Source organism: Betta splendens, chromosome 16, assembly GCF_900634795.4.
Source record: "Betta splendens chromosome 16, fBetSpl5.4, whole genome shotgun sequence".
In the NCBI taxonomy this organism is placed as follows: domain Eukaryota; kingdom Metazoa; phylum Chordata; class Actinopteri; order Anabantiformes; family Osphronemidae; genus Betta; species Betta splendens.
Genome location: NC_040896.2, coordinates 8,578,963 through 8,699,465, shown reverse-complemented (window position 1 = coordinate 8,699,465; position 120,503 = coordinate 8,578,963). Strand labels below are relative to the sequence as shown.

The window sequence follows — 120,503 nt, the reverse complement described above, 5'->3', positions numbered from 1 at the left end:
GGTAGGAGATTTAAGTATCAGATTTATTTTCTGATACTGTAGTAAGAAAATAAATAGAGTAGTGCATAATTAAAACCAAGTGTGCTTTTATGCTACTTTTACTTTAAAATGCATAACCATAAATTGCCTGTAAGTGAAACAAACAATTTAATTTAAATATGAAGGTCTATAATTAAATTATAGATAAGTGGCAGTGCTGTGTTTTAAAACTTCCAGATGATGGCAGTATGCTGCCACATGTGAACACATGAGTCAGCAGCACTAGGGGCAAATCCTCTTGTCAACAACATGGTCATTGACGCTTGTGAGCCAACATGAAATTAGAGCGATAGTAGATTTATTTTAATGAGTTTAATCTCTGTATGATGTTTAAACAGCCCGTCTGAATAATGCATGACCTGGGAAGCCTGTGGAAAAGAACACGTGGAAAGTAGCTAATACAAATACTAACCTTCACTGAAATGTGACCTGTGTCAAGTGTTAGTGTTTCTTTAGAGTCTCATTTAGGACAAGACTGCTTTTTGCTGACCTCAGTGATTGTACGTACAGTCTGCTGCAGCAGCCACCTGCTAGTCACTTTAAAAATGTGCTCGCACAGTGACCTACTTGGTATTGTCAACATGTGACAACTCCAGTTTTAAATGACAAAAGTCAACAGTGGCTCTGAATATCCCCCTGAACACAGGTATGAAAGTGTGTTGTAACAATTTACTTTCACACTATTTTCTAAATGTTTTATGATTTACTTGTGAATTCCCTTACAATAATTAACTGTGCGATGAGAAACAGCATTAACTTGATGTGGAACCTGATGGACCAGATTATAGGTCGCGCAAAATAAGTTTGGGCTCACGATAATTCCTTCTCCATTATTAACTGAGCTGGAAAATACCACCAGCTACGACAGATTTGTCAACTCACTAAGCATTCTGGCAGAAAAAACAGCCATTGTTCAAAGTTGTACCTGCATCCACAGTTAAGGAGGCCATTGATGCACTGCCCCAGATGAAAACGTTTTTGGGGGGTGGGTTTGTTAAACTTTCCTTTCAACGAGTTACATTTATTTTCAGTTTGCATGATGTTTTAGTTAAGAGTTATAGTTTGCATCACTACTCTGGTGTTATCTCTAATTAAGAGCTTTTGGAAAAATGAAACAAAACATCATCATACTCTGTACTTAGCTGTCATTTTTATCTGCCCTCAGGGGTCAATATTTCTCCCCTTAGACAAACATGAAGCCCTGTGTGTTGTGATTGTTTCTTGCACTCTGTTTGCATCACATTCTTCTTACAAACCAGACAGCGGTTTGCTGAAGAGAGGACTGTCTCTGTGTTTTCAGGCATTATGTTGAGGAGATTTGATATCGCCACCTGCCAAACAATCTAACCTGTCAACATGCTAGTTAAAACGTAATGCTTGCCGGTGGCCAGGCAGGTTAGCTACCTGTCTTCTTATTCATGCAGTAGTGTGTCTTCTCTAATCTCAGAACTCTCTCTTGTCCCTGCAGCACAGCACCAATAGTTATGTAGTGCACAGAGGCGACTAATTCATTTAAAACCACTGTGAGGCATATGAAAACACCTCAGCACTAGAGAGGAGGTAGGTTAAAAGTGGCAGCGCTGTCCAGTCGGCAGCGTGAGGAAGCTGCCTGTGTGTCCCCGATAAGAGGGAGCGAGTGGTGAGGACACCTCATCCTACTTCAGGTGTCAGCACTTCAAATCACATGCACGGTTTCAGAGGGAATGTGTAAAACTCCTCATCTCAGAGGTGAAGTAGAGGATATTCTGAGTTTGTACTGTTTGATGATTTGATGCCTGGTGTCAAATTGTTCTTAACCTGTAAAAGGAAAATCAATATTTGCAGCGGTGATTTACTGGATTTCTACTCCTCAAAGATCTGATCAAAAGCCTCTACTTCATATTTAACGACAAGCCCATCATGGTATGTTACAGCAGTTCATCATAGTTTGATAACCTAAAACCCTTTCTTTTAATTAGAAATGACTGAGCAGCACTGAGAGGTGTAAACCTTCGACCCCAGCTCAGGCTGTTGGGAGGCTGATAAACTGAGCAGTCACAGTGAAAAAAAACAGCAATAGCTGAGCCCTAACACACAACCATAAATGTAGAGCCAAGCACTTGGTCGTAATTAATTATATTAACTGCCGTAAAAGAGGGAAGAACCTCATAATTTTATGAGCTCATGAAATAGTAATAGTCATAATAATACTGAGCTAATAATAATAATGAAGGATCACCGTGTTGAGCTGGTGGAAGCATACAGTATAGCATACATCACAGGCACTTGTCGGGCTCAAATGTATAGCCATGCTGTGATTACCATAAAGTTGGATTACTATACGCTAAATCTTAGCATTGTGAATTGGATTATCAGTATGGATGCTACACAACCAACAGCGATTACGCGCAGCATGGGAAAATAGCATGAGAAGCAAAACTGGGATTCCCCAGGGTCTCATGGAGCAGACGGGTTTACTTAGCACCGGACTCATCTAACAGTGGAGAAGACGCAACATTGTGCCATGAGCCACGAAAATGAAATATACATATAAAATAAATAATTGGAATTATTAGAAATCAGAAATTAGTGTTGACTCTGTATAATTTAGTGACACATGATGAAGCATAGCAGAGGCTTCAGAATGATCGCTGGCAGTGCTGTGACACAGAGACAGGCTGGACCCCAGCAGGGACTGACGACCGCGAGCGTTCCTACCCCACCCCAGCCGTCAACAACGTCCTTTAGCTGCTGTGCCTGTCTCGTGCAGCTGACCTGCGATTCAACTCTGACCCACTCAGCTAGCCAAGTAAACGTCTGATGCATCCACTCAAGAAGAAGACCGTGGCTGGCTGGTTTGGAACAGGAGTTGGCACTTTAAGCAGTGTAACACAACCACAGGCCACTGAAACCGACTGGCAACGTGCTGTATGGAACCTTTACAATCAGAAGTTGTATCACATAATGGCTGGGTTCCTGCCAGTGTGGTGGGTTTCTGTCAAAGCTCTCCAGCATTTCCTCTGGAGACTGATGGTTATTTTCCGCCACTCTTATAAAAGCATGTCATCTTTGAACACCATGCAGACATTCTGATTCACTCCTGCTGGAATTCAATCTGATGCTCTACTTAAAAAAAGAGCAGGCGATAGAGAGATCACTATGGTTGGAATGCAGCACAAAATATCAGAGGGATTTACAATGAGGTTAGATAACAGATAAGAAAGACTGAAGCGGGATCCAAGTAATTCAGCTTGCATATAGTCATGTATGCTAGATAATGTCCTGGTTAGGAAACGCACTCCTCCTTTGAGCTGTTTCTTTAGACGTGAAAATGGTTTAGATTACTCACCGGTCTTCCTAAATTGTCCATCAAGTGAAGACCGGTGGTCTAATTGGATTCCTAGGTTAAGGTCAGTTACCAAGGCAATCATCTGGAGTACATTGCATTAATCTTGCGTCGGAACACTGGAGGCTGCACCGCCACTGGAAGATATGGGAACAACTTTAATTATGCTCAGCTGAACACTGTGCAGGGATTTAATGAGCACCTGAAATGTGAACCTTGCTCCGAAAGGAGCTGAATATGTGGCTCACAGGAAAAGTTCATCGGTGTCCGAATAACTTTTCATTATGTCCCGTTAGTTAGCGGCGTGAAAATCAAGATTTAGAGAAATTAATATGCCACGTAGACACACTGGCCACTGGCAACGTTTTGAGACAGATGCCTCCGTGAAGCCTCCCCTTGAATTAAACCAAATGTAGTCAATAATCATCATTATGGGCATCTGTTGACATGCCTAAATATTAGAGTTACGTCTAGAAAACATTCAGCTGCACTGAAATGCTTTCTTTTCCTGGTTTAAACAATCTCTTCATATGAGTCATCATTTCAGTCTCAACGATTGATACAGATTGTCATTTTAAAGTGAAATACTGTAGCATATGCTCATATGCTCCTCATTGAGCGTTAACTATGGCTATGCTGCATGGTTTACCACAACTTTGACGGAAAGCAATACTATTAAATGAAAGGAAAGATGGATATTTTGGTGCAGCGTTTAGTAAAGAAAAGAGGTTCTCGTCTTAAGATGCTGTTGTTGACGTTTCCTGTGGCAACTGGCAGCATCCAATGAAAGACTCTTTATTCTGTCTGAAAGGCTATTTTGATGTAAGCATGGCGAATGGAATGTGACAGTCTGCAGTTACTCTAATCTCCTTCAACACCGTTTAATTTACCAAATTGCAGTTTGATCGTAGTACTGTACAGGAGAGGACAGGACTTGGGACGCAAAGGGCACGGCTTTAATGCAGGAAGGAGAGTGATTGAGGCACGTTTGCTCCACGTTGACCTAAAAAGGTCCTGGTTCTTGGGGCATGAGATGCGTATACGAACTGTGAGACAGTGACTGAACCAGAGGAAGCACTAGTGGTCTCTCTCTCTCTCTCTCTCTCTCTCTCTCTCTCTCTCTCTCCACCAGCATTTATGTCACCCGATTATTGCTGTGGCTTTGCTGTAACCTGATTTAAAAAAAAAACAAAAGCAAACGTGATGTAAATAAGAAACCCAGCTTCTATTAATACAGCTATCGCTTTGCTGGAGAAAGCTGATTTCTTGGTCATTTACTCGCTTAACAAGATTTCAAAAATGCTGCTCAGAGGATTCAGACAGAAGGCGTATGGTTATGGTTTGTGTATCAGTATGTTTTAATATGTTTGTCTTCTTATATTCTATTAATCTAAATGTATTATTGTTTTGCAGCAGCCCCTTGTTGTTTTTGCTAGGGAAATGTACAGTATAGGGTTTACCTCAATAGTGAACAGGGTTTTTCATTTTGGCTCTCATCGTCATAGTTGCAAGCAAAAACCCTTTCCTTTCACAGTTTATTTGATTTGACCTAGACTCAGACAAAAAGTTTACACTGTGCTCCCTACAACTGAATAGTCCACCAAAATAGCTACAATATCAGATTTTTAATTTGTCGTAGTGAAGCCATTGATGTCAAACGTAACCTGATGCCATGTGTAATGTTTGTAAATGTATTGATGCGTGTCCTGCAGCTGCTTCTGCAATTTGCCTTAAAAAATTACATTATTAAAGCAAATTATTGATCGGCTTTTCTGTCAATCCCCACGGATGTATCAGAGTCATTTTGCTCTTCGGTTGTGAAACACATTCCTCTAAATAACATAAAAACATGGAAATAGCCTGAATTACGGTGATGAGGTTTTTCCACAAAAGCAGAGATAATTTCATGTGCCGCACATCCTCAAACCTTATGACACTGTGGGCGAGCGTGGAGGACTAACGGATGAAACACTCTCCTTTCTGTATAATTCTCTGCTAAGAAGCATGACAACGGCACATTGAGGACTTAATGAGCTTTACATACAAACACAGACACGCGGGCTGAAATGAACCCACTACTGAGACCATGTGCACACGAGAAAGTATATACTCCCAGTAAGACACACACACACACACACACACACACACACACACACACACACACACACACACACACACACACACACACACACACACACACACACACACACACACACACACACACACACACATTCTTGGCTGTCAAATCATATTAACATCAGGTCAGGTTGCTTTTTGTGAACCAGTTGCTATGGCAGCAGTGAGAGGAAACATGGCCGTCTACGGGCGTCTCCAGCAACAGGGCTGCAGCAGTGAGATCGGTGTAAGTGCTAGATATCGCTCCCAGGCACCGTGCTTAATATAATGTGAGAGTGTGATTCAAGAGTGAAGTCCTCATTTGTCATTGTAGGAATGTGGCGAAACCTTTTAAGACTTGTTAGAATGTTAGAATAAAGGTTTTTCTGACAATAGTTGGCTTCTCATTAAGGTTAAGTAGGTGATGTTATAAAACAACAGTGGTTGAGGAGGAAGAGCAGTCGGCCACCAATCATACTGGTCAAATGTCTAAGTGTCCTTGAGCAGGGCCACACGTTGTCCCCAGGATGTCGGGTTCTGCCATCGGTGTTTGTGCCAATAAATGAATGATAAGCAGCTTTGACTGCCAATAAGGTAGGAAAGCACCAAGTGTAGACTGTTTGCCATTCACATATGAAGTCTATGATCAGGATTTAACCAGTAATGTGTCTATAAGGTCATGTGTATTACCTTTTTACAGTCATGCATGTTTTCCCAAATCTTAAATACGCCCTCAGGAATCCTCCGATCTAATTATATTAGTGTTGTTGGGCAGTTGCCAAGCTTTTGACTATGTAGGACAGATTGTACCTGTAGGTGAATTCAGTAGTTCATCTTTGTTATTATATATCATATATATTTTATTATTATACTAGAGCATGATAGCATAGGCTTCTTCTGCGTGTTTGTGTGTCTGCTGCAGGTGAAGAACCGTCATGTTAACCGTTCAGAATGACTTTTCTATAACCTTTATGATTAGGCAGAATCCTTGTCAAAGGAATTTCTGGGACAGACTCCAGGAAACAGACATTTGCTTTTGAGTAAATACTTATTATGTCCACTGATATCAGGTCAAAAGTTACAATGGCTGAGGGTTCCTGCTGTCCAGGGTTCTAATGATAATCTAATAATGTTGCTCAGGTTGTTTCCTGTTACAGATTTTATTCTGTTTTAGTTGTAATTTACAGTAGTTGTGATTCTGACATGGCAAAGTGTGGATGCAGAAATGTGGCATATGGGTCAATGTTGAAAACAAGTTGTTGAAGTCGGCTGCGGTTGCTTATACTGTATGTTGAAAACAAACCTCACACATGTCACATGTCACACATGATCTAGTGATCTATTGAGTTGAGTTTTGGGAACAGTTCTAAGTGTTTATCTGATGCTAGTTCACTTTCCACCCACACGAAGCAGTTTTGATTTTGCTCAAATATACCACAGGATATTGACACATTAAAATGGGATTTTCCAAAAGTCATCAAATTAACTGCACAGATTATTGCTCATTATTGCTCACTCACCAGCTTTGTTTTGAGTGCAGCGAGACAGCACAGATCTGTTGACTTTTTAGGTTAAACAGCATCTAGGCCCCTGGAATAGGGGGGAGCTCAAAACATAGCTTCTCACAAACACACACCTAGAAATCCAGTCAATAACACACTGGTCTACTCTTCAACGATTGCTTTCATGATGTCAACACATATTTTCTCCCTTTTTGATTCTCCATCTTTTTACTGTTTTACTTTATAGAATTCCATCACCGTCTTTCATGTCCAACCTGTAAGGTTCCATTAGGAAGCCCAGCCATTAGGTTGTCTGTTCTAAAAGAAAAGCATTAGATCCAGATCTCAACTGCCCTGTTCTGTGTAACTACAGTGCTTTAGTAAATGTCTCCAGACTAATCATCGCATTATTTATTTCAACATGAATACCAACTTTTTATATATTAATCAAGGAGTTAGAATGCTGAATCTCATATTGCGGAGTCTGAGTGGAACACAACATTTAATCAATGGTGAGCAAAATAAAGTGGCTGCTTTTTCCTAGAGAAATCCCTGTGATGCTAATGGATTGTGTTACTGTGTGTCATCAGACTAATTGGCTTTGACTGGAGACCACTTGATGAGGTCGACTGGGAGAAGCTAGGTGGTTAAAGCAAACTCTCTGACTCCAAAGTTCTGGTTCCATGGCCCATTATAGTAGACTGTACTTCATATACATGATTTATATGTATTATTTTAGTACTTTTTTCGCATGTGCAGCTATAAGCAGCCTCCTCATTTGCGAAAAGTTGGGCTTTGTACTGTATATCAACAGTTCACTTAAAAGGGATTTCATGCATGCATCCACCACTGAGCACTGCATACTGTACCTAAACCAGGACTATAAATATTACACATCGCTCTCCTCTTTATCCCTATATGAAACTCAAGATGCAGGAAACATTATGATGTTTAATACATGGCGATATAGCAGCAGTCATTATTTATTTAAACCAGTAGATCTGTTGCTAAGCATTCGACCGCTGCCTGTCACTACACACTTTGTGAAACTGCACTTAAACATCTCAATGTGAAAGGAAAGCATCATGGGTTTAACACATAGAGGTCAGTCCACTAGTTTGTCAAGAGGATACAACCAGTGCTGATTACCTCGCTCAAGGCCTAGAGCCTGTATGTAAACCACTTCCTAGCATGTTAACAGTTGGGAGACTGGAGACACAGGTCCTCCAACATGGCCTTGTGTTTACATGCACATATTATTTTGTTTCTGTGTCTATATATGACAACAGCTAATGGGTGGATTTGCATTATTAGGATTTCGAGCTTTCCTCTATCACCACCAGGAGCTTGATATTTGTGGTTTTGAAATACCTCGACAGCTGTCAGTCGCTTTTGTCTGTCGTATAGACTTTTCTATACAACAGACAGATTTTCTTTGATCAGTCGATGTACGCCTTCATTTTAACGTTGTATTAATCTGCTGTAAGTCTCTCACCTTTACTGAAGTAGCTTTTTTAATTCATAAAAGCTTATAAATAATTAAATAAATAAGGCAGATTGAAGTGGGATGACATCACTAACCTTTATAATAAAGGTTTGCTTTAATATAAAAATATTAATGCTGCAGTCTTCACCAACTAATTGTGTGAGGGCTGTGCACTTTAGCCCAGTGCAGGCGAATGGAAATAAAGCGTTGCGGTGTGTCTGAAAGCCCCTTACTTTAGAATTACAAGTGTTTCCCTCAGCTGCCTTCACTAAGTAGGATCAGAATGTGTGACAGAGACAGATGGAAGGATGGACTGTCTGGCGTAGAGCGAGATCATCAGGCTCAAAGCTCACATGCTACAGCGTCTGAGTCTGGTGATTTCTGTGTGTGTATCTGTTTGAACTTCATCTTATTATTTATCCACCATGTGGCTTTTGGTCAAATGTTTAGAAATCTTTGTAGCCATTCTTACCAATGGCAAGATCTTAGAACCAACGCCTTAGGACCTCAGGGTTAATCTCATTACCCGTTACCCACCTTTCCTTCCTCTCTGACTCTGAATAGATCACAGTTTTCATACTCAGTGATCGGATTACTTTGAGGTGTGGCATCTTCATGTTTGTTAATCATAACTCAGCATTGGTGAACTAAGTACTAGTACTAGTAAGCTGGTGCACTGTGTTCGACCAGGTGGAACAGGTGAACACCTGCCGGGACTGTGAGACACATTAAAGGTAAAACACTATCATCTTTTTTTACGTTACAGGCATTTCACACATTTTCTCACATTGTGGCCAGTTCTCCATCTTCAGGCCTCAGACTGTAGCACACACAATTATGCTTTGCTTGCAAATATTACTCAGCCTTGCTGAATCATCTCGGGCTCCCTGGGTAACACTGCAGCATGTGCTGCTCTTAATGTGTGATCCTGTACTTCACTGGGAATCTGTCCCTACTGACTTCGCTGCGTATTGTTACCCCAGGCAATCACCACAGCAGCTTTGTATGAGGGAAGATGGTCGGGGACCATTTCACAGAATGCAGCATTTAATCAGTCCCATAACATTGTGGTCAACGAATCAAACTTAGTTTTCCTCCCTCCTCCTCCTCTAGCAGAATGAAGCATTGCAGTGTGAGATTCATCGGATGTGTGCAACTTCAATCCTTTTAGCTCAAAATCTTTTTTCTGTTACTGGACACGACTGCAAGATAAACTGTGACTGTAGATACGCTGTAAATGTAAACCAACCCTTTAATATTTGTTTGGCAGTCTGGGATGTCTGATAACTGATGTTGGGAGCCTTCTCTTCCACGTCCAGATTCATTTATGATGGGAGCAGTGATTTTCAGGTTTTTCTGACTCATCCTTTATGCCTTTCATGTTTGGCTTTAAGTTGGTGAATTTGCCATGAATCCTAAATAAGAGCTAGATTAATGAAATGCAGTACTAGACCACCTTGTGTTTGCATTGCTGTTCTCTATCAGGATCTGGGTCTTATCAACAGTTGAGCTCCAGACACCTGAATAACTTCTCTGACTTCAAACAATGCATAAACCAAAACTTGAGGGTGTTTGAAATGAGTTGTTACTGAACTCCACATAATTATTGTTAGATTCTGAGATACAAACACAATAATCCTCTTCTATTCTCCTTGATTGTCAATAATTATGGACTTTTCTACCTGGTAAATAAGTGTGAATCATTCTCTGTCTATTAATATTTGGGGCAGGAGTTTTTCTGATCACAATCAGAGGCTGTGCAACTCGATATGCTTTCTGTGTTGTTTAGAGCTTAAGCAAAATTCACCTGTAACTACTGCAATCATTTTCCATTACTGCTGCTGTTCGTGTGTATGTTGTTGCTGTTAGAGCAGCATTTTGAAGCCCTCCCTGTAGAATTCCTTCTTGTCCAAGTCCCCCCTGTAGGGACATTTTCTGCAGTCACGTTATTGTCACTCCCCGATAATAGTGAGTCTTTGTGGGCAACAAGAAAATTAGTGTCCACATGCCAAATAATATAATATTCATTCACATAATAATGTTTTCTGCCACAAGAGAATCACTTTTACCAGCCATATTTTCACAAACGCGCTTCGCATCCAGCTACGGACAAGACAGAAATGGTGATTTTTGACCCATACCACCGAGTTTTCTTCTACATTTTAACATAATTGCAAACAATTATTATACAGACATACAATGAGGAAGAAATAGATCATCTGATGAACTGCATGCCTTTTGCGTTTTAGCCTTGAATGTTCAGTTTTGTAACAGCAAATGTTCGCAGCGCTTAGTTAAGGTCAGGTCAGTTTCTGTGATTTCATATATTCACATCATCACTGAAATAATAACAAACTTGCATTCATACGACATATCAGAGCAAACATTGTTTTGGTTTTCTTTAAACTTCTTTTGAAATTCATTGTCATCAAGTGAGACAAGCTGTTAATCGTATTACAGAAAGTTCTATGAAGAGAGGAATGGAGTGTTGGTGTGAACACACCGCCAGAGGTGGTTTTGCATCAAAACTTTCATAGATTTTTAGTTGCTGTAGTTCAATATTGCATTTGTATTGTTTCACCTCCGCATCTCATCGCTGTGCAAAGCAAATCAGCTCAAGCTAATTTGGTTTCCAACAGTCATGGGGATGTGCTTGTGCATTGTACTGGGAGCAAAGCACAATGATCTCATTATGTCACAAGAGGTGTATTCATGCCCATACCGTATAGTGGAGCATGGTCACCATTCCATACGGCGCCAGTGTATGGCTATGTTTTGACTTGAGAACTCAAAGTGCTGTTGAATCATCGCGTCCCTTCTCCACTGCATGACTCACCCCCTCGAGACCTAGTTTCAAGGGAATCCTGGACTCGTTGCGCTGCTTCACTTGAGCATTGATGTCACTGTCATTGTCCTTTGCTTTGTGAGTCATGCTGTCACCCACAGGAAAATCAAGCCTGAACTGATTACACAATAATAAGGATGATGAGCAGTGGGACATCCAGCAGTACAGTCTACTTTTAGTAGATGATGCTACAGTGATGTAACTGGTAAATTACAAACAGTTCATCAGTCACTGGGTGTTTAGTCATTTGTTCACATTTTAACTCTACTTTGGCTTTTAACAACAACTTAGTAATTTCACAAACAGATTTCTGTCTGAGGGACGCAGTATTTGTTATTTTGTCACGGGACATTTCAGCCTGCACAGCAGCTCTGTTTGTTTTGTGAAGCACAACGACACATGGTCAATTTCTCTTCAAACAGTGTTTGGCCTCTATGAGATTACTGTAATGACTTCACTCTCCAATCGCTCTCTACAGCTCCAATCAATACAGTAGACTATGGCAGTTCGACCTGGCAGTCTGGCGCTTTCACTTTGTTGGACTAATACTGTAAAGCGGTCACCTCCAGCGTGTGGCACTTATTCAATAAGTTATTTAACACAAAGCGTTAGCAATTAGGTTCGATATTGTTTGCACCACATCATGTAGCAGAAACAAGCCCGTTTGTTAGAAACCCAGGACGAATAGAGCTGCTCTGGTTTTTCATTCTCTGCACCTGTGACAACACGTAACAGGTCACTTTAGGTGATGCTGGCTCCAAATCGTGTGGAAAAGAGACTCTAATGGAAGTAAAGCCTAACGTGTTGTCACAGCTTCATATGAGAGGAGCGCCCAGTTGACTTTCATCAGCCAGTAAAACTGACTCTGATGTAAATACAGTAAGAATAATAAATACATTTTTGATCTGTCTTTGCATTTTTATCAGCAAACCCAAATACACAATAATAAGACTCACCCAAATCATCCATCTTATTTTAATAAGAATGTGTAACATCAACTCACCGACAGTCAGCTTGGCAGGAGCATGTCGTCCTCTGTCATGGAAAAACAATTACAACCTGTTGTAATGCTTTCCTACCAGTCGACTTTAAAGCACTGTCAGGTTTTTATCTCTGAGCTTTTAATTATAGAAATAAAGTAATCATGAAATGAGGTTTTAATTTATTACAAATGCAGCCTTTCATTTTGTAATTGCCAGCTTTTTGCCATCAAATAATTGTTTTGTGTTTTACTCTCAGGCTTTAGTTCATCAGGTTAGGTAATTTGCTTTCTCCTTTTTAAATCTGATAATAAACATATTTATAAATGATTATATTTGGATTTCAGACTCATGGTTAAAATTAATAATGACTCTAAACAAGCTGTCTTGTGATATATTTAATATCAGAACCAGGTTGAAACAAAGTAATTCTAAGTTTGTTAATTTAGCACAAATATGGGCTTTGATTTGTTTACTTTTTAATATTTAGTTATTTGATCAGGTTGTACTAGATTATCGTTTATCTTCTGTGGAACTACAGACAACTCCTCAGCTTGAAAATTAGCAGTATACTGTACATGCACATGGACGTCAGCATAGCATCAGCTCTTTACTCCACATCTGTCTAGTCTGTTTCTGCTGGCCATGGTCCAACAGCTATGAAGGAAGGTGTAGCTTTAAAAACATGCAATGCCGTCTCGTGAGAATAAAAATTGCACTCAAGGTTTCACACAGTGACGTGTACAGTATCATCCACCTACACACACAGACCTTAGTGCCTCAGTTTGCTGGTATGTTGTCCTGGTCTTCCTTTAATCATTATCCAAGAAACCCCAAATCCCTGATAAGAAACCTCTCAGAGGAGCAAGGCAACAGAGGGCAACGCTGCAGAATAATTAGCAGTAACCCCAACAAACTAAGTGTTAATGATGAATTGAATAACCGTAACTCACCACGCTTGAGATAACATATAATAAAGCTTGGATGACACCCAGAGGAAAAGTAATTTGTCAAGCAAAAAGACTGAGAATTAACATTAATACTGCGTAAGCTCGACTGTGGCGGTGTAACTATGGCAATGAGTTTGAATTACGCACATGTAGGAATTCAAAACGAGATGTTCATCTCCAGCTGAAGATATACTCTATAGGCCCCTCAGGAAAACTAGTCTTAGATTCAACATCGCTGCCTCACGTTATCATCAAACATGCTCAGGAGCGTATTTGTAATTGCTCATGGCTAAACACACACGCACACATACACATGCACACACATGCACGCACGCACACACACACACTCACGCACGCACGCACGCACACACACACACACACACACACACACACACACTACAATAAGAAATCGGGAAATGCAATGAAGTACAGTATACAGTATACTGTAAAGGACAAGGCTGTAACGAAGCAACTCACATGATATGGAGTAAAGTGTGTGCTGCTAAAACACACAGTTCAAGCTTTCAGTTGGCCACAAATATGCTCAGAGCATGCATAATAAATGCACACCTTGTCAACATGTTCTCTTCTTCGCGTCTCACTGCAGTTAATTATCTGCTGTAGAACCTAATTTGGTTACTTGTGTAAAATATGTACCATGCAAAAAAAAAAGGTTTGTTTTATTGTTTTCAATTAATAGCATCTGATCATCGGTCGTAGTTTCCAGTCATGTAACTCGTGCTGAACAGGTAATGAAAATACATTCGATTCAGAAAATCACTTTGTAGCGTAGCTTTGAGTCGCAGCCTCATCCAGCTGAGCAGTGAATAAACTGTGATCAAATTAATGAAATGTCAATTCCGATTCACGAGTGAATTGTTGTGACTACAAAGGGGAATAGAAGTGTTGCTGCTGTAGCAGTATAATATTCATCACGGTCAGTGTGTCTGTTATTCAGAGGGGATAAAGTCAGAATTCTGACTTTATTCTGAAACTCTTTCTAATGTAAATAATAATAATAAACTTTCATTATAGACATTAAGTTTGTTTTATACAGATCAGAAAGAGTTATTGTTGCTGTTTGACTTCTTCAGGCTTTTCTCCTCTTGAGTCAACAACTCAAATGAATCCATCGACTCAAATAAAATGTTTTAATTGAAGGACAATAATTGTTGATGAGATAAGCGGCAGCGCTGATTCGGAGCCTGGACCTATTTGTCAGATTAGCCCCTCGCATTTTGGAGGTGGCAGTTGTTGACTTTTCAACCTGCCAGTTCCTCCCACATCTGCCCTGACTTATCTGTTTTCCTCCATCTGTCTGAGTGAATCCAGTCGCTGCTCACAGTTGACATTTAATAGCACAGACAGTGACATCCAGACACCATCATTAGCTGACACTTTAATACTATTGTTACACTGTCAAGTCAAACAGACTGATGAAACGATTTTCAGAGGAAGCACAATGAAAGTAGATTTCAGAAAGTGTTATTTTAAATTTAAAGGGAGGGCTGCAGGATATGCAACCCCCCCCCCCCCTTTCATGAGTGTGGCAGCTCAGAACTTTCAACATGGGCACACAGCATGCTTTTTCATTAAGCCTCTGCCCCATGCTAATGCTGCCTTAATTCAAGACAAGTTGTCCTCTGTGAACACACCTATGTCAAGAAAATACCTGTGACCTACATTTTGCTCTCTGCACGACTTTTCCTGAATGTGGGGTTTAAAAGTCGGTCAGTGTCTCTTTGCATAAGCTTTGCTGGAAAAGCTTATGCCAGTAAACATGCAAACAACCAATACATTTATGAGGGGCCTGCATAGTCATCATCATCATCATCATCACCGCCTGCCTCAGTAGTAGATATTCTAAAGGGCAACGTGTTTGCGTTACCTGCTGTTTGCTGAGTCCTACTGTAGAGCCTCATCCAAAATGATGCACACAACCACCAAATAAAGCTTTTAAAGTCTTAAAATGAGCAAATCCTTTTCTAGATTACCACTGAAATCTAGAAAGGGCATGTATGAAGGAGAAGACTCTGTTTGCCTCTGTTTGTTTATGTGAGTTGCTTCTGCTCTGCCAGTGATTACTGTGGTTAATCTGAACGCCATCCTGACGAGCAGCTCTTCCACTTAAACGCTTCTCCTCAGAAAAGCAAATCAGAAAAACAAGGCATCTTCACTCCATCGTTTGCGTCCCTGGCTTCGTAGCTCTTCTGCTGCCGTCCTCCACTGAAGCCGAGGCAGAACTCGCTCCGACGGCTGCCTGCGCGGCCTCAAAGCCTGCCAGTCGTGTGTTCTGACGCAACCTCGGGCCGCCGCTGTGTCAGGACCACGGTTGAACGCTGGAGACAGCACGGCGGCATTAAACTCAGGGAAATGAATTCCACCTGCGCTGCCCCGCTCTAATCTAGCTGTCTCTTTGATTGAGGGTTGTGTGCATGTCGTGCTTAAAGATTTAAAGACAATCTCATCCGCTCACAATTTGACTCCAACGTTCAGAGTCACTCTCAGCTTATTGTTTCTATGCCGACGCAGACCCCCTGTTTAATGTATTACACCCAACCTCGCCGTTAAGATTAAGCGAGGCAGTTTTGTCTGTTTGTAACGATTCTGACTCAGAGTCGGTTTGTGGAGCCGGTCCATACAGCTCATACACCGTTGATGTCCAACAACTATTAGCAGCACATCAATTATCCAAACAGTTGCTGTGGGTGACATGTTCCTTCATTACAATCATACAGCCAGTCTCACATACACCTTTCTGCTGCCATAAATACTCACTATTGCAATCAAGCGGCTGCTGAAAATAATCTGTGTTCACTGGTCTTTCATTTGTTAAAAACTACAGCGCGCAGCTATTTTAGGAGAAAGGAAAACTTAAGTGTCAGAGACAGGAGACGGCTGTTTGAAGGTGATGTCAGCTTCATCCTTTGAATGCTCAGTCCACACTTCCGCCGGCTTTCTGTGAGGCTGACCTGTGAGAACCAGGGTGTGTCTGTAGTGCTTCCACTCGCTAACATAGCTTTAACTACATTTTCTGCTGCTGTGCTTCTTTTTCATTTAATGTCCTCCTCTCACAATAAATGCCTGCTGAAATTTGCAATAGATTCATTCCTATAGTTTGATCATTTGTGCTGGAATGAGGTAAATGTCAGCTGCTCACAGTAAAGTTTACCTGAGGACACACTAAATTCAAATAAGGAAACAGCCAAGACATTTGTGTCTTTCTGTTCTGCTGCACTTTGGTTCATATTCTGAATCAGTTCATCGTTTATACATTTGTTTTCATATATTGAATGTAGCATAAACACGGGTCCTCACCCACACTTCCTTTGTTCAGTAATTTTGCTTTCACACCCCCACTTCATCCCTTTCTCACACACCCTCTCCCCCACTGCTTTACTGTTTTGCTCCTCCTTGCTTCCCCCATCAACCCCTCCTCCACTCAGCATTAAGCCCTGCTTGTCTCTCTGCTGCTCTGATCCCGGGAGCGCTTCTTATGGGAGCTCCTCTGACCAGCGTGCGCACTGTCCGTCTTCAGAGTCCTTCCCAGCGCTGCAAGTGGAAGAGGAGAGTGAGGGAGGAAGAGGGGAGAAGCCACCCTCGCGCCCTACACAGGAGAGAGGAGACAGGAAGGGAATGAGAAAGAAAACTGAAGAACAAAGGGTGAAAGAGAGAAAAGAGAAGATGAATGCAGGAGAGGAAAACTGAAAAAAAGAAGATGGAGTAGAAAAAGAGAAAGCTGGGCAGCACGGGGACAAGAGCAAATGAGTGAGCGAATAGGAAACAGAGAGAGAGAGTGAGCGAGAGCACGGGAGAGGGAGGGAGGGAGCGAGCGAGCGAACAACGCTGCAGACACTCGCCCACTGTCACTGCTCCACAGCCAGAGGACAGAGGCAGCAACGGCAGCGGTGGAAGTGGATGGGATGGAGGAGGAGGACCGTATCATCCATCTGCAGCTCAGCCGCCGTCACTGACAGCCTCCCTGTGGGACCATCCTGCCACGAGGAGAGCCAAAGCGCTGAGAAAGAAAGAGCACTGCTCCGTCCGTCCTTCACAAGTAGCGGACCTCAACTCCTGCAGGACTGAAAACACACCACACGCCTCACGTTCCTCTGCTCTTTTGCACTCGCACTCGCACGCGGACTCACGCCCTCACTCTCAACCTGAAGCACACTTCACTTCCCGCTGCCCCTTGGACTAGTGTGTCTTTTTGTTCTTCTTCTTTGGATCTCCCGAGCTGAGTGGATTTACTTGTATCCTGTGGCGGACCATGGGTCTGGGGTGGAGGGGTGCAGCAGGGACCCTCCAGAAAAGGACAGAGGGGAGCTGGAACCTTTTGGTGACATTGCTGCTGTTGTGTGGTTTCTGGGAGGCTCACACACAGACAGATGATGGGAAGTCTGTCTACTTCTGGGAAACAGGTACTGCTAAACCACTAATTACAGATTATATTTGATCCCTTGCTTTACATATGGAGCGTTTATGATGCTAGCGACACAATAATCAATCTCATCTAATCCTACAGCTTGTGTGCTTTCACAAGTAGCTGAATGTCGTAATAAAACAACTTTGGGCTTTTCAGAACATTTTAAATCCATGCATCTGTGGTGCTTTGCCCCCCTGCCGTAACAATCATGTAAAGCCTTTGATTGTCATGCTTAATGGTCCACGCTTCCCCCAGACGACACTCTTTGCTTGTCTCATAAATTTGTTATTTGAGGTATATGACTTCACGCTGCCAAACTTCAAAGATACATACACATGAAAGATGACCCAGAAATCTACAGTAGAACTGTCTCCTCATACTGAGTCTGTGGCACACAGGACAAACAGGATCCCTTTTTGAATGGATTACTTTCATCCCTCTGTGTCTCAGGTAATGCACCATTATTGAAATGTTGCTGCTGTGTACGTTGCAGCGTTGGGATGATTGATAGGCATCGCTGAACAACAATGCACACTGGGAGAGCGGAATGGTCTGTGATGGTGCAGATACAATGAGCATTTGTTGTGTGTGCATTTCTTGTATTGGGTGGATTTCTGGGTGGATGGGTGCTTACAGAGTCCTGTCTTTGCACATGCTTTCTGAATGCAGCTGTGGAAATCTAAAGGAGAGGAATCGTTGGGAATCACTTGAGTTTATTATCAGTTACCGTGGATGCTGAGCAGCAGTTTGAAGTTTGAGTCTAATTTTGCAGTGAGCTGGGATTATTGAACAATCATCCTTAACAGGCTCTGAGACATTCAATACAATTAGATTTCAAATAGATCTCCGTGTAGCTTGACTTGACTCCGGCCATGGATGTCAAAGTGCGCTCATCGCCTGCACAAACGTGTAGCGTTTGAACCCAAGCTATCCATGTCCTCGGCCCCAGCTGATCACCCCCACTCCACGTCCCGCCCCGCCCCGCCTCACCCAGCACCAGTCCCCAGTTGACGTATCCCACGTCTCTCCTGTGATTCTGCATCTTTAAAGAGGATGTAGCTGAGTAAGGAGATTAAAGGAGCAGGGATTTAACAACCCAGGAAAGACAGCCTAGGGAACAGACTTGAGGAAGAGAAAAGCAGAGTGAGCACAGCAAGTTAACCTACATCTCCCCTACTGTAGGTCATAGTGATTACGCCTCTCTCCCACGCTACGGCACCTTTCTCCCACACTATACATGCTCCTCAACTGGCAAGCTCCAGGCTCAATGCTTTGAAAAGTAATCCAGTGTTGGGAGTTTGATCGCTTCTTCCCAAATAAAAGGTAGAGCATCGATTTCAGCCCCGGAGTCTCCCTTTTCCCTCTGCCTCTTTGCTTTGACAATTGCCTGCAGAGTATTAAAATCATTGGGCAATTTAAGGCTTTGAGTCCCCGTGTTTTTTTTATCAAAATGTGATTATGTTTGCACAAGATTTGCATACGTGCTTTTTTTTGCCAATCGATGGCTGTTAGAAAACAGGCAAAATGTGATGATGTTTGTGCACATTTGCAGAGTGTGCAGTGGAGGGAATATTCTTGTGGCAAGCAATGCTCTGATGTTTTGCATATTGATTAGCGCAGATGAAATACAGCTCCTGTCTTCAAAACTGCGGGGAATTGGGCTGCGTTGCTTTTATTGCCTTCCGTGAAAATACGATGTATCTGGTTTTGAAGGTGAGACAGTTCCGTGCCTTTTTTTGTATAATATTCAAATGAAACAGAGAGACAACCGACTCTACCAGACACTGGCACGGATATTTCTGAGGGCGGTGAAGAGCACAACTTGAAAAAAAAAAAGCGAGCGAATGATTACAGCCACCATGAGGATGATGGTGGTGATGATGATGGTGATAATGACATGCCACAGTTTTTCTGGGGCCTTTGAGAGATTGCCGGGAGTTTGTCTCCCCTCAGATGCTATTTTCACACCATTTCTCTTCTTGTCGCTTCCTCTCAACTGTGCACACCCCATGCACTTGTTCCTCTGCATCTCTGCTGCTCTGTTTCTCTGTCTGGCGCTCAATGCTATATTTTGCCTGTATATTTAGCTCCTTTAGAAGCAGGCGTTTTTTTTGTTTTTTTGTTTTTTTTGTTTCCTGTCTTTACAGATAAATCCAGATAAGCCATATCTGTTGCCAGTAGTCAAGTGGCATCATCAGGATCACACAGTACCTAACAAATACTGCTGCATTCAGTGGATTACTTTGTAATAGCGAACTATTAAGTGCCACACTCATATACACAAACGCAGCGGGAGCATCGTTCTCATTCTGGTGCTACAGTATGTGTGTGCTTCATTAGAGTCTGTTGTTGATGCGACAAGGCTGCCAGGTTTGAGCTGTCAACACCTCACACGTCTGCCTGAGGACAAAGCAATTACAGGTTGTGGAGTAGGTGATGTCGTATTTTAGAAAACACACATCTGCAGCATCCCGTAGTCGCCTCGCCACCCTCACCGCGCCTGACTGTATGTGTTGGCGAAGGGTAACGTGGGTCTTATCCTACGCAGGATTTCACTATGTCAAATAATACAACGAGCGTTGACGTCAAATCATTTCTGATTCGACATTCTGATCTGATCTGCTCGCTCCCTGCCTGAACGTGGCCTTGTAATCTTTCCTGGGATCCAGATTAGCTATCGTTCAGATTACGCAGGAGTTGCTTCTGGCCGCTCACGGAGCCAATCTCATTTCACCTGCCACGTCGCCTCAGCAGGTGAAGTCACGTGTCCCTCCGTAGTCCTCTTAAGTCACCTGAGTCATGCACAGCCTGTCCAGCTAAGTGCTCCAACTTACTTACCATGCATGTGAGCGTTCCTCCATGAATCCACTCAGCAACGTGCTGGAAAAGGTTGCTTGATGCATAAATCGATGCATTTCATTGAGACCTCATTTTGAGCTGACAAAGTTCAGACAACAGCATCAAACAGGCTTCTGAGTGGCCACCTGTTAAAGCAGCCCTGTTGCTCCCTCAGCAGCCAGCGAATGGTGATGAATCAATCCTTGCACCTTGTTTTCATCAGGCGACCTAACGAGACCGTGCAGAAGACTCTTGAGTACAGTATGTGTCCATACGTAAGCGTGTCTCTGTGTAGACGTCAACATTTGTCACCCCTGCTCCTGTGATGACCTGTCACTTTGCAGACACAATGGAGTTTTAGTCCTACACAGTACCCTACAATGAGGAGCTCTGCAGCTTTCAGCAGTCTGAGCGCCGCCGCGTGTCACCGCGTCCCGCTGATGTCACCTTTCAGAACACGGGCACAGGACCACTAGCGCTGACAGGCCATTGTTAGCCGGATTCATTCCTGCCTTCACGGACGCACCAGCGCTGAAGGATGTCACTGTTGCCGAGGGTTGTTAGTCCCTCTCCCACAATCACCTGCGATTATGGCAAACCCACTAAAGAGGCCATCCAGGAAATTGAAGAAGACCGGGTTTGACAGGTTCACAAGTTCAATAGAGGAAGCCAAGGTCATTAATACAGCAAAACGCCTTCAGCCTAAGTGCTTGTAGTAAGCAAACACCGGGCGATCAAAGCATCCACGTTAGAGCCTTGAGACAGAGCTTCTCAAGTGCAGCAAGCAGGAAATACATATAAGATTGTTATAGATTTAGGTGGTGAAGCGTCATTTAGAGTGTTTTTGTTTGCACGCGATCTGTAGTCAGTTCACCTGAGGACTGGCCACACTCACTGTCCCAGCTTCAAATTAAAGCCTGCTGTTTCTGTACACCCGGAATATCCTTTGCCTTAAATAGCTGTGTACTAATACTGTACCTGCGTGCATTATTATGTCAGACGGTGGAGCTGAATCTGTCTCACTGAGCAGCTGAAGCTTTGATTCTGTAGCTGCTGGAATATGACTGGCATCATCCCAAACGAGAACATCCCTGGGAGATTCCTGCCTGGTTTTAGCTAGCGCATTGCAACGTGACCCCCGTGACCCTCATTAGCATAGCACCTGGGGGCACGCACGAGTCTGCTCTGTAATTGGCCGGTCGCTCTTTAAATTCCTTAGCAACTGGCAAAAAATTTAGGCCACGCATATAAATTAAGAGCGTTTCCTTGGGATTTTCATTTTTCATTACGGAGTGTGCCAATGGGTTTATTTTAATGCAGAATGCCCGTGTTGTTGTTTTCATTTTTAGTTCAGCTGAAGTGGAAACTGAGGCTAATTGCGTGTGTTCTACGCGTCTGGGCCTCGGAAAGTGAGGACTCAGCAGCCGCCTCGCTCAGGAAAGGCAGCAGTGGCCATGTGGCCTCAGTGTTTTCTGTCTGAAGGAGGAAGTAAGCTATTTTTCACAGTTGCTTTTTGTCTCAGTGGAGCGACTCCGGCCCCAGTGGTCCACAGTTCAGTGCCAGTGCAGCAGAACCGATACCGAGCCGGCCGGCAACAGACTGTACCATGACCACGCACTTGATTTTAAAAGCATTTGCGACACAATACGTCATGTTTGACCCAGATTGATCTGTTGTGTGGCTTTAGAGATATTACCCCAACACTCTCTACTCTTTTTAAAATGGCCAATCCATCCAGTGCAGAAAGATGCCAAAGAGATGCCAGAGTTTGTTTAATCTAAATGGCAGAGCTTAAACTAAGACCTGGCTATTACTGATATAGGAAGGATGGCAGGATTAGAGATTACACTTCATCCAAAATTCTTTATTTAGTGTGACATAAGAGGATTCTCTGCCTTATTCTGCTACATTGAGATAGATCATAACATTTTTTAGACGGGGCACTGTGTCATTCAGCTGCAGCACCGTCTACTTTGAGGATCGTCGTGGCATGAGTAAGCAGATCAGCCATAGATTTATGTTGTGTGGGGATGTTGGTGCTATGATTATCGGCCTTGACCTGACATGAGCATCCATAAAAGTATGACTATAATCATTCAAATAGGAATATAAATATTCAGCCGTTAGCAACTTTATGTTTAGAGCAATCTGTCTTGAGTGCACACTCATCACAATCATATCTGGTCAAGTTTATACATGAACGTGTTTGTGTAAATCCTGCAATGTCTGCTAATCTTCTTTAATCGGCAGTTTAAAGGTAAAGATTAGGTGCTTTGCTCAAAGGCTCTTAATTTGTTCATCTCCCCTCTTGGATTTTCTCAGTTTAGCCTCACAACTCAATTTGTGAAATACCTTCTCTTGCTCAGTCTTACTTTTGCAGATTTTTTTATTCTTTGCTTGTGTTTTTCTGTTCTGGAGAAGTCATGTCATTGTGGTGTCTCCTCATAAACAAGGACTTAAATCAGTGCTCAGCCACAAAGTGAAACACAAATAAATCGTGTGGGGAAGCCGAGCTCTTCCATGGTCAGGGAGTGGCATTGAAAACAAGCCCTTGACTCCCACAAGAGGCAACGAGGCAGCTTCAGTGGACTGAGAGGAACAGGCGGCGTGATGGAAGAAGCAGTGACATTTACCTGAACAGAGCCTGAGCCTCCTCCTGCGATGCAGCCTCATAAAGAGATAGAGGAGGCTCAGGAGTAAATATCCTCCTGTCCTGTCGCCATGCCGTTAATCCTCCATGTCTCCCACCCGTCTCACTCGTGGGCTCGTTGTGGATATATTTTCGATCTGCTCTCTCTAGCATGAAGTCTTATTGTTTCACAGTAGTTTGCTTTGAGTCCAGTGGGTGAACCATCTATTGTTTTATGCCACAAAGAATATTCCATCATTAGATCGCGTGATGATCTGTAAACACAAACTGCTATAATCTAGTGTGTATTTATGGAGTCTCTTTTCACAGAGAATAAATCTTTCTAAATTCTAAATAAAAAAACCTTGAGATGCCTCCCCTTGCTTTTCTTGAATCTTACATAAGCACATGGCTTTTGGTATTAAACGTTATATTGCACTGCTGCAGTTTTGACCCAATTGCTTAATGATGTTTTGCTTGTTTCTGGTCCATGCATTCCTTTGAATGCGTCTGACAATGTTTGAAGCTTGACGTGACGGAGGTGGTCTGGTCAACGTTGAGGCCTGTGTCATCAGACTGGTGCACAGTGTGCTCTGTTTTTCACTTGTTTGGCTGTGCAATGATAAAATGCTGAGGTAATGCAATGAAAGAATAGTAATTACCCAGAGCGCGAGTCTAGAAGCTCTGTAATGATGTAATTAGACATGCTACTGCTTTGAGCTAAATGCTACCATGCTAATAGCCTCACGACGGCAGAGAATGTGCTTACATGCTATACGGCAGATCTAGGAATTATGTTCTGCATTGTATACATTTATACAGGACATAATTAAATTTAGATTGTATTTTCTATGACCGTAATGACAACGGGCTCGCAGCAGGTTAATATACCTTTTTTTTCAGAATCAGATGAGCTTTATAGTAGTATGTTTTCTGTCCTCGGGTCCACTTGAGCGTGACTAGACAACAGTAGGAGGAGAGTTGTCTACTGGTACAGTAGAAGCCTGACTGGGTGCAAAAAACTGGCTCCTTCTCCTGAAAACATCTCAAGGTCTTTTTGAAGTCAAATGCCAATGCGACCTGGATAAACTGAATGACATTGGTGGATTTGATGGAACAAGATGGAAAAGTCGGTCCTTGTCAGTGCAGTACCAATGCAGCTCTTGTATCTAATATCTTATCTTCTTACGTATGAAACCTTATTAGCCACAAAATGCTTTCTAAAGACCAACGCTTATAACTCAAAGGAGAAGAGACAGAAAGATTTCAAGCACATTAAAAGCCAAGTTGGTTGTAAAGCTGACAATTATAAATGTGATTAATAGCATTGACCTCATTTACATTCAGGCTGTTCTACAGTGCAAGTGTGTGCTTCACACTATTCTTGAAGCTGTTGCTGAAATTTATCTGCATTTCAAATCTTTTCGTGCCAAGAAATACTTATTAATACTATAAAAGATGCATATGCCAACAGAAAATCGGAGAAGGTGGTTAATTTGCCATCTTAAAAATGCATAGGAAAGAAAATAGTTTTCACAGAGCACACTTCATTTAAGCCCTAAGATCAGCATAATAGGCTTGAAATAATAATGAGGGAAGGAGAGAAACCGAGATGGAGAAGGGAAACATAGGGGATTTACAGGCATCGAAAATCCATACAAAGGAGTTTAGTGAGCGAGCGCACCACGTCGTGCTTTAACGTTAGTATCAACATAATAAGCTCGAAAACATATTATGTTGAAGAGAGAGAGAGAATGATAGAGTGCCTGGCTAATCACCAGTGACAAGCCCCTGGATTAGAGCGAGGGCAGCAGATGGCCCCGGGCTGGGCCGGGCCGGGCAGGACTGGCCGGGTATGAATATCCCAGTGGCTGATCAGGCTCGCGCCTCATGCCTGCAGCAGACAAACCCGGTGTGTGCAGAGTATTCATCACTGTGCTGGTGGCCACTGCCCACCCGTACATCCATTCACCCACTTACCAGCAAGAGGACCAGCAATGCAAACGATGATGCATTCGCTCTGCTGTTGGAGCATTAGAGCTGCTACTATCGATTAGTTTTAGTTTTTATTCAGATAATGGTTCTGTTTTGATGAATAGTTTCATTGTCCAGTCTTCAGAGGCATGTGGAATACGTAGAGCCTAAAGTTTGTGGCTGCCTGGTACATGTGAGTCCAGTATTCACTCGCTCTGAATGCTTCACCACAATAGAAAGTGAAATTTGAATTCAAGTCAAGCTCTCGTGCTTCATAGAGCTTTGTGAAGCTGAGGGCATAAAGGTGATAATTGTGTCTGTCTACTGTCTGCTCATCGATCAAAGAGACGTCTGTTCATTTACACGTATTTACCATGTATCTGAATTGTTGCTGTAAAGCTCTATTGATTGGAGCCACTTTAGGAATGATGAAGAACTTGGCTCTTTCTGTGAGCAGGACTGGTACAAACACAGCTCGTGATGTGAGGAAGTGCATCACGCTCACTTTGTGCAGGTCTCACGTGATTCTCCCCAAAGGTAAAGCGACACAGACGTGATTTTGTCTAATACACAGTGTCCTTTGACCTTTAAGGTTTTTTGCTGCTGCTTTTAAACGGTTACATAACTAAAACTACAATCTTGAACGCCGTCCAACTTTTCATCCACCTATTGATTCAAACATCTATTCATCTGCTCGTCCATTAGCTTTATCCTCGTACCACCCATTGTTCTGTGGGCGTCTGGCGTGGGCCTGCACTTACGGGTGTCATTTCACACAGTGGGGCTCTGGCAAATACTAGCGAGCCCGCGCACACACACACACACACACACACACACACACACACACGCACACACCAATCCCAGTAAGACCACACTTGTAATCCACGGGGGGAAGGTTGGCATTTTACGCTGTGTCGATAACCAGGCAGCTTTTTCCTCCTCTTAGCCAGTTACAGCCAGGAAACTCAATTGGACAGTGGTCGCACCTCCTGTTAAATGTAGCTGAGCGCTGGCATGTGACAGATTGTGAGAAATGCTGTTTCCCAGTCTCATCTCATGCCATCTCTTTGTGTGGACGTTAGCCGGTTTTGATTTTCTGAGATTGAACAATCTAAAAATATTGTCTGGATGAAACTATGATCATGTGTCAGCTGCAATATGCTGTATTATTATAGTTCTGTGTGCATTTATCAAATCATGAACAGCGACACCAATTTCAGGTGCTGTCTCCTTAATTAAAGCCGTGCAGTGTTCACTTTGTTCCCTCCTCGTCCGATTGTGGCACTTTTCCCTGGAATCATGTAAATACTGGTTACTTTGACTGTCAGGCTGAATTTTAGCTGCAGTGCTCTCACCAGGGTTCTAGCCCCGTTTCATCTACACTACGTGTTTCTCTTGACGGAAGTCTAACTACAACACAGCTGGATAACCTGGAAAAGTGGGGTAGTCTTTCTGTCAGATTCAAGTCTTCTGTACGAGACGGAGCCACGTGTGCCTTTTGTCAGGATATGCAGAAATCCTTCAGGATCAATCCCTGAATCTGTTCTATTTAAACTTTACACTTCTCCATTATGCAGACAGTACCCACACGTACCTGTCAAGCTTGTGCCTCCTCCAAACGCATTCACCAGTGATTTGATATGCCCAAACTTTATTCAGGTAAATACAGACAAAACCGAGATAATTGCCTTTCATGCCGAGCAATAAAAGCTGAGCCTCTGCGTCTCGACTGCCTGCGTTCCAGTCGGAACTGAGTAATCACAGACTGGCATCTACGCTTTTATTGTTGTACACTCGTAAATGCCGCTCGCCGCTTGACAATCGCATCGCATACATTTTCCGGTCACATAAATCCTCAGGCCTCTGCTCTTTCATTGAGTTATCAAACAGAGTTGCTGCTTGTCACTGTCTGGGCCAAAATACATCCCACATTGTTTCCCACTGTATGAACCCACTCTGCTTTCCAGGTCACCAGCAGCGCAAGGCACTTTTTGTTGCAGTGCATTATGGAGACAGAAGACAATCACAAAACTCGGGATTTGCTTTGGAAAAAGAAGTTTAAAATGTCTTTTTTCACGCCTCCAGCTTTGACACAACCTTTATTTCACCTAATTTTCCCCTGGCATGATAAGAACGTGGTCACAGCTTATGTTGTGATTTTCATTTTCCAGTTACATTAAGAAGCATGAGGCCAATACCAAGACAGGCTTATGAAGATGCACAGTAAATCCTCCCAATCTCACATTGTTCTAGCACTGACTTAGGTTCAGATGTTGTCGTCACACATTTTTGTATTGTCACATTAGAGGTGCACAGTGAGTGGGATTTGTATAAACCCCGTACAGCAAAGGACACAGTCACATCCCTCCAAGATCAAGTTTGGCAACTGACTGGTTCCTGGTCAGAACGTCTGACGGTAGGACGTCGTGGGGACGTGGCTGAAGACAGTAACTGAATGCTGAGATTCCCCCTGGATCTCTTCACCTCAGCCTCATAGGGAGGCCGGCCTCTGGCTGCCTGTTTAGGGCGGTACTGGTGCAGTAGCTCCGTATCACTCATGCATGTGCAGCTATGTCTGTTTACACAGTGACATGATTAGTAAAGCGATCCAAGCCTTAATGAGTTTATAGTACGAGTCAGATAAGGGCTCCTTAATCTCCTCTTCATACTCACACGAGGCCATATCAAGCAGCACTGGCGGCGCTGGACTTTTTGTTTGTTTGTTTAATTGCAGCTCACACTGAGCGCAACCAGGCAGTTGTTTGTTAGACCAGGAGTCAGCTCCATCTGTCATAGTCAAGTTGGTGGAATTATTTTGCATTAATGCATTAAATATTTATGGGAATGGATCCATCATATTTGCCGGGCATATTCTGCAAATACGTGGGTAAATAGACACGTAGCCTAACATTGTGTTGCTGCTTAGATGCCGTGTGTTGTGTGACGTATTTGTGGGCTTTTAAACATAATAATCAAGTCTCATTTTGAAATGAAATGGATGCAGCCTGTGGTACGTCTCACTGCAGTCAGCGCGTTCTGCTCCTAAATGGTGGGATCCAAGTGGAGTGCTACCATTAAATATGCAAATGAGCTTTGGTCATTTTAAGATCAGCCGGGCTGTACTCAATTAGCAGAGCGCACACTCAGATCCAAACCACTACAGGCACGCTGTGGAGGCCGACGCGGGCCGCGGTGCTGATGTGTCCTTTTGCGCCGCACACTCCCCTCAGAGGGCTGCTTAATGAACAGGCCGAGACAGCCGCGCCCGCTGTAATTCATCATGGCACGTGTGACCTCCCTCCTCGGCGCCACTGGCGTGTCTCGCGGTGCCCTTCTTCAGCCTCTGTGGGCGCACGGCTCACGCCGGCGCTCAAGCGTTTCAATTGTCCCGTTTCTGTTGTTGTTTGTTCTTCCGCCTTTGGTTCCACAAGCTTTTATTTGAACACGTGGCTCCGATCAGTTGCTCCGTTTGCAGTTCCATAAACTGCACGATCGGCGTTACTGCTGCTCTTCGCCTACATTGACTCATTGCTTGATGCGAACCCGTACCGTGCAGTGTTTGCATGTAAATCAATACAAGTAAATCTATTAATTCAACCTTTTGCTCTGTTTTCATAACTAAAGCTTATTTTGTGCGTTTGTAACTTTGTGAGACCAGTGATTTCAGCTCCCAGCAGGATCCTTATTAAACATGTTTCTGGCACCTTGATGCCGATGAATAATGGAGGCAACACAAATAATCTGGGGAGACTCTTACCTTTGTGTAGCTCAACAAAGCAAACCTAAGAACTCCACAGCAGGAAATCTTTATTATCAAAGAAAAAATGTCTGCAAGATCTCCGAGGGCCTGGGAGTGTTTGAACCACAGCTAATTGCAAGACAAAGCTTTGGAAAATGTCATCCATCACCTCCATGTTTACGTTCTCCCGGTTCATTTTTCTGAAAGGGCCCGTATTGAGAGTGGTGACATGAAGGCAGGGGGAAGAGGAGGCCTGCTTCCTCCTGGAAACAGTGAAAAATGACCACTTTCCTGTTGGCACCCAGCCAGGTTTGGGCCCAGACTCACATGCTGCTGCTGTGTGCTCCACACGTCCTTTCTTTTCAATTAAAAACTCCACCTTTGATGCTCTGCCATTTTTACATATTGTTTTTGTTATGGAGCAGCTTTACCTTTTGAGGATGCCCTACCTGTAGTTTGCTCTGCTGCATGGTCGGCTGTAGAAACTCAAACCTTGCTCAGTTCACCTGTTTACATGTCCCTAAATGTGAATCCGTCTGCAGGAGTCCTTTCAGTCGAACACATTGCCATTTTTAAACTGCAGAGTAGACGAAGATAAAGCTAGAAGTGATTGGACAATAAAGAGTAGTAAGGCTAAACGTTCCCTGTGGGACTGTTAGAGCTTATATCTTATCTCCCTGGTGTATTAGCCACCGTCTCCATCACTTAGCCAGTTGGAGTTCAGCGAGCAGTGGGTTGCTCACTATTTATTGGCCCATACATCTTGCATTTATAAGGCTTCTGGCTTGCTCCATAGCAACCAGTGAAATAAGAATAAGGCAATAACACAACCCACATCCCTCAGTACCCGGACCCTCAGATCTCCGGTACAGTGGGTCATTAGAAGTTCTCGTCAGCTGTCAGCAGCCGCGGAGCGGGCAGACCGACCCGGCCCAGTTTCACCCAGACACACCTGCCTCAGAGACTGCTGCTCGTGTGCATGTGTGTGTGTCTGAAAGCACAGTCGGCAGGATTATATAGCTGTCACGGCTGTCTGTCAGAGCCCGAGCTGCCCCCTCCACCTCCACGCATGCAGCCTCCACCCCATCCCAGCCGCCGGTAGATGTAGTCATGGCAACAGAGATAATATGGTGACTGGGTGTTGTATGTCAGAGCCGTGACCCGCTACCTGTAACAGTACCTCGCTGGGACTTCTGACATCTATGGGAATGTGTTAAACTGTCACACAGTTAATTACGTGCTGGTTTCACTCTGATTCAATTTGAACAAGTTGAGTGACGTCAGAAGGTTTTCTTGTCTTATTTTGGACTGTTTTTCTGATGTAGAAAAAGGTGTAAAAAGATATTTTGCAGAACACAATTAGTGCTTGCATTAGCAAGGGGTAGCAGGGCACATCTAGATCAAAATGGGAACTGTTTTATTTATGAAACTAAACTTAAAAAAAGCCCCATCCATGTTTTCAATTTTACCTCTCAGTTTTAGTTTTTGTATCATAAGCAGCAAAACCAGATTAAATTGCTAGAAAATCAAATCTTTCAGACCTGTAAAGCTTTGAGCTCATTTATTACTACTACTTTTATATTAATAGTAACATAGATCCTGTGCCTACATGTCCAAGCTGAATACATAATGCTCTGTTATTGGCCTGAAATGAGGTCAGTGGGTGTCGTATTCCTTAACAGCCCCCAACACAACGCAGCCTTGGTAGTTCGTTTTAAGTGGCATCTGCTCACATTGTCCTGACACCATGAAATGTAGCATTAACATATCTTTCAAATCAGTCCAGTATCTTGTTTTTCAGTAGGTCATTATGTTAGTTAAAGACCTTTCTTCTGCAATGGTCTGAAGAAGTGACTTGAACGGCCTCACATCATGACACTGTATAGAGGCTGAACATACCGTAAATAAAGCTGTCCAAGTAAATACATTCACATATTAAGCAAAATCTCAAAGAAATAAGGAGGAAATGAAACAGAATGTAATGAATGACTAAATGCAGCCTTTTTCATCTTCTGATCTTATGTGATATTTGAAAGGCTGTTTGCTTTCAGCCTGTCGTCCCTGAGCTGTGATGTGAGAACACACGCAACATGTGCATGTTGTTAACAGGTGAAGCTGGTGGACGGCATCCGTCCACTTCGTGTGGACGCTGCGCCCACTGTCGATCCAGATGTTGTTTTAGAGGCTTCTCTGCCCTAACGGCAAAAGACACTGCAGCAGAAGCACAGTTGTGTTTGTGTGTGTGTGTGTGTGTGTGTGTGTGTGTGTGTGTGTGTGTGTGTGTGTGTGTGTGTGTGTGTGTGTGTGTGTGTGTGTGTGTGTGTGTGTGTGTGAAATGTAGGTCAGGCTGCTGTAGCCTCCTGGTGAACCCTCCAGTCAGACTGTGGACAATCTAAAATGGCATGTTTGCACTCAAACAGGGCCACGTGGTGGTTGACGAGGACCCACGCTTCCATTGATCCTCCACATTTGCTTCTGCTTATTTTTCAGGATGCGTTATTGTGTCACCACAGTAACGGAGTAAGACATTTAAGTCGCCTCTGTGGAAGCAGTGGAAGCATCGCTGGCAGCGACGGGTCAGATCTCCACGCCTCTCAAACACTGTTTAACAGGAACTCATTTGCGACGATATCTTGCCGTTAGTCCGCTGGTAATTTGCGGGCGCTGCTCTGATTAGAGCCTCGTGGCCTGTCCCCAGCGAGTACAACTGCAGCTCCAGGACCCTGCAGCGTTCTGCTGCAGGAGAATCACAAGAATGTAGCTTGTTGAAATCATAGGAAAAGGGGAAATTCGTTATTTCCTGAGTTATTATTCTCCTGTTTAGTAAACTGCTGCCCTTTTTTGCCAAAGCCATGATCTTTCCTTAACCTTGGTCAAAGAGCTTTGCCGTCTATTGTAATCCCAAACAAAGGCAGGAGGAGATGTGCAGCCAATCTGTTGTCCCACCTTTGACCTAAATAGAGCCCTGATGACTGGCAGTGTGCTTTTGTTAACAGCTGCCATAAAAGCACTAAAGACAACAATGTGTTAATCACTCCATGCTCTGATTTCTTCACTTCACAGCCAGCGATTTATCTCTTGTTTAAAAGGGATAAATAATTTTCTGAAACAGCTGGGCAGCTGCAATATTTAGCAAGCGTTACTCAACTGGAGTAAATATTAGCATTTTGCACACACATTTTGGAGAGATTTGGTGCATTAGCTGGTTTGACGCGCTTGCTTCTGAGCAGCGGCCTCATGGAGTTGGGTTTGGAGCTCTGCGTTCGAGCACCTCTGGGTCCCTGCCAGCCTTCTACTCCCATAGCATGTTGTGCAGCCCCATCAGTGGGAGACACCACTACCTTCTGAGGCCTCGGTTCTTTGATTTGTGCTTGGTGTGTCACATGGTGCTGACAGCTCACAGGGACCTGGAGAGCCTGGAGACTTTACAGGCTACTGGGCCTGGAGCATCAGAGCCTTGTTTAAATACCTGGAGTACAACTTGAGCAGATCTTCAGCGGCTCTAACGTGTTTCCAGTTTCTGTTGACCTCCATGTCACCAATTCTGGTTGTAATTTCCGTAGACAGGATGTTGAGGCGCAGCCGTGGGGAGCGGGGTTTACATTTTGGAGGCCTCCAAATTGCTTTTTGCTTTGTTGCTTCATCACGGCTGTGACCTTCATCATGCGCTGGGGTAGTTGTGATATGGAATGAGAGTCACCACCTCCACACTCAAAAAAAAAACTTGTTGGATGAACATAATAAAATTATGGAAAGTATTTCCATCTAATTAAAATGCGTTAAGATAGCAAGAAGCTATTTCGCTTAGTGAACCAAATGTAAACAGGGTGAAGCAACATGATATATTCATGTTAATGTTACCTAATGACCATGGGTCAGTCCCACTAATGTTTTTAGGGTTGATTGAACATAATTTTCTTGGGTTATTTGATCATGTATAATATTAATACTTGTTACTTAATTTTATAGGGTAGTAACAAGTTAATTTAAATTAATTAATAAATTATGCTATACTAACACAACCAATGTAAAGTTATCAAATGTTTTGTGCCAACATTAGCTTTTCAAAGTTACATACAAATAAAGTAATCTTTGAAACAGTATTTCTATTATGCAAACTAACATATATCCCCAGCTGGTGTGTAGGTTGGAGAAGACACAAAGCACATTGGATTTAGACTGGTTAGAATACTTTATAAGCTTCATAAAAACGATAAAACAGCTTTCAAATGTCAAAGGCAGCTACAAAATGTCACTAACATCCAGTATTGTACATACAGCATTGGGCCAATATTTCAAACAACTTTTAGTGGAGGGTAGCTGAGGTTGAGAGCATATAACAAGAGCAAACAACAACAACACAGCAAGTGGGACACTACCCAACTCATCCAGGACTTGAAACGATGACTACATCTTCAGGGTCATCATCTGCCTCTGCATCTTTGTGAATGACAAAAACTTCAAGAATTGTCTCTATCATGGCTTCTTCAAGGCGTCCACGATCTGAAATGTAAAATTAAAAAAGCGGATGATGTTATATAACACTTCAACTTTTAAAGCATATATAAATCACTTTGAAATTTTAAACTTACATGAAATAAAAAAAAAAAAAAAACATTCTTACCATCCATTCTTTCACAAGGTTGCCAGGATCTTCATTGAGGAACACACACTGGGCTTAAAGGATGTACTCTTCTGACATCAATGGAGTTAGTCTTTAGGACAAACAAAGTAATCACACAAAAAACAAAACAATTTTAATCTATTTTAGGGAACAATTTTTATTCAAGTGAGTAGCTGTCACTAACATATTACGACATAGATTTTTTTCCCATCATCATACCTGGGTTATGGGAACCATGATGCTCTTAATCTTTTGTCCTTGAATGCCGCCTTCCTTGCCAAACACCGTTTTCAGGTCTGAAGAATAACCATCCAGCATGGAGAAGAACTGTTGCAGCAAACTGTTGTAGTCCTCTTAAATTTATTCTTAAAAAGAAAAAAAGTACACAAGTTATCAATGCACTGAATGGCAAATGTGTAAACAATACTTTGATACATTTTAATATATTTTGTTTGTCTGATCAGAATCACATTGTATATATATATAGACATATTTATTGACCAACCTCAGAAACACAGAAGAGAGCAGGCCATCTGGTTTTGAACTCGGTGATGAAGGGTTCATCTCTGATAACTTCTTGCCTTGTGTTTGCAATAGTCGTATCTACTAGAAAAAGTCACGCTGCACTCCTTGCATCTCCAAATACCTTAGAGTCTATTTATCTTATTTCTTTTCATTCCCTCTTACCTTACTTTTTCTTAAACAACTTGTGGACATGTAGACATCTGACGCGACACTAGCAGATGATTCCCTGTCCTGCTGTCTCTTCTCAGCTCTAGAATGGGACACTTTCACAGAATGGCCATTGGAGGTAAACACCAAGAGACACATTTTAGATGATAAAGAACAGGTTTCAAGTCAAAATAGCTGTAATAAATTAGGAAACCAATTATGTGCTGTGAAATGAGTACACAATCTTATAAAAAGGTACAAATGTTAAAGCTTAATTAAATAAATACTTATTAATACTATTACTGTAAGTAATTTGATTATTTTCCTTTACCGTGTGAAACAAATAGATTTATGATAATACGATATAAAATGCAAACAATATGTAGAGTGAAATAACTCAAACACCATTTTGGTAGGTTCGTGTAAATTACCTCAGGAAATGCATAGCATGACAGCACATTTCTATTTAATGCTCATGGGTTACCTTTCCATTAGGGCAAGTGTCTGTACTTCTGTTTTCCGTTTCCAGTAGTTCTCTGCTCTAACACCTGCGGACGGAGAGTATATGTCAGAAAATATTGTACCAACCTGAACAAATGCCGCTGACTCGTAAAATCCTCGTCGCATCCAAACCGACCGAGGGGCAACGCTGATGTCGGTTATTTGAAATTTGAAAATCCCGCGCTCGCGCGATGAACTCGCATTGGAAATACGTAAAAGTCTCACTCCTAACTGAGCAAAGATCGCCGTTTAACGGCTATAAAATAATATAAAAAATTACAATATATATATATTTTATTGCAGATAAGCTTATTTAAAACTAGCACGTTGTCAGTGTTGTACGGAAGCTAGCTAGGTTAGCTTGTGAGCACAGGCGCAGTCACATAACACGGATACGTACTCTAGCTAATTAAACATCCAAAATGCTAAAAGGCACTCTATATAGCTACTAACAACATTTCTGCACCCATGCGGTTTTTTATTCAATGGACGTTAAACTTACCTTCTTGCACACATCATGAACAGGTGTTTTCCTTTACGTCAGGATCCTGAAGAAGCGGCAGGGCCGTAGTCCAAGTTGTGAATTTGCTCATTACTGCCACCTTCAGCTCTGGACATGTTGTTGTCTAAACCTATTTTTATTACGTTGAGTTAACATAAAATATTGATGTAACCTGTTGAAGTTGTTACATTTACGTGATTTTATTATGTTCAGACACAAAACAAGAATTTATATTGTTGAAGTTGCATGTTAAAATTATGTTAATGTAGCATGCACCCAATCCAGGTTTTTTGAGTGCATGCGTGTGGGTGGTCGTCGCTTCCTGCCTTCAGCCTGGGACTGTGTAGATGTGACAGTAAAATACTGCAAGAAAGCGAGCAGAAGCTTAAAGGTTTGATTCACTGTGTGAGGACTCCGGTCACGAGGTTGCAGACACTCACCCTCAGATAGACTCTGACATCTGGAGAGGACCTAAGGTCGATTTAGGGATTATGCTGCGTATGTGTTTAGCCTGATAATGCTTCAGGATCCTTCCTGAGCAGAGCGATGCCTGGACAGACCTACTTAGCCTGCTGCTGCTGCTGCTGCAACCTGCCCATGGCAGCATATGGGTGAGATATTTCACACAGAATGAAGACTCGCTCTTACGTTGGTGTCCTACAAGGACGTGGTGGACGTGACCCTTTGTAATAGTCACTCTAAGCCCTGCACATGGCACCTTCCACTCCTGCCTGTGCCAACTGTGGCTATGAGCTGGCATGTGGACCCACCGTGGTCAAAGACCAGCCCATCTACCATCTATCACCCCGACCTTCACATGCTTTTATTCCACTGCGCTCACTGAAAATGTCACAGCGCTCCTTTCGTTGTCACCAAAGGTTGAACAAGGGCCAAATCCCAGACGCCTCATCCTGATAGATGAGCCTAATGTTGCGGTGGGATTTTTCCTACTCAGGTCGACGTTGAGGATTATGGGACGAACAGTACAGGAGCCTGTAGACGCCAGTGCTAAGCAGTTTCTGAAATGAACATGTGTTTCTGATTCACTGGGCTTCATTCTGTTTCTGTTCACATCACGCTTGAGTAACCAGATTACTGGACAATCTGGTTATGCCGTTGGTCACGAAACAAATTTCCATGCACTTAAGTATCACGGTTACTGTAAATGGGTATTTTCATGCATCAGAGGAGTAATCAGATTCCTCCTTTAGAAGCGTCTCCTGCTGTAGATGTTAGCGCTGCAGTGACAGAAGACGCAGCCTCCCTGTGTAGTACAGTGAGAGCTACACACGGCTCCCTTCACAGCTCACACTCCCCGACTGTTTCAAAATATGAGGTGGAAAGTGATTTCTTTAGACGTCTACGCAGCGTGTTCTTTTTACTTTTAGCCAAACTTTGGATGAACCTGATCTAAAAATGAAGAGACGTTGCTCTGTGTTTCTGCACCTGCTCCCTTCATACACGTAGGCGACGAATCCACTCTTCTTATCAGCCCAGAAGAAGCTCGTTTCTCATTTTTAATCAAAACAATTAAGTCAAATAGCCAAGAATTTGATTATAGTAGGGTAAAAAGCCTATGAAACAAACACATTACGTAGGTACAGTAGCATCTGTTCTATGATTTGATGCCTAAACAATTTTGACTGCTAAATATAAACAGCCAGTGACTTTTTTATCTCGCTCCTGTCACACAAACACATCCTTTGTTGGATGACACAGGAGACAAAAAAAAATCAAAATTACAGCTGACGACAATTAAGAGATAATCATCACCTCTGAATTCGACTCTTGTTTGAACATACTAATTAGTTACGTTTACACAATCGCAGCTTTTTCCTCCTAACCAGCGACAGCTCAAATAATCACTTATCAATGAATAAGAACCTGGAACAGAAAAACTCACGTTGTCTAAAAACGAGGCCGATGCTTCTCCAGCTGTTCCTGGTGTCGAGTTTGTCATGATTCTCCTAAATGTCAGAAGAAACAGACATCACACCTCAGCTTCAGTTTCTAGTCTCACACTGGACATAATTAACCTTTAGTGGTGCTCGACACATAATAGTTTCTCGCCAACAAAGGCTTCCAATGCCCCTCACGTATGGGCCGACTCCCCTGGAAGAGTCGTGTTTATAAAGGCAAAGTGGAAGCAATATGCGAGCGAAAAAACAGGAAAAACCCAGAGAGAATAGAGATGATGGAATGGCTGTGAAACAGGACGAGAGCGGCAGAGACAACAGAGTCCTACTGTGAAAATGAATGCAGCCTCTCAGGATGGAGCGTCGTACTCAAGGGGGAGAAATAATAAGAGCGGTGCTGCTGGTGTCGACAGCACCGCTGCCAAACGCTGCCGTTGATCACCTCGGACCTACGCGCTCCATTATTGCCCGTCATGTTGCCAGCAGCTGCTGCTCTTATATGGCTCTGAGGATGAAAGGGAAGAACGCTCTTCCATTTCATCTGAAGTGTATTTCCATCTGTCCGGTCTAATTTCTGTTGGATGTTGCCAATGTGGCCTGATGTGTCTGTCAAAGCCTTCTTGTCAGAAGAACCAGTTGACTTTCAAGCCGCTACCATCAAACATCCTTCAAAGACACCATGTTGTTCTTTGAGGCAATGCTGCTCCTCATTGGTCCTCTGTCGAATCGGCCTGGGATCTAAAATCTAGAATTTTATTTCTCCGGGCGACATCAAGTTCAAGTAAATACGGCAACATCAGCTGAAGAATGTGAGCAATAGCAGTTCAGAGGAGCATTTTCTTCTTATCTTGACAAAATGTCTTTGCTTTATATTTCCTCCAAATCCTATATCAAAGCAAAAGTTCACATCCCCCAATCACTGCCTCACATTTCGCTGCTCCGTCACCTCGCTGAGTGTAGGGAGAAGTATTGCAGGGCAGAACATGGCATTTAAGATGATGGTGCAGGGCAGCGATCGGGTTGCTTTGATCGTCCACCTACTGTGGTGCCTTTGAAAGGGACTTGGCATCAAGAACACTCAGCCACAGAATGCAAACTCCTGCTCAACACTAGACCTGGGCCGGACGCTCATCGTAAGGTGGAGCGTCCATCGTGAGCTGGCTCTCATTAGGACGGTTGACGTGCAGCCCGTTGCGTGGCTTATGTGGAGCTCAGGTCGCCTTGTTAACATGCGAGCGCACGTTGCCGGTGTGTAACTATGGAACAGGAATGATGCAAGCCTACTGTTAATCTCAGCGAGGCCATCGTGCTGCTGCTATGGTAACTTTCCACAGCTGACTCTGCCGTGCAGTGTTTTGATGTGAGATAAAATTCAAAGCTTATTGATGTACAGTTCAAAGTAAGAATGCAACTTAGCAGTTAGACTCTCATCAGCATTAATTAAGTGGCTGCAAAATCTGAAGGATCAAGTGAATTCCTGGCATCCTTTTCTTAAACTATGAACTAATTGATTAATGAACACATAAACGGTAATAAGCAACATTTTAGACAATCAAAGCTTTTTTTCCTGTTTTGTACAAGACCTTTGTTGCGTATTTTTATTTATAATGAAGTTTAATGAGTTAAATATGCACATGGTGAGTGTTTCAGTGATACTTTTATTGCATAGCGATCATGCTGCTATTTAAACACGTGCTTTGTTGCGTCATTTGTTGACAAGTCTCTAATCACTCGTCCTGTATTATCACAGACTGAATTAACACATTGGGCGGTGAGTGTACGAATCCACAGCCATTCGCGTCTCCTTGGCATCTGTACGGCATCCAACATATAAGTGACACATCTGGTGTGCAGCTTCATTAACCCACATTTATTTCCAGACTGCGGCGTGTTGTCACAGCGACTGCCCTCCGTGGGCTACGCAAACAAACAAATCCCCGACACCCACTCGCTGCTGCTGCCGTCAGCGCTGCGGCGTCGCCCTCGCTCGCGCCGGCCGCCGCGTTTAAACAGATGGCGGCGGAAGTTAGCGCGTAGCCGTCGTCTGGCTGCTCTCTGTCCCACCCCCTGTGGTGGGTCACCCACCTGGCTGTTCTCCACACCCCCTGTCCCACTCTCCTGCGATTACCACTCTAATCCATATTTAATGGATTCAGAACACTCCCCTCCTGGCCCCACGATTAAACCTCCACCGCTTTTTAATCCAGATGTTACTGCTGGATCACGGAATAGGCAAAAGGTGTGAATGTTGGACGAGACGGAGCCCAGACCTTGATGGTTTGAGCTGAAAGCTTCGATTGCTCATCAGTTTAATCTGATAGCGTTGTCTCCGCTTCCACAGAGTGAGCAGTGACAAAGAGGTTGGCTGTTTACTGATACTGATCAGGCGTAGGGATGCTAATACTGAAGGTTAAAGCTTTCCCTTGATCATCCCCACGCTGGGACCCGTGTGAGGACACTAAATGGTGTCTTTGTGTGGATGTTCGACTGTGTTTGTGCGCGCATGCGTAAATTGTGCCAGTGAGCGCATATGTTCAAAGGGCCGCATCCGTTCTGTCCTGGTGTATGTGTGCGTGCGCGTACATTTAGCTTAGTGTGAGGCAGATCACATGCTCCGTGGCCCCATCTCCTCCCCCCTTTCCTCTCATGTTTACCTGGAGCGGAGCAGCAGTGGAATCAAAGAGCAGAAACAGAGCGTTGTGTGCTCATTTATCTCGGCGCCTTCTGATGGAGGGTGGCGGTTTTTACAGCTCACACCCCCCAGTGCGATCACAGCGCTCAGCGTGTGTGTGCGCTCTGCCTCACCTTGGACCGCCCGCTCCACCTCATCTATCCAGCGGTGATATTCTTCTTGCAGCTCGATGTGAGTCGTCTGCTTCCTCCTCTCGCACTGCAGCAAGCAGGAAGGATTTTTAATCACGTCGCTGTTCCTTGAAAGCTTTGTTCTTTGTCGCCCGCTAATTTATGGAGGAAACGGAGGCAGTGGGAGCCTCATTTATACATAATGATATTCCGTATGATGTCACTTCTTGTTATTCCATCTTAGAAGACGGGCCATAAGTACGGAAGGCCGAGTGAGCGCTACCTGACTAAACGCGTGTCTGTGGAGGCGTAGCACTTGCCAGGACAGCTGCTGAACTCAAATGCACCATCAGCCTAGCGTCAGGTCTTCTCAGATTGATCGGTCTTCTCTATAGATGATGTCATGTCTTGTTCTTACTGTAACACTCAAACATCTACTGCTTTTATCTTGTTTTTAGTATTTATTGATGACATGAATGATGTGTAACAACCATAAAACAGCTCCTGTCTTAGAACGTGACCATCTCATACATATATATGTGATTTATGTTATATCGATGACCTGGTAACACATTACTTGACTATTAATCACCTAGTTATTATCAAACCCTTACATGTGGTTACATTAACACGTTAGTGGTGCAGAATTGGTGAAGAAGTCTAACAAAACAGTTCAGTGTTGTTTAATTATTTCATTTGACCAGTTTGTATGAATGAATTTCCCAGTTTTGTGGTCAGGATTGAAGCAATAGCGGTGGATATTCAAAAATATTGATCTCAATGCTCTGTGAAGTACCAGTAATATGTTGTAATATGTCACTTGATAATTTATTGAGTGTAACTGAAGGCATTGACTTTTTGGAACAAGGACAAGTTGAGCAAAGTAATATTATTATTAGTAGTAGTAGTATTAGAAACATAAACAGTTTCCAAATGTAAAACCTGTAAGTTTAATCACCACACATGCATCCAGTCAGTAAATGAGGGAGAATCCTGCCTGAGGACGCCTTGGAATCTTAAGCTTGTTTGCATGAACCGTGTGAACTTCCTCCATTTGCTTTGTTGCCACTTTGAGTCTTTTAGATCCCCTTGTTGTTCGGTCCTCGTTTCTCATTCATCGCCGTGTTTCGCTACTATAATGTCAGAACATGTTCCACTTCTACTCACACTAAGCATATGTGTCCGAGCACATGGCTGGAGCTGCCATATGGAGGCGATGGCAGCTTCCCCATCACTCATGCAGTTGAGTACCTCTGAAGGTGCAATAAACCTGCCGCTGTGTAGCTGTGCATTGGCACGTTGTGTTGTTGGACAGAGATTTATGCTTCTGCTGAAGCGTCACAGTCACTTTCTGTTATTGATTTACCCTTTGCTCAATAGCTTGGCTAAATTATGGCTTTTTAGAAGCCCTCAGGTTACAGAATTATTTTTTAAAAGGCTGTATACAGTGCACATTGACTTTGGAAATGGTATGCTGACGAAAGTGAATATTTATACATTATTATTAGTCATCAGTTGAAGATGAGGATTATATAGAATATTGTTTTGACAGCAGACATTTAGGAACCAAATAATGAGATCTTTACACGGGAGAGAGACGAGACATGTCCAGAGCTATGTTCACCCTCTCATCCATATCCTAGCAACCGTCTCCCAAGGGCCCTATAATCTGCCTCATCCAGCCAATTATCAAGTGGGGAGGGAGTGCCAGGGGGTCAGACGAGCAGACTGGCATCTGGGATTCATACTCCGGATGGACAAGCGTCATCTCCTCCACTCAGGGGCCCCTGCTGTTATTTCGTCCGCCCAGGTGGCATATTTCTGCCTCCTGATTAGGTGCGTCTCCACTTGTCAGTCTCATGTCGTGTGGAACAGATAGCCTCTGAGCTCTGGCCACCTGCCTGCAATTAAGCTCTCTGAGTCTTAGTGGCTGAACATTGTTACAAAGGGAAGAAATTGCCTCGCCAGCAGGGTTAACCTCTGCAGACATCTGCAGTGTAGCGAGCAAGGGCAAAGCTCGGGTTTCCGTAAGTGGGCTAAATTGAATTGACTGGGAGAAGGCTTCCTGCCGAACGCTAATGTTCACAGTAGGATTTTTTTGGATCCGCCTTCATCTGGCAGAATCGTTCAGGTACGCGCTGGATCAAATTCACCCCATCTCGGAGAAGGCCTTCATCTGCCTCCACAGTTTGACAGTTATGCACCACTTCTGTGAAAGGCAGATAATAACGTCAATGCTCCATAGCCTGCGCTCCTTTTATCTCGCAGGGATGCCATGGTGGGAGTACCGCTCCTATTTCTTGGCACATAAGATGCATGAAGCAGCTCCCATGAATTATTCAAAGGTTTTGTTCTTATAGTTGCAGAGTTGACATTGAGTTGGTTGAGTGTCATTTCTTTATCTGTTGAATCCTCCACGGACAATGCACTGCTGTATAGTGTAAAATAGAGGCGCAGCACCGTCTTCAGCTCCAGGATGCAAAACAACGTTATACTGTACCTCTATAGGAGGCCGGCGCATGCAGAAGGGCATGTTTGCTGCATAGTAAACATGAAGCACCAATCGCACCTGCACACAAAACCTCTTTCTCTTCATTCAATCAGGGCCAGATTGACTGATTCTGACAAGTGTGCCCAAACCTCTCTGGTATTATATGCTCACACCTCCACATGCGTAGGCAGTGGCACAAATTAGCACAAGCAAGAGGCTGGTGTCCTCCGGGAGAGGCAGCTGTCAGTCTCCACTTCTATTCCTGGCTGTGGGTGTCTTCACACAACTGGAGGAGCGAGGAGGCCTGACAGGGTTTATAGTAATCAATCATTTGTCCCGTGATATGAGTGACGACACCGAGAAATAAAAGGATCCTGTTGTTTGACCCTATCGCAGGCTAGTGCTTTCAAAAGATTCTCCAGATGAAGTGATTATAATGTTATGGAGCACAAGCAGTCACATGATTAGCTCACAGAAGATACTGCAAATAATGGCAGCTCAACTACCAAATGCAAAACTCTATCGCATTTGCCCTCTTTCTTTATGTCCCCCCCGCCAACATATTGTGCAATTATAGCTCCACGTCCTAACAAGATGTCCCTGTGGACCACCAGTCAGTGACGCTGTCAGTTTGGGAGCTGAGATGGCTGGAAATGTCTCATTACTCTGGTGAGCACACGCTGCAGGACCTCCTCTCTGCGAGCTCAGCGTGAGCCGTCATGCCCGAAAGAGTCATTATAACGGAATAACCCAGGAGATCAGCAGCTACCTACACCTGACCTTAACATGCAGCCTGAATAAATGCCTCACTGTGCTTTTGCAGGATGGTCCGTGTCACTCCGCCAGCATCTGTGTGTCATTTGCTGCATATGACCTATTTTACTCAAGCCAAGTCAAGTGTTGTGTATCACTTGTCATGTTAGCAGGGAGCGGAATACAAAGACAACGAGCGCAGCGGAGATGAAACAAAGCGCTGATTGCGATTGTAGTTCAGAGGCCGGCTTATGAAATTCAAAGGTTTCCCTCTGATTTCAGCTCCTCATCCTCTGTTTTCATCATGCGCCTCAGTGGCGTGGATGAAGCGCCAGCAGAAGGTCCGTGCGGTGGCACGATGGCGCTCTGTGCGCTTTGGCCGGCTGTGGGCCTGTTTACAGCGTGTGCGTGTGCGCTTGGGTGCGTTCGGTGCTTGGCTCCGGCGTCCGTGTTCTGGGTCCAACGCCTCCCACCACCCTACTGCTGCCGCGTCCGATCCAGGAAGGATCCCCCGTGGGCCTCCAAAGTGGGCCGGCACCTCAGCCAGTTCAGCACCAACGGCCCTAGAAGTGTTACTTTTTAAAGCCCGAATGTTTAGCTGATTGGTAAAACAAGAATCCCTGCTGTTATGTGAATTAAGGACCTGACAGGCGGTAATTTTCCATCAATGTTGCATCACCAGGGCTTTAATTAACCGAGACAAAAGAATGCAGCGGCTTCATTTCTTGGATTTTTAAATAAATGCAAATGTTCAAAGGCTCATTCTTCCAGACAATGCTGCAAATTCGTGTAAATTCGGTGCAAATTCATCAACAAAGTCTTAAACACAGTGTTGCCACCTTCCCACTCCTACGCCTCCGTGGCTTTCAGAAACAATGGAGCTCGAAACAAATCCTCTGGTGGGTAATCACAGGCCAGGACGTGGCGCTTTATAATCAGCAAACAAAGAGGCACTTAGTTCAGCGGCGCGGTGTCGCTGGTCAATATGCACGACGCTTCCCAGCGTCACAGCATCACGATGAGTGGGCTCAGGTGCCGGAGCGCCAGGCCGTGGTCCCGTCCCGCCCTGTGGGAGCTGAGCTGAGGCAGCACTTAGTGGCTTCACGTGGAGCCTCAAAGTTTGGCCGTAGTTGCGTCTTGTTTGTTTTATTATCACGCTTTCAGGGTTTTTATGTTTCTTCGACACTGCTTGGGCACCGCTCCTGTCTGAGCAGCACTCCAGGTGATGCTTACAGGATTATTAGGTGATCGTAATTGTGTTGTTATGTAATTTCGGAGCTTCGTCGAGGCAGAATAATGAAAACGATGCCGTCCCAACGCGTGGCTTGATGTGAACCGCCTGTGTGGGAATACGTGAATGTGCTCGTTTCTGATGAATCTGCTGCTCGGCCGTCTTAAAAGCAGCTCGTGTGAGCGCCTCTCTAAAAATAAAAGCCCTGAGTGAACAGCAGAAATTACAGCGTGTCATGTTCCACCGCGTGTCCCATGTGAGCGCACGCTCTGCGCCGTCTTTCATCATGTTCTCATCCTGGGCCTCTGTCGCCGCGTCGCTCCTCCGTTTTTATTTGCTGATACGAGTCTAAATGAAGGCGTGATGCAAACAAGCGCCGTCTCCAACGCGTTATTATCACAGTTCCGTGTTCATTCATCGCCATAATGCCGTTCACATGAAGGTCGTGGAGCTGTAGTTCACGTCCCCGGAGCTCGTTTTAGGCGAGGCCGCCGAGTCGCCCCCACTCCAGTATTAGCTTCCTATTTGATTGTGATGTAACGCGTGATGCACGGTGGGAGGTGGTAATCTAATCCCCGGCGCTGGGGCTCCTGAGGGTGGGAGATCTCACCGTGTGATTGGGACATTTATCTTAATAAAGCGACAGCTACATCATCAAGCTGCTGCTGCTGCTGCTGCTGCTGCTGCTGCTGCCCCGGCCCCGAGCGAAGCGCGGCACCTGCTCCGACCAGCGCACACCTGTAACCTGAGATCTTACAAGTGCAGCGCACGCCGGCGGCGCGGGTGCACGAGCCGAGCGCTCGCGCACTGTAAATTCATTCACCTCCTTTGCTCCAGCCATCTAGAAAATCCACACAGCGAGCGCTTAATCTACCAAATACAAAAGATAATCCAGCTACTACGTGCACGTGGCTGGAGAACATCATCAGGAGGGGATTTAACAGCAGAGCAGAGGAACACGGGGAAATGCATCGCTCTGAGGGACTGGATGCGTTTAGCTTTTTAATTGTAGCTTCGCCCTCATTCACTGAAGCCTCCTCACATACCTGTATCAGTAATTACCCAGGCACGTGCTCTGTACGTAGTCCCTGGTGTTTTTGTCCTCACCGCAGAACACTGCCGCTGCATATTCAACAGCAGTGTGACTTTCCAGAGACGGCGCTGTTACTCTGTCAGCAGTTTTCTGAGGCGCTCTTAAAGTGCGTCCAAAGAATTTTGTTGACAGCGAGGCCTGTGGATTATCCTGAGCAACGGCATTGTGTCTGGAAAAACACATTGCGGCTGAATATTTTAAAAGTGATTTATTTTTTCAAAGCTGTGGAAACGCTGCTTCCTCTGGATGACCATGAAAGCGGGAGTCTCAGAGACAGACGCAGCGCATCAAAAGCACGTGTGCTGCCGGACGCTGCTGGAAGCGAGGGAGAAAAGGCCCGTGTTGAATGTTATTGTGAGGATTAGTTACAGGCTGCACGGCCGCTCCTGCGACCCTGAGTGAACTGAGTCACTGTTTCCAACAGCAAACGAACAGGCAGTCGCCTGCTGCTCGGAGCCACGTTCTCTGACGACGCTTCCCACTAGTTCTTGGTGGATTCAGTAGCACCTTTGCAGCAGAAATCAGCCTCGTGCGATCTGCTTCGACGCTGCGTGATTTTCACGTTCTGTGTTTGGGTTCAGGAGACGCAGTGACGGCAGCAGGTCTGACGCTGCACTGGCTTTGAGCATTAGCGTCACAGGCGAATCAGAGTGGAGTCTGCCGTCTGCATGACACCTCCTTTGAGTCCCAGCCGCCGCCGCCGCCGCGTCGTTGTTGTTGTGTCTGCTGCAGCGAGTCGCATGCATATTACATGTCTGCGATGGAGATGGAGATGAAATGCTGAACCACACCCTGACGAGAAGCTGCTGGGAGCGGGTCAGCGTGAAGCGCCCGCGGAGTCCGTGTCGCTGCCGCTCTCATAGAAACCAGAGGACCACGGGCCAGAATCAGTGAGACTCACACTCTCTGTGCCCCTGAAACCTCATTAACCCTCACCGCTCTGCCCACGTACCCTCTGCCAAACTATCACACACCTTTAGGCGAGGCGTCCACGAGGCTGTCAGCTCAGATATGAGTCAACAGCAGCCGACGTCTGGAGTGAGAGTTTGAGCCTTCACTGCACAGCTCGTGTTTAAATGTGCTTCTAATGTTTGAGTCACCTCGCTGCAGAGCAGGAGCATCCGTTCCTCTGTAAATAAAGATAAAACACTGTGCCACAGTGAGTTCTCATATTTATTTTTACCTGACAATAATGTGTACGGCCACTGTTACTTCTCTGTTTTCCCTTCGGCACGGCTGCTTAAAATTCAGAGGTGTTTTTCCCTGCCACAGCCTTAAAGGATATTTTGGGAGCCTTATTATTACACAGCCTGATTTAGTTTTCTGTACAGTGGCACCCAGCTTCTGTTTTAAGATGTATTATGATGATTTGAGCGAAGAAAAAAAATTACTCTCTCAATTTTACGCGTATTCAAGCATCGGAACAGAAAACCGCTTCTGTTATAACGCCATTAATAATGACTTATTATTACCACCAGGCTCATGCAGAAGAAGTATTAGTGAGACAGTACAGTATGGTAACAAACACCAGCTCGTTGCAGTTTCGGGCGGTTACACATCAAACAGATGTGGCACGTTGTGTACAGCTGCTCAGCATAAGACGACGTGCCTGTTGTTCCACTAAGTATCAGGGTTTAGTTCATTTACATCACTGTTTGCTTCCTCAGTAGCAGTTACTTATCTTCCTGTGGTCCCCACAGTAAATATTATTATTCACTATTAGCTCAAAACAGAAATAACATGTTCACACAGTCCAGCAAAAATCTAACAAATTACAGTGAAATGTCTGAGCAGCGAACCCTGAGCTTCCACAGATGTGAGTCTTTATGTAAATGAGGATGTAAATGCCTGTGTAGCACTGTTCCCCTGTTACCATGTAACTGTGGTTCGACATGCACTGATCAATAAAATATTTGTGCTGGAGCTAATTATTTTCATTATTATTCAGGCAGTAATTTTGTCAATAATTATATAAAATGCCCTGTTTATAGTGAAAGGTTTGGGTCTATGTGTTATATAATGTATATTTTCCCTGTAGATTCAGATTTGATGCTGATTTGATGGACAGAAAATGGAGTATGGCTCCCTGCGCACTGCAGGTAACAGGCCACTGGGCTCCTCTGGAGGACGATCACTCCTACACTCAGAACAACAAAGTTTATATACCTGATGAGGCTCTTATGTTATTTAGCTCTTCTTTGTCACCTACAGTATTTGATAATAGTTTGATTGTCTTTATTTTACGTCATTTTGTATCACTTCAGATTCATTCAGATAATCAATAACAACAGTCACATCATAATGAGCCTCTGTGAGCCTCTGGATCTGCACCTGGTGGCTCATTAATTCCTCCATGTCTTCCACCATTATCAGACGTGCACTGGAAGCGTGGACTCATGTAGACATTAGCCGGAGGAGCTGCATGTCTGCAGCAGTTGGCCTGAGCGTCAGATTTCACCCAGCAAACTCCCTGGTACATGTTATAGAGCAGGTAATTGTCTGGAGATCTCATTGGGAGTGAGTGGACAGTTTCCAACAATTTAGGAAAGTGAGACGCCTCCTGCCTTAAACGTCACCTACGTGCTACGAGTTTAAAAGATGATTCAAATAAAAACCTGAATTAACTGATCAATGCACAGATTCCAAGGTAATGACTTAAGTACATGAGTGAACAGTTGAACAAGACCAAACACCACACGCTGCTTCCCAAAACTTTTTGTGTTGTTCTCGTCTTTTGAAAGTTATTTTTACAACAGTAACAGACAGGTCATTTATTTAATGAGCTAATTGTTAACAGTGTCATCTGGTAATGAACAGCAAAAAAAGACGAGCGACATCGTCAAGCGTCTGATTCAGCTCAGTGGGTGATAATGACAGATTGATTGATCCGTCATCTCGTACGTTTGCTTCACAGTAATTAATCAAAACAGCTTGGCTCAACGTGCGGAGGGAGGAGAGCAGTGTTCCTGAGTTTTTACCAGGTGGGAAAAGTAGAAAGCGGTGACTCCATCTGTCATGATCGGGTCGGGATGTGAGCCGCTACGGGTCAAAACCAGGCGGAATATAGTTAAAACCAGCTTTTACCCTCTGTAACGTTTACTTTTTTGTTCCTTCACAGACTTCATACATCAGTTCTGCTCTTACTGAAGTTAAACCTCTGTGGCTTCAGTTGATGTGCAGAAATGTATTTGACAAAAAGTTAAGCACCAAGCAGTGACAACTCTGTGGTAGAGCTCATAAAACAACAGGTGGCTCTACATAATTCTTGTCAACGCTGTTTCCTTTGTTCGTAGGAATGTAAAGTTTGTCTTTAATGAAGAATCCATGTTCAGGGATGAGTTGTGTGGCTGTTGTTTTGCACCAGAGCTCTGTTTGCATGTGCGTCTCACTGATGAGGAACCGGCACAGTGGGGATCGTCGATGCTGATTGATTTGTATGTGGATCCTACAGCTTCCCCACCGTCCTGATGTTCCTCCAGCAGAAGCCGGCGCGCGTCAGCGGCCGGCGCTTTAAATGGAGGCTCATTTGAAGTCGGGCGCTTTGTTGCTGCCGCGGCTGCTGCGGTGACACGCGGCGCAGCCCCGTCTCAAGCTGCAGGTGCTCGACTGTGGCTCGGCGCCCGGTCCTGACCCCGAGACTCCACGACTATGAAAAGTTTCTTTGAAGTTGCCAGTAGCGCTATCGTCAGCGCCGAGCAACGTGGGTGTCGCTGGGAAGGGAGCGTGTTCTCTTTAATTTATCTTGTCGCTCCTCCATCCTCTGGGGGTGTTTATGAGCTAAGAGAAAAACACAAGCTATCTGTAAACAACAGAACAACAAGCCAGTGTTCCAGTTTCTCACTTTTGGCTTCTTTCGCTGCTCCTCGTGCGTTTTCCTGCAGCTAGATTCCAGGTGCTTAGACACGTTACACTACATGACTCCAGCAGTGGAAGCTGCAGGACCCACTGCTGACTGTGGCTGAGCCTTATTTAAGCTTTGATCAGATAAATATATTTTCACCAACATTTACAACATCTGATGCTCACAGTTGGTTGAGTTTGGTTTTAAGACCACCTGAACCTCAAACAGAGATTTCCTCAGTCCAGGAAACACAGTGGTCCAGTCATAGCGAGGAACAGCAAATGGCACAGTGAGCACAAATTACACTTAGCCCCGTATTCATATAGCTTACTATATCTTTTAGAATATCATTAGAAGTCTCAGTGACTGCAGCACAAAGTGTTATATGCACAAGGGGCTAAAGTGAGACGTGGAGACAGTGGTTTAACATTACTTGACTTGTGAACTGTCTCGGTTCCGTGCTGGACATGATGAATAAAAAGTCATCATCTGAGCCACACGAGCACAATCACGGTATTACAGCTAATGAAATTTAAATGAAGTGTGAGCGAAAAGCCTTCGTCAGTGTGGCTTAGTGCAGCGCATCAAGCTGAATGCAGGCCGGGGTTAACAGTCACCCATGAATGCTAAGCTACTAAATATTCATTCACATGCTAAGTATTAGCCTCTGGTCCTCTCGCGTTCTCCCTCAGCTTTTTCCACACTAACCTCTGATGTGCATCAGGGTCCATTAAGATCAGAAGGCTAATGTCCAACTGGTGCTACGCTGTGGTACTCTGACTGTTTTTTTTTCTGACGTTTTCCATTTGGAACCATGTGATAAGCATGACAACATTTTTCTGGTGTTGCCACTATTTGTGGCTGGATGTGCGCATTCAACATTAAAACCATGGTGAGTTGGGCCAAGCCTCGCGCACCACAGTTGTTTTGTAGCTTTTGGCAAATAAATGCTCTACTGAGCGTAATGTGACTCAACATGGCAAGTTCAGTGTGGCAGTGCTTAGTTCTCCCGAAGGCTAGGCAAACATGCAATTACGCGTGGCATTGAACACGCTGAAGCTCCATTCAAAGCAGCGTTTCTACCAGCAGGAGCAGCGTGTTGGAGGCGCTGTCGCCTGCACAGGTTGCATAATTAAACACATGCAGTGTTGGATCGTTCCTCCATCACCTCATTTTTCAAGGTGTGTTTGAGAGAGATTCAATAGAACATTCACATTCTGCTAATGGTGAATTAAACGAGCGTTTATAGGATTCGTTCTGGCTTTTATAAACAGATGAGCTAAAGATGGTCTGCTTGAAAACAGCCAGAGCTGCAAAATAAATATAGACGTCCCTTTACATCAAACCCGGCAAATTTAGTCTGACAAGTCAACTGAACTCGTTCTGATTTACTGGAACAGTGTGGGAAGAAATCCATAGCACGCAAACACATTAAGTCAGTTCTTATGAGTCTACAGCAAGTAGGTGACTGTAGGAGTTTGAGCAGTGTACAGTGCAGGGACCCTGCAGTGCTTTTTAAAACTTCATTTTACTCAAGCTCGTACCCGGTCGACCTTCTCCACAGACAGTAGTTTCCATATGTGCATGACAGACAGGCCGAATTAGAATCCAGACACGTCTGCTGGCTACAGCAGCGTCGCCGCGTACCGGCCAGACAGCTGAGATGATCCTGAGATGACCTTTGACCCAGCCGAGGAGAAGGCGCGATGGCCGAGGCAGAGCGGCTGCTGGATTTAAGAAATAATAAACAAACATGAACGGGGAGCGAGCGACACAGTGACCCATTCATTAGTGAAGCTGACCCTGCAGGGACAAAGATGCTCTTCATTAAATAGACACTTGAGGCCCAGTCAAAGATCAGACTCTCACCCCGACTGTGAGGATATTACTGTACACTCCACATATATTGCTCCGTATGGGGGCCAGAGCTTGGCTGAGGACCTGTGGAGGCCTTTAAAGGCCCCAAGTAAAGCAAAGCTGTGCTATTTCCATCATGATTAAAGTCAAGCTGACTTCAAATGCTCGCAGATCTTAACCTTTTTGATGCCTTTCTGTTTTTTTACACTTCATTTGCACATTTTTCTGTAAGTGCCAAGAACTGCCTGTGAAGTCACTGCATTCACGCTGGCTCATTATGAGCATGTCATTGTTTGATGTGCTGGGTTTTATTTACTTAAATTTCTATCTATAGGAGGTTTTCATTTTATTCTATACCCTGCATTTTCATCACCACCATCTTTACTGGTCACAGCCACAGCCGAGGCATTTTCTGGGCTCAAGAATCACCTGATTAGATTTTATTGGCCCAAACGTAAAGGTTGCTGACGTCAGGCCTGTTTTTTTACTGAAAGAGGGACACCTTGAACGATTTTTTCCAACCTTAGAACAATATTTATTTATATTCCAGCCAGGATCTTACACAAACTTGACATTTGCATCTACTTGTTCTCGGGGATAAACTGATTACATCTCGGCCGACACAGGTCAAACCCACCGTGACCACACATCCATCCTACTCGTGTGCAGGAGATATCTCAGGACCGCCTGGATGCGGGTTTATCACTTCTGGTGCAAGCGTGACTCATAGATGATCAGATTAGAATATGAGACCTGCAGACAACACAAAGACAAACAAACAAACACAGACATCATCAAATACAAAACAAGAGAGAGGTTGAGCCCAAAATGGGAAATGATTGTAACGTTTACCACTGGAGACAGGAAATGAGTGTGCGCTGGTTTTAATTGGACATGCATGACTGAGATCATGTGCTCAAATAGTGACTGTGATTTCACTGTCCATCAGAAGTCTTACCTTTATGTCCTTACGTTTGTTCTAAACCAGTAATAAACAGGAATGGCTCAATACATGGTTTATTCCTAAGAGAAGTTCGAGTGTAAACAAAGGGTTTTAGGTTAAATAGTCCAGATCAGGAGGCGGTTCAGTGGCTGTACATCAGAACACGGACCTTCCCACAGGTCTGCTCTTCATTTCCTGTTTCTGACCAACACTTTGTTTGTTTGCTTTTTTCTGCTCTGGGCAAAATGTTTGTAGCCACAAAATTACACCCTCAGCCTGAATCAACATGTTGTTTCAGTCCTAAGTGTTTATTTTAGCCCACACTGGTGTTTCGCTCACCCCTGACCAACAACGATGTGTAACTCACACGCAGCACAGAGGATGTTGATGCTGATGGTGGCATCGCATCGAAAAGTGCTTGTGCCGTGCGTTGCTTAGATTTGACTAGAACCGCCGCTTCCTCCTACATGACTGTATCCTTTTCTTATTGTTGAATTCAATACTAGAATGTAGTAATGTGTAGATGCCCTTATACGCACAACCCATTGATCTAGTGTGTCGATGCGCTCTGGGAGATGTTTGTCCTCTGAGGCTGGTGCGAGTGCAGCCCCGCGCTGGTTGATGATGCGTCCCGTCAGCCACATCGGCGTCTGGGATCGCAGTCGGGGCCACGAGCAGCCTCATTACGCGTAATCGTTTCCGGAAATGTGCTCCCGGTGGCCTCCTTCGCCAGGCGTGATTAGCAGCTCTGCACGGACCGGGTCAGCGAGAGCCGCCCTCGCCCCCGGTGCACACCAAGGGTCCGGTCGGCCCGGGGCCGTGTGCTAATACCATCAATTACCCAAGATGTTAATGTGAGGCGAAATGTGAAGTCGCCGACATGCTTTGATTTTTTATCTGCCTTGAAGTATCAATAGACTTTGAAATACACAGTGAAAGTGCAGCCACCCTGCGCTAATTAGTGTTTTTCAGCTAGCTGGGAGTAACAGCTGAGTCGAGCTCGCTGAGTTAAGACAGTTTCTATGGTTTTCAGCTACGACGTCTCTGTGCAGAAACACAAAATTAGACCCTGCTTTCTCTATTTTATGCCACACAGGCTTCCAGTCATAAGGAAAAGGTTGGAGGAGGAGAACCCACCAGCAGCTGCGACTAAAAATGATCGCGGTGCTTGTGCCTCATGCGTTCTTTGTTTCTGTGCGTGGTGTTTTTTTAAAGAGAGCAGTGCAGGTAGTTGCTGTAATAGATGTACACAAACCCAGCCCAGCAGTCTGTTCAGGGTTAATAGGGTTGGCGATTGCTACAGCATCACGTGATGAGAGGGCGGCGGCGTGTGCTGACAACCAGGTGCTAATGCATATTCCTCCTATTATCCACTTGACACGTTGACACATTAAACAAGGACATGTGTACACGGCGAGTCTAGTGCTGGGCTCCGACCAACTCCAGTACTGAGCCACGCTCCACTGCTTTTGTTGTAGACTAATAGATGAATGTGCATTAATTCATCCAGATGTGATGATTGTGATGAAGGAATGAGCAGCACTGTGGTTCATTGACGGGCGTTTGGGATGAAACTCGTAATCAAATTAGACTTTGGCAACAGCCAAATCCACAGTTTATAGTATTTCTGAGTAATTCATGGGTGATTTTGTTATTTTTTGATGAATGTCTTGGCAGTGATACTGTAAACAGACACAATCCACCATCTTGAACCAGCTATGCATGTGTATTCAAATCAATTAGGACATGTATATGATTACGTTTGATGACTCATTATTACTATGTGGCTGTGTCTCCGCTACCCCCGTGCTGTCGTGGGGCTGTTGGTTAAATCCCTGATGCATTATGGTAAACAGCGGATAAGGGGCGGCTTTGGCACAGACTTGTGTACAGACAAATAAGTTTTACTGATTGTGACAGCTCCTGCTGGCTGCCAATGGAGCCGATGAATGGCACAGATTACTCACCGTCTCTGTGAATCGCTTTTCAGATATTTCCCTTTGATCACCTATAATCTCCTCTGTTGCACGCTGCATTTGCACTTCCTAATCACCGTCCCCACCCCCGTACTATGGCGCTCTTGTTTTCACCCTACCACTAAGAACGACGGCGTCTGCACCGAGGTGGCAGATTATTTTTATTGAATATGACGTCTTTTCTGCTCTCACACCTCATCTGCTGCTGGTTGCCGACAGCTTTTCAACACATTTTACATCAAGGATGGTATTAGAGGAGTCTGTGAATTCACCCATGTCATCCTTGAAGGTGCATTACTCCGTGCTATTGTTGGCTGAAATCGAGCAGAGTAAAGTGTTTCAGACCTTCTTCCCTCATAGCCGGTGTGAAGTGTTTGACTAATTGATGCTCGGGTTTCGGTTATTAAAAGCACGCAGTGGTTTTCAAGTGGTCTTATTGATCCCCATTGACCGTTACTAATGCAATACCAGGATGCTTGTTAATTCTACAATTCCGATCAATTTACAGCCTGTGCAACTTTCACAGCCAGAGGAGCCTCGTTATTGGGATTTCCGTTGGCGACGACATCTAGTTGTGATCTATTATAAAGGGGTTTCCTCCTTGTGATTCTGAGCCTTTGTGTGTTTCTCCCAGGTCCATGGGGGAGGTGCATGGGCAGCGACTGTGGCCCAGGTGGCAGCCAAAGCCGGGCAGTGTGGTGCGCCCATGTGGACGGCTGGACGACACTCCACACCAACTGTGACCAGGCTCAGCGTCCGTCCAACCAGAGAAACTGTTTCCGCGTGTGCGACTGGCACAAGGACCTTTACGACTGGAAACTAGGTGCCTGGAATGAGTGCGTGCCCGTGCTGGCGAGGACCTTCGGGGCCCCGCGGGCCTTCACGTGTAGCGGGGGCGAAGAGGGCATTCAGACCCGGGAGGTGGGCTGCATACTCAAGTCAGATGGGTCTCCAGCAGAGGATGCCATATGTGAGTACTTTGAGCCCAAACCTCGCCTGGAGCAGGCGTGTTTGATCCCCTGCCCCCAGGACTGCGTGGTTTCCGAGTACTCGCCATGGACGTCCTGCTCCAAAACCTGCGGAACTGGCCTCAGGAACCGGGTGCGCAGCGTCCTGGTTCCACCCCTTTTTGGAGGCGCCGTCTGCCCCAACCTTACCGAGTTCCAGTCGTGTAAACCCGGACCGTGCACGGGTCCAGAGGGCATGTACAGCCTCAGAGTGGGACCGTGGGGCCCTTGCACCCTCTCGGCGACTCGGACAACGCGCCAGGTTAAGCGCAGGAAAGGCAAAGGCCCGGGGCTCAGGGAGAAAACGGGAGCCAAGGATCCAGAGACCAGGGAGCTCATCCAGAAGAAGAGGAACAGGAACCGCCTTAACCGGCAGGAGAGTCCGTTCTGGGACATCCAGGTCGGGTACCAGACTCGGGAGGTGACCTGCATACACAGGAATGGGAGCACAGTGGGACGCAAGTGAGTGCTGTTATCTAAATTTTCATCTTTTCATCTTCAGCACCCTTTGTTTTCTTTAACAATAAACTTAATTATTGCATTTTAGATTTAGGCAGTTACTCTGCTTCCTGTCTCGAGGTGGTGCATTCACACGATATATTTATTTATAAATCTATTGATTCAGAATCCATCTCAAATATGTTTTCATTATGCACATTTCAACAGCTTTGAGTCTCAGTTGGTCCTGAGGTCCAGGTTCCTAACTGCCAGACATGATGTTGGATTTGTCATAGTGGGAGTTTTTCTTGTCCCTGTCAGGAGGTGACACAAGGAGGAGGATGTTTATCAGCTGTGTCTTTGTCAGTGCCGTGCTGTCAGAGCAATGAGGCTCAACGGCCACAGTGTATTTGATGTCGGCTCATTTTATGACACAAGATCAATCTTAACCGCAACTTTGACTAAAAGAAGGCAACGCTCTGTGTTATGCAGTCGGGCTCGAAAGGGAAGGTTGTGTAATGACACGTTTCACAGAACAGTAAACACACAAAGTGTCGCTTAACATGTCACTTCTGAAATGTCTCAGTGCTAAAGCAAATTCAAAATGTGACAGTAGATCATTTCAAACACATAGAAAAGGTTTGTTTTCCATATTGGTTTTCTAGAGTCAATTCAGCCAAACAACAGCACTTATTAGAGCAGAGCAGATGAGGTTTAGAATCAAAGACTGGTGCAGAGTTTGTAGAAGAAGCCGTTTCATCAAAGCAGGACGAGCCGACGGTGGATCATAAAATGCATAATAGGAACAGATGATGACTTCACTGGGTCATTTTAGCAGATGTGCGTGTCCAGAACACAGCCTGTACGTTTACGAGTGCCTCCATTTACAGTGTTGCTAAGCCCAAGTGGGACCGAACCCTTCGCCCTAACATTATTACGGCTGTGAGCTACAAAGTCGCTCCCTGACTGAAAATAAGACAGATCAAGTGGCTCTCAATTCCCGCTCAGTTCTCAGCAGAAGTCTCTGCCTGAAGTGCACATCAAACATTTACTCGTCAGAAACGAATCTGCCACCAGCAGCAGAGACCCAATCTGATAGAAGGCACTTTGAACGTAAATACGTTTAGGTTCTAAAGGGTATTTAGCTTGGAACTAGTCTGATATTTACATGCTGTCTAAAACAGAGAGGATTAGCACCAACATTTAAAAAGTGTTTTAATGTTACGTAAATGTAGCGTGGAGGGATTGTGGAAGAGTTTGCTGTGTCTCTGGTCTGCTCAGTCCTCAAAGGAAGGAAGTTTAGAACTAAATAAAAGAGCCGTGTTCACAAAACACTAACAAAATGTGTGTCTGACAGCTGGGAGATGCTTGTGATCTTGACCACATATAACCAGATGAAGCGTGGTGTAGTTGGTGCTGTGGTTACATTAGACGTAGCTGTAAGGCAGCGCTTATGGCTCCATCGCCTCCTTTCTGTTTCCAGGCTGACAGACCAACTTAAAAATGTCACTGCCGCTCCCAATCTTGGAACTGGGTCTTTCCAAAGGCCTCTGATCTCCAGGAAAGAATCACCAACAGTGTCAGTGGAGCAAGTCTCCCATCAAACCCCACATGTGTCAAATGTCACTGTTCTCCTAAGAATTGACGAAGTACGAGCTAAATCTGTTCATTAATGCTTTGTTGGCATTGAGCTTTCAGCAGTGACTGGGATCAAATATTTCAAAGGAGCCGTGAAAACAACTCACATGCCCTTAGGAGCATAAATATTAATCCTTGACTTGTTTATTTCTTGTTCTGAAATATTCATAGTTGTTTTTGCCACTTTCTGAAAAGTGGAACAAACTTCCCAGTGAAGCAGTAACCCAGTCACATCCGAGCCAGACGCTGTCGGAACATCTTGCTCACTTCATTTCCAATTTTGTTTGATGAACATCTGTCATTGGGCTTTTTCTCCGCAGTCCTTCTCTCATCCCAAACAGGCGACTTCCTCGTAGCTCGGTCGACTAATCAGACTTGCATGATAACCTTCAGGTTTTGCCCTATTTTTCCTGTGGGGCTGTGTCTCATTACATCAATGCATTTGAAGCAGAGTTGGTGTCATTCAGTCAGTTCGTTTCCCATATTACTTTTGTTTGTGTTTTTTCTCCAAAACTCCAACGTAATAAAAGGTTTCTTTAATGACTTGACCCACATACGTTGTGTTTTTGGTCACTGTGTCACAGCAGCACATTGTTTTGATGCGAACAGTTCTGCTAATGAGCACGGTGGCGATTAAATCTCTAGACCTCCGTTTTGTCTGACAGCCTTTGGAGTCCAGTGACTCAGACGCAAGTGACTGTGTAAAACCTACAGACTTAAAAATGATCATTTTTCAGACATCATCTTACTTATTTAAATAGCGAATGATTGTGTCCTCATTCTGTCTGAATGACTGAGATGGTGAAATAATGACTTCTCTTTGCAACTTTGAATCTCCACAAAAATGCTCGGGCACTTGCTCAGCACACGGCGACGGCTCAAAGCGTGCAGTTGCTGTGAAAATGGGTCATTGGCTGCATTACGGGCTTTTTTAAAACGCATCGGAGACGGGAAATGGAGCCGTCACCCTCCGTGCGCCGCGTTCACTCATTGTTTTCCCCCCGTGCGGCGTTTGGCAGAGAAACAACGCCAGGATTTCCCAGCGTCGCTTCACCAGCACTTCAAAGATGGCCGAGGAGTTTTAATCTGCAAAGGCGCAGGAGTTAAGGGGAAAACAAAATCTGCTTGTACATTTCTTCATTTACACCAGAAGTCTGGAGTTGCTGGAGGTGAAGTGTGGTGGCAGCGTCTAAATGAGGGGTTTCTAAATGAAGCAGAGCTGTAATTAGCACTAATAGCTCGTCAGCTGCTTTGCCTCCAGGGGAAAGACTGAGCAGCAGAAAACAGTCGACTTTAGTTAGAACAAATTTCTAATGACTCGGAAGTTATTCATTACATCTAAATGATATTTGGGTGATCAAAAACTGTGTGTGAATGATTGATCGCGGCTTGTTGTGGGTGTCACGACGTAAGGAGACACTCCACTGCTGTGTCACTGCTGGATGCAGCGTCTGCTAATGAGGCGAACCAATGTGACGCCAGTCAAGGACGCTGTGGCTGTGACTTGTATCTGCTGCTCCCAAATGTTCAGGGTCAATAAGCAGAGACCACTCTACTGTAAGTGGAATATTTAACATTACAGTGAGCTGCACATTGCTCAGCTCTGGAAACCAATAACATCGCCTACGACTGTTTGACACCAGAGGATAATAAAGGGAGAACCAGTAGTTCCAGTCAGCAACCACTGCCTCCCAGGAGACGCTGACTGGTGGAATGGACCTCCAACTAGTGTCACTTTAATGTCTCCTGACTCGGTGTAAGTCCACATCATCATCTTACCCTCCCCCTTCTCTTTTCCAGCCTGTGCATCCCGAGGGACCTCCCACCGACCGTCCAGTCCTGTCTACTTCCCAAGGACTGCCAGGTGACCGAGTGGGCCGAGTGGGGCCCATGCTCCAAATCCTGCCTGGACCCTGAATTTCCCAGAGGAAATCGCACCCGCATCAGACAGGTGCTCCAGTTCCCCGTGGGCGAAGGGCAGGAGTGTCCACCGCTGGTGGAGGCAGAGTCCTGTGAACCCCAAGGCAACGGCGTGCCGCCCTGCGCTACGTGAGTTCCTCCTGCTGACGGGGCGGGGGGGGGTCCCAGCAGGGGGCGAGGATTTGACTGGAATTGTAGATGCATCATTTGACAAGCGCTCATGTGTCCCTGGGATACGATAGCATGTTAGTGATGATTCCCTCCTGCTTGCTACGGCGTAGTTAAAACAATGCTACAGTATCAGACCCTGCAGGGATCTGTTTTGTGTTTCTAAAGGGATCAGTCAAATATTCAACCCCAGTCAGGCTGCTCACACTTCCTGTTGACTTCTCCTATGGCCAAGGTACATGTAATTTGTTCTCATGGGCCATGTGTGCCTTTGCACTAGGTTTCTGTTTTGTGGAGAAAGATGAGAAGAGAAAGTAGAGACAAATGGAGGAAGACTGGAAGAACAGTGCCTCAAAGTCCCACATACCAGAGATTAACACACATACTGAGGGAACGATGGCCTGTTGTCCCTCTGAGAATGTTGTATTGCCTTTACTCACTTACGCAGCAGCCACAAAAAGTTTTCATTAGACCATAAGTTTTGTTGTGTTGTATATTCAGTTAAACTAGTTGTTAAAACAGCATCAAAAGCTAATTACAGTAGTAGGACTGTGTGAGTTATCCATAAAATATTTACATCTACTGTATGAAAGCTTGTGTTTGCAGACTGGAGGACGGAACCGTTTGCTCTGGCTCTGAATGTTCTGTACCGTGACTTTCCACCCACTCCCAGTCTCTCACTCCTGCTGGTTCATGCCCTCTCTCCCTGCAGCTTCACCTGGAGAACCACGGAGTGGAGCGACTGCCGGGTGGACCTGCTGCTGAGCCAGCAGGACCGTCGGCGTAGCAACCTCACGGGGCTGTGTGGAGGAGGCCTGCAGACCAGAGAGGTTTACTGTGTCCAGGCCAATGCTGAGGTTCTGAAGTATCTCAGTGACCTCCGAGAAAAAGACAAAGGTAGAAACACAACTTACGCTTGTTTCTCAGCAGAGTGAAGATCCTAGAGCTGCTTCACATCTCTGTTGGTTTTCTATTTTCCCTATGCATCCGTGTTATAAAACCTTGGGATGAATTAATGATGAAGTCTTTGGCTGTTGGTGTATGATTTTGTTCTGAGGGTGCACTTTCTCCTGACTTGACTTTATCTAAGTTGAATTTGCTTCTGTCCCATTCTATCGCGTTCTCTTCTTAAACACGGAGTCAAAGCACTCGCTCAGAGCTCAGTCTGAGCACATGCTTGGAGGTAGTGTTCACGCTGTTGAAGCCTGAAGGTCGGGTTCAGGTGGTGCTCTGTGCTCCAGGCAGTTGACACCAGCTGATCAGGTCCAGCACATAATCCTCTCCATGCTGACCCCCAATAGCAGCATGTGGTGTCAATGTTGTCACTGCCATATTGATAACAGTGTTGATAATATTAGCTCTAACTGACTCACTCACTCAGACCATAGAGATGTAATTAATGACATAGTTTTGCTGGAAGCTTTGACTAAAGAGCATCATTGTTCTGGAACAGTTCCTTGGCTGCTTTGGTTGCGATGTACAAATGTCAAACAAAATAATAGTTTTGTTCTGTCCAACTGCGACGTCTTGATCTAATATTCATTTCCCTCATTAAAATGTAATGTCACGGTCATATTCTGCAGGTTAGTGTCAGCTTGTACATAACAGTCAGGATATTACTGTGGATAACACATGTCACACGGCCCTGAGTCGTGTGTATTATTTATGTTTCATGCAGACCAGCAGCATTTGCTGCAGGGTACAACACTGTCCACAAGCGCTGAACTAGTCAAGAGGCCAAACTCGACATCAGCTCAGCCCGAAAGCACCCGTTTGCAGGGTGTCTCGTTCTTAACGCGTACAAGGAGCAGCTCCACAGACACACGACTACACAGCAGCGCCTGTAACGAATCGGCTGAAGTCTCAAGTAACTCCAATAAATTTGATCAAGTGCCATTACATGACATCTTATATCCTCCGAGCCCCCACTCAGTGCAGCAGAACTGCAGCTCCGCCGTCGATTGGTGGCAGATAATTACACATCAAATGCTTGGGACAGAAATAAGAGTCAGCTTATGTGCAAATATACACACACATAATACTTCACCTGCATTAATAGTTGAACAGCGTCTTAGTCCTGTCTCTAAATATCCCTCTGTGAAGCTTAATGGTTTCTGTTTGAACATTTAGACAGTGTTTTACAGTATTCTGCCTTCTGAAACCATTCAGGAAATGCGCAGAACGAGCGTCTGTCCTGCGCGTCCTGCTGTGGCTTTTCAGTGGCCACGAGTGCAAAGGCCTGCGATTCTGACACGTGTCAAACCAGCTTAGAGTCAAAGCTGCCTCATAAAGAGGGTGTTGACGACATTAGAGCAGGCTCACGGAGGGCAGCTGTGCTGATCATGGGAGGGAGTGACAGAGTAAGACGAGGTCCAGCCACACGAAGAGCTGCTCCTGCATGAACATGGACAAACCTTAATGTTAATAATGAAAGCATCAGCTTACATTCACTTGGTTTACTCTACAGGAAAAAAGACTACTGTTTCTAAGAATCAGTCTCTAAAAATATTTTCTAGTCATTATAATTTATTAGCTTCTCTCGTTTCACTGCTTAATTAGTGCTACAGATGTTTCCTAGCAACCAGTTTGCACGTTATCAAGATTTTACCGCCTAAACATGTTTCCCTTCAATGTGTTTGAGTCAGTCACTAGTCTAAAGTCAGATATTAGAAACTACAGTGCAAATTGCAGAAGGATTTATCTGGATTAGTACATGGCAGCAACAACATCTTTTTATCTTTAATATTCCTAAAGTGGTTCTAATGTGAATGAAACTATTTTGTGATGCTGCATAAATTAATGATGAATGAGTTTTGAAGGGGAAGCTGGCAGAACATTTACTATGATGAAGTGTTGTTTCTCACTTTGAATTGATCAGCAGCCCTTTGTTTCTCTGTGCATCAGGCTTAATTAATGAATAATGAGTCCGGTTGCCAAGATTAAATCCATCGACGCAAAGTCTGCTGTAAAATATATGAGCGGCGCGAGCTTGTGTGTCCTTCGTGCAAGTGTGACAGGGACTGGGCAGCTGAGACTGCAGCAGCCATCATATGTGTACCTTAACTCATCTGTCACATGAGAGAGTAGTAAAGACAAGACACACACACACACACACACACACACACACACACACACACACACACACACACACACACACACACACACACACACACACACACACACACACACACACACACAATGTTATCTTCTTACTGCAGGTTTTCTTCTCCCTCCATAGGAGTCTGGACTCCCATCATGCCACTGAGACAGAAAGAGTCGGCAGCTCAGCAAAGTTTGCTGCATCCACCGCTCTCTTTCTCCTTCATGTCTCATGCATGAATATCAGTATGCAAAAGGGCAGCAGATATCCTCGGGCCCAGATCTGGAGCCAGCGCAGCACCCCCTAAATCTTAACCTTAATCTTTACGGGGGAGTAGCTCCGGTTTGACCCGCGATCAGTATCACTGCCGAAGCAACACCATCCGGCATTTCCTCCTCTGCGGCCGTAGAAGTTTGCTTTCTGTATATTCTGCTGTTTTGGTGCATGAATCAGTGAAGCTCTACTTGTAGCCTTGTGGGATTTGACACTTTGGTCACTTTTCTCAGCATTTGACAAAGAGATTGACTTAAAACCCCTTTAAAAGTGTAATAACTCGGAGAGGATCCCAAGAGGCTTCCGTAAAATCTTGAGTTCATCCTTTATTTGTGGGTTAGAACAATGACCTCTCACACCAAATTAACATTGCTGGCTGGAACCATTAAAGGCAGAGTTCTACATATTATGGGCATATGCAAGTTGCTGGAAGATAAAAAATTAAAATCTTTCTCTTTGTGAACTGGAACCAGGACATGGTTAGCTCATCGTAGCTTGAGGACAATCGACTGGCTTAGTTAATTAGCTGCCTGTTCTTCCTTTAAAGGCAGAAAAGAAGCAATCGTACATATACAGTATAAGGATTTTGCTCATGCGGAATACGATGGGTTTATTGAACGTGTAAATAAAAACCTTTCTTGCCAGCTTGATGTCCAATAATAAATCACCAACCTTCACATTTGCAGTTTAGCTTTAACACCAGGCCCAACACAACCCGACACAGTCGCCACGTGCCTGTGAGCTCGGATTCCTTCCACCGCCTCCGAGACTGGAGATAAGAGAGAAGCGTTTAATCACATGCTTGAATCATTTAATTGTGGACGAGGCCGCGTTGAGGCTGGCCTCTCCTGCTGTTGCGCTTGCATTAGGAGCTGGCTGTCTCTGGTGTGATGTTTCCCCTCACTCCCCGTGTTTGTGTGAAATTGCCTCCGGTCCCCCGGTGTGTGCGTAGCTAATAGAGCTATCTCCCCTGTAATTGCAGCGGGTCAGACCCAAAGACAGCAGAAGCCTAGTGTCCCCCCTCTCCTCTCCATCACCTTCCAGATTACAGGTAGGTGTTTTTAGTCACGCTGATAACGAAGCCCCCGCCTTGTGCCTCCCAGGTGTCCTTTCTCCACTTCATTGCTGACTGTCAGCCTCCTCTCTCTCCTCTCCTTCTCTCCTCCATCCTTGTTGCCTTTTCTTTTTATTACCTCATCATAGTCAACTATTCTCGTTTCCTTTCTCCCCACTTTCCCTCTTCCTATTGAGTTTTTCCATTTCGTTCCGTTTTGTTTCTTTTCCTTTCGTTTCCTTTCGTTTCCTTTCGTTTCCTTTCGTTTCGTTTCCTTTCCTTTCCTTTCCTTTCCTTTCCTTTCCTTTCCTTTCCTTTCCTTTCCTTTCCTTTCCTTTCCTTTCCTTTCCTTTCCTTTCCTTTCCTATTTTTCATCAAGGTGACAAATGCAGGCTGCTCCTCTTTCTTCATAGTGTTCGATGATGTTGCCACATCTAACAAAGTGACAAATACTATTACAACAAAGTCCTGTCTCCTTTCGTAAAGAGCTGGACAGAGCAGCTGAAGCTTTGAAGGGACTGTAAGAAGAACTTTTTTCCTCCACAAACAGAATAAAGACAGTGAGACGAGGGACATTTCCATGGCTGCTGACAGAAAGCTGCACTCGTATGAGGGATTTTTTTACCTTTGTTGTCAGTTTGACACAGTAGAAAGTAAGCTCACTGGAGAAGACACTATAAAATGCTCTAATAGAAAGGCCAGTTCGCTGTTGGCCCCCAGTTTTGTATTCACAAATGGATTGATGTTAAAAGATTGAAGTCGTGTAGTTCCCCATTAAGACGTGGATTAGCTGTGCCTCAGCAAACTCACTATATGACTTTTCAGTGTATTTGTAAGAGGAATTAGTCATTTTGCATTTCAAAAGCCCCACTTGCTTCCCCTGTACAGTTCTGTGGGAATTATGATCCAGCTCTCCTGACGATGTGAGACTTTAAGCGCTTAGATGTCTTACAGGAACAGTTGGAATACAGGAAATAAAGTGCCTCAGGTTAAACGTGCAAAAGATATTTTCTGTGCATCACTAAATATCCACAAGCATTTGAAATGTATCACTCGGTACTTGTGAAGTGCAGATCAATCCACGCGCTCGGTTAGTAGAGAAAAGTCCTAGGATATGTACAGTGTGTATTTTTTTACTTTCATGTTGTAAAATAAGCATCAGCTTCACGCGAAGTGCATTTCCTTTTGGGAGGAAGACACTTTGAAATATGCCAAGGAACAGATACCAAAGCAGATGGCATTAATTCAGTCTTTCATTATTCTCCAGTCACATCAAATTAAACTGAAACAACGTCTGTGCACACTAACGGGTGTTAATGAAGAAACTGCAGTGTAATAAGTTGATTATAGAAGATGAAGGGAACATTAGACTCACTCCAGAGACAAACCTGCACCTAATCCAGCTGAAAGGCTGACATCACAATATCTCCTGGTTTATTGATAGAGACCAGAAAGAGATTTATATTCATGCCAGTAATTTTCAAATACCTGAAATGACTGTTGGGCTTAAAGAGTAATTACAATCCTAAAAGTCTCTAACAGTGAGAGAGGTCAAAACCCCCCACCCAAGTTTATGCTGTATGTTTGTATCTGTGTCTGTCTGTGCAGAGGGTCAAACAAACTCTTCACTAATGAAAACCTGCAAATATCATGTTTATGAGTTGCATTTGACTTATTGAACTTGTCATAGAGTCGTCTTTAAAATGTTTATAAAGTTTATAGTCCCATATGAAATAATACTCTTTAACTGAACCTCCCACACCAGATTAGTTAAAGTTAAAGCTGAATGTTGGCGGATATTCTTCAGCTTCGTAGGAAGTCGACTTTATCCTTCTGTCGCCACAATTTTCAAACATTTTCCCACAATCTTCACTTTCTAGCATCAGAAACAGTGAGAAAATCCTGCATCCACGACTGGAAGACACTGTGAAATGACACTGACGTCAGCGTGCTCACATTGGGTGTGCATGCATAAATGCATACGGCCGGTATCTTCAGCCACGGCACACATCACATCTATTTACTGTGGTGCAGACATGTTGAAACCTATTCTGCACAGTTGTCACAGAGCCGTGCCTTGAATGGCCAAAGCGTTCCTCCTCTTTATATTTTGACACAGCTCCACAGTGGGAGTTCAGGCAGGCATGCACTTACCAGTTTCTTGATGGAAAGGCCTTTCCAAGTCCCACACTGCACATCTAGAGGAAGTAGACGCCAAATTACACCTCATGAAATAAACATGAGGCATTGTCAGTGTTCTTTCATAGTTTTAGTGGTTGCATTGTTGAATAATGGCTCCTGCCTCTGTTGTGACTCGGCGGGCTGGGCTCCACGGCGTTTTATGTTGCTAGCAAGGTGCTGCACGACGTAGTCATAGCTAATTTATCATTCTGACACGCTAACAGGATGGCGATAAACAAAACAAAGGGATAATAGCGCCTACTTCACAGGCGTGTTGTTTTTTACACAGCGCTGCTCATCTGCTCTCTACTGGGATTTTAATAGCAGGAATAGAGTAAATAAGGGTTTTTGTGTCCCTTGTTCCTGTTGACTGCAAAATGCCTCACACAAAGACAAAAGAGAGCAGGATCAAAGCGGAGCTTGTTCTTTTTATTCGCTGCTTACCTTGTGATGTCCTCTGCTCGCCTCCTCAGCTTCCCGTCCGGTGGAGAACAGGCTGTGCAAAGGTCCGGTGCCCAACCGGTCCCAGCTGTGCCACCTCCCCTGTCCCATCGACTGCGAGGTGTCGGCGTGGGGCGCCTGGGGGCCCTGCACCTTCGAAAACTGCGACGACCAGGCTGGAAAGAAAGGTACTGTAGGATATATAACGGTGTAACGTTTTCTGCAAAGTTATAATCATTATTTTCACTATTGGCTTCATGTTGAGAGTAATGTTACCGTCATCTGTCAGGCCCTCGACCCTCTGACATCACTCAAATTACAGCAGTTTTACTTTACTTTACTTTGTCACAAAGTCTTCATACCGCTTTATTCCTACAGAGCTGTGAATGTCGTTGACAACAGTAAGCTGCTGTCTATGAACATTATTTATGAACATGTAACCTCCATTATAGCTTTTACTGCTGTGTATTATTATTCCTTTTATACCATCCTCAGCCTGATGCTCTTTACAGTAGCTTCACAGAATAACAATAAATACTTAATGACTGAATGTCTCTAATCATAAAAAGTCATCTGGTTAAAAGGAACCAGCAAACGAACCCTTTACATCTGCCGCCACAGAATGATTATAAAAAAAGTTGAACTTGCATAATTTGTGTTTTAGTATGTGACAGTTTTTCAACTGATGCATTGATAGTTTGGATAACGTGAAATATTCATGCTAAATTGCACATGACTCTAATGTGGTATATGTAGAAGAGTAATTTAGTGGTTTGATTTCTGTCCGCCTGGAGCTCTGCCCATGTGGGGAAATCATGAATGTTTTTCTCATATTCCCATTAGTATTAATGAGTCTTGACAAGTCAGCCATCAAACAAAGCCAAGCTGATGAAAGATGATGGTCGTGAACATCTATCATCCGTGGTGGAAGGAGTACTCAGCTCATTTACTCCACAGAAAGTACCATTACCACCCTTAAAATATTCAATTACAAGTAAAAGTCCTGGATTAAAAATGCTGCTTAAGAAAATATTATCTGCTTCATTTAGTTAAAGTACTAGCAGTAAAATGAAAGTGGTTGTGCAGGAAATGTTCCATGTGACTGACATGTTCTCGTACATGGGGTGTGGAACTTATTCCGCTAATTCCCTCTCCTTTGGTTTCTGTATTTATTACACAGACTAAATCTGGCATAAATACAAGAGTTTGTGCCTCCGTCCACAGACTAGACTCGTGTGATCTCACGGTCCGAACCAGCTGATTCTCACTGCGCTTCATTGCCGCTGTGCAGGTTTCAAAGTGAGGAAGCGCCAGATCAGCAACGAGCCGACGGGAGGACCCGGAAACTGCCCGCACCTGGTAGAGGCGGTGCCGTGCGACGAGCCCACTTGCTACGACTGGGAGCTGCTCAGCCTGGATCAGTGCCTCCCCGATGACGAGAGGCAGTGCGGGTCGGGCACGCAGCTGCCACAGGTCCGCTGTGTCAGCAGCAACGGTGAGAGGCCTCGCTTTGATTCCAGCCCGCGGACGCCGCGCCCGCTGCAGACTCCCGCTCGCTCCTCCCTCGTCCTCGGGGTGCGCTGCGCTCTTGGCCCAGCTCCATTTACAATGAAACGCAGGTCTAACCTTGGATGAAACATGCCTCTTTTCAAAGTCACCTCTCCACTGACCCTCCAGCTCCAGCTGCACCGCTCTACGTGAGGAGATTTCCATAACTGCGGTCCCGCTTGCTGTTCATCAGCTTTCTCTGCAGACTCCTGGCCCTCCATCCCCCCCTCGCTCTCCTCCTGTTAAGCCTCTCCTACAGTACTTTAACGCTTGCTTGAATCCACGTTGCCAGCTCTCTCACGCTGTCTCTGTCATTACGGTCTTCCCCCTCTGCACGCACAATTAAATCTTACTCCCACTAAATCAAATCAATCCTTCGTGGCCCTGGGTCTTTGACTGTCTTGTGCCCTTTACTGCTTCTAATTTTTACCGCTACTCCTTATTACTGTAGATGTTAAATATGAGGGGCGGTGGTGCAGAGATACTTCCCAGACCTCTGGTTGCCTTCAGGCTGTAGACGATAAAATAAGGTACAAGGCATTATTGATTTTATCCAGTGGTTTTATTCCTGTAAGCTGTGGATTACACGCCGCACCATGGCTATTTATGCAGCATGTAAAGTCAGAGCGTGCTGCCGTGTGAGGAATCTCTTTCTTTTCCAGATAGACTCAGTAAATTGTCATTTTATGATCCTGTGCGGTGACTTTATTTACGCGTTCCCCATCAAAGAACTCAATATTTCCTTCCAACGTCTCCCACAGAACCCAGTCCGTGCCTGGGTGCGGGCCTTCAGTGAAGTCGGCCCAGGTGCTCCACCCTTGTGTTGCAGGAGTAACAGAAACTCTGCACTGTTCCTTCTCCCCCTGACTTTGTTTGATTGATCTCCCCCACCTTCACTCCCTCATCTGATGAAAATTGATTTGTTCTGTTTGGATTTTCACTCTGCTTCTCGCCTCAGAGGTTTTTTCTCTGCAATGTCAGCTGTATATTTTCTCCCAGTGTGTCCCAGTCATAAAAGAAAAGGCCACACAGCCTGGCCCCAGACAACAGGCGAAGGTCGATACAAATGTTATTGAAACTGGCTATTGATATTCCCCGCGCTGAACGCCTGCCCACTTAGGCGGAGAGCTGTTTCCTCTGTGCACACGGAGCTCGGAGGTTCTCCTCCCATAGTGGGTGTTCTCCTCATTCATGTTTTCTCTGTGTAAAACTGTGCGGGTCTCTTGTCACTTCTTATTTTCACGCTTCCTCACTTCAGTCACGATCGGTTCACAGCATATCTGTCAGAGTGACATCTTAATGCACAGTCAGACCCGGTCTGACTTCTAAGGCGCCGGCGATTCTCCCCTGCTTGAAATTTCAATTCAGCCACTGAAGGGTTTACATTTTCCTGCATCGCTCACAGAAAAAGACATTCTGTGCTTGGTTCACGGCAGCAACATAGACGAATATGTGGGTTAATATAATCCAATGCTAGGAGGGTATTAATAAAACATGGAAGCTCTGTAAAAATGTGAGAATCCCATGTGAATTAGCTCTGTTCATGTTCAGCACCACTTTATTATGCAGATAGACCAGAGTCAAGAGTACACATCCTACAAAGGCCTCAGACTCAGCTGTCATGTCTGAATGGAAATGGATAAACTCTTCTTAAAATGTGTTCAAGGACAATTTAGGAAAATTGAAGTTTTGCCAAGTTGCTACCGGTCGTCTCCTGAATTGCCGAAGTAGGAGGTCAAGATCAAGATCATGTGCAAACCTGATCAGATGTGTTTGTGCCAAATAAGATAAAACACATCACATGATTGTTTTACGTCTAGAGGTTTGCTTCTCCTTCTTCCTGAACGTATCAGGTTATTACATTAGTAAAGGGTTGGAGAATATTCTTCTCAGCTCGTGTTAAGGAGAACAGGCGTCTTAGGAAAACAAGCGTATCTCTACGCTTTGAAATAGACTCTCTACTTGACATTGTGCCATCAATTAAGACGCACAGCTGTTCCACTTCCCAGCTGCTCCAAGTGTCTGTGCACTGAGCCCTGGTGTGAGGGAACAGCATGGCTGCTGTCATTGTCCAGCTCAAATGATCTGAAGACCTTTGGCATGTTTTATTTATATATATATATATATGTCTAAATCGTATTCATTAAGCATTTACGATATACACAAACAAACTCTTTCAAATTGTTGATAGATTAGGGATGAACTCACAGAGCAGCTTCTTACCTACAAACCCAGACGGGCGTTGAAGTGAATTATGATGAATCTAATCTTCTGAAATTGGGGTCATAGTCATTTTCTGAAAACACAGACGGTTTGTGTTAGTGCCTGGATGCTTGTGTGAAATTTAACAGCCGATGTTTTGGCCCAAAGAAAAAACAGAATCAAGACTTTTTGTCATTTACCTGCAAACACAGTAAGTGTTTTTCCCCTTGAAAACCGATATTTGCAGTTTAACCATTAAACCTTTGTTTCTTCTCATTTCATGCCTCAGACACAGTAACAGACGATGTTTACACGGCACTAATTACATGACTCTGATGGATCCTTGTTATTGTGAGCAAATGAACACACTGTGGCAACATTAAGTCGTTACGACCCTGTCAGTCCGAGGGAGAGGGTAGCGCAGAGTAACATAAAACTATATGGAGCATGTGAGGAGTGTCTTTGTTGAGTTTTTCCCATTTTTATTGCCACATGTAGCAGCTTAAATTGAACTTCAGAGCCCTGACCGACATAACAAACCAGTCAGCCCTGAAAAAGAAATAGAACCTTCAATGACACATTCATTTCACCGCAAAACAACCACCCTTCTGATATAAACAGCCAAAAGAGGAGCAGAGTCCCAGTTGTTATCAGAGTATAAGTACATTTATACCATTCTAATATCCAGCTCCGTGTACTACACGATATGTGCAGTACGTGTGTATTGAAAAGCAGCTTACGCCCGTCAAACTGTCCTTCCTCCCCGTGACACGGCTGCGAGCCTCTCATTTTCTGTCACCTTTCTCTTCAGGGGAGGAGGTGGACGTCAATCTCTGCTCGTCCGCCCCTCCGGAGCCCGTGGCCTGCGAGGTGCCTTGCTCGAGGGACTGCGTGCTCAGCGACTGGACCCCCTGGTCTACGTGTTCCCAGACGTGCTCCAGTAAAACCATCGAGGGCAAGCAGATGAGAACCCGCTCTATTCTGGCCTACAACGCCGGGGAAGGTGCGTCTCCCCATCATGTATGGAAATGTATGCAGATGAGGCCTGGATATTGGCTTAGTCATGGCCTTTCAAGTCGTCCTTCGCTGTCACTCACTGAACGTCTGGATTTCACACTTGTCTGCGTGTGCATTTGTGCTTATCTCAAGCAGTCGGCTTATCAGTCCTGGTGATTATTTCTCTTGGTCTGTCTCCGCGCCTGACACTCACTTTTTATCTGTTCCTAAGATCATTTCTCTGCATATGCTTGGTCTCTGCCATGTGTGTGTGTGTGTGTGTGTGTGTGTGTGTGTGTGTGTGTGTGTGTGTGTGTGTGTGTGTGTGTGTGTGTGTGTGTGTGTGTGTGTGTGTTTGCGTGCGTGCGCGTGTGTGTGTGTGTGTTTGCGTGCGTGCGTGCGTGTGTGTGTGTTTTTGCGTGCGTGCATGCGTGCACGCGCGTGTGTGTGTGTGCGCGCGTGTGTGTGTGTGTGTGTGTGTTTGCGTGCGTGTGTGCGTGCGCGCGCGCGTGTGTGTGTGTGTGTGTGTGTGTGTGTGTGTGTGTGTGTCTGTGGCCACACTTTTGCGTCTGTCTCCATCTGAGTGTGTGTCTTCCTCACAGTGACTGCGATGGTTGTGGCGTGGATCACGGTGATGGAGGGTAACGTCTGTAGTTCAGCTTTGCTGGTAGCAGCTTCAAACCTGTAGCTGTGTTTCTACGAATAGCAAAGTTTGGCTGTTTGCTTCAGCGACGGTGTCGTTGAGGTCGTTGACCTTGTGTGAAGTGTGTGATGTGTGTTCTGATCTGTCGTCCTGTAGTTGTAGTTCATGTTGCTTCATGTACTGCACATCTCACCTGTCGTATTAACGTATCCAACATCTGTTTCCATCAAAGGTCTTTCACGGGTGCCTAAGTTCCCAGAACTTTTCGGTAAATCTGACTTTAGACTAGACACATACATACTATACATGTAGCTGTACCTGTGGTAGCTTTAGAACGCTGGGTTGAGAAATACAAAAGGAAACTGCACTGAATGTTACTCTCACGTCTATTCAGACATTCATTCTTAGGAACAATACCTAAAAGAAGCTTTGTCTCTTTACCTCAGCGTCCTCCTGCAGAGGATTATCTGATTTGATTTTCAGCTCACAGGTTGCATATTAATGAAGGCTGAAAAATCTGTAGGAACTACTGGAAGCTTTAAGATGCCGTTAAACCTTAGATAAGGACCTGTTTAGCCTAACTGTCCACGTTCTGCCACTTCCTCCTTCTATTTGACACCAGTAACATGACATTCAACACCAGCTCCAGCTATTTGTGTGGTGCAGTCAGCAGAGAGGAAGTCGTCCTCGCTAACTGTTGGGCTGAGTTGAGTTGAGTTGGCAGCCTGCGTGTAAACGGGCGCTCTGTCAGTGTGTGGAGAACTCAGGAGCTCTGTAACGCCCCTCAATCCTCGCAGAAAAGCCTAAGTGTTGGCAATTACTCTAAACCGGTGAGGGTTCCCTCAGTTCATGGACCATGAGACTGACTGAGTGGCTGCCACCTCAGAAGACGAATGAGAAGGAGACGGGCACAAAGAGAAGCACAGGGGAGGGAGGAGGAACCGTGGAGTCTGTAGCACAGTCACATTCACCTCTTAGTCCAAAATATCCAAGATAAAATATTATGCAAACATGTAATGTAATGTACAGTAAAGCAGAAGTAGGGTAAAATAACTGATGGGAGCTTTAGTCACCATGATACTTGAGAACAGCCCTCGCTAATTTATTTTTTTATATTAACTCTGTGCTGCACATTCTATCAATACTATTAATAAAAGTCAGACTCCCAAACCATGAAACTCTGCTTATGACAAAGTGCATCCAGCTTTTAAAAAGTACATGTCCACTTCCCTCCTACGAAGCAACACAAGCCTTCGGTTCTAGAGACGCGGGGAAACGGAAAACGCTAAGTGGTAATGCTATGCGTAAAAAATCAATAGAGGAGACGCACAATACATGGAAATAGGGCAGCAGTCGGTTATAATGATGGTATTAAAATCAAAAAGGAGATGACGACTTTAGCCTCTTGAGCTCACGGCACATAAAATCGACGAGGCTCATACAAATCAATCAGCCTGAGCCTCAGTGTGTAGCCTCCAGGATACAGAGTCTCACATCTTTCTTGCAACTATAATCTGGCTCATTTACAGTTTCTTCTGTGTAACCACTCTTGTGCACGGAGGAAAGTTAAACTTATGAACCGACTCTCGCTCCAGCACCGTGTCTGTGTCCAACAGCTGCTGAAAGCTCAGCTATTACTGCGTGAAAGGTGCCGGTTGTGGGTTCACACGTGGTCCAAGCCGCGTCATTCCGTCACCACGCGTCTCTGTGTTCCAGGTGGATCCATGTGCCCAAACAGCAGCGCGCTGCAGGAGGTGCGTAACTGCAACGAGCACGCCTGCACCGTCTACCACTGGCAGACCGGCCCCTGGGGTCCGTGCACGGAGGACCCCTCCTCCTCCTCGCTCAACGCGTCCACCAGCGCCCGGGCCGGCAGCATCCAGGGCCCCTGCTCCACGGGGATGCAGACCCGCAAAGTCATCTGCGTCCGGGTCAACGTGGGACAGGTGCCTCCCAAGAAGTGAGCCATTCCCCCGTCTTTATGCTTGTTTCTGTGTGTGATTGAAAGCAGCGTCTGGTCGTGCGCCATAAAACGCAGTCAGGTTGTTTTCTGGTGAAACACTGCAGCAGCAGCTTCAGTGGCTGCTTCACCCTCCGTGGTTTATACGTGTAAACAACTGGGAATTTAGCTTCTGTTTGCTTCATTTCTTAGATTTAAAGTCCACTTGATTTCAGCAGCAGTTCTCTGTGTTTCATCACAAACCTCTTATCAGTTAATTTTTACTGATTTGGACCTTTATCCAAACAAATCGGTCAAATCCCGAGATGTGCAGAAAACAAGAAGAACCTCAGATGCCATTTGATGCTCGTCTGTTCAAGAGCTTCTTTTGTTTGAGCTGCAGGTTGATGAGCAGAAAAAAAAAACAAGGAAGATTAAAAAAAACAACAGGTCAAGGAGGTGATTAATAAACGAAAAGAGAAGTTACTGCAGCAAATGAAAGACAGCAGCTGTGGTGCAAAGTGACAGCAAGGGAGGAAAAGGGAAAGAACAAGGAGACAGTGAAATAAGCCAAGCAACAACGTGAAGTTCACTCCCAACTCATATCTTCCCCTCGCAGACCACAGATAAATAAATAATCTCTCCGGCCCTGAACGGCTAATCAACCCTGCCGTTTTGGGCGCTGGCAATTCCTCATTGATGATAATGACAGTAATTAAATGGGTGTGATACTTTAAGGCAATTTAATCATGAAGCAGATGAGAGATGAGATGTTTGTGCTTGGCTCCAAAGACCACGCTGCATGTTGAGCTTTAGCATCTACTGCTGCCTTTCTTCAACGTCTGCCACAAAGTTTGTCTCCAGTCGGGTGTCGGTTAAGCTTCACTAATTGTCTCGAGAGCAGAAGATGATGGTTTTGATGTTATTATATCATATTTAGAAGAAAAGGCCCAAAGTAGACTACTCTAGTCCTCGCTAAACAAAAGGTTCGCCTTGTGCCTGATGCCACGCTGTCTGTGGAGTTTCCATTAGACTGTAATTTAAGACCAGGAAATTCTTCTTCCGCTCGGGTTACACCTCCCAAGCGTCGTTAGCAGTGAGGAGAGGATGGGAGCATCAATTATTTAAAAGGCTGATGTGCGTTCTGTACAAGGCAAATGTGATTCATAGAGAACAGGGCATGATAAGAATGAAGATTAATGTGGAGCGCAGCGGCCAAACCCACACGCTGCACCGGCACTTACCCGACTTCAGGAGAAAGGTCGAGGTCCAGGAAGCCTTTTATCTCTGCATCATACGTAACCTGGCAGAGCAGGAGCAGGAAACAAACAAATACAGTGGCATTAACCAGAAGCCTGCAGTCAGGTCTCCTCCACAATCATTCTTTATATCAGTCCATGGCTTTAGGTCAGGTTTCTCTCAGTAGGTGGGTGGTGACCTCAGCTGAGCCAGATTTAGGTTTTGGACCTTGAAGGTCAAACACTTTAGGTTAAATATGCCACAAGTTGTTTGGCATTCTCCATCTGTTTATCAGAACTGAACTAACTACTGTACAACTACTACAAACTAACTACAAGTTTTAGCTCTGGTAGTTTTTGATGGTGACAGATCAAGCTGTGCTGAACTGCTCACATTAACTAGTCTGAATATCAGGTGGCTTGTAAATGAAGCCTGCATCAAGAACTGGACAATTAATTCATCATATATGCTATTAAACATTTTGATTGTGTCGAACCTTTACATTTGCTGTGAACGTCTCAGATGGCCATCAGATTTCTGACTTCTGACCTCTGACCTCTGACCTCAGTGACCTCTTAACCTCTGTACATAAAAGATTCAGCCTTCAATGGAAAACCATCCCACACATGAACTGGTTTGTTCAAAGACAGAACATGCAGGAAAGCAGTTCACTTCACACACTGATCAGAGCATTTCTACTCACCAGTGTCTACAGTGAAGATTAGAGTTGATCTTTAAGAAGACGTTAACTAGTAAGTGGACTGTTTTGAACCGGTGCTGCTGTTTGTGCCACTCTGGTGAGCTTGGTCTGGTAACTTCTCGTGAAGCAGCAATGCATTAACTGGGGAGAACTCGTGTATTTGTTTACCCACCTGAATTGTCCGTGGCTGTTGTTGGCAGATTTTGCACACCTGATAATTTATGTGCTGTTTTAGCTTCCAGCCAACACTAAATGTGTTTTCCTCCTGTGGCTTCCTTCAAGTTTCTGTTCAGACTTGCTCGGTTGCATTGTTGGAACTCACTAGACCAAACACACTAGTGACAATTTTCACTATTTTTGGACAAACCAAGCAGTAAAGTATGTGTCATCACAGCCTTGGACGCTATCTGCCTGAGGCAAACCAGGGAATGGCAGACACTGTGATGCTGTCAAGCAGCGATGCTTCTACTCACCTGCCTCCATGGACCTGTGGTGCTGTCCATGGTGCTGAAGAGAGTGTCCAGCTCATACACAACCTAGAATATGTGTCGGTGTCCATTGTTTCTCCCTTTTATACACACTCTGACTGCCATGAAGCTTCAAAGGTCTTGTTTGAGTTTTGAGGTAGAGTTTCTTCAGGCTATTCTTACTGGCCTGGATCCAGTAACAGGCTGTGGGCCAGCGTGTCGACCTTCACGGCACTGCTACACACAAGTTATTCAAGTGAACACAACACACACTCGCACGCACAGGGCAGAGAAGTTTAAACTTCTGTGGGGAAATGACTTTGACTTCACAACTCGAAATGACAAACGCTGCCACCAAGACGGGTCCCATTAAGTTGATTGCCAATTAGCCACATTTGTCAGCTATGAAAGAGGCCTGACAATCAACACTTTGATAAGCAAGTTTTCAAAGCAGCATGAGACAATTAACAGAGCAGGAAGAGGCCAAATCATCTGTACTCATCCTGCATGCACATTAGCTGAAGAAAAGCGAAAACAGATCAAACTTGTTGGGTGGGAGGAACAGTTTGAAAACAGGAGGACTTGCTCAAGTTAAGTTCAACAAGGATATGGAATTCCTGTATGATTTCCAGAAGGAACTGAAACCAATTACATATGCCCTCTCATAAGTTGCTTTAGTGTGAAATTCACGCGTGTGTTTCCCAGTTGAGTTGGAGTGAAAGGACAGAGGGAATTTTGCAACTTTGGAAGATATTCATCTAATGTGAACTATTTAAAAAGTAAGTTGATTTAAAATTTATATATTATATAAGATGGAAACCTGATGGAAACAGGACAAACGGTGGCATTAAAGCAAAACTGGTTTTAATACTCATAAAATCCTGTACTACAGACACAAACTTCTATTCATTACACAACTAAAAAGAACATGAAAGCAAACAAGTTGAATGAAATCAGACCATAAATATTTGTGAATTGTGAAGCTTTGCTGTAGGTAATATCCACCTCACCCGCCCTTCTGACCAGATCATAAAAAGGAGACGCTACTCTCTCGTGGGTGAGAAACTACTGCTCTGTAAATAAACTAAAAGTCCCCCGAGACAGAAATAAGTTGAGTGGAAGATAATATAATGCCTCCACTCATTCATTTGTTGAGAGCTAATGGGGTTATATTCATAATGAAAGGGGCCCCATCACCCTGTCACTTCAAGATTCTAAAGACCACAATGGCACGATTCTCTCTCCAGGATTAAAAGCAAATGTTTTATACATTCAATGCAATAGTATAAAGAGGTAACAGCTCCAGTTTTCTGGCCATCTGTTGCTTAGAGGCGATGTTTCCTGGGCTGCACTCGGGTGTGACTTGATACAGTTGTTTTTCTTCCTGAACTGCATGTCTTCATTTGGCACAATCCAACTGGCAGGTACTCTTGATCAGTTCACCCAAGGGATACCAGCGGAGGAAACAAACATGGCCGCCTGCACTCTTCATATGCAGATGTGCTCTGTCTTTTTCACAGATGGATCTGAGCTGTCTTCCTCCTGCAGCCTCAGGCAGTGAACCTCACCGAGTGCATGCCACAACACACACACACGCACGCACACACACACACGCACGCACGCACGCACACACACATGCACACACACGCACGCACACACACAGATGCACGCACGCACGCACACACACACTAGCACACTCACACACACACACACACACGCACACACACACACACACACACACGCACGCACACACACGCACGCACACACACACACGCACGCACGCACACATGCACACACACGCACGCACACACACACGCACACACACACACACACACACACGCACGCACACACACGCACGCACACACACACACGCACGCACGCACACATGCACACACACGCACGCACACACACACGCACACACACACACACACACACACACACACACACACACACACACACACACACACACACACACACACGCATATAAACACTGACTGTCAGAGTCCAATAGAAACAAGAGACACAACAGAGACAAATATGTCAGTGCCTCAGGCTTGGGCCGCTATCATCTTATCGAGAAAGCTGTTGTGGTGTGAGGCAAAAAACAACAGCTTCTGCTTATTGACTCTGACAGTCTGTGCACTGAATGGCACCAAATGTGTGTTTGTATAATCAAACTGATGCTGTGGAATTTGTGAAAAAGGGAACCGAGTGATTCATGGTTGTGATGTTCGACAGCAGCTGTATTAAAGCTAGTCAATCATCTTCCGTCCACACTTTCTAATGGAGGCTGTGTTTACTCCCCGTTTATGACTGTGATAAATGGCTGAAAGCCCTTGAGACCGAGGCCAAAGACACCACTGGAAGGGTCCTTGAAGAACTGCAACTGTTTTAAGTCAAATTAAACAAACAATGTTCCTGTTTTGTAGTCCGTAATTTTGATAATGAAATTAATTAGGTCTTATCTTTTCCCAGCAGACCTTGTTTTTTGTGTTTACGCTCTCTTAAAACTACTGACAGTTCCTCGCTTTGAGTCTCCGCTCTTCATCCTGCTCAGCCATCTGCTCATTTTTCGAAAACAGCCTCTCGCTGAACAGATTACTCAATGCTCTAATAGCAACTAGCAAAACATAAGCATTAGCTCGGCTTCTGGTCTTAATGTCGTGCTTTGGGACAGGCTCCCAGTGCCGCCGCCTTGTGTGTGTCTCCGTCTTGCTACAAGACCGTGACATTTAAAGATCATTAGGAGATTGTGACACTGACTGGAAACGGCAAGTCGGTTAAAGCCAGATGCCGTTATTGGTCGTCTTCATTCATTTTAGCGTAATTCAGCAGTGAGAAAACACACAAGTCATCAGTTTAGGCACAAAAAGAGGAAACTGTGTAATAAACAAATTGTGTGGTTCGGATTAAATGCCCCCAGCGTCCTGGTAAATAAACATTTTTCTTCAAACAAACGCTAAATGCAATGTGACAACTACGGATAAAAGAATGTAATAATGGAGACAAACATGACAACAGAAGAAATAAAGAAGGAAAACAGCAGGACAACTAAATGTATATATAATAAAAAATGCATAAATGACAATATTACTACTGGCTTTCCTCTCCCACAGACACAATCTAGCAGCCGAGCATTGTGCTGTGAGTATTGTCTGGTTTTGTGTTCCATCAATAAACATGAGCCCGTTTTTAACAAAAACTGGAAGGTAATTGAATTTTAATCATCTAAATGTGGATAATACTTATCATTAGTGGGGCTACAATATAATTACACTAAAAGGAGAACAAAGGGGAGAGTTCTCCGTGCTGCTATCAGGAAAACTATTAAAACACGAGGAGGGATGAATGAGTTCATGCTGCACTGTGCACTAGTGTTACACTGAAGGATGTTTTTAAAGATCAGCCCATTCACTGAGTCTGATTAAGACTCTCCGGGGTCTTGGGCCAATCTCAGCGCACAGCTCACCAGATTGTAACCAGGCCGACACCGACAAACACCCTCAGACTCCACGTTCACATCCATGGATAATTTAAGGTCCCCGGCTCAAAATATCCACATGTTTGTTACTTAGGGGCGAGAAAACTGGAGCATCCAGAGGAAACCACGCAGAAAGAGAGAGACAGAAGGACGACGCCAGTAATAAAGTGCTAGATTTGAAAGAAATGCACATACTACATATATTTATTGACTTTGACTTCAGTAACGGATTAAAACCAAATTCAAATTTCAAATTGCTACAGTACGTTACTCATTCTTAAGAGCCCTGCCCATGTGAAGCTCATTTACCTAGTACAGTACAGTACAGTATAGTGAAGAGAAAGAACATCAGCATTCATTTTAAAGTCATAAGGTTTATCTTAAATAGGTTGTTGACTTTATAACCAGGGAGCCATTTTCCCTATTCTCCTCCTAGAGGAAGACGACTGACGCCACAGTTTACAGTCACTCTATTATAAGTAAAGGCTCAATGGAATGCATCACTGTTCAGGGGGAGGTGCAGAGAGGATTTAGTAACAGCATCCTCACCTTATGTACTCAGAGGGTGTTTTATAGACACCCCTGAGACCTCAACCTGTCTGAGATCAAACATCGCTGCCTGCGTTTGGGAGAAGAACAATATTGCAGGAGGTTTTGTGTAAATAACAAATATTTAAGTTGGACTTTAGATGTAAAGGGTTTAATTCTACAAGTAGCCCATAAATAAACTATATTTTGCTTTGTTCTGCAGAAAGTTCCAACTGTGAGGATGAACAAAGAGCATGAAAGATATATTGGTATTTTTCCTAATAAATACATTGAGGTCATGACTCAAATTGAACATCAGCCTCGTGTTTGCTGAAATGCTTATGCAACGTGTTGCTTTACTCTGTTCTGTCTACACTTAATGTAATTAGATCCAGCAGATTTTGCTGCACTGTTTATTTTTGTCTTCACACCATGTTCTATGCCAAGTTTCCCTTGATAACGAGCTTCTTAGGAATCCAGAGTTAACACAGGTTTATTTATACACTGATAAAATCCTGGTTAGCGTCAGGATCAGGATCTACTACGGAGGCGGTTCTGCACGTCAGGGTTCAGGGCCCGGTTGCAGTAGCATCATGTCCATGTTGAAGTAGCCGCAAGCGAGGCACCTGTTCGTTTGGACACGAGCATCAGCTGGATGCAGGAAATGTAAATGTATCCTCCCTCCTGCATCCAGCAGCTGTTTTTCTGTTCTTGGGACCATTCGCTGGTACAGAGACAGCAGAGGATTTGCTGTGGCCCAGAGGGATTTAGCTCTATCTATTGGTATTAAAACTAAATCTCTTCTCGTGTCGCTGGTATATTGTTTTGCCTATGAGGTTCTCTGTTGCTTCTCTGATAACACCAGGCTAACGAGTACGAAATGCCCGGAGGACAGGGGTCGTTCTGGGCCACATTAAACCCAACCCAGGTGACTGGAGAGCCGGCCAGAGGCTGAGGAAGCGGGCGACTGCCCAGCGCTGCAGAGATCACATTACAAGATGTTTTCCAGAAGGCCTATCTCGACCTATTTGTCTTTGTCCACTGGTGTGCACAGGGGACACCAGGTGCTTAAGTGACTAAAGATTAACCATAACCCTTGTTGGAAAAACCTCAGCTTAACCCTGTATTCTGTTCCATCAAAGGGATTATCACTCACTGATAGCAGAATCCAGTTAAAACAAGGGGCTTTCTGTCCTGAGGCCGGGCGGCTACTATGCTAGCTGTAGCCTTAAGGAGCCCTGTACAGTATATCACTGTTTCCTCAGCAGAGGGGAATAAATGTAAGCCGTCCGTATGTAGATCTGCTAAACACTTCTCATGACGTCTGTATTGCTCTGTTGGGGGGATGTTCTCTGTATCTTTTGAGTACTATCAGCCAGATGGCAACTTTTATTGCCCTAGATTGTGCCTGGAATAATCACATTCTGCATTCAGGCAGATGGTTAGTGTGCCAGACCTCCACAGTGATATTTATTGAGGCTTGAACGAAAGGTTTTTATATCTAGCAGTCAACAATTCCACAATTTAAATGTCACTTGTGTCCAGTGAAAGTCGCCTCAGTGTGCGTGATGTTTTACGATTTGTGCAAACCATTCAGATAAACGTTCGTGTTGAGAGGATGCAAAAATGTCCTGAACATGTTGAGATTCAGTGAAAAGCACTTGAATATAAAAACGGGGTCTTTTATAAGCCTGATGAATCTCTAGGCCCAACACGTCGGTTAAGTGTTAATAAAACATCCATGAGCATAAATTTTGGCTGCCTCTGTGAGAAAACCTACAGTTCACAAAAAATGCATCTGTGCTTTATTTGTTCTGGTGACATCTTCGTTCCTTCATTATTTACACTTCTCCCTTTGCACAAATCCTTTTTTATCTCTGTAATTGTTGCTTCCAGAAGAAACCGGCTCCCCGCAACCTGCTTTATTGTAATTGAACGATGAAACTAGAATTTTTTACGTGTTCAGATCTTATCTGGGCATGGATGAACCATCGGCCGGCGTTCGTCTAGTGTTCATGTTGGGTCCACACAGCAGGGACTTAGCTTGTGCGTCACCGCACTTCGACGTCTCGCTGATGTGAAGCTCACAGCGTCTCTGTCTCCTGCTGCAGGTGTCCAGACGGCCCGCGTCCCAGCACCATGCGACCGTGTCAGCTGCCCTGCAAGAAGGACTGCATCGTGACCCCGTTCAGCGACTGGACTCCGTGTCCCGTTACTTGTGACACAGGTATCATCAGCACAGGATCCAGGCTCAGTGTTGGGCATCATCGTCATCTGTGAACCCTCACTGGGACTCCCTCCTGGGCTTAAATACTGGAAACACTCCGCAGACGGAGCGAGGCACATCAACCACGACATAAACACATGCGCAGCCTTGTTACACATAATTGATTTGACAGATTGGCATGTAAGACAACCTCTGGGCCCACCCCTCGTAGCCGCCGGCCCACTCGCTCGCGGTTACACGTGTCAGCGCGCACTCGCTGCTGTTGTTGTTGTTTTTTTCATACTGTGAAAGAAAAAACCCTGTTGAGACAAGGTCACCCCCGTCAGGCAGCCGCTGCCCAACCCCTCTGAGCAGCAACGAGTACATTATATTGATTTATGACCAGGAATCATTATCGTCCATATTTTGATGACCTCCTGGTATAACGGCGTGACATAAATCTCGCCGTTCTGAGCCTGCTGTGCATTTTAATGCGACGCCGTTGATATCTTCACCTTGTGCAGAGAGTTACACACCACCCACACGCAAAGGTTCAGGTCCACCCAGAGATTTGTTTTATCTTAATGAACTGTTCAAGGGCATCTGCACACATGTAAATACCAGCATTTACAGTATGTCTGCGTCACTTGACGGAGCAGTAGTCTCCGCATCCACTCCTCCAACACTGCGTCTCGCTTGTAGTCTGACACATTTCTGACTCCATATAGAGACTTTTATGTAATTCAACTGTCCGTGTCTGTTTAGCCGGAAATGCTGCAAAGAAAAAGCAATCAAGGAAACGCCTCATCATCCAGCTGCCGTCCAACGGAGGACAGGACTGTCCCGACGTGCTGGAGGAGGACAGAGACTGTGAGCTCCCAAAAGTCTGCCCAGGTTTCAGGTAAATATTCCAGCGACCTCTCTGTTTGCTGGTGTCAAGCTGATGTGTCCACCCCCCCAGTTTGAGATTAAGCATTTCCTCCTATATAATACCAGCAAATGATTCACATGCTGTTACATCTCTCCTGTTTTGGATGACATCAGCATAAATCGCTAACAAGCCAAAGGGAAACGATAGGAATGGAAAGTTTCCTGTCTTTCATAGGAAGTTATAATAATAGTTAGAAGAAGTGTTAGTCGTTGTCTGACCAACTAATTAAAATAAAGATTAATGATTACAAGGTTTTTGTTGTGACACACAGTTGTGAGGCAAGCGATAGCACATGGTCGAAGTCATGAATTCTTTTATCAGTATCGACCAGTTCACTCTTCACATGTTTGTTCAGATCATTTGCCAAAGCTTTAGTTTAATACAAATATTATCTGAATAACAATATCATAGTGTCACATTCGCTCAAAGGTTTTTAAGGTGCTCGTGGGGTAAGTTCCCCATCGCGCCGTAGAGAACTTACCACAGTTCTTCCTGGATCCAGCCTGTCTCGGTGTCTTCTCGCCACAGCGACTTGATGGGATCACGATCTGCGTGGGCCATACCATCTGTTACAGGACACCATGTTCCTCATGTTGCTATATATAGTTCTTTATGACTCAAGCTGTAGGTTTGGGGTCCCTGTCATCCACTGCAGCGCGTTATTGGGACCGATCGTTCGCCTCCCTGGCGGCGCCGCGTGATGGATACGAATCTAAACACGTCCAAAGCCCAATACGTCTGCTCACAACTGTTTATTTTGCTGACAGTTACTGTCCAGTTGTCCTTTGTTGAAGGGTTTGTCTGTAATTTGTGTGTAATGGCTTTGCTACCAACAAGAAAATATTTCCATCCTGTGCTGTAAAAGTGTGCAGCATTTGGCCGTGCTTTAATGAGGGCAAGGCCACATTTGATACTTAAACAAAGGGGTGAATATGTGTCAAATCCACACAAAAACAGCCTGGATGTTGTTGAAACAGAACCGGATTGTGATGAATTACTGGTCCAGTGAAAAAATGTAAATTTGGGCTGCATACATACAGTTACATGTTTCTCCTGTTTTTGCTGTGCTCTTTGGTTTTATCCACATGGTCAGTGCATGATGCCCGTGCGCTCATAACACCGACGCTGTCCTCATTTGTTCCAGGTGGAAGACCCACAAATGGAGGAAATGCCAGCTGGTGCCGTGGTTTCTCAGACAGGACAGCCCTGGTGCTCAGGAGACCTGTGGTCCTGGTCTTCAAACAAGAGGTTTAGAAATGGCTTGGTCTTCCGTATCCCTGTGCATCCTCACTGAACCATACCTAATCACAGTAAATTACATTTTTCCTCAGCGCTGTGCGAGCCGGGCTGCGAGGCGGCACGCGGATGTGCCAAGACTTAAGGAAAATGTCAAATTACTTGCAGCACACATCACATTTTTGGTCCTCGAACTTAACAAGAAGCAACACAAACTGACAGTGACACCCCTGAAAATGTAGACAATTGGTTATTTTATTTTTTCTAATTCTCCTGGCGTTGCAAAGCCATCGCGAGCCTCTAGAAGCATCTTTGACAGTTTGAGCTGTTTCACTGGGGGGTTCTTCCTTTCACCAATTTTAATCAGATGTCTTGTTTAAATTTGGGAGAAGGTGCTTCACCTTGCTTATAGCGAAAGGTTGAGCTCAGCCTTCTGTTCCAGGTGTCATTTAACACGTTAATACAATCACATAAATAATATTTTTGACTGAATATTAGCATCAGGAGTGTAATTCAATCAAATTAGTAAAAACCACAACAACCTAAAATGTCATTAACTGAACTAACTCAATTTTTAATCTATTTTTAAAATATGTTCAGATCCTTTAGACAAGTGTTTTTAGGGAGTTTTGCTCTTTGTGTCCTTGTCTCTTTTATAGAGAATAGATGTTCCATGTAGTCCTGAGAGGCTTTCATAAAAATCCAATTTCAGGGGGTCACGCAGAATGATCACTTTCATTATATTTCATCTCCTATAGGACGACATTATTAGTGCTTATATTTTGGTTTCGTCTCCCCTCGTTTGCATTAACACTAGGAGGGATTGCTTTATCTGTGAAAGTGCTTTATGCTCTAACATTGGGTGTATTTACTGCAGTGCTGTAGGTTCTGTGCAGCTTTCGCTGATTTAATGCCATGTGACGCGCCATGCCCAAGCCCTCCTGCCCTTGTCTTCACACCTCTAACACTTGTAAACGGCAGAAATCCTTTTGTCATTGACTTCAATCACATCAGACACTCTACATGTCTGGCTTTTTATTTCTCTGGCAGTGTTCTGTGCTGCTTACCTTGATAGAGAGGATTAATAGCAAATAAAACACTGTAATGTCAGCGTTACACCAGTGAAGGCATGATCTCTGTTTACAGTCTTGGGAACATGCACTCATAACTCTGACTCTACTTCCCAAGATAAAACCTGACCTCAGACCCCGCCACAAAGGAGGCTTTCCAAGCCAATAGCAGTGGCCACAGGGGTTCAGAAAAAATGTGCTTAGAGATTGATTCCTCTATGGAGGAACAGACCAGCACAACGTCTGCAATAGCACAAAATGAAATATTGCAGCAACACCAGTAATACCCTTTATTGAAAGAACAAAGTATGGATCTGACTGAGGCTGACGGATTTCCAAATGCACTTTATTCCAGAATAAGTCTCACCACTTCCTTTTTTCTTATTTGTTTATTTCTGTAACAAGTCCGATATCAGCGTTGTAGTTTGTCGCCACCACTGTGCTTCACCCACGCCCCCTTTTTGTTACCATCACTGCTTTTAATATTAACTCACCCCCAATCAATCTGTTGAAACACGAGTTGAGCCTCGTAACGACTTCCTACGCGTCGTAATAGAGCCTTTTTGACACCGCTTCCTCGTCTTCTTCCAGCTGTGTCCTGTCGCCAGCTGGACGGGACGCAGGCCGACATCACCGAGTGTCTGAAATCCGCCAAGGCCATGCCTCCTATCACTCAGCACTGTCAGCTCCCCTGCCAGGACGACTGCCAGCTGACCAACTGGTCCAAGTTCTCGTCCTGCACAGCTGACTGTGTGGGGGTCCGAACGAGAAAGAGGGCATTGATTGGTGAGGATACAGAGCGCTGCTATCTAAACAATGGGCTGCTGTTGTGGACTTATTTGCATTGTAGTTTAAGTGTTAGCGATGTACCAGGCGATGGAAGGGGCCAGTAATGCTGGTGGGCAAAGTGCCAACAGAAAGACAAGGTCATAAATCTATTCAGATGCTTCTTGCCAAGTAAATGCTCTAGTCAGATTAAAGCAACAGATCTGAAAACCTCCTCAGCCTTTGTTATCCATCAGTGTCCCCTGAGAGATGTCCTGTGCTTCACAGTCATGAAAGCATTTGACAAGAGTGGTGCAGTGCATTAATGCAGCCACACCAGAGGTTAGTGAGGAGGAAAAGTCACATTTAAGCTGTGAGATAGTAGATTTGAGTCTGATTGAACTCTGACCTGGTGGACGTTTATAGTCCTTTCGCTTTAGAGCAAAGAGGGTAGAGAATGTGTAATGCATTTAAAGAGATGCCCCTTTAAAGCAGAGATTTTGTAGGGTTACTAGAATCCTACAGCGTCATTTAGGAATTAGATGAGTTTGTTAGAAGAAGAAGAAACCATTAACAGTCTTTAAAACTTTAAAACAGCAGCCACGTTCATGCAGCACAGCACAGACTACATGGAAGAGAGTAATGAACGCGAATGGGGGTTGAGCCCCCATCCTACCTGAACTTCAGTAGTCACACCCTCTTGAGCCCAATGTACTGATACACGCCAACGACCTGTTCCTTTTCTCCTCAGGGAGGAGCAAGAAGAAAGACAAGTGCAAGAACACTCAAATGTACCCTCTGAGCGAGACCCAGTACTGCCCCTGCGACAAGTACAACGCCCAGCCGGTGGGAAACTGGTCCGACTGCATCCTGCCCGAAGCGGGCCGGGCGGAGAGCAGTCTGGGCATGAAGGTCCAAGGGGACATCAAGGAGTGTGGCCAGGGCTACCGCTACCAGGCCATGGTGTGCTACGACCAGGACAACAGGCTGGTGGAGACCTCGCGCTGCAACAGTCACGGTTGGTTTTAGCCTCATGCGTGTCCCGTCACTAGAGTCCATGGTTCAGGCTTTTGGTTTGGGACTTTGAGAGTTGAAGCTAAAGTGAATCTGTCCTTTTTCATCACATTTACTGCGCATTTGTAGTGAGACTGCCTTAGGCCTGGATACCATTAGCTGAAATCAATGTTATGAGTAATTGCATCATTTACCTTGGTAAAAGTACACGTTCACACTGTTTTTTATCCTCACAGTGTTCCTCTTATTAACTCGCTGCACCCAACAATAAACCGAGGCTGAGGGGTGTTAAATTGATATTTCAGTTAAGTTGTGTTGATTAAGACCTACATCATAATCTACATCATCTCCACAGCGTTTAAACAATAGAGGTCAGTAAGAAAATATGTTTTCCTGCTCAAGGTAAGAATCAATTCAAGAACAGAGGCAGCGGCGACAGTCATGTCAACATCAAAGCTCATAACTACGGGCTTTGAGACACAACATATTGTAAATCGCATTTCTTCCCTCTCCAGCCTTGACTTCACATTTGGGGTGAGAAATATACTGTAGGTCACAGGAGTGTGGCAGCTACAATAACACCTATTTGTTCTGTTAAGAATCAACTGAAGCAGAGGATGTTCCTGCACATATAGGGGCTCCTCCCTGCGAGGCCAGACACTCATGAATAGGAAGCCTTTTCCTGGCACACCGCTGTCAGAATCATTTGTTTCCTTGTTGTAAGGTCTTATCTTTGATCCAAAATACTTCAAGCAAAGAATCCGGGCTCAGAAACTCGTTGTGAAATTGCTGTGAAATAGAATGTGGGAGATGTTGAAATGAATCCACCAGTGTTGTGCATATATAAACATGGGTTTAGCCTCCTTGTGTGAGTCACAGATTTAGATATGCGTCGGTTAATCCGACTGTGGGTGTGATCGTATGGATGCTGCTGTGTGTGTTTGTCTGCTTCTGTGGATTCTCCCGCTGCATGTGAGCGCATGTGCATCAATGCATTCATGTTGGAGCACATTAAAATGTTCCTTGAGGTGCACAAACACATTCCTGAGACTCGCTGTTGCCCTGTGAATCTCTAACGTACTGTATTAGTAAATCTCTTTTATCTCCTTCCTATCATTCTGCCCTTCTTTGCTTGTTCTCGCTGCCACTCCCTCCTTTTTCTGTGTCATTCTCTCCATCGCTGCCATAATCACTTTTCATCTCAGAGAGGAGGAGACGTGGCCGTTCTACAACTCTGCGGCTGACGCAGTGCCCTCGGCTATGATGTAGATCAGGCCAAGTGTGCCGCTGTTATCCGCTCTCTATACTTTCAACATGAAAAAGGGAATCCCTGTTAAATCGGGAAATGATCACGCTGAACCTTTATGAGTGATGTTTTGAGGTATCAAATTGAGTCCCTTTGAGGTTTTAGCGGTTAACAATATGGTCTAATTAGCTTGTTTCCATGTTCAGTAAAGTCATACCTGAAGCCGAGCCACGTTTACATGTGACAATTCGACTAAAGTGACCATAATCCACCGTCTTGATATCTGCTAATACATATTTTCTTTACTCTGGAATGGGTGATGCTTTTTAGTTCTCTGTTGTCCCACAGGACACATATGCACATCGCAACTCGAGGAAATGCACAGTTAAACAACTCATAACAGAATTATATGTGGTTTCTAAAACACCATAACTACTGAGATAAAAATGATTAGATTGTAGTGAAGCAGTTTTTTACGCCAAAGGCCATGAGCCAGTCTCCTACTGCAGTACAGTATGTACTCTATGTCCTATATGTTTGACATTGCTCATATCTTATATTAATAACTGTCAGTGACCTGTGATGCCTTGACCTTTACCATGACTTAATATAACAGGATGGCTCAGGGCGTCTTATCCATGTCTTAGCCAGATGTGGTAAAGAAGGAAGGAATGAGGTCTCTGTAGGAGGAAGCTGAAGGTCAGGCTTCTTGCTGCGTACCTGTAAACAGGAGCGTTCCTACAGTGAAGAGACGTGTTGGTGCGTGGAGACATTTCAAAGCACAAGGACAAGGACTGAGCGTTTGCCTCATGTGTGGGTCCAGAACGTCCAACCTGTTAGCAGTGTGTTATCGGGGTCGGCTACTAGGATCAGTCTTGATAAGGTTAGTCATGGACATCAAAGCCTCCGTCTGGCTTTTGGTCACTCAGGGCTCCCACCTCAGCACAGAGGCTCCACAGCTATTTTCAGAGTCCCCAGGGATTAGACCGTCCCCGCTGCCTTGGAGATAATTATGGTGCACAGGGTGTAACAGGTCAGAAATCAGGCGGTGGAGGTTCTCCAAAGCTTCTTGGGCGAACCTCCCATCGAGTGGATGAAATCAGCTTCAGAAGCCAACACTGTGGTGACTCAGCCAGGCTTTGGCTGCTTGGATGGACAGAAATAAACGACATCGTGTGCAAGTAGAGTACACACATGTTTGGGAGAGTCACATTATCAACTGTGCTAAGAAGAAGTATTTTCACTCGTTTATATTTGTTTCATTTCTGTCCAAAACATTGAGGTTGAAATGTGTCACCAAAGCACTTCAGCCTCTGAAGCATTACACTGTTGTTGTTGTACAGTGAGTTGTTTACGGAACAAAACACTGACTTCGATACAGTGACAGTGAATACAGTACATTAGTGAAATAAACTGACCTGTCTCCACCGGGGCCCATCCAATTCTGAAACCAGACGAGCCTAATGCAACCACACATTTACTTTCCTACTTCTCAGAACAGCTTCTACAAAATTGAAAAATCTAGAATGTTACTGAATTGAGAAAGTTTCTGGGAAAAATGCCAAAGAGTCTAAGTTATGGACCTATAGAAAATGTTGTAAATGGTTCCCTGTGCAGGTGATTCATTCCTCTGCACTTATTTTATGTGCTACGTTTGTGGTTTTCTTCTATTCGTTGTTGTCGTTGTTGTCTCTATCGTTGCTGCATTAGGTTTTTTCCTTTGAGCTTAAACATTGTGTCCAATACAAGCGGAGGTCACAGATACATTAGCAGCACAACTGGATGAACAAAAGATCAGTTGTTGCTTGTAAAGTGTAATAATAGAGACTATGCTGACATTTTATCTAAATAGGTCACTTTGTGTTTCTTTAAATATTCTGTCAAATGAAAGGTTGTTAAATCGTCTGCAGCCCTTTAGTAAATCTGAGTGATTGTCGTGCTGCTGAACAAGTCGGGCAGTGGAAACCAGTTAACATTTGACTCGACAGTCAGCTTCCTACAGACGTGACAACTGCTTTGGGAGCTACGGCGTGAGCTTATGCCAGATCGCAGGTTGACTTCTAAAAGCAACAAGACTGATCTCACCTGGACTTGGCCCAAAATGTCCCGAGAGCCTGGCAAGACAGCTAACAAGTTTATATGAGCGGAGCTCCGAGTGAGCTGCAGACTGAGATGCTGCACCATTTGCACTGGAGGTGACTTCAAGTGACTGCGTCAGGAATTTGGACAAACCGCTTTTCTGTAGAGACCAAAGGAGGTCAAAGTGTTGGTGAAGTGATGCACCAGAACGCAGGCTGCAGTAAATGTGTGTGGATGGGATCATTATGTCACTGTGTAATTAGCTGTACACCATTACTGCCAGAACTCCAGTCCCCAGTGGATTAAGCAGACGTATTTATTTTTCTCATCATATTAGCTTTAAGGGATCTGGAGTGGACACGATCCCCCCTCTACTGTCCACTTGAGCTGAGCCGGGTTTAAGCCCAGCTCTCCATCTTGAACCACGTCCACAGTAGTGGTTTGTAAGGAAAGAGCGGCTCTGTATAAAACAGTGGTTGCTTTTCATGCCTGTGTTTTCTACAACCATGCTAAGGCTAACGCTACGGCCTAAGGCTGCGTTCCGGCCAGTGTTTGCACTACACCACAAAAGCCTCTTGTAATAATGTGTTTGGCTGGAGAAGATTTGGCGAACGCCCAGCGCTCACTTTGAACTCGCATTTGCATTAACTGGTCCATGTAACAAATGCTCTTGGCATCTCATTACGCAGCTTTTCCTCCTTTTTGTTATTGAGCTGTCTAAACCCAGACTGCAATAAATGGCCATCTTACGAGAAATAAACCGTACAGCATCACTTGTTGTTCACAGTTTGATCAATGCATCTGTCAAAAAAACAGCATTAGGTTGAGAAAATGCTGAACTGAACTTAGAACACATGGGCGCTGGGTCACTGCTTCAGCAGAGCGCTGTGCAGCGATGGACAGCTGTGACTCACCTCCGCCTGTTGCCACGACGATGCCACGGAAGACCACGCTAAGGAAGCAGGAATAAGCTGGTGTGGGAGCCCTGTAAAACTGTGGGAAGTGTGTTTACAGCAAAGCCGTCAGTCAGAGCAGCAGCACGTCTCTAACCAACGCGCACAGCAAAGCGAAAGCGTGAGATCAGACGAGGGAAGCGATAAACAGCCAGGGAGACACTCTCATGGCTCGTTCAACTCATCGATTTTCTTAATCAAAGTGGAGACTGATTCACAGGCCGGTGCTGCTACTGAGGACAACATCGCTCTTCTAGTGGACAAATAGTTTAACAATGTTATGAACGAAGTCAGAATTTCAGAGGAATAATCTTTAACCTGTGTGTGGTGAGAGCCGGAAATCAGTGTCTGAAGATGGAGAAAGATAAAACCAGCAAAGAGACGTGGGTCAAAGCGTCTGTGTTGACTCTGAGAATTGGAAGTTTGAAACTAGATTAAAAGCCGGCTTCCTGCTGAACCTCGTCTCCTCCCTCTCAGGCTACATCGAGGAGGCCTGTATCATCCCCTGTCCCTCCGACTGCAAACTCAGCGAATGGTCCAACTGGTCGCGCTGCAGCAAGTCCTGCGGCAGTGGGGTCAAAGTTCGCTCCAAATGGCTTCGAGAGAAGCCTTACAACGGTGGGCGGCCATGTCCCAAGCTGGATCACATCAACCAGGTACTGGCACTGAAGCTGAGGCTCTTCTTACTACACACAGTAGCGCACGTGTCAGCCAGACGTCAGCAGAGCAGAGCTTCCGTCTGCACAGCTCTCTCTTACTCTTTCTTTTGTTTTCTTGTTGAGCAGAGACAGCAAAAAAACCCAGATGCTATAATTAGATCTCACCCAACATGATAAATGTGTGTCTGTTGATTCCGTTAAATTTCCTTGATTTCCAGAAGACTCTTTGCATGAGTGTCAGCAGATGCCAATTACTGTTGTTTAGATCCACATTTCGCTGTGTTCACGCAGATATTGACGCTGGAAGCTTTTCTGGTTATGTTCTGTAAAATGTTGCATTAATCATAGGTTGTGCACTCCTGCATATGAACTGATGGCATGTGCTCATTAATCCATCTGTCTTCTTTTAATCCACCCATGCTCACTGGATGCTTCTGATCTTTGCTACAGGCCCAGGTAAGAGCTGCTCTCCTCAGCTATTTGCAGTGCAGTCACAGATGGTACATGTCACCGATGTTAGTGGGTCACTCTCAGATAGTACACAGTCACAATATCCTCACTGTAAGTAAACAAGGTACTGTGGCAGATTGGACTTCTCTTTCTACTGATATTTCTCGGAGGCAGAGCCGCTCTGTGGGCAGGCATAATCTCGTTGGCTGAGTTAAACCTCAGAGAGCTGAGCCAAAGAATCACTGCGTATTAGGCAAAACTTCACTGACAAAGTTGCATCGCTAAGTTGAAATATTTATGAAACTAAAGTGTGGAGCCCACTCTTTTTTATGATTAGAGCGATGGTGACTGTCTGCCGTGCTGTAAGAACATTCCAAACTAAGCTGCCGTATCCACTTGGATACAATTGTTAAAAGCTGGTCGAGCACATTGGTGACGTGACTGTGTCTTCAGGTGTACGAGGTGGTGCCGTGTCAGAGCGACTGTAACCAGTACGTGTGGGTGGCCGAGCCATGGAGCGTGTGGAAGGTCAGCAACGTGGACCTGAAGGAGAACTGCGGTGAAGGTGTCCAGACCAGAAAAGTCAGGTAATTTCCAGCCAGGATGCTGTGTTTGCAGTCAGGCCTTCAGCTAATCTGTGCAGCCTCATGTTTTCTGCAGGAACGTCTCTAACGGGGATTAGCTGACAGTCAACCAGACTTTAGGCTTTAGCTTCTGCATCTGTCAAACCACAAGCTGTCATTAGTTTACATACAGCATGCTTCCTGTAAACAGTAGTTTACAGGTGTGTGAAGCATAGAATCAAACTTTGGGGTTCTGGTAACGCTGCCTTTTCTTTATTACGCCACTGTAGAGCGGGTTCCTCAGATGCAATAAAAGGAACTAACAGTCAAATATAGTGGAGCTTCTGAAATGTGCTGATGTCAGAGTACGAGGTGGTGAAGGAAATGCTCCCTGTTACTTTCCACATCTGTGCTACTGTGGTCGTTTACACACGCATCTTGTGTCAGCCTATAGTAATGAGGTCAGGTTCACGCCTCTGCTCCTCTTCCACAGGTGCATGCTGAACACCATAGACGGCCCGTCGGAGCCCGTGGAGGACTACCTGTGTGACCCAGAGGAGATGCCGCTGGGGGCCAGAGAGAGCCGGCTGCCCTGCCCAGAGGACTGCGTCCTCAATGACTGGGGCCCCTGGAGCCGCTGCAGCCTGGTGAGAGCTGAGCCCAGTACACGGAGCGGCGGCGGAGCCCAGATGGGAACGTCACACTTCTGTCGGGCCTGCTGAGATTTATCTTGATATCTTTTTCCTGTCAGAAAGATTTTCTCTGAGGCTCTAGGAATTCAAAGCATAGCTGCATTTTATTTTTGAGAGCAGTGTGTTTCTTTGTCAACGGGTTATTTCTAGTCCACTGAGGAGGAGTAAAAATGGAGGAATGAACCAGGAAACCAGAGCAGAAATGCTTACACTGTATATCACTGTGTAGTCACTGTAAAAAATGATTTATGATATGGACTCAGGCAGGTTTCCCCATTTACATTTACTGACACACACTCCTGTCTTTATATACATCAGGAGTGGACGTTAGCGGGGGAACATCTACAAGTAGCTGTAGATTCTCTATCAATGGTTCTTTCTCAGAAATGTTTTCATCTATAAAATCATATAAATGTTCATTTCAGCCCTAATGTTCAAACATGAATCTCCCTCACTTTGTAAAGAGCCTCACACACGCAGAGGTTAGAACACGTACACAGCGTTTGTTCTCCTTTTCATATGACATGAAAGGTGTCAGAACATCCTGTTCAAATGCGCTGCCTCTGACACCGACTCGTGGTAAAAAGCCATTTAACTGCTCTGGCTTCACCTGCTGTTCTCGCAGCAGCTCCCTGCCCATTGTTAATCACACCCCATTCTCTCCCGAAGTGCTCGCCACACCGGCTTCCCACAATTCCAGTCTCAACATGGAGTCTGCAGCGGCACCAGCGGGACCTCTCACATGTTTTATTCATCGCACCAGCAATGGAGTTATTCAAAAGCCTGTCTTCTCCCCCCAACTCTCTTTTCCGCGAGCAGTGGCCCTGTAGGATCTGCTGCTTTACTATTCCAGCTGAATATCTGTTTCAGCCATCCTGTCATCGAATTCCACTAGCTGTGAATCCCAGGAAATAGTTACGGACGGAGTAAAAGCGGGAAAGTATGCAAATGTCTTCAGAAAGGAGCTGAAAGCGAATAGTGTCTCAATAATTTGGGAAATGAGCCAGAAAAGGCGAAAAATTCACAGTTATCTGCATTAATGTTCAATAAATATGGACATCAGTGTGACGGGGGCCGTTTGACTGGTGGCTGTGGCATATGTCTACCTTCACCTCCTATTCCCCTCAACAGAGCACGGCTGAATCATGTGCACTCACTAAAGGGCACGGCTTTTAACAGGAGTCTGTCTTTCAGCCCTGCACCAGGAGCAACAGCCGAGTGCGGACTGCGTACGCGCTGCGCTCGCCCAGCGTGGGGAGGGAGTGTCCGGACACGGCCAACAGGGAGCCCTGCAGCCTCAACCTCAACTGCTTCAACTACTTCTACAACATCACAGGTACAGGTACAAGCTCAGCCGCAGCAACAAACCGGCAAACGACCAACACAGCACCTCGAACCCCAGAGAAGTTAATGAGTCGCAAAACGCGTGAAGTGTGAAATCTCTGGTGCAGAGTCCAGATCAAGTCTCAGGTCCCTCGTGTCCAATTTAACACGCCTCTGCTAGATCATGTCTCTGACAGTGGCTTTGAGCTGCCACGTCCCATCTGACCTTTCCCCACTTCTGTGGAGCCGCAGAACCAGAAGTCTGTTAATGAGGGACTCGTGTTAATTGTTTAGCGGTGCCCTTTTTTTTTCTGATTCATTTGTTTTACCAGAGCTGTAGTTTGTTTAGTTTCAAATGATGAAGTCTCGTTATTCAGACTCCACTCAATCCTGCTCACATCTGCCCTCGGGCTGAGGGTCGAACGGACAAATGTGTAGCTTCTGGCTGTTCCAGCCATTAAAGACTTAATCATGCAAAGTACAAAGCAGAGGTTTGACGTCTGACTGCTGCGGGTGAGGTGCCTTGCTCAGTGGCATCTGCTGTGATTGTTACAAAACAAAAAAGGCATTTTTGAATGAATATATGTATTTCTCCAAGCTGGCAGCCTTCCCAAGCTCTCCCTCCAGTCTGCACATCATAGAGGTGACTCTTTAGCGTTTAATCTTGAAAACTAACAAACTACCTCAATCAAAAAAGTTGAGACAAACTGGCAGCGCTCCTACATTTCATTTGTTGATATTTGTTGGGTGGTTTATTCTTTGCCCCACATTGTGAACCAGCCCACAATCCTCCTCTGCCTTTGTTTTATCACATAGAATCCCTACTGCTGGGTTCACAGTGGCAAACTAGCATCCTGGGGTACATGTACATAATATACGATCAGAGATTATTATTGGGTAAAGCGCTTTATTTTTCACTGTTGATGCAGAGACTCGTTCCATTGCAGCTCCTCTTCCTTTTCTTGCTGTTGTTCTTTCTTTCTGCAATCTCCCTATTTCCAGTCCCCAGAGTGTCACAAAGCTCCTCGGCAGAAGGAGACACAATTCCCAGAGTTGAGCTTGCGAACGAGCTCGCTGCAGCTAAAAACAGCCACTCATCTTCGTGAGCGGACGGCATCTTTCATGGGTGACGCCGCGTCGCTTCTGCCGTGCGTTTGGAACAACAGCACGACGGCCGTTTAAACGCATTGACTCCACGAGTCTCAACTAAAATGCTGAAGCGGCGACACTGACTTCATTGTTCAGAGTGGTTTGGACCTGGAAACGGGAACTGATGTGGTCTTTAAATCACGGTGTTGTTTGTAAAGATAGAAGAAAGGCCTGTGTCAGTAAACATTATCAAAGGTAGAAATAGAATCTTAAATCTTCTGCCGATCTGCACTTTGAGTAGATGTAAAAACCCTGTTCTTTGCCGTTCATTAGGATATAATGCTAGCGGCTAAAGCTAGACAACATTCAAAGCGCGTGAGGCAGCGTGATGTTCGCTTTCATCGCCGCCTTCACCTTGAGACGCAGCACGGTCGCCGGAGAACAGCAAAGACTCGGTGACAGCTGAAGCTTTTGAACAGTTTTAAAACAGCATTCGCTCGTGTTTTGTCCCGGCTCATCATCGCACATCAACTGAAAAATACATCCCACTACAGAGGCAGAAAAAAAACCTTCGACTTGAATCCACCTTGCTTTTCTCCTCCCTCCTGCTCCGCTGTAAATCACGACTCCCTCTCGCCTGCTTCCCAGCTCTGCTCTCACCCAGGGTGCTAATAAAAACCGCAGGAACACTGGTAAATATTTGCTATATGCGGTAAAGCAGCTTTTCATGCAGACACGTGCTCTTAACACTCATCAGTTATACAAAATATGGAGTGATGTGATTGGCAGCAGTTATTAGTACAGCAGATTGTTCTTAATCCACGTGATGCTTAATGAAGAATGGCTGACATTATGTGAACACTGTGACTGGCTCCTCCTCACTCGTCTTTCGGCTCTTTGTTTTGGTCAGTGATTCGCAGACGTTGTTCCACTCGCCGTTTTATAAGCGCTCGTCCAACCAGCAGCTGCTTTTAGAAGAAGACTGCCCTTCTCAAAGTCAACAGAAAAACAGTTTAATAGTCTCAGTTACCCATCAAAACTAAAATCAACACAGCTTCCATAAACATGTTTTGAAAGTTGTAATTAGCATCCTGAGGATTTGGATTTTAAGACCTGAAAACAGACGAGATTTGATCTGTTCATGCTCCAAGAGACGTAATAGCAGCTCTGGTGTTTGTTTTAATGGGGAAATTACCTTTTTGTAGATGTAGACTAATTACACTCAGTGTTTATATGCATTATTTTGTTCATCTACTATATAAATAATATTATAGCACTAAACCATAGGGGATTGTGTACCTATACAAACAGAGGTCTTCACCCTCTGTTACAGTATGAGCTCAATGTTCATGTCTCTGTTTCCATCAGACTGGAGTACGTGTCAACTGAGTCCTAACGCCGTGTGCGGCAGCGGCATCAAGACCCGGATGCTCGACTGTGTTCGCAGTGATGGCAAATCAGTCGACATAAAATTCTGCGAAGAGGTGAGAGCTGCCAAAGTTCCTCAGTCGTCTCTGCTTGTTTTGACGTTCTTTGACATGCAGCTTTTTCTTAATGACTTAAACTGAACACTCTTTACAACACGCTCGCTTCCACTACGATCAGGCCTTCAGCAACATGAAATATTCAGACCCCTCCTGGCTTCAGGCTCAGCGTTTTGCTCATTCATTCCTGGTGTCTTGGTTGCTGTAATTGTAGCCGGCGGCTGTGGCAGCGCTGTCCCCACAGCTATTTAACCCTTGGCCCGACTCATCATCTGCCTCATTCACAAAAACGCATTGTGTCACGGTGGCTTCCATAGCCGCTCCAGCAGTCAGACCGGTGCCGCTCGCCGCAGTCTGTCCCCTGCCAGAGCAAAGGCTTCTGGGAATTGTTGTGTGGAGGGTCAAGCTGCTGTCTGCCTGTAACAGGTTGACTTGCGGCGACCGTTCGCCTGTTGCGAGTGATTTGTTGACGTGTCAGAAATGACCCCCTTCATTTGCTTCATGCGCTGCAGTTGAACTTGGAGAAGAAGTGGCAGATGAACATCTCCTGCGTGGTGGAGTGTCCCGTCAACTGTCAGCTGTCGGAGTGGTCGACCTGGTCAGAGTGTTCACAGACCTGCGGACTAGAAGGTAAGAACCTGTGTAACCTGGTGGAAAATGAGTTGAATGAGCTGTCGCCCTTAACATCCCAGCCCATCACAGGTATGAAGTTTGAACAGTGCGTCATGCATCACCAGTCTTCTCTTACATACATGTACATACGTACATATGGTATAATGTGAAGCAATAAGTACTTGGATCAGACACCTTCTGCTTCAACAACTAATGGATGCACAAGACATGAAGTGTGTGGAATCTGAGCTACAGTGGGATATTCTGCATTCACAATATGTATAAAGGTACGAGTTTGATAACGGCTAGACAGGCAAGACGAGACCTAATTTGCTGTGTGCGTCTGTGAGCAGAATCTTTTGTTTGAGTGTGTGGGCAGGCTGCTTTATGTTAGAAGGTGTCATAGTTGGTAAAGGTACACTCTGAGGTGAGCAGATTGCTGGGTAGGCATTGTGAAAATGAAAGAGGGTTATGCACCAAATGAGGGGTTCTGATATTGGAGAGTGGGTGGTTTGAACACGGTGACAGGAAGGTCGCAGTGTGTGTGTGTGTGTGTGTGTGTGTGTGTGTGTGTGTGTGTGTGTGTGTGTGTGTGTGTGTGTGTGTGTGTGCGTGCGTGCGTGCGTGCGTGCGTACGTGCGTGCGTGTGTGTGTGACTTTTATTTATCTAATTCATAGCATTAATTCTGCACTACTTAAATTAAAGGGTCTCATGTTTTAGCTGCAGAGGTTTGTTGGATTTATTTAAAAAGGTTTCGCTCATGAATGCAGACAATACTGGTTTATTCAAGTGGCCCAGCAGCCACTCACGATGTGTGAAGTGGTGTATTTCTGGCTTTTTAGAAAATACTGGTCTGTTAAGTGAAGCGTTCTTGTGCACAATAATATTAATTTCATGCATTCAAAACAAACATTGCATTTACAGAGGGAGCGGGTGTCTGCTTCTGGTCAAGCGCCACCGACGCTGCATGTGCCACAGCGTTTCGGGTTTGCTTCACATTTCAATCAGTTCCTCCAGAGGAACAGAATAAAGCAAACGCGAACAGATCTGATCGAACAACAATCGATGGCGCTTCCCTCTGTCCTCTCCAGGGAAGATGTGGCGGCGGCGGGCGGTGGTCCAGGCCTCTCAGGGAGACGGGCGGCCGTGTCCCACGCAGATGGAGCAGTGGAAGCCCTGTCCCGTGCGCCCCTGCTACCGCTGGCAGTACAGCTCCTGGTCTGAGTGTCGGGTGGAGGTCAGTCAATAAATCATACACGTCACATCACAATCCATAGACTTTAAATATTAATAAATGGGTCGACCTCTGTCACATACAAGGAACGCTGAGATCGATGAAGAAGAATTTGAGCCAAAAACTGGCTTTCTGTGGAAATCTCCGCATCAAGCAAAAAATAATGAAGTCTTTAGTATTGATGAACAACCTCTTCAAATCCCTGCTCATACACTTATTCTGAGAGATGGATAGTAAAAAAATCAATGTAATGCATCTTTAATGCTTATACATTACTGTAAACCAATACTTTAGCCAAGCACTTTGGCAGCCTCGGTGCTTCATTTTGCACTTTGTGCTCCCAGGTCAGGACATCTGCTGTGTTCCTTTATCATGAAATGGAATCAGCAGTGGCGGTGTATGCGAGGCTTATGAGAGGACAGGGACACATTTTAATTTCAATTAATTCAGATCATTTGTGCTCCTTAATTAACTTTATCAAGTGTCCGACACCTTCTTCGAGCCAAGATGATCTGACTGCATCAGCTGTCTTATCTGAGGTCATCCGCTGAGTTATTAATGGGCGATATCTGCGGATTGTTTAAAAGCTGCTAACGGTAGGATTTGAGCCCTGCTCGGTGAGAACCCCCTGCGGTTTCCATGGTAACGGCAAGTGAGGTTTGAGACTTGTGCAAACACTCAGATTCGATATAGATAAGTAGATGTGACATGTCCCCAGTTGGCCTCGAACCAGTAGCCCAGCGTCGTGATTGGGTGCCGGCGAGCGCTCATATAAAGTAAACCATTATCTCATTAATGATTGAATTTCTGTGCTGCGGTCTTTTCACCACAGAGATTTGCATATTTTTATTTGTTTATTCAATTTCAGGGAAACTGGACCTTTTATTTATTCATAAATTGACGCCTGTTTATACGCTGGGAAAATACAAGATCAAATTAAAATGGCTTAATTTTCCACCACATTCCCCTGATTTGGCCTTTTCATCTCTGATGATTGAGTATTGATTTAATAATGAAAGTCAATATGGAAAAGTAGCTTTTACCGTAACATAACCTCATTAATATTTCAGGCAGTTAATGTTTATGGTCTGAAAAAATGCAGCAAACATAAATTACATTTAGACTAAATCACATTTGTAATCCATCCTGCGTCGTGGTCGCTTTTATTACTAAGCGACTGTGGATCCGTGCAGCTCCTTCGTTGCTCACCGCGGTAATGAACCGTCTTCTCCGCTGGCAGAGTGTGGTGTGTGGACACGGGACGCGCTACAGGAACCTGTCCTGCTTCGTGTCGGACGGCTCTGGCGACGGCGACGGCAGCTTGGTGGATGAGGAGCTGTGCAGCGGCCTGGAGCTGGCTGTGGATGGAGACAAGCAGATCAGGCTGAAGGAGGCCTGCGTTCTTCCCTGTCCAGGTAAAAATCAGCTTCAGCCATTTGGCTTCTGATGCCAAAGCGGTGCCTTTTCCTGTCTGAGACATTAAGTTAACCCTTAAATAGTCAAGTCCAAAGCAGAGACAACGGTCCAGTCAAAGCTTGTGGCCACTTCTCTCTGGCTGCTGATTGGTCAACGGACCCACACTGACCACACACAGCGAAGGCCTGACACAACATTCACTGACAAACTAGATCTGTTTAATTTAAGTGTCAGGTCAAGAAGCTGCTTGTTCTGTCGTCAGTGGTTTTGTTGAAGAACCTTGTATCAGTGACAGTAGCTGTCATGTTAACACTCATACAGTACAATCACAACCCTTTGCAGTTATATAATCATACTGGCTCCCTTTGATTAGACTGATTAGGCAGCGTGGCGATAAACAGTCCACAAGATAAAATATGATCCAGAGAATCTGAGACTGCTCTTAGGATTTCACAATTAGTGTGAGGAAAATGAATTATTTTCTTCTTCAATCAATTTTTTACACATGCCTGAAAATATTCCAGAAGATTACGCTCTCACATCCCAACAGTGATAAATAATAGAAGTGCTGCATATGCTTGTAGCCAGTCTGTACAGAGGACTGAAATACGCTGATTGGATATTGTTGGATCTACGATGTTTCTGAGTCAGCACCGCCTTTAAGATTCCTATATTATTGATCGTTGTACAGACAAGGTTTCATCCAGAAGGAGTTGCCAGCTAAACACCACATTAACGTAATCCTTTGGTCCGATCTGTTTTCAATCAGCGTATTCGTGTCTGTAACGTGCTTTAGCACTGCAGGCATAAAACTGATGCATACATGCAGCTGTAAAGCTGCTTTCCGTTTAAACTCTACAGTAGCAGTTTAATTGATCACAAAGCAGAGACAGATTCTTTCCACAGCACTTGGCAGCTTTTCACAGCCTCCAAAGTCAGAGGCAGTAGTTAGAGGGAATAACCTGCATGCATTAACACAGGCCTTGTGTGCTGTAGGTGTATTTCACTGCATTGTACAGTAGGAAGGTGCAAAGTCCCGATCGATGACCCACCGCCTCATTTTGTTCCACATTCTCTCTGTCTGTCACCACTTCTTACCACGAAGGAGCTGATTTCTAAGCAGCTTCTTTTCTTTTCACCCCACAGTGAGAAGTCTCACATGAAGTGTGTGAAACTGGCTGGGTTTTTGGCTAGTGCAGTGGTCAAAAGACAGTTTCTTGCAAGCCTCCCACCGACGAGCACTGTTCCTTGTTTGTTGAATCGCAGGGCTGAGCCAGAGGCACCGCTGTCAGGAGCTATTTTCTGTTTTATGTGAGACGCGCACACCATTTGGACCACCTGCTCTCTCAGTGAAACGGGCCGGAAGATAAATCCAAATGAATGCTGTGACCCCTGCAATTCGATTCATTCCGTTTGTACAGTGAGGAAATAAGGAAGCAAAGTGATTATAACACACACGCACAGATTAAATAACATAAAAAGCGGTGCAATCAATAATCTGAGCGGGTGAGAACAAAACGCCTTAGGGCTTGTTAAAAAGACAAGATGGCGCATGGAGATGCACCACACGGAATAACAATGGGCTGTGCTCTGACATATCGTGCATTTAACCACCGCATATATGAAGAGAAGTGATGATTAAACAGTATTTTTTGTATTTCCCAGACGTTTGGTTACTGAGATGCACCTCTGTCCTTGGTATAAGTTGAAAACTTGAGGTCGTCTGATCAAGTGAGATGCTTCCAGGCTTTATGCTGTGGGCTGAACTGAACCAAACAAAGCTAAACCATGTGGGCGTCATGTAAATAACCAGCTGTGGAGCTTGTTGCTAGTTGCCGTTTAGCCGCGGCTGCACGCGTTTGGCTGTTAAAGCAGGTAAACCTTCTTTCTGCTGCTGTGGTTTTGGTTTTGTTGAGGGAATAACAGGTATCGACTGTGAGCTTGTAAGACTTTCTGTGCCAAGTTGGAGTTGGAGCTAAAACAGGACTAGACAGGGTTTTTACTAAGCTGTGGATGTTGGGATTCTTGTGTTGTTTCTGCTAACTGAACAACCAATAATTGCTACGCAAACGTTGACCCAAAGCTTGTTGCTGTGACATATGTGCGCATAATTCCAGCATGACTGGTCCCAGTGTGTCACCGACCCTCAAACCTGCAGGAAGAGACTTTATGTGAGTGAGTGACTGGATCTCAGCACAACCTTTATGCTGAGCTGGACATCTGTTGGGATTTACATGATGCATGACTATGCAAAGCACGTTCTCATTAAAGATTATGAAGTACACACACGTGCTTTTATTTAACTGCTTACAGTCCATATGTGGTGAATTATCTTCGGGCCAGTAAAGCACTCAACCCACCTGGTGGTTTAGAGTCTAATTTAACTTCTTCCTTCACATAAAGCAAAAAGAATCTTTAAACGAGAGGCGAAGCAGACTTTCTCTGGAGTTGACTGTCAAGCATCATCTTCTCCTCCAGTCTCAAAGCCAGCTCCACCTTCAAACGCATCACTCTCCGCACTCTGGAGGCCGGCGAGCCTCACGCTTCACCCAGAAAAATATGGACTCTCTTTAGCTCAGCTGTGGATAAAATCAGACAGAACGTTACAACAGTAAGAATCATTGCGTTAATGTTTTCACATGTTTATATTTTGCCTCAGTAAACTTAATATACACAAATGAAATGCTAACATCAAAACCATGGCGCCGTATGTGGAAGCCTCCCACTCTACCACAGCTACTGGTTGTACTCAGATAGTCCACTTTGACTTGTTTTCTCTCAGTGTGGAGCTACTTTGAATGGAAATCAACAAGTGCACAGCACAGTGTCAGCCTCTAATAGTTAGGTTTGCTGTGAATGTACTTTAATATGAATTTATGAGCAACCCAACTTTACTCGTCTGCGCCTGCAGCAAGACTCAGCTGTTACTGCATGTGACCAACAGCCATTGACATGAATTAATGGAAACAATAATAAAAGATAATTCTCATGTTTATGCATCGTCTTACAACTTTATTAGAAAATATTTGCAGGCTGACTACAAGCAGTAGTTTGACTGCACTGCTTCAGGCTGTGAGAAAACCTGATGTAGAGCTTGGTTTTAAAAGGCAGCATCTGGTGTCACGGGTCACTGATGGACGCCCTGCAGCAGCACTAACAAACTTTTCTTGCAAATAACCAGATATAGGATATTAAGTCACTCTGTTTACTGCCGAGTCCTCGCCAACACAACGTAGAGCTCTGGGTTCCAGAGTCGTCCACTCATCAGACTGTAATTGACAGCTAATATCTCAGCGTTGCAGCACAAAAAAGCACAACCTGAGCTGGAAAGGAACCTGTGGGACTATCTCTTCAGAAGTCGGGTGTGATGAGTTGTTGTCTGCTTTTGTGACAGAGGCTTGTCAGCTGCTGGGTTTGATGCAGCTTCAGCGCAGTGCAGAGCAGGCAGACAGGGAACCGCTGGCCGGCGGCGGCTGGAGTCCGTCCATCAGGTCTGCGGCTCCAAGGATCACGGCGCCGCTCCTCACTTAGTGAAGATGCAGCTGTGCATAAAGGAGCCAGCATCAGCGTTTCCTTTGGTTAAATAGGGCAAATCAACTTTTCAATACGAAAAGTTGGCAGTCTGTTCCCCCAATTTACCACATGATTCTGCCTGATAACAAGAGTGTATTTTCACACAGTAGAAGAGAAATCTGTTATTTTCGGTGTCAGTGGTCCCTGAAGGGGGAATTATTGTTCCTTATTTCTGCCAAAAGACAAAATGCAAATGTAGAGTTCAATTCCAAAGTGCTGTGTGTCTATTTTTCCTCCTCGTTGATCGTTCATCATTCAATATCTTAAAATATTGAAATGGGAACTTGTTAGCCTTCGCTCAACTCTCGACATGCTGCACGAGAGCGTGGCGTGTGTTTCCACTGGCACGTTTCTCATCCTGTAGGCAAAACCTCATCAGATGTCTGCTGGTCCTTTGGACAGAAAACACTGAGAGACGCTGCCCTAAATAACAAGCCGCTCCAACCTCTTTCGCCAGACTGCAGGAGCACCGGAGTATCAAACGGCAATCAAAAGCACAAACTGTTTTCTGTGCAGGGAGGTTCTGTAGTGTGATTTGGGAGGAAAGTCAAGGGCTGTTTGTGCAAGACTGGGACCAGCCTGGGAATTCTGGACGATTGAATCCACAAACACACACAAACAAACACACTTTCATGCAGCGCCACCCTTGACCTGTGCTCGAGTTCCCTTGATGCTTGATGAGCTGGAGTTGTCAAGTGAGATCAAAACCCACTGGCCTGCGCTGTGCAAACAGACAGACACCTGCCAATACAAACACAATATATAAAACGTGGAATAGATTATTCCAGTCCATATATTAGTGTCAATGCATTGTGTTGTACTGTTGTTTGTAACAATTTGAGCATCAAATAGACACAATTGAGAAAATGTGAATAAGTGATATCTAAAGTTTAATGTTAAATAAATCTAGATGTGATTTTTCAATCCAATCCCATCATCCAGAGCCTTTCATACGTTTCTGAGCCCTGAGCAGCAGACTGCTCACCTCTTAGTCTGACACTCGCCCTCCCCGAGGAGCTGCAGCTGCACTGACTTACAGGAAATTAAAAGATTTATGATACGGCTGAAGGACAGACTGAGCAATTTCTACAGGTCAGTGATCAGCGCTTCCTAAATTCCAGACTCAAACGGTAACGGTGAGCAGACGCCAGAGAGCGAATCGGTAAAGTGATGGAGAGTTACATGTGACCGGTTCAACGTCCAGGCTCTTCATACCTCATTCAAAGACCTGCAACAAAACAAGCTGGGAGCTGATGGAACTTGATGTGCTGTGAAATAGTTCTTCATACGCTCAAAGACCCAAATAGAGCCAAACATATTCAAATCCTCACTCTCACAGTAATTATTTCTGTTGAACCTTTTGTGAAATTAACTGCTGTTTGTTTGACTGCGAACCAGAGGATCACATACAGTTTTACCCTTTAGGTAATTACCTATTAGAGTAATCTAGTGTAATTGCGCATTTTTGCATGGGTTCACTGCAACGAGCAGCTACTGACTTCTAATCTGTCTTAATGATGTCAGTTTGCTGTGAGGTAAACAACCCAGACATGGTGCTATACTGTACGTCCTCCAGACCGACCCAGTGGTGAAATCAAAACTGCAGCACCTCCCAGCAAACGAAGCGGGTTCAAGTCAAGGTCTGTCTTTTTGTCCCCGCAGGCGAGTGCTATCTGATGGAGTGGTCCGACTGGAGCTCCTGTGTGAGCATGTGTGTGAGAGGGGCCGGAGTGGACTTCAGCTCGGTCCAGGTTCGCTCGCGAGCTGTGTTAGCCCAGGAGCCCGAGAACCTGCAGCTCTGTCCGGACCAGGCGTGGGAGTCTCAGCCCTGCACCGGTGAGTGACCCCAAACCCAACTAGCACAGCTACTGGGCGCTTTCATTCAAAATGCACTGTCACTGAGTGAAGTCAGTCTCAGGTTGGTGCTTGTTTCCTGTCAGTGCAGTAAAGAGACAGGCGCGTTGGTTCAGGGTCAAACCTGCAGGCTGTTTCCTCCTCTATCCGCCTGAAAGCTGCATCTCGTTACTGTGACAGGAAAGTAGAAGAAACACGAAGAAACCCACAGTGAGGACATGAGATTTAGGGAGAAGGGCTTTAAGAGACTTTCCTTCCTGTGAGGTTCCAGGGTTCCACCTGAGCCACTGAGCTACAAAGTCCCAAACATGAATCTGGAGCATTGCACTGCTACTGTTTCTGTTTTTCCACTGCTTAATTGACGCTCTCCCATTTGGGATTTTTCAAGCTGGATCTCCAGCGGAGGAAACCCCCCACGCTCATTTACTGTTGTGATACCGCGGCTCCCCAGGCGCGCTAATCACCCATTAGGTGCAGCGCGGCTTGTGACCACCGCAGAAGCTCCACATAGGCTGGTCCACAGCCCCTCCTCCCACTCCTCCAGTTCTGCCTGGCTACCGTACGCAGCCCCACAGCGGTTTTCACCACCCTGACCTGGTTTCACAGCATCTCGGAGAGTGGCCCAGTCAAGATGAGAGAGAGTGGAGGCGGGGGAAGAGCCGGGGTGGTGACTGAGACGGAGGCGGAGGGGGGGGGGGCTCCATACGAAGCTCGCTTGAGAAAAACAAAACCCGAGACGTGTCCCAGTTGTGCATTTACTGTTGATTCTTAGCTTTGTGTCCGTCCTACTGAACGTTCACAACAGCAGCAGATCTGTGTTACTTCAACCGAGCCCACAAATGCAACAAAGGAGCTGGAGGAAATATAAAAACTGGAGTTTCTTTTTTGTTTTGTTTTTTATTAAATTGGCAGTAAGTCTGAAGAAGCATTCGGTATTTGTCAGGACAAATGTACATGAAAAGTGGATCTGGAGGTTTTTTTGGCACACGTCAATCTTAATCTGAGTCTCTTTTAATCTTTGGTCGGTATATGGTATTATATGTATATAAGCCATTGTAAAACCACTTACATCCAAATCCCAAAGGTCCTTGTTCACATAAACATATAAGGTTGATGAGAATGAAAGGATAACTGAGTGAATGCAACTTCTAAAGGTGACGTATCCTCTAGAGTGAAAACATCTGCCTTTTCAGAACATTCAGCTGTTTTCTCTTTCACACGCTGTCATGTTTACGGTCCGGTCCAGCAGCACAGTGTTTACGCTGTGATCCAGTCCCTGGTTAAATACTAATACAGTCTCTTAAAGTGTTACGTATTTCATTCTCCATGTGCCTCGTCTTTGTTGTATAGAAGGAAAAAGTCCAACAGATCTAAGCATGTTTCCTTAAAAATAATATCAACCATTGGGATTCATTAGGAGTGAGTGGTCTGGTAGAACTTGAAATACTTCAGTGGACAAGTAAAATCATTCACCTGCTGTGCATGAGGCAAACTGCAGATGGCTCCATTTCTAACAGCAAGGGTAAAACGACTGGAAATTCAGTTTTCTTACCTCTCAAGCGTTTCACAAACCGGCTCTTTGGCTCGTTTCACCACCACAGACATTATTTCTGCCTCCGTATCAGCCTTTCCTCTGAGAAATGTATGTATTGTAGGAGACCTCCAATCTCCGCGTAAAGATGGTGGGAAACGCCGGCCGCAGTGAGCGATTCCACGATAACTTAACACTCTTGGAAAAAAGGAAAAGGGGAAGGAATGAGAAAAGCCAAGAGAAAATGGTGAAGTCATCAGAGCCACAGACAAATCATCCTGTGAAAGCAGCAGATAGAGCTGTGCCATCAGCTGCGGCGCCGATACTGTACCCGGCCTCGTGGAGAAGAGATCTCTCTTTTGTTCAAGGTTAAATTGTTCATTTACGGGAGCTGAATGGGTCGGACTGATGACTGGTTACACAGGACTCCACAGGGAAATATGGTCATTTACTGCACTGATGGAGATATTGATAAAGTCATAATAGCATTGATAGAAAGTCATTAAGCAAAAGCTCTTACTGAAGATTAAAACAGTGAACTGGGCTCCTCTGTGAAGACTCATTGACAGTGATATTATGTGACAGCAGCCTATTATACAGCCATAATTTAGCAGCTGCTTTAATAATGCTCCACTCATATGATTAATGTTCTCCACCGACTCCCACTGTCTTCATACTTGTTGATTGTTTCTGATTTTGCTTTCAGACGGAGAATGTTACGAATACAAATGGTTCAGCAGCCTCCGTCCAAACTCCACCCGGCCACAGATCTGGTGTCAGCGCTCGGATGGACTCAACGTCACCGGTGACGAACTGTTTCACACTCAGTCAGGTGCAGGTTTCGTGTACATGCGTAGTGTTTGATTCTAGTGTGTTTCATCTGCAGGAGGTTGTCCTTCTCTGAACCCTCCGACAGACAACAGCTCCTGTGACTCTCCCTGTCTCATGCCCAAGTCTTTCTGCAGTGAGGTACTGAAGCCTGCTCTGTTCTCATATCACCAATTTAACCACAAATAAAAACAGAGGAACCAGATTATACAGGAGGAAAATTGATTTGGGGACAAATACACAATGAAAAACAATAAAGAGACATGAACCTGAAGGCACATGTCCTCCAGGTGAATAGGAGCCGCAGGACTCCTATTCACACATTGCTGCCAGAACTGGATTAGAATTCAACAGGAAATGAAATGACGGCAGCACTAAGATGTAAAACTGGAGGAGAAGTCGCTTTTTGTCCCGAATACACAGCAGCTGGTAAATTTCAACCTTTATTAGCTTGTATATTTTCTAAATCAAATCCAGCCCAGTAAATAAAGGGTGGTTATCATCTGTAAAGCCAGCAGACTTCATAACCGCAGAGGAAGCGGGTCACAATGATCTGATGAGAAGTGCGCTTATGAAGGCTGGGGTCACCGGTTCGCACTCAGCGGCCACTTTAACTAATGCAGTCTTATAAAACGGTCACATAACAAATCCTGCCTCCGTGGAGGCTGGAATTTACTGTAGCAGCGGTTGTAGATGATAATAATGAAGGATCAAATGGGCTTTATTCAAGGCCTACAAGATACACATGATGTTACACATGTACCCCTTAATTTGATGTAGAAAGTAAAAAACAACTGTATAGTCAAAGAATCAGCTATTTTTAAAAAGATTTGAAGAATATTCGAAATATCTGCCAGCGTCCACTCATAAGCAACACAGTTAAAACACAGAGGACAGTGAGACTCATCCAGCTCTGTCACTATTTTCACCCCAATAAGCAACAATCAAGGCTCCCATTCAGGACTGATGGATACTGGATTTGAGGCGTGCGCCACTAAAGGGCTCTCATGCTTGAAAGATCCACTTCACGGTTCAGTTCTGATCTTTTAAACAGGTTGCTGGCAAGTGCGATATTTCAAATTGAACTTTATCTGAAACACAAACAGCTGACTGGTCCCTGAGCAATACACGGTTAGTGAGGACAAATGTGTCGGCATCGCCTGCCTGCTGTAAGTGATTTTTGTTAATTGGATTCTCTTGACGTCTGTGTGACTCTGTGTTAAAACAAACCGTGGACCCACCACACTACACAGAGTATCTATAGTGACAACCTTTGATACTCATAGGTCTCTGTAAGCTCTTCACACCTCCTTCCTGACAGATCCTCTGTCTGATTAGATAGGAAGCAACTGAACTGACACCTGCAGGTACTTCTGCTCTGTAGCGTCTGAGCCTCGGATGCTGCTGCAGCCGCTCCAGCCTTCGTTTACCGTGAGCTCCACTTCTCAGCTGTGAGCTGCTATGATCGCGGTCCGCTGGCCGGGGCCAGTAAGCGCTCTGGTGGTAACACAGTTTCTCCATTTTGCACTCGCTGAGGCCACCGTCTCCCGGGAACCCGGGAAACTTTTAGAAATACAGCGCTACTTTCACACCCTTGCCCTGATCGCACCTCAATACTATTTTAGTGCAGTCGTCTGCAGAGATTTATGGCTTGGTTTTTGCCCTGACAGGCAGGATGATTTGTGGGGCCTTACATCTACTGGAGTGTGCTTTCAAAACCATGTCCAATAAATTAATTTTCCATAGGTGAACTCCAGTCAAGTAGCAGGCACATAAATAAAAACAGCACAGGTTAATACTGTTGTTTCACAGAAACACTACATGAGGCCAGCAGGTCACAAATGTGGTTTCAGAGGGTTTGGGTTTTCATAGAAGCTGATGCTTTTATCTAGATTAAATAAAGACGGTAGACATCCATGGCAGTTCAGCCACATGAGCTACTTGACCAGCGTAGAGTAGTTCACCTCCATTCTGACAAAGCTCAGCACTTCTTTGACCCAATGTTCAGGCTCTTGCTCACGGATTGTGAATCTGCGCTGCCCCCTGCAGGCCGGAGTGTGCATGTGTGAGGAGGGATTCACGGAGGTGCTGTCCCCAACCGGGCAGCTGGACCAGTGCGCCCCCATCCCCATCCTGGAGATCCCCACGGTGGGGGACAAGAAGGGGGACGTCAAGACCAGCCGTGCCATCAACCCCACGCAGCCCACCACCATCCAGCCGGGGCGCAGCGGCCGCACCTGGTACCTGCAGCCTTACGGCCCAGGTCAGAGCCCTCACACACGCCAAGTTCATATCCACATTTAGCTCATTTTCACAAAAAAATAAAACCTACAGCCTTTAAAGGGCTTCTGCTTGGAAAACTAACCCTGCTTCAATGCAGCAGTCTTCACTAGCTCCGGTTTTCCAGTTGTCAAGTTGTAATTACAAAAACCGCCACAAGAAAATGCTTCTAAGTCAGAAATGTAGGGAGTCGGAACGATACGGACGCGGTTGGATTATATTTGGAGGAAGAATTGCTTTGACGGTCATAATAATCTCTTACCACAGAAAAATGTGAAAATGACAACAACAACCAGCCAGTGGTGGCTGTAAAAATAGTGTTTGTTTATTTATTAACACAAATATATATTGAATGACATGCATTCTATAGCGCTAGAGGCCACATAGCAGTTAATACTAAGTCCATAGCTTTTTACTTGTACACTCACTAGAAGAAGAGCACAATTATTTGTACATAATGTTTTGTTTTGTTTTTCAAAGAGAAAAGATTTCAAAATAACATTTGTAGCGTTTTCTCAGGCAGCAAAGTCATAAAGCTGAGAGGTTTTCACATGACAACAGCAAAATATGATGTACTTCAGTTTGTGTTAGGCAGAACTCGTGTTGACAGGAGCTAATTAGCATTCGATCTAACATATTTGAACTGTGCATCAATTAAAAAGCCGACACGCGTCGCGCGTCGGGATGGTGCCACCTACTCGGTTCTGGGGAGCGGCGCCGGCACCGAGGGCGGTGACTGATGGTGCGTGACAGCAAAAGGAACATTTAGGATGCAAGCGTGCAGAACAGACTGAGGAGCAGATACGTCCGCATTTGCACATCATCACACAGAATAACGCTTGTATCGTTTATCTTCCAAATGTTTGCCTGGTTTGACTGCACATTTTGTGATATTCTTGTCAACGCGATGACCTAAACATGATTTGCCTTCTGAGAAACAGAACAGTGTGGAGGGTTTTTAATCAGCCCATAATTCACAGTGTCATTTACTTACCAGATACAAGAGTTGGTGGCTTCTGCTGATAAATGTGCAGCCATTTGCACTAGAACCTCCTCTCTTTCACCTCCTTTGTGTAATAACATTATAAATATCATCTGATCAAAGCAGGTTGGTGTTTGGCAAATGGAACTGCAGCTCATTAGTTCTTTTAAGGTCCCACCACATTTGACTCTCCTAAAAAGATTCCGGTATCTTCAAGCTTTTGTGATTTACTGATGTCCTGTTCCTGTTGTGACCTGACATCGACCAAACCTCAGCTCTCAGATGACACACACAAACGAAAACAAGCATTTAAAATATTTTATCAATGGAAAGAATTGTGTAGTTAATATAGTAGAACTCTGAATAAACCCTGATATGTCTATGTCTATGATTTAAGACATTGTTAAATGTGGGCTGTGTGAGTTAACTGTTGCAGGTTTCAGTAGCTTTGTGACGTGTTGAGGTGTAAACAGACAAACTGATGAGCCTCCTCCTCCACAGATGGGAAGCTGAAGATGTGGGTGTATGGTGTAGCAGCTGGAGCCTTTGTGCTCCTCATATTCATAGTGTCTATGATATACCTAGCTTGGTGAGTGACCAGTTTAATGTCCCATATTTCATCATCATCGTCATCCTCATTCATGAAACCAAACCCTCCCTCATTTCCCACCCAGTTTGTCTTAAGGAACCCTTCCCTCACGTCACAGTTTTCTTTTTTGTTGCTCCCCTGATGCCACCTGGTAATGAGAACAGCAGCTACTGTGCCAAGGTGCATCGCTCTCTTAAGGCCCAAGAGTCTGACGCCAATGGGACGGCGGTCTGGATGGGCCAGAATGCACATGAGATGATTTACACCTGTCCCAATTGCCAAGAGCTGGCTCAAAGCCACAGCAACAGCAACAGCAACAGCAACAGCAGCAGCTAATAAGGATGTAGAGGGTTGAGCCCCCACCCAACTCATCCTGCAGCCCCTGACCTTTCTCTGTGACATCTGTGAAAAGTCACATGTCCAGTCTGATTAGCTGAGTGACGGTGCAGGTGAGAAAAAACACAAGACTTGTAGAGCAGAGCCCCTCATTCCTTCGTTTAGGCTTCTACTGTAGCTGAGACCAGATTGAAATCCCTTTTCTACATTAGTTTGTCATACGTGCTGTTTATACCTGCCTTGTGACACCATAACTGATGAAAGGGTTTGTCGTAATGTGTGACAGCATAAGAAAGGACATCTTAGCTTTCAGCTACAAATCCTGTTTCTGGAAGGTTAAATTAGTCCTGTTTAGATTTCAATATGTATTAATAAGATCTGAAAGGCGTTAATTCAGCAAAAGACTGTCAAACATTTGTTCTTTCAGATTTTATCTTATCTAAATAAATCTAAGTCAACTGAAGATTCTTAATATATTCTTTTTATCTCTTTGATTATTTTCTTGTTATTGGCAAAGTTATAGTTTCTCCGTCCACACAGTGACACTGTCTACAGGATGTGTGCCACAGCCAGTCACAGACATCAGTAATGGCTTCTTTTCACAAAGAGGTATAAATATGGTAAATTAGCCCTTGTAAGGTATCACATCACTGTCAGCCAGAGCATCGCCCTGTGAAAGATTACAAGTACAAACATAATTATTTGTGTTGTTACATCCTCATGAATTTGTCATGCGTTTGTGTAGCTGTGTACAGTAGTTAAACAAGCTTTCGTGGAGGGATGTAATACCACAAATTAATTTAATTTCCACTGACGGCTCAGTGTGTTGCACTAGTGTGATGTGACACTGCCACCCTGTGGCCGAAGGTGGAAGTACAGAAACGCCTTCTTTTAAATTCCCCTTAAATCGTATCTCATTATCCTTTTACACATCACACACATTTATCTTAGACCTTTATATTCACAAAATACAAATAAATATAAAATTAAATGGCTTGAGGATATTAAATATTAACATCTGCCGCCAACTGTGATTTTGTAGAGAAAAGGTGCTTGATGCGAATCACTGACTTCTAAATGCAGAGTAGTGTGTAACATTGATGTTCCTGTAGTTGTAGCTGTCCTTTCCCATGAAAACATGTTCAAGGTTTTCATGTAGCTCACTTTGCTTTTGCATCGTCCGTATGTGCTGTTTATGTGTCTATGAATTCAACAGAGAAACACACATTTGTTATTATTTTTCGAGTTTAGATCAGTGGAACAGTTGGTTGTAAAGAATCTGGAAAGGGTCAGACTTTGTCTCTGCAGCCTTGATATTAGCAACAAATCTACATTTTTGTCAGACACATCCACATTTTAATTAGGGAGTCATGCTGTTTAAAGCGTGGTGTGAGCTGCACAGAGGGACAGACATTTTGGCACCGTAGTTGTGACCTGCTGTCCATTATGTTTGTTCTCTACAACATATTTTTACACAAACCAACATGTTGTCATTTGTCACATCCACTGTGGTATTTTAGTTTTTATTAATATTGCAGATGCAACTAACTCTTTCTGTTTCCAAATGTTCCCACACAGCAAAAAGCCAAAGAGACCTCAGAGACAGAGGCAGCAAAACAACCGACTAAAACCTCTGACTCTCGCCTACGACGGAGACACGGACATGTAGTCCTCCAGGAGAGCCCACCTGTCAAAAAGACCTACTTCAATCATTCAGCCATTACAGGGAGGGACATGGATGTTTGCAGTGTGAACACACACATCCTCTTAGCAGAAACACTGGTGGGGTTTGTCCATTTCTAGACCTCCATATTTTCCTTGTTTTTTTTCTGTTTGTTTCTTTTGCCTTCGTGACCTCCACCGTATTTGATGAAATGCCTTTTTCATCCTGTACATGTCCACATTCTGTAAAGAAAAGACATTTATCAGACGCAGGAGTGGCTGGGTGTAGAGGACAGACCCAGCTCCTTCCTGCCTCTGTGAACATGGCAGCGCGAGCTCTGACTCTTCCTTCGCGCTTTGCTGCTTGTCCCTAAAATGCTGAGTAGCTGGAGGCTTAGGATGCTCTGACGGTTCGAACGTTGCCAAAAATCACCGCAGGGAGGAGGGGGAGGAGGAGGAGGAGGAGGAGAGGAAAATCTCCATAAAAAGGTTTGGATTCCTTTTCCTCAATCCTCAACTGGGTTTGACTCAAATCTCTTTTACAGTCTTGAAACAAAAGGAGCCGTTCCTTCCCTTCTTTTCTCCATTGATTCAGAGGCGCACAGGCCTGTTTGTGGGATAAACGACTCCATACAGGGCTGATGGAGGAGTAGCCTGCACTCAGCCTTTCATGGAAACTACTGCCTGCCTCCGCCCTCGCTTCGTTTCAGGCATTACATTGCACTATATTAGTGCAGCATGATATGCACATGTGACTTCTACCTTCTATTGCCATAAACACTGCCTCTTCCACAGACATGAGCCATACAGCAGAACAGCTGAGGCCAACACATGAACATACGCAGAGGAAGACGACTGCAACAGGAAAACATTTCTACATGTGTCACATTCTACAAGTAAATATATGTATAGATTTGATTTCTCACAACCGTTAGTTTTTTTGGTTGTAGTCAAGTACCTTTCGTGGTTTGTAGATTCCGTCTGGTGTTTTAACTTTATTTCTGCCCAGATGCAATTGAAGATTGAACCAACAGGTGACATGTTTCAATCACTCACCTACTATTAGTTATGTAAACCACACAAATTAAGGTTTTTGTACCTACGTTAGCGCATTGTGGAAAGTTTTTCATTTTTACAGTGGCTAAAGAATAAGAAAGAGCATTATAATAAAAATGATTAACTTCCTGTAAATGTCATTTCTGCCTTACTGACAATAACTACAGTAAATACTAACTGTCCTGTAACACAGTTTTACTACTATAATGGGACGTTTCACATACATGTACACAAAAATTAGCTTTTCTTTTGAGGTCACTTAGCAAAGACTCAGTTTTTTAAATATTTCCATGTAGTAACGGTCTCATTGTTGCGCTGTTATCACCCCACAGGAGGTGAAGTATAGTAAATAAAAGAACAGGAAAAATCTTAACTCATATGACATGTTAATAAAAGAACATCCTTCTGCTGAGTTCAATGGTAACGCAAACTGGTGTGTGGAGAATGTTTACTTTTTGTTGTGAAATTTGTAAATAACAGCAATTTTTTTTATTTTGGGGGAAAAAATATCAAAGTATGTGTACATTTATTTTGTATTGCACAGAAACTGTTTAGTATGAATATTGCGAAGTGGGTGTACGATATTGCTGATTGTGATTATCATGATGCAAGTTGTATGGTGTGAAAACAAAAGGAAAGAAAAAAGAACCAGAAGATGACAAAGGTTCAGCTGTTTTGTACAGGATGTTTATATGTGTGGGAAGAATTACTGAAAATAAACAGGGACACGGTTGTAAACACAGATCAAGTTATCGAGTCGTTTGTGTCATTTTCTTCACTGCTGCATTTCTCAGTCGTTAATGCTGCTGCACATCTGTAACTGGTTGTGGAAGTCATATTATAGTATGTGGTGAAAAAGTACAGTCTAATATGTGATGGCACAAGTGTATACAATGTGATGAAAAAAGGTCATAGTATAGTACAGAGTAAAAAATTGTTATAGTATGTGTTGAAAAAAAATATCATAGTATAAGATTTAGGATTTACAAAAAAGGTGTAATAGTATGTGATGCAAAAAGGTCCTAGTATAGTACAAAGTAAAGTGTCATAGTAGATTACAGTATGTGGTGAAGAAAGGATCATAGTATAGGATATGATGGGAAAAGGGTCATAGTTTTATGTGATGAGAGTATGCTACGTATGTGATGAAAAAATATCATAGTGTAGTACAAGGTAAAAAAGTGCCATGGTGTAATATTTCATGAAAAATGTCCATAGTATAGTATGTAATGAAACAAAGTGTCTTGGTAAAGAACATGGTAAAAAAGTGTCATAGTATAGTATGTGATGAAATAAGTGTCATAGTATAAGGATTTATGAAAAAGGTGTAATAGTATAATATGTGATGAAAAAAGGTCATAGTTTAGTACAAGGTGAAAAAGTGTCACGGTGTAAGATTTCATGAAAAAAAGGTCATAGTATAAGATTTCATGAAAAAAGTGTCACAGTATAAGGATTTACGAAAAAGGTGTAGAATAGTATAGTGTGTGATGCAAAAATGTCCCAGTATAGTAAAAGGTAAAAAAGTGTCATTGTAGACTATGTGGTGAAAAAAGGATCATACTATAAGATTTCATTATAAAATTGTCAAATATCACTTGTGTAATGAAAACATTATAGTACATGATACGTGATAAAAGGATAATAGAATAAGATTTTATTATGAAAGTAATAGTATAGTATGTGATGTAAAAAGGCCATAGTATAGTACATGGTAAAATAGTGTCATAGTAGACTGTGGTGAAAAAAGGATCATAGTATAGGATATGTTAAGGAAGAAGGTCATAGTAGTATGTGATGATACAAATATATACTATGTGATGAAAAAAGGTTATAGTGTAGTACAAGGTAAAAAACTGTCATGGTGTAAGATTTCATGAAAAAAGGCCATAGTACAGTAGGTAATGAAAAAATTGTCTTGGTATATAGTACATGGTAAAAAAGTGTCACAGTATAGTATGTGATCAAAAAAGGATCATAGTATAAGATTTCATGAAAAAAAGTGTCATAGTATAAGGATTTATGAAAAAACTGTAATAGTATAGTATGTGATGTAAAAATGTCCTAGTGCATGGTTAAAAAAAGTGTCATAGTGAAAAAAGGATCATAGAATACGATTTTACTATAAAAGTGTCAAACATCACACACATATATACACATGTATAAGATTTAATGAAAAAAGTTTCATAGTATAGTATGTGATGTATAAAGTGTAATAGTATAGTGTGTGATGAAAAAAGGTCATAGTGTAACGTGAGGTTAAAAAAAGGTTATAGTATAGTATGAGGTGAAAAGGTGTCATTGTATTGGATTTCATGAAACACGTGTGATTGTATGTGTGTGATTAAAAAAAGGTCATAGTTTAGTATGAGGTGAAAAATGAGGTTATAGTGTAAGATTTAAAGAAAAGTGAAGTGTTACATTTTCTGCGTGAGTTCTTGGTCAAAGGAAGCAACAGAAGCGTGGTTGATTTTATAAAAACAACTTTTAATTTGTACAAAACAAATCCTTTCAGCAGAAGTGGCCACAGATCAAACGATCAAACAATCAACTAAAGCAGCCGACAGCCAACTTTCAGTCTGCGGCTCAGGTGAGAACAATTCCAAATCACAGCGCAATGCATTCTGGGTGTTGTAGGACGACCTCAGCCACAACACAACACTGCTGTTTTCCCGTTTTCTCTGGACACAGTTCAACAGCGTTAAACGTTTTTGCATATTTTAGCACTAAAACCTCTTCTCTTGCCCCCAATCACCAGTAAACTTTCCAACTCTACTTCACTGCACCGGCCTCTTCTCCTCGACTCCTCATGCGGCTCCACAGCAGGTCTTAATTGGAGGCCGATCCAGCGAAGACCGGTTAGACTCCAACCCTGGACGCGGTCTGGCACCCGAGGCCTCGCATGGCTCATGGTATAAAATGTCGTAAAACTAGCTCAGGCTTGATGAGCAGCACACGTTCTATGCTCAGACCAACGTGCACTCGCTCCATCGTCCACATCATGTGTTCACGCACAGGAAGCTGCAGCTGAAGCTGCGGCCACTAGATGTCAGGCCCCGACGCCGTTAGGAGAAAAGTTGCTTGTGAAAACTCCATGATGTGAAGCCCCTCTTCCTCCCTCTCACCACCCCCTCCTCTCTCTCTCTCTCTCTCTCTCTCTCTCTCTCTCTCGCTCTCTCTCCCTCTCTGTATAAAACATCCCTCTACACTGACATTCATGTACAAACACCTCTGTTCCCCGCGTTATAAGCAGCCGTCGAACGCTTGCACCCGCAGACGTGCGACCCTGAATGAGCCTGAGAAGCCTCACCCCCGCTGTCTCGCCCCAGGACCGCCTCTCCCGCCTCACTTTATTTGCCCTCAAGTTGGGCAGCTGATACTGGCTGAGGCAGGAGGAGATCGCTTTGTTTTAGTTTTTTCCTTAGACTGTGTTTTTCTGTGGCTCAGAGGATCGCGGGCGCTGTGGCATGAGGGGAGACGCTCCGCGGAGAGGCATGAAGACCGCATGTCTGTGGGCCAGCGCCGCGCTGCTGTCACTCGTCTCTCTGGTGAGTTAAATGTCATTTTGATGTGACCTTTTTTATTTCCGCGCCTCCTGTTTTCCGTGAATGATGATTCCACTCATTGCATTGCATCGCGACATGTCTGCAAGTTTCACACTGTGCAGGACCCTCGCAGCACCAACACATTATTTCTGATCTTCATCATGTTTTTCTTATATTTCTAGGACTTCACTGGTTGAAACACAGCTCATCCATCTGTTGTCATTCTCCGAACCTGTTTTGACTCTTTCGCCTCAGATTTGCTACCTGTGATGACTAATGTGGCTGCTCGGCTCATTGGCTCATTAATATCGGCCAAATTAACAAACACAGGGAGGAACGCGAGCTTTCCTAATCTGCTTGACAAATCCGCCCACACATTAACCCGCCAGATATTTCCCCCTCCACGTTATCCGTTCTCCACTCCTTTCTCCCATTCACACATTGGCTTCAGTAAGAATGGATGTGACAGTACGACGGAGAACAGCCTGAGCCCATTATGACAAACATCCCAGAATGCTCCTAACTCAATGCCTTGACAGTTTGTGACAACCCAATTCCTTTAATCCTCACAGAGACAGTAACCCCTCACCCACTGATAAATCTGTCAACAAAGCAATCAAAGCAGAACAGCAACCACTCCTCTCTGCAACAAAAATTCCATAAACTTAATCCCCACAAACTTGACTGGCCTTAAAAAGCTCCCGTGGTGTTATCTGTGTTTAATTTGCATAGTGATGGAAAGAAGTCAATTACTATTAATTATTCTCTACAACTTAATACCCATTATCGAACTGAATTCACCGTCTTGAAAACCATAAACTCAATTTCACAGCTGACTAAGCACACTAATCATTTCCCTCCCTTTTTTTATTTTCTGGAGCCCTTCCTGCTTTGAAGGAACACGAGGATTCTTCGATTTCGGCGGCGGCGACATTAACGGACAGGGACTCCCCCCGTTGTCGGCCCGGACGAGCGCGCGTGTGCGTCTGCGTCGCATGTGCGGCAGCATCGTGCCGACGCGAGCTGATCTCGCAGCATCACTTGATGGGACTGTTTTTTTTCCCCGACTCTGCTGCCAAATTGCTTTGCCATGCTTTAATGGGATGATCATAATTGTTTCGTACTCGGTGCATCCTAAGCTTTCGCCTGCAGCTCCTTCAACAGATTGACAGACCCATGGGAACCTCACAAACTTATTTTGGCCGCCTTTGAACCAAGTCGTGTGTGAAAT

The 120,503-nt window shown here is 44.5% G+C and overlaps 2 protein-coding genes and 2 long non-coding RNA genes across 9 annotated transcripts in view; 2 read left to right on the top strand and 2 right to left on the bottom strand.

Moving 5' to 3' along the window:
- Positions 1 to 16,710: 16,710 nt before the first annotated feature.
- LOC114843479 (thrombospondin type-1 domain-containing protein 7A) lies at positions 16,711 to 116,469 on the top strand. Its single transcript, XM_029130063.3, has 28 exons — positions 16,711 to 17,663; positions 54,685 to 55,519; positions 58,934 to 59,182; positions 59,934 to 60,118; positions 66,303 to 66,458; positions 67,562 to 67,765; positions 70,832 to 71,023; positions 73,376 to 73,619; positions 82,125 to 82,240; positions 82,985 to 83,120; positions 84,295 to 84,398; positions 86,048 to 86,242; positions 86,973 to 87,239; positions 91,991 to 92,169; positions 92,623 to 92,628; positions 93,076 to 93,209; positions 93,679 to 93,832; positions 95,072 to 95,213; positions 97,658 to 97,773; positions 98,286 to 98,403; positions 99,478 to 99,623; positions 100,861 to 101,035; positions 106,272 to 106,445; positions 108,701 to 108,799; positions 108,881 to 108,963; positions 110,872 to 111,085; positions 112,586 to 112,673; positions 114,588 to 116,469. The coding sequence occupies exons 1-28, from the start codon at positions 17,513 to 17,515 to the stop codon at positions 114,676 to 114,678; spliced, it is 4,953 nt and encodes a 1,650-aa protein (XP_028985896.1). The 5' UTR covers positions 16,711 to 17,512; the 3' UTR covers positions 114,679 to 116,469.
- On the bottom strand, positions 33,028 to 35,380 carry LOC114843486 (uncharacterized). Of its 6 annotated transcripts, XR_003783592.3 has the most exons (7): positions 35,148 to 35,380; positions 34,629 to 34,692; positions 34,160 to 34,260; positions 33,978 to 34,075; positions 33,692 to 33,837; positions 33,473 to 33,563; positions 33,028 to 33,351 (listed from the first exon to the last, which is right to left on the bottom strand). It is a non-coding gene; the product is annotated as an uncharacterized LOC114843486 (long non-coding RNA). The 6 variants fall into 6 exon arrangements; XR_008692950.1 differs by lacking the exon at positions 35,148 to 35,380 and having other exon boundaries at positions 33,978 to 34,078; positions 34,629 to 35,084; XR_008692951.1 differs by lacking the exon at positions 35,148 to 35,380 and having other exon boundaries at positions 33,978 to 34,078; positions 34,165 to 34,260; positions 34,629 to 35,083.
- LOC121201743 (uncharacterized) lies at positions 62,936 to 66,389 on the bottom strand. The gene is made up of 3 exons (XR_005896833.2): positions 66,274 to 66,389; positions 65,803 to 65,846; positions 62,936 to 63,363 (listed from the first exon to the last, which is right to left on the bottom strand). It is a non-coding gene; the product is annotated as an uncharacterized LOC121201743 (long non-coding RNA).
- Positions 116,470 to 118,943: 2,474 nt separating the features above from the next.
- The window catches only part of LOC114843495 (neurexophilin-1), an 11,275-nt gene continuing 9,715 nt past the window's right edge, over positions 118,944 to 120,503 (top strand). Inside the window, exon 1 of the mRNA XM_029130092.3 lies at positions 118,944 to 119,275. Within this exon, the coding sequence (XP_028985925.1) occupies positions 119,195 to 119,275 (81 nt within the window). The 5' untranslated portion in view covers positions 118,944 to 119,194. The remainder of the gene's footprint in view (positions 119,276 to 120,503) is intronic.

What these genes read in the sequence shown, in the direction of transcription:
- LOC114843479 (XM_029130063.3), top strand. Translation starts at nt 17,513, where the DNA reads ATGGGTCTGGGGTGGAGGGGTGCAGCAGGGACCCTCCAGAAAAGGACA. An exon ending in CTACTTCTACAACATCACAG is followed by an intron (nt 95,214 to 97,657) that starts GTACAGGTACAA and finishes TGTTTCCATCAG; the next exon opens with ACTGGAGTACGTGTCAACTG. An exon ending in CCTGCAGCCTTACGGCCCAG is followed by an intron (nt 111,086 to 112,585) that starts GTCAGAGCCCTC and finishes CCTCCTCCACAG; the next exon opens with ATGGGAAGCTGAAGATGTGG.